This window comes from Anopheles coluzzii, chromosome 3 (genome assembly GCF_943734685.1).
Source record: "Anopheles coluzzii chromosome 3, AcolN3, whole genome shotgun sequence".
Classification (NCBI taxonomy): Eukaryota; Metazoa; Arthropoda; class Insecta; order Diptera; family Culicidae; genus Anopheles; species Anopheles coluzzii.
This window is the reverse complement of record NC_064671.1, coordinates 23,295,940-23,422,567: the sequence shown is the minus strand read 5'-3', so window position 1 is coordinate 23,422,567 and position 126,628 is coordinate 23,295,940. Positions and strand designations below refer to the sequence as shown.

At 42.7% G+C, this 126,628-nt stretch overlaps 2 long non-coding RNA genes across 4 annotated transcripts; both read left to right on the top strand.

Annotated features, from left to right (window-relative positions):
- The first annotated feature begins 34,291 nt into the window (after positions 1 to 34,291).
- On the top strand, positions 34,292 to 125,017 carry LOC125907509 (uncharacterized). Of its 2 annotated transcripts, none has more exons than XR_007452733.1 (3): positions 34,292 to 34,354; positions 120,222 to 120,270; positions 124,814 to 125,017. It is a non-coding gene; the product is annotated as an uncharacterized LOC125907509 (long non-coding RNA). The 2 variants fall into 2 exon arrangements; XR_007452732.1 differs by lacking the exon at positions 34,292 to 34,354 and adding an exon at positions 114,210 to 114,335.
- LOC125907508 (uncharacterized) lies at positions 63,330 to 70,096 on the top strand. Of its 2 annotated transcripts, none has more exons than XR_007452731.1 (3): positions 63,330 to 64,594; positions 64,669 to 65,625; positions 69,647 to 70,096. It is a non-coding gene; the product is annotated as an uncharacterized LOC125907508 (long non-coding RNA). The 2 variants fall into 2 exon arrangements; XR_007452730.1 differs by lacking the exon at positions 69,647 to 70,096 and adding an exon at positions 65,693 to 66,165.
- Positions 125,018 to 126,628: the final 1,611 nt, after the last annotated feature.

The following is a 126,628-nucleotide window of genomic DNA, read 5'->3' as shown; positions in this document are numbered from 1 at the left end:
TAAGTTTGAAACTGACTTGGAAACTGAGTTGGTGAAATAATTCGGCACCCGAAGTAATCCGAAGCCGAAGCGAATCCGAGCGAAGGTCTTCACGAACCTTCGCTTTGTCTCTGCGTAGACCTTCATCAGCAGCAATAACCTGGGATATTGCTTCTGCGGTGAAGACTGAGGTATGGTCTTGTAGCCGGATGGCGCTATAGTCGATGCTGGAGCACATTCCACAACCAGTAGAACCGCTAAACCCTCAGGTATTTCTGAAGGTGGAATGTTTGATTTGTGGTTGTTACCGGATAAAATTGCTACCTTCTGGAATATTACTTTGATGATTGTCTTAGGGTTAATTTTAAAAACAAATTTGCTCCAAGATTGATTTTTCGTAAATGTAACGACTTCTCTTGATTCCCGACTGGCTTCTCGGCATTGATCGGCCAAGAACGGAGAACAAATATTGTCTGTTTTTCTTGAACGTTGAAGACTCTCTAGTGCTTTACGTCGAGTCTTAATGGCAAGGGCCACTTTTTTATTCCACAAAGGCACGGACCTTCTTCCAACTGTACCCTGTTTAAGAGGGATACTAGTTAAGGCTGCATTTGTTATTATCCCTGTAAAATGAGTAAGGGAGAGAGGATCATTTAAGGATAATGAGTATGTCATTTCCATTTTGTATTTTTCCCAGTCAGCCGTCTCATATTTCCACCTGGGACGTTTTTGAGGGCTGTGGGTTAGTTGATGGCTTTGGACAAAAAGTGGGTAGTGATCACTGTCATGGGTATAGTTAGACCGACCCGCTAGAAACCAGACTGCAAGCTAGCATTCCACACCGGCTACGAGCAGACGAAGATGTAACGCTACACCGGCCACGAGCGGACAACGGCGACATGCGCAAGTAATGCGACACGCAGACCGATCGTGAGAACGGACCAATGCAGCCAGAAACCAGCGGCCTAGTTAGAAGATTAGCTCGTTAGGTTTAGTCAGTCGAAGTCGAAGTCTAGAATCAGCCAGATATAGTAAATAGTTTAGCTTTAGTCAGGAGTAATCCTGTTTGTGTAAAATAAAAATCTTGTTTTATGGCCAACCGGTCTAGATAAAGATTAACTGTATTGTTATGGATGTAAACAGAAAAAACTAGAAGCTGTAGAAAAGAAAATAGCACAAAAATCGAAAATAGTACAGTGTCGGACAGAAAGATAGGACCCTTTTTTTTCAACGCACCGTGCACTTGTTTTGCCACGTTACTTGTGTTTGTATGTGTGTATATGTGTGTGTATGTGTGTGTGTGTGTATATGTGTGTGTATGTATGTGTGTGTGTGTGTGTGTGTGTGTGTGTGTGTGTGTGTGTGTGTGTGTGTGTGTGTGTGTGTGTGTTTTTTTTTGTAGATCACGGACAGGTTTTATTGTTCATATTGATTTACACATTATATCCCCTGTCCTCGCCCACTCCCTTCCCTCTTGCCCCACGAGGGGTCTATGAGGGAGGGCTTTTACTGCTCCTCGGAGCCTCTCTTTCCCGTGCGCCAGGCACCTAACACATGTTTATTTCCCCCCTTCTTTCCCTTTCATATTCGTTTTGTCCTCCCTGCCGCTCAGGATGCGGAGATCGCCCTTTTGACCATACTTTGGTCCTCCCAAGATCCTCCACAGATCACCAACATCATCTAGCGTGATGCCACGTCTGCCTCAGTCGCTGCAGTCTCTTCTGCACCGTTCATGCCTTGTCGAGACGCCTCGACCGATGTTCCATCCTCCTGCGAGATAACTCCACCGACACTGTGGCCGGATATTCGCCGACGCTCTTCAACTACCAGTAGCTGCCTGCGATAGCGCTCCCCAAGAGATCGGACTTCTGCCCGCCTCCCTACCGCTCTGGGTGGAGGTGATGGTGTGGGGTGGCGTCTACCCCGTTGCTCTTCGCTGGTGTTCCTCGCACTGTACAACGAGGTGCGGACATTCTCTTGATTATGTTGATTCCCCCATACCCCGTGTGTGTGTGTGTGTGTGTGTGCATGTGTGTGTGTGTAGTAGAAAGAGAGTGTGCTTTTTAATGTGTATGTTCGAGTGCGCGGGTTTGTGTCTGAAGAAACGTAGCTTGACATGGTGTCATATTGTGTTGAAAGTATTCTGATAATGTGTGTTATCATGTGAAACAGCGTGCGATCACACTTGGATAAAAGCTAAAGTTTACATCGACAGCACCGCTTGTTCCTCGGACGAGAACGCAGGTGTGCTGTTTCATGAATGTGAATGCGACACCGGTGCGAAATGGAAACGCGCACAATACCAATGAACTCGACATTCCCTCACAGGTGTTTCGCCAGTGCACGCCATTGAAAGGCCTGCGTGCATCTCTGCGTTGAACGTTGTGTGCGCATGGGAAACTTTGTGTGTGCATTGAGCAAGCGCGCAGGTGTTCTTTTCAATGGGTGTTTTGTTTCATGAGCGCGGCAGTAACCTGTTCTGGTTTTGAATGGGTAGATGCTCGCTCGCTTACTCATTGATTGTTTTTATCCATACGCTTTTTTTGCTGCTCGACAACGATGTGATTCATCGCGTATAAAAGCAGAATGCAGGCAGAGCACGGCATCAGTCGTGTCCAAGTTTTTAACCAGTGTGTTCTTGACGGTCTTAGCAAGCAATTTTTATTACAATGGGTCGAGGTAAACATTGTACCGATTATCAGCGCCATATCATTAAGCGAATGGCGGCTGCTGGCATTAAGCGCAGAACGATCGAGTTCGTGTTGGAACGATCGCGCACGTTTGTGGCAAACGCGCTTCGGACAACCGAAACGCGCAAGTCACCCGGACGTCCTCGGAAGACCACGGCGGAGGAAGACCGTAAGATCGTAAACATATCGAAGAAACATCCGTTTAGCTCGGCACCAGAGATCCGAGGCAGACTGAAATTGGCGGTGACGCCGAGAACAGTTCAGCGAAGATTGGTCAGTGCCGGGCTACTCGCGCGAGTGCCACGCAAAGTGCCCAATTTAACACCTGCGCATAAAAACGCACGGGTGTTATTTGCAATTGAGCACATGTTCTTCGATGTTCGATTGGCGCAGGGTTTTGTGGTCAGACGAGTCGAAATTCAATCGACAGGGGTCGGACGGACGCAGGTTGGTTCGGCGCCCTGTTAATTGTGCTCTTGATCCGAAGTACTGCTTCAAAACTTTCAAGCATGGCGGTGGTAGTCTCATGGTGTGGGGATGCTTCTCCTACTATGGGATGGGTCCGGTGGTTCGAATCCACGGTAATTTAAATCGTTTTGGGTATCGAGACATTCTTGATACTCATTTGCTATCACATGCTAGGAAAAACCTTCCTCGGTCTTGGATGTTTATGCAAGACAACGATTCTAAGCATACTTCCGGGACTGTCCAAACTTGACTGACGATCCAGAAACTGGTGATGTCGATGCCTCAACGCATGATTAATGTCATTGTTGGCGACGGCAATAAGATCAAGAACTGAGCTTATTGCATTTTTGAATAGGGATCACTGCTCGCAAGGGCGGTGGTCCTGCTAATTACAACAAAAAACAAACCCAAAACACAAACAAACCACTAACAAATCTATCCGAAACGACATACTTGTGAAACAAACACACACACACCAATACACATGCAAACACACACACACACACACACACACACACACACACACACACACACACACACACACACACACACACACACACACACACACACACACACACACACACACACACACACACACACACACACACACACACACACACACACACACACACACACACACACACACACACACACACACACACACACACACACACACACACACACAAACACATACAAATCACACATAAACCTGGCCCAACGGGTGCATGGTGCGTTGAAAACACCAGGGTTCTATCTTTCTGTCCGATACTCTACCATGCCCACTAATAGGACAGGTATTTGTGGCTGTGTTTAAAAATTTAACATGTCGCCCTCTGTCAGCAATTACACTTTTTATACGAATCGGTCGTTAATAATTATTAACACATCCCATTAATCAAAACAGATCATCAATAAAACTTTGAAATCTATACGACTACTAGCTGGCCCGACAAACTTAGTTATTAAAAAAAAAAATAAAATAAAAAATATTCCATTATTGATTTGTTACTTGGGATAGTTGTATCGTGCACGTATCCCCTCAGGATCCGATCATCGAGTGTAAACCGCCAGACACATCACACCAAGTGTCAAAGTGTCGTATACAACACAACAATCCTGCTCTTTGTATGGGAGTTAGAAAATCATTATTAAATTAAGTTTAGTGTAACATCTGAACGATGTTTAAGTCTTAAAACCTTTTCTCATACCACCATAAGGTGTGTGCAAAGTTTCGTTGGAAATGATCCAGCCGTTTCGGAGGTTGCTCGCAACAAACACCGTGACATGAGATTTTTATATATATAGACTAGCTGATTTACCAGGTTTCACGCGGGATAAAATTAATGTCCCGTTTGTATTAAAAATAGAAAAATTTGCAATCCAAGGAGTATAAAACAACGATTACAATGATTACTATGGTTTTATCCCAAAGCTTCGATTCTTCTTATCGGTCGTAATAACAGTAGATAATTAAGATCTATTATCATTCGCTTGGGTACTACTGAGTTTTAAGTTTTACCACGGAGTTTGAAAAAATTGAAATTTTGTGCTATTTTAAATGGTTTTTAAAATTTGCCGTTAAGAGAATTTCTTTTGAGTTTGGCATTTGATGAGTCAAATTAGTATAAGAACTGTCAAATTAAGAAAATCTAAAGAAAATTAAATTAAGATAAGCTAAAAAGCGCGATTGCAAGGACTCGTGCGAGCTCGCAAACTGCTCGAAGTTGCTTGCGGGGTTTTAACACCAGTGTAAGCTGCACTTAACACCGAGTGTCAAAGCGCTGTATACAACGACAACAATACTGCTCTTGGCATGGGATTAGGAAATTGGTTATAAAATAAGTTTAGTGCAACTTCTGAAAATGATGTGAGTCTTAAAACCTATTCTCATATCACCATAAGGTGTGTGCAAAGTTTCGTTGAAAATAATCCAGCCGTTTCGGAGCTTGCTCGCAACAAACACCGTGACACGAGATTTTTATGGATATAGATAGATTAGAACCGAGGAGAAATGCTTTTCAGTCGTGAAAGATCAAACTTTCATACAAAATGGATGACCTGCCCATGAATGAAACATTTGCTCAAACATTATTAATCATTTCGTTCTATTACAGGTGAGAACAGAATTAGACGCAGCACAAATATCAAAAGCTGCAGATGCAGCAGAAGCTGCTGAAGCTGCAGAAGCGGCAAACGCATTAGCAGCAGCAAAAGCAGCAGCAGCAGAAAAAGCAGCAGAAGCTATAGCAGCAGCAGCAGCAGCAGCAGTAGCAAAAGCAGCAGAAGCTATAGCAGCAGCAGCAGCAGCAGCAGTAGCAAAAGCAGCAGAAGCAGCAGCAAAAGCATCAGCAGTGTTGTGGGCAGCCGTGCCGACCCCTGGACTTGCCGTGGCAGTTGCGCTGCCACCGGTCAACGTCCAGGAGGACGACAGTGTGTCACACACACTGTCGCACACACTAAGCAGCGCAAGGCTTAGTGTGTGCCGAGCGCACAGTTAGAGTGTGTTTGCGAGCCGATCGAGCAGGAGCTCTCGGCAGGGGCGCTCGGTGCGGCTGGTGTGCGGCCACCGTACTATTATATTTTAGAGTGTATTGTTTGTTTTCGTTTATGTTTTATTTATTATGTACTTTGTATAAAGTGTCTAAATAAATACAAAAGAGCAGTTCATAACAGTGGCGACGAGGATGGGATCCTCCTGCGTAAGGGGGATCCAACAAGAACCCGCGGACGCCATCGCGATCGGGCCCATCTCGTTTTTGCTGCATCATCGCAGCGGCCATCGCGTTGGCACCGGTCCCCGTGCTTGCGGGACACCGCGAACGGTTTGGGTCGCCACCGCCGCCAACACCGAGACCCCCGGCTGCCGTCCCATCATTGGCGACCACATGGGCAGCCGAGCACACACTCTCGGCGACAAGGAAGGTCGTCGGGCTGCAGCCCCAGCAACGCCAGCAGCACCAGAGGTGAGGCACCTTTCCGCCTTGCTGCTGGAACATCGGATGGGCGTCACATCCGCCCATGCTGCAGCCCCAGCTTCATCGGGCGAGGACGCATTCCGCCCAGCTGCAGCAGCAGCAGTGCAAGCATCCTTCGGCGACGAGCAATACCGCCCCGGCTCGAGCTCAGCACATCATCGGCGAGGCAGCAATTCCGCCGCGGCTCGAGCCCTGCCTCTCACCACGGCGACGTACCATTCCGCCTCGGCAGCACAACAGGATCGGCAACGCACAAGTTGCATCGGCTGCAACACAGCAGCACACATCGGCGCGAACGCTTTCGCCCTGGCTGTAGTTGAACAGGCGTCGCCAATTGCGCCTCGGCTACAGCCACAGTGTCCAGAGGGGACGAGGTAGCATATAAGAACTGTCAAATTAAGAAAATCTAAAGAAAATTAAATTAAGATAAGCTAAAAAGCGCGATTGCAAGGACTCGTGCGAGCTCGCAAACTGCTCGAAGTTGCTTGCGGGGTTTTAACACCAGTGTAAGCTGCACTTAACACCGAGTGTCAAAGCGCTGTATACAACGACAACAATACTGCTCTTGGCATGGGATTAGGAAATTGGTTATAAAATAAGTTTAGTGCAACTTCTGAAAATGATGTGAGTCTTAAAACCTATTCTCATATCACCATAAGATGTGTGCAAAGTTTCGTTGAAAATAATCCAGCCGTTTCGGAGCTTGCTCGCAACAAACACCGTGACACGAGATTTTTATGGATATAGATAGATTAGAACCGAGGAGAAATGCTTTTCAGTCGTGAAAGATCAAACTTTCATACAAAATGGATGACCTGCCCATGAATGAAACATTTGCTCAAACATTATTAATCATTTCGTTCTATTACAGGTGAGAACAGAATTAGACGCAGCACAAATATCAAAAGCTGCAGATGCAGCAGAAGCTGCTGAAGCTGCAGAAGCGGCAAACGCATTAGCAGCAGCAAAAGCAGCAGCAGCAGAAAAAGCAGCAGAAGCTATAGCAGCAGCAGCAGCAGCAGCAGTAGCAAAAGCAGCAGAAGCTATAGCAGCAGCAGCAGCAGCAGCAGTAGCAAAAGCAGCAGAAGCAGCAGCAAAAGCATCAGCAGTGTTGTGGGCAGCCGTGCCGACCCCTGGACTTGCCGTGGCAGTTGCGCTGCCACCGGTCAACGTCCAGGAGGACGACAGTGTGTCACACACACTGTCGCACACACTAAGCAGCGCAAGGCTTAGTGTGTGCCGAGCGCACAGTTAGAGTGTGTTTGCGAGCCGATCGAGCAGGAGCTCTCGGCAGGGGCGCTCGGTGCGGCTGGTGTGCGGCCACCGTACTATTATATTTTAGAGTGTATTGTTTGTTTTCGTTTATGTTTTATTTATTATGTACTTTGTATAAAGTGTCTAAATAAATACAAAAGAGCAGTTCATAACAGTGGCGACGAGGATGGGATCCTCCTGCGTAAGGGGGATCCAACAAGAACCCGCGGACGCCATCGCGATCGGGCCCATCTCGTTTTTGCTGCATCATCGCAGCGGCCATCGCGTTGGCACCGGTCCCCGTGCTTGCGGGACACCGCGAACGGTTTGGGTCGCCACCGCCGCCAACACCGAGACCCCCGGCTGCCGTCCCATCATTGGCGACCACATGGGCAGCCGAGCACACACTCTCGGCGACAAGGAAGGTCGTCGGGCTGCAGCCCCAGCAACGCCAGCAGCACCAGAGGTGAGGCACCTTTCCGCCTTGCTGCTGGAACATCGGATGGGCGTCACATCCGCCCATGCTGCAGCCCCAGCTTCATCGGGCGAGGACGCATTCCGCCCAGCTGCAGCAGCAGCAGTGCAAGCATCCTTCGGCGACGAGCAATACCGCCCCGGCTCGAGCTCAGCACATCATCGGCGAGGCAGCAATTCCGCCGCGGCTCGAGCCCTGCCTCTCACCACGGCGACGTACCATTCCGCCTCGGCAGCACAACAGGATCGGCAACGCACAAGTTGCATCGGCTGCAACACAGCAGCACACATCGGCGCGAACGCTTTCGCCCTGGCTGTAGTTGAACAGGCGTCGCCAATTGCGCCTCGGCTACAGCCACAGTGTCCAGAGGGGACGAGGTAGCATATAAGAACTGTCAAATTAAGAAAATCTAAAGAAAATTAAATTAAGATAAGCTAAAAAGCGCGATTGCAAGGACTCGTGCGAGCTCGCAAACTGCTCGAAGTTGCTTGCGGGGTTTTAACACCAGTGTAAGCTGCACTTAACACCGAGTGTCAAAGCGCTGTATACAACGACAACAATACTGCTCTTGGCATGGGATTAGGAAATTGGTTATAAAATAAGTTTAGTGCAACTTCTGAAAATGATGTGAGTCTTAAAACCTATTCTCATATCACCATAAGGTGTGTGCAAAGTTTCGTTGAAAATAATCCAGCCGTTTCGGAGCTTGCTCGCAACAAACACCGTGACACGAGATTTTTATAGATATAGATAGATTAGAACCGAGGAGAAATGCTTTTCAGTCGTGAAAGATCAAACTTTCATACAAAATGGATGACCTGCCCATGAATGAAACATTTGCTCAAACATTATTAATCATTTCGTTCTATTACAGGTGAGAACAGAATTAGACGCAGCACAAATATCAAAAGCTGCAGATGCAGCAGAAGCTGCTGAAGCTGCAGAAGCGGCAAACGCATTAGCAGCAGCAAAAGCAGCAGCAGCAGAAAAAGCAGCAGAAGCTATAGCAGCAGCAGCAGCAGCAGCAGTAGCAAAAGCAGCAGAAGCTATAGCAGCAGCAGCAGCAGCAGCAGTAGCAAAAGCAGCAGAAGCAGCAGCAAAAGCATCAGCAGTGTTGTGGGCAGCCGTGCCGACCCCTGGACTTGCCGTGGCAGTTGCGCTGCCACCGGTCAACGTCCAGGAGGACGACAGTGTGTCACACACACTGTCGCACACACTAAGCAGCGCAAGGCTTAGTGTGTGCCGAGCGCACAGTTAGAGTGTGTTTGCGAGCCGATCGAGCAGGAGCTCTCGGCAGGGGCGCTCGGTGCGGCTGGTGTGCGGCCACCGTACTATTATATTTTAGAGTGTATTGTTTGTTTTCGTTTATGTTTTATTTATTATGTACTTTGTATAAAGTGTCTAAATAAATACAAAAGAGCAGTTCATAACAGTGGCGACGAGGATGGGATCCTCCTGCGTAAGGGGGATCCAACAAGAACCCGCGGACGCCATCGCGATCGGGCCCATCTCGTTTTTGCTGCATCATCGCAGCGGCCATCGCGTTGGCACCGGTCCCCGTGCTTGCGGGACACCGCGAACGGTTTGGGTCGCCACCGCCGCCAACACCGAGACCCCCGGCTGCCGTCCCATCATTGGCGACCACATGGGCAGCCGAGCACACACTCTCGGCGACAAGGAAGGTCGTCGGGCTGCAGCCCCAGCAACGCCAGCAGCACCAGAGGTGAGGCACCTTTCCGCCTTGCTGCTGGAACATCGGATGGGCGTCACATCCGCCCATGCTGCAGCCCCAGCTTCATCGGGCGAGGACGCATTCCGCCCAGCTGCAGCAGCAGCAGTGCAAGCATCCTTCGGCGACGAGCAATACCGCCCCGGCTCGAGCTCAGCACATCATCGGCGAGGCAGCAATTCCGCCGCGGCTCGAGCCCTGCCTCTCACCACGGCGACGTACCATTCCGCCTCGGCAGCACAACAGGATCGGCAACGCACAAGTTGCATCGGCTGCAACACAGCAGCACACATCGGCGCGAACGCTTTCGCCCTGGCTGTAGTTGAACAGGCGTCGCCAATTGCGCCTCGGCTACAGCCACAGTGTCCAGAGGGGACGAGGTAGCATATAAGAACTGTCAAATTAAGAAAATCTAAAGAAAATTAAATTAAGATAAGCTAAAAAGCGCGATTGCAAGGACTCGTGCGAGCTCGCAAACTGCTCGAAGTTGCTTGCGGGGTTTTAACACCAGTGTAAGCTGCACTTAACACCGAGTGTCAAAGCGCTGTATACAACGACAACAATACTGCTCTTGGCATGGGATTAGGAAATTGGTTATAAAATAAGTTTAGTGCAACTTCTGAAAATGATGTGAGTCTTAAAACCTATTCTCATATCACCATAAGGTGTGTGCAAAGTTTCGTTGAAAATAATCCAGCCGTTTCGGAGCTTGCTCGCAACAAACACCGTGACACGAGATTTTTATAGATATAGATAGATTAGAACCGAGGAGAAATGCTTTTCAGTCGTGAAAGATCAAACTTTCATACAAAATGGATGACCTGCCCATGAATGAAACATTTGCTCAAACATTATTAATCATTTCGTTCTATTACAGGTGAGAACAGAATTAGACGCAGCACAAATATCAAAAGCTGCAGATGCAGCAGAAGCTGCTGAAGCTGCAGAAGCGGCAAACGCATTAGCAGCAGCAAAAGCAGCAGCAGCAGAAAAAGCAGCAGAAGCTATAGCAGCAGCAGCAGCAGCAGCAGTAGCAAAAGCAGCAGAAGCTATAGCAGCAGCAGCAGCAGCAGCAGTAGCAAAAGCAGCAGAAGCAGCAGCAAAAGCATCAGCAGTGTTGTGGGCAGCCGTGCCGACCCCTGGACTTGCCGTGGCAGTTGCGCTGCCACCGGTCAACGTCCAGGAGGACGACAGTGTGTCACACACACTGTCGCACACACTAAGCAGCGCAAGGCTTAGTGTGTGCCGAGCGCACAGTTAGAGTGTGTTTGCGAGCCGATCGAGCAGGAGCTCTCGGCAGGGGCGCTCGGTGCGGCTGGTGTGCGGCCACCGTACTATTATATTTTAAAGTGTATTGTTTGTTTTCGTTTATGTATTATTTATTATGTACTTTGTATAAAGTGTCTAAATAAATACAAAAGAGCAGTTCATAACAAGCAGCAGCAGCAGCAGCAAAAGCAGCAGAATCAGCAGCAGCAAAAGCAGCAGAAGCAGCAGTAGCTGCAGAAGCAGCAGTAGCTGCAGAAGCAGCAGTAGCTGCAGAAGCAGCAGTAGCTGCAGAAGCAGCAGTAGCTGCAGAAGCAGCAGTAGCTGCAGAAGCAGCAGTAGCAACAGTAGCAGCAGTAGCAGCAGCAGCATCAGTAAGTATTGTTTTTTTTTTCCTTTTATTAATATAGACTTTGAGCCAATTGGTCTCATTTGCCTCTTTCAATCTATAGATTAATTCTAAGCTTAAAATTTAACATTCTTCTTTGCAAGTAATTTGCTTACTTGAAACTATTATCTATTGATTTAATAAAAAATGTAAGTTCCATATGTGGGTTAGGTTAGAGTTCCTCATAAAGAAGAGGAGTACGAAGGAATGTAAAAAGTTTACGCTGGCAATCGCTGTCTGGTAGGAGGATGACATCTGTCGATGCTGTGTCTGTGTGTGTGTGTGTGTGTGTGTGTGTGTGTGTGTGTGTGTGTGTGTGTGTGTGTGTTTTCGTTTCTGCTGCAGATTGCGGTTGAGCCGACGTTTTCCAGAACTACATTTGGGCATCAGTTTCTACCACTGCCTCTCCTCTCCGTCCATTTACTCCCCCTTTCGACAGCCCAGGCATTAAAATCACCGGCAATCACCAAAGGACTGCATCCCTCTAGCGTTGCACATAGATTGTTTAGTAGTTGTTGTGTATTTTTGGTTCCCAGCTAGGAGGTGCGTAGCAGCTGGCAAAGAATACTCCGTTAACTTCGGCTATGCAAAAGCCCTCGAACGTATTTGAAACAACCCGCTGAATGGGATATCTTCGTATCGCCCAAATTGCTGCTGCGCCAGTTTTATCAGCCACCCAATTCGTAGATCGGATTAGAGCCCTGTAAGGCTCTGATGTAATAGCAATATCTGCCTCCTCTTCAAAAAATACTTGGCTCAGGAGGTCCTGGGCTGTTTCACAGTGGTTCAGATTTATCTGGACTACTTCCATAATGTTGTTTTTTTCGTCAGTGGGCAGAATGCTCCACTCGAATGATGCACGTTGAATCCAGCTGGACAGAATACACATCGAGGGGTTTTTTGGCACGCAGAAGCGAAGTGACCTTCATCTCCGCAACGCAGGCAGCATTTACTCCTGTCTGAACCCCTGCAGTCTTGCGAGATGTGGCCCGTTTGCCAGCAGCGGTAGCATTTTCTACTCGGAGTGCTGACCCGCACTGGGCAGACTGACCAGCCTATTTGTATTTTTCCTGCTGCTGTCATAGCCGGGACTAGCTTTGCTGGAAGTTTCACGATAGCAGTCTGCATACCTGAGAGAGAAGATTTCATTCTTACTTAAAATTTACAGCCTTCAGTACAGGTTAATTGATTTCGCACTTCTCGTTCGACAACAGCTGCCTCTGTCTCTTCATCGATATAACGAATTTCGACAGTCTCCATTTGCCCAAGGAGTTTTACTTTACCAGATTCTCCGATGGACTTTTGGTTTTTCTCGGAATAATCTTCACTGTAGGTACCATCGTTCTTCTTTAGCTCAAAGAGTAAACCTCCATTTTTGGTACTCCTAACTCGTGTGACTTGTTTGCCAAACGGCTCTAGCTCGGGATCAGTCTTCAGTTTTCGAAGTATGTCCTTGTGTGTGGACACTTCGTTTGTCTCGACTAGAATCGCCTTCGTTTTCGGTCGCCATGAGGTCAGTTTAGTTGGACCATTGGATGCACCAGGTCTACCTTGTCTAACATCTTTGGCCGAATCTATTGTAGCCTTACGTTTGGCCTTTTTGCTGACCACCGTGCTCCGTAACTCGCTACTCTCTGGTTTCTCCTGCTCTTCACTAGGTTCAGAGGCTGGCCGTTATACCTCCTCTGCTTCCTCTGGTGTTCTCACCTTCCTGTTTCTCTTCCCCGAGATCGGTGTAGTTGTAAGGCCTGCCTTGGGTTTCATAGACGCCTTTTTGATCCTTTCCACCCTCATCTTCATGGTAAGCAGTTCCCGTTCAATACAGGTTAGCGACGACAGGATGCTCACCGACATCTTTTTGGTCGGAGCATGTACATTGTTCCGATCCTTGGTGAACTCATGCAACTCTCTTGCAACCGCCAGAGCTTCTTGCAGTTTACTGATGCTGGGAGCAAGCTCCTGTTCCTTGGAGGAGGGGGAACTAAATACGGGAGTTGCACCATGGTCTGTTCTACGCTCTCCGACGCCTACAAGGTTCCTTCTCCAGCCTCCACGTTCACTAAACCAACCGGCGTTTCTTCAACGGCAACCACTGCAGGTGATGCAGAACTCTGTGCGTTTTCATCCGGGGGTGACCTTGGTGTCTTGCCACTTCTTCTTCTTCTTTGGCTCAACAACCGTTGTCGGTCAAGGCCTGCCTGTACCACTTATGGGCTTGGCTTTCAGTGACTAATTGATTTCCCCCCATAGCAGGATAATCAGTCCTACGTATGGCGGCACGGTCTATTTGGGGATTGAACCCATGACGGGCATGTTGTTAAGTCGTACGAGTTGACGACTGTACTACGAGACCGGCTCAACCGGTGTCTTGCCACTACGACCGAAAAAAGCACTTATGTCCTTAAGGGCGGACCCTAAAGGACGCGGATGAAGGGAATCGCTTCCGCTCATTCCGCTATGCGAGTCAACGAAAATATGCAGCTCATTTAATTCGCCAAGTGCATGCGCACCGTAAGACACAAAGCGCGCACGGCACGTGTAAGCCATAGCGATATCCATCATCCTTTGAAAGCTGTTTGGGCTGATGTTGAGTCCAAATGGCATTCGTGTAAACTGATAGTGGCCTGTAGGTGTGGAAAAAGCTGTATATTTTCTCGAATTTTTATCAAGCTTGATTTGATGAAACCCTGACATCAGATCTAATGTGCTGAAATATTTGGCTCTTTCTAACTGATCTAGTATCGTGTCTATGCAGGGTAAAGGGAATTTGTCTAGTAAAATTTTCTTGTTTAACTGCCGAAAATCCACTACTAAACGCCATTTCTTCTTGTCTTCAACTGATTTCTTCGGTACTAATAGTATCGGTGAATTATATGACGAAACAGAATGTTCAATAATATTTTTTAACACCTGCGATAGCATTTCCTCAGTTTGTGAATGAATTTGCTTGTAATTTGGTATATAAGAAGGTATTTTGTGATAAGATTTTATAACTCTTCTCTTGCTATCTATGGAATATTTACTACATGAATTTTGTTATGAATTTTCTGTATTCGTTCCCTAGATGTGTTTGATTTTCTCTGTAGCTGCTCATAATCTGTTAAAGGTTCGATTTCTGGTTTATAAGATTTTATCTCAAAAGAAACATCTTTATCTGTGGTATTAATAAATTTGATATACTGATCACGTTTGGAGGCTATTGTGTTTCCGCAAAATACTCATGGTTGGATTTCCTGTGATAAGATGATTGAATCTGCTGTCAAGTTTGGTATGGTTATTTTTCGTACTACTTCACTTCGTTTTGGTAAAATATAATTTCCATTTACATTGTCTTCTATTGGATGTGAAATCAATCCGTTATCAGAAGAGAAGTATATCATCCAATTAACATAATCAACAATACATCTGTGCTTTATGAGTCTTTTCCTAACAGTCCATCAGAAAAAATTGATTCTACGTCTTCTATTATATGAAATTCGTGTATAATGGAATAATCGCCAAAGTGAATTGTTGTCATAGCAGTTCCTAAAGTCTCTGATTCATGGTCACTAGAGCTTATCAATGTTAATTTTTTAGATGTATTGATCTTGCAACCTGTTTTTAATTTACTAGTTTTAAGTACGGATACGGTTGCTCCTGTATCTATGATGAGTGTGCTATAGATTTCCTTTGCAATTTCTATTTTAATTTTAACAAAATTATCTGCATCAGTGTTTATGGTTAATATAGGGTATTTTCTGCTGTTACTGTGTTATGAATATGCGCTCGAGTATTTTGCCTGTGACTTGAATGTACGTACTGATTTCTATTGGAAATATTTTGTCGATTTGGCTGCTGATTTCTGTTGTTGTTAGTATTGTTATTGTTGTTATATCTGAAGTTATTATTAATTCTGTTGTTGTTCTGTCCGTATCTTACGGGTGGGAACCTGGGTGGGTTTTATGTTTGAAACCTATTATTATTTGGGAATTAGTTGAAATTGGTCCTTCCCTAGTTGTTGTTTCCATATCCTCTATTGTTCCTGGTAGCATTTGAATATAGGATCTTTGTCTGATCATTCCTTCCCTTTTTCGTTTTGTCTTCTAGTTCCAACTTTACTGCTTGCTCTATTGCTTCATGCAAGGTTTCAAATTTACTCGATCTCATTATAATTTTGGTCTCGTCATCTTTAAGTCCATAACTCAATGTACTGATTCCTGATTTAGTTGCCTTTTTTCTGGCTACTCCTGACGCTATCTCTTCAGAAATGTATGCTTCTTCTAGTTGTTGTGTTAATTTTTCAATAACGCTTCCAAAATCTTCTTTTTATAGAAGGGGTTTCTGTTTAGTATTGTCTATTTTCGATACTACGATCTCTGGTGTTACCTTTATGCTGCACCTATCTTGTAATTTGCTCACTATATCTTCGATTGAGGTTGGAGTTTCCCATACGACAATTCGCGCTTTTCCTGTAAGACGTCCTAATACTAGTTCCATTATTGTTTCTTTATTTTCTGGCTTTACTATTCACTTTAGCACGTTTAAGTTTGGTACCACACCTTTCAAGTCTCTCTCATTACCATCATACTTTGATGCAGCTTTAGTATAGCTAATATGACCTGAACTAAGACTTTAAATGATAATCTAGTGGTTGTTAAAAGTTTTAAATTGATATTTTTCTCCTCTGAGCTATTTGTAGAAAATTCAGATAACTTGTTACGCGAGTCGTCGTTGATTTTTGATGTGCTCATAGCAATTATATTTTGTATTAATGCGTTAGAAGTTTTACTAAATTCTAATAGATTATTAAAAGTATATTTGTATCTATTTTTTCGATGTCATTTTGAATAACTTTTAATGTTTCTTCAGCTTTAATTCTTACTTGTGTTCTTGTACAAGTTCTTTGATTAGGATGTATTTTTTTAAATATATGTTTTAAAATTTCGATTTTATCGCTTATAGTAGTCATTCCTTTTTCGTATTGTTTTCAATTACTAATACTTATATCTATACATGGAACACATTTCCTAGCTTTTAAAACCCATTTGATTATACAGTGAACCCTCTCTTATTTGACACCTCTACAAATTGAAAAACCTCTCTTATTTGAACATTTTGCACAGTCCCTTGATTTCCAGTACATTTTTGTTCCTCTAATTTGGAAAACCTCTGAAATCTGTGTCCCTCTTATTTGTGTATGGTGTTGCCATGGTTATTGAATGATGTATGCTCAAATTAGCGATTCTGTTCGCAGTTTCCTATAGCAACAGTTAAGGCTGCATACTAAATGTTCTGTCTCTTTCTTGTCTTGTATGGACCTTTCATTCACTTTCAACCTCTGTAATTTGAAAACCCCTCTTATTCGACAGTCCTATCGCCTCTCAAATAAGAGAGAGTTCACTGTACGAAGTTCACATCACTTACTTGCGTATTTTCCAAAACAAAATAAGCAAAATAACACACCATTGATTTTGCTGAATATTCATTTACAACTTTATCGGAACACTGCAATGCGTATGTAGACACACAAAACCAAATTTCTTGTATGATATATCACCACCTTCAATATAATAATCCAATAGCTTGAGAGAAAATAATAATGTGTGAGCCACTACTCTCTATAGGCGTCAGGCTGTCTCTTTTCTTCAATGCCTACTTTGTTTGTAATTCACATTGAAGAGACTGTAAAAACTGCCAGCAAAATGACCAAAATGGGCAACATTAAATTATTGCTTAAAGTGCTTTTCATCACCAATCTCAGGAAAGAGAGAGTGTAAAACTGTTGTAAACATTTTTGTACCTAATTGCATTTGTTCAAATATTTTCTAATCCGTATTCGCGCTGGCAAAAATAATAGCACAGCCTACCAGAAAAAGGAACAACCTGCCGAAATTAGGAACAAAAACAGTGTTTGCTTTTTCATGAATATCTCTAAAAAATATATTTAAACCGGCAAATAAAAAATAGTACAACATAACACGATAGTTTATCGTTCAAAATAATGCCATTTTAATGAAAAATGATAAAAATGTAAATTTACGAGCAGTTTTTGGGAAACTCTTGCACTAACCTGCCCAATACCGGTACATTTACCCTTGTTTATTCATAAGAATTAGGATCTGCGGATGAGACGATTTATTCGCACGAAATATTCGAAATAGCCATGCAATAATTAGAGTGCCATAATTTGGCGGCCATCAACGCGTTGGTTGGTGTGCGTGAGAGGGCAACAGGCGAAAGGTGATCGCCCGAACTGCGGGAGCCAGATCTTCAACGCCACCTAGTTTAAGTTAGTTTAAGATTGCGCCAGGCGCAATCCGCCTAGTTTAAGTTATTCGTCAGAAAAAAAATATAAGAAGAAAAATACCACAGCGTCCAGCCCTAGACGGATGAACCCTAAATGAAATGGGGGAATGTATGCGTGGTGCTATACTATTTCACATCTTTGTATATTTTTTTCAATTTTTTAAAAACATATTTACACGACTATTTACAAAAAACCAAAATTATTGAAATACAAACTTATAACATATTCTAGAAAGGTTTTGAAGAAATATATTTTTCCTACTAAGGATATAGATCCTACTAAGGACCATACGCGGAGATCACCATGGCAGTTCCACCATCGCTCAGGATGGGCACGCTTGGACCAGCGCGAAACCTCGGAACGGATCCTCACTCCGCTGCAATACTATTCTGGCCAAGTTGAGGGGACCCCTTGGACCGGCGACACACGGCATCACCGCCGCCCGCTGCAGCGTCATCATCGGACACATACTGGAGCAGCATCGACGTCGCGGCATTACGGCCGCCCCTCTGCACCCGCATAATCGCGGAGCCCGGTAAGACACAATGCTGAGGCGTACAGGCTGTCCCCTGTCCGGGTGCACAGTCGTCCTGCGCGACATCACGGTCGTCCCCTGTGCACCCCCATCGTCATCATCATCACCATCATTCGGCGCGCCCTGCACAGCCACAAGGATAGCGACATCACGGTCGCCTCTGTGCAGCGGTACCGGCCCAACGTCAGCAGCATCCAGGAGAGCTGCGCCAACAACATCGGCGTCAGGTGCAACAGCCATCTACAGCGGCAGAATTGTCCGCATCTGTTGCACCATCAATCCCGATCGAGCGTTAGCCACGGAAGCCGGTCAGCACTCTCCCCCGTTTACACAGCGCCATTTCAGCCGTACGCTTGCCAGGCCGGTTTTATTCGCAATAAAACCGCTGCGTCGTCTTAAGCCTTACCAGCTTAATTATCTTCCTCTATTCTATTCCTATTTACTGTGTATTCGTAAAGCATACCAAGGAATAGTTCAATGCACTTTCTGTTTGTGCCGTACGCCGTCTGCTGTCTCATTTTGTGCGGACACAACATTATGATAATATTTTTTTTTTTTATATGAAAAAAAAAATAAAACATTTTATTGGCTGTGATGATTTGTTTTTAAAATGCAAACCGAAGTATGTAAAAATATTATCGAAAGTTATTTTTAAATTGCCATCAGAACCTTACCATTGTTGTGAACAACGGTTCAAAACTGCACCACAAACACCTCAACAATAATGTTTTTTTAGCAGAATCTTAATATTTGCTGCTGTTTTTAACGTAGTTAAGGAATGTAATCCTAATCTGATATTTTTTTCCTCCCACCACCCACTTCACCATCGATTTTCTCGTAGACGGCTACGAAGGCGCCCGGTAAATGTTTTGGAGGAAGTGCAGACGAATACGATATTCAACTTACCATCATTCTCTTCTCACATATCCTTACTGGCATTAGAAATACTTTTCTAATAATGTGAGTATCATACTACTAATTCTTCTTCTTCTTTTGGCACAACAACCGTTGTCGGTCAAGGCCTACCTGTACCCACTAGTGAAGTGAGCTTCATGGCTGTCAGTGACGTATTGATTACGTATGGGGGCACGGTCTATTCGGGGCTTGAGCCCATGACGGGCATGTTGTTAACTCGTACGAGTTGATGACTATACCACCACACCCACCGGCCAAACATTACTAATTCAGCCAGTCCTTATATAGGCTCATGAACTTCCTTTTTTTTTCTTTTTGCTCAACGACCGTGGTCGGTCAAGGCCTGCCTTGTACCACTACTTGTGGGCTTGGCTTTCAGTGACTTTTTGATTTCCCCCCCATAGCAGGATAGTCAGTCCTACGTATGGCGGCACGGTCCATTTTGGGCTTGAACCCATGACGGGCATGTTGTTAAGTCGTACGAGTTGACGACAGTACTACGAGGCTCATAAACATCCTTACGACTTCCATAAACATACGACCAAACTTTACAAGTAGCGGTCTATCTAAGTGAACATCGATGGTGAAGTGGGTGGTGGAAGGAAAAAAATATCAGGCTAAGATTACATTCCTTAACTATGTTAAAAACAGCAGCAAATATAAGAATTCTGATAAAAAAATCATTGATGAGTTTTTTGTGCCGCTTCTGTTGGATTGGATCAGTTTTGAACCGTTGTTCACAAAATTGATAAGGTTCTCATGGAAATTTAAAAATTAAGTTTGAAATCTTTTTACCTACCATGACTCGATTTTCAAAACATTCATTACAGCAAAATAAACTTATTTTTTATTTGTTTGTTATTTTTAAAAATTGTATTTTGTTAATTATTCTTATAAAACTCAAAAAAACCCTTATATACCCTTTTATATTTGTTCTTATAAAACTCAAAAAAAAAGTTATAAATACATTTTTTTTAATCGTTAAAAATGTTTGTTCTGTAAAAGCTTTCTAGAATATGTTATTAATATTTTTGAACGATTTTTAACTGCTTTGGTTAGCACAACAACCCTGTTTAACGAAGTGTCTAGTTACGGTACGATCATAAATTTGTTTTTTCGTGTTAAGTCGTGTAAAAAAGTTGTGAAAATTTTGAAAAAATAAAAAATATGTGAAATAGTATTCTGCACAACTCATACATTCGCTGTTTTTATTTAGCGTTTATGGATTTTCCGCAAATCGTGAAAAACGACTGTCCATATAGTTATGGTAGGTACTGCTGTAGATCATTTCGCTTCATATCTCACCTCATGTGGTTGCGCGGTCGACCCAAAAAATATTCCGCGACAATTTTTGGCGATACTTGCAATCCATTAAATCGTCTAAGTTTTTGGGATGTCACACGAAGCTTAAACTTTGGCATCTTCGTCAAATTTTTTAAATTTATATCTGACATCTACTGAACCGTCTGACATCTGCGACGAACAGAAGTTCCCAAACCAGAGCACCTGGAGTCGCTCATCCCCTATGGGATGGCAGTGCAGCAGTTGTGTGATCAACTAGTGACGGCAGACCTAGAAGAACACCTTAACAACCCCATGCTGCTGGAGGAGCTAGCAGAAAAGCTGCCCACATCGAGGTGTATGGAGTAGATACGCTACAAGAGCCAGATCGCACGACCAAACTTACGGGACTTTGGTGAGTTTATTGATGAACTTTTAGATGAGGCTTGTGAAGACTGTAAATATGTTCCCGGTCCCCTATGCTTGAAGTCTCTGTACTGCTGCTGGACCTATCTTGGAATACGCCGCCGTTGTTTGATTTCCTCCAGGCTCGACAGCGATGGCTGGAGAGCTGTCCAGCATAAGTTCACTCGAGTAGCTGTTCGACGCTTATTTCCCGGTTCTCATCAATCCCTTCCTTCATATCATATCCGCTGTCGCCTTCTTGGGTTACTCCCCATCGAAGACAGACATTCCCACATCCGTGCAAGTTTCATATCAGCTATCCTGTTAAATGAACTTGACGTCCAATCCCTCTTATCCGCCATTCCTTTCTATGCGCCCTCTCGTCGCCTTCGTGACAGACCTCCCCTATCGATCCCATCCCGCCAGACCCGCTACGGTTCGAACGATCCTTTTCTCCGAGCTTTATCGGCTTCGATCACTTACTTGACTTCAATGTCCCAGTGTTCCGTTTCCGTTCACGTCTTCGTGATTTTTCCTCACTTCATGATTTTTCCAGTCCATGTAATCTGTACCCGTCATCCTTATTTCCTCTCGTCAACTAGCATTAAGCACATACTTTGTTAAGTCACAGATGGATGCCCGCAGAATAGCAGCAGCCCAAGCCGCACCTCCAACAGAAGCAGCAGCAGAAGGATTGTGTAGAAACGAGGTCCCGTAATGTAGAACGATTTGACAAGTAGGCAAAAGTTCGTTACAGGCAGATTGACATCTAACAGCTCTTTTCGATTCAATTAAAATGAATTGTGATTGAAATGAAAATTTTTAGCAATACGGTCTTCTCGGACCGTTCCTCCTGAATAAAAAAAGGAACAAAAATCGGTCGGTTTGGCATCACAAGAAATTGTTGATTGGCTCAAAAATTTTACAGGAGGGTAATAACAAATGTTTGACGCTTTGATGGATTTTCAAGAGCTTTCTGACAGGAAAATGATATCCAAGCTGGCCAATCCGATTTTTGGAAAAAGGTGAGCTTATACAGAGATTTTGATCGCTAACGAGATTGACGTCAAATTTTTCACTATATAACCGGGAATGTTTACTTTTGCTTACACCATAGTATCAGCAGAGAAAGATCTTCAACGCTTGTAATTGGATAAAAAATAGATCATACGAATCTTCTTCTAGAAACAGTTTGTAGTTTATTGTCCATATTACGGGGAAAAGGCACAGTGGAAGCAGGCCGGCATGATAATCATTTTTTAGATTTCAATGCCGTAAGTATTCTAAGCACCGACAAACCGACGTGACACTTCGAACAAAATGAGCTTCAAAAGTTTTCTCCTTATTTCAAATGAAAGTACGTTAAACACTAGCGCTATCTCTATAATGATTCGCTTACTACACTGACACAGAGAAGAAACTGCTAAACCCCCTTTTTGTTTTTCTTCGCAAATTCCAATGCGTATTGTTTTATGTACTTCTCACATCTTTTGCATTGATTTGGAAACTTATAAAATGATTTTCCTGGGTGTTTTGTCCAATAATTCTCACAAAATCGTGTCTCACACTTCCTTCGCAATTTGTATTTAGAAAAGTTGTTTACATCGAAGCAGCAGTGAACAGAGCTTACTTTGACAGAAGTGATCGCCTCACTGGTAAATGACAGTACTTTTGTGTGGGACACTTTTGTAACGCCAGTGTCACGTCGGTTTGTCGGTGTTCTAAGCCCCTTCTTCTAAACCACGTGAATTACAAGGAAAAAAATCAAATTTGAAAAATGTTTTAAATCCTTCATATTTAGGACAATCAATTAAGAATCTTTCAACTACAATATTTCAAAAAGCACTGTTTTGATTTTGAAAGTTCTTTAAAGTTTATTCAATAACCTTTAAAATGATGCCATATTTTCTTATATTATTAATTTTTTATGAAATTTGGGAATAACTATAAGATAATTTAAATAGCAGCCATTTGATTTATGAGTTTTTGTGTATGATCAAAACATCGTCTGAAAAAAAATAGATTTTTAACATCAAGCTGAATGTTTTTAAGGAATTTACTATTATAAAATGTGATAGCTAGAAGTAAAACATTAATTATATTTAATGTTTCAATGATTAGGTTCAGAATGTCAATTTTGTACGATTTTCCATGCGAAGTGACAAATAGTGTTTGCTATCTGACAGCAAACTTATAGGCACGGGAATAGTAATATGTGTGCATGACAGTACATGAAAGTTCTCCTTGCACCACCTTCATTAACAATAATGATAATGTTATGATTTGCTGGAATGTATGGTTTGCATTTTGCTTGAAAAAGTAATGGGGCTGAACCTAGGCCTACACAGAAAACTTTTTTTTACTGAACTTCGGTTAAATTTTACTGATTTTTTTTTGAGCTGAAGTTTCAGTAATCCTTTCAATAAAAAGAATTTTTACTGAATCATTCAGTAATGTCCGGTGCTCACCAAAATGACAGCTCGTTTACGGAAACCGCAGTAAAGCCATTCGCATATTACTGATTTTTCAGTAGTTAGTTGCGATAAACAAATGACGAAATATTTCTTTTAAATTGAGATTTTTATTGATGCGCAGAGATTGCCAGTCCCTCGGTTCATATTCATACATGTTTTATGTTGTTTTATACAGTTTTTATACTATATTTTGTCGCAACAAGTGTTGATGGGTCAGTAACGCTCGCAGACACCACAAAATTATAGCAAGCACCACAAGATTTTGCCAATCACATTATAGTCAACATTATACACAATAAACACGGCTGCCAATTCTTTTAAATCAACCCCACAAGCCGAAATATCATCTGAATTTTTTATCGGGGTGCCTGTAAGCGCCTACCAAATCAATCTTTTAATACATCACGAGCACAAGCACACCGCGTTGTTTTGTTTCAATGTTCTGACTGACAGAGAAAGAATTGCTGCATTTTTAGCAATTTGTTTTACTGATAATCAGTAAAACGACTAATTTGACACTGATTTTACCGATTTTCAGTAAAAACATGACATTTATGCTGAAAATCAGTAAAATTTTCTATTACTGAACCGTTTCAGCAAAAAAAACTTTACTGAAGCAGGATGAGAAAATTTGCTGTGTAGGACAGCATCATCTAGCCAACGGGAGAACCGGGAAATAGCCGGGAATTTATCACAAATTGTTGCGATTACTCTGTAGCCACGTTGCAGCGCACCAAGTACATTTTCAATAACCATGACTATTTGTATATGGTTCTGAACCTACCAAAAAGGTCTACAATATCACATCTATGTGCAAGGAAACCATTCCGTTTCATCATCATCATATGGTACGAAATACTGCCAGAATTCAATAGTTGAACGCTTGTTAGTTGAACGCTCAATAGTTGGCTGATAGTTCAATTAAAAAGCATGCGTTTGTATTGGAAACCGGTTTTTGAAAAATTCACAAAAATCGCATGCCATGCCGAAAAAAATTTCAGATTTTTTTGTATAGAAAAACGTGCCAACTAAAAAGCACATATTCATTAGTTGGCAGGGAATCGAAGTTCAACCAGTGAGTTCGGACTGTACATCCAAGTTTTTGAGCTCACTGAGGGACAGTCCTACGGGAGCACGGTGCATCCGGGGCTTGAACCCATGACGGGACTAAACATTGTGAATTTGAGCAATTGTAACTTGATTTCAAGTTGTTTAGGGAAATTTTTGTTACAATATCATAGAAAAGGGTTGATTTTGTTATCACCGCAACGCCAGTATCCATACGAGCACGGTTACAGAACTGTGATTTAAAGCAGGGGTCTCCAAACTACGGCCCGCGGGCCGCATGCGGCCCTCAAGAGCTTATAATGCGGCCCACGATGGCTTTGCCAGAGTTAATATAAATATTACGTTATTATGACTTATTCAAATAAAAATGTATTTTTTACTTTTCTTAGACAAAAATCAAGCTTTAGTAACACGAAACTGTATAAGTATCGTTAGTATTTTGTTGTAAAAACGAGATTTAAACGTTCACTCATCATTTAAAGGTAGCGTCAAATGGCCCTCAATATAGTTATTTTTGAAGCAATGCGGCCCGCGAACTGAAAAGTTTGGAGGCCCCTGATTTAAAGTGAAATAAATAAATTACTTACTTTGACCCTACCAAAATATTTATCCTAATAGGGTAAAAAATATAGCAAGCATAATAGTTAAATGAGTAGCGCCAAAAATTATTGACAATATTCTGGTGTAAGTAAGCTTTATGTCGCTAATTTGGAAAACTTGCCGGAAGTTCGTCCAACAATATTGAACAATTGGAACAATTGTATTCCAAAACTGGGTATCCGATGTAATAAAAGGTGCAGACAATGTATCAAAATTTATATCAATGAAAAAAGATTACGAAATTTAACACGTTTAGCCCGGTTGCTGGCCCTAGGGCATTGATAAAACACAAAAAAATGCGATAAATTATTTAATTAATCAGTTTTTCACAACACTCACCTAATTGCACTGTTCAATAAAAAAAATCGCACAAAATGAAAGGTACTTAAAAGCACGCGGCTCGTCACGGAACATAATCAAGGTCCATAAATTACTACAGGCCGGTACGTCCAGTGTACTTTGACCGTACAAATAGACGTAAAGCGAAAACTAAGTGCGCGACGACGTCTCGCGTGACAAAAAGTAGCTCAATTTTGCAAACAGAGCTATTTGTCTCGCGCGACATTTCTGCTTGGTCTTTCAAACAATCAAAATATTCAGTTTGTTTGTGAGCCAAACATATTCATAATTAAAATAAATAAATTTGAACACATTTTAACTCATTTTTTATGTTTTTAAGCAAAAAGCATGTAGGTTGACTGGGCTAAGTTGAGCTACTTTTATCTAAGCGGAATGAAATTTTGAGCTATTTTTTGTCGCGCGAGACGTTTTCGCTCTATGTCTATTTCAACGGCAGCAGAACATGAAACAAAATGGACTTGTATCAACGTCTGGTCACAAGATGTATGTATTTAGAAGATGAATTATTACCACGTTGGCCGTGCGCCATCATTGAGAATGGATAGGCTGAAACAAGGGTCTGTATAGAAACGAGGTCAAATATTACCATATCGATAAACAACCCAAGCGAGTGAAAAAGTCACTTTTCGGCTGTGTTTTCGATTGATATTTCGTGCACGATTTGAGAAACGAAATAGTGTACGAAATTCAGACTTTTTTCGACACATAACCACAACAGCGTGCAATGGCATATTTGCTATCTTCATTGCACGTCTAGCGTTACACATTTTGAGGTTAAATAGTTTTTAAATTGTTGGTATTTATATGAATGATACGATACGAAAGAACACAACTGATGCAAGCTAAACGTAATACACAAAAAGAAATACACATAACCTGCTTCAACGCTTGGCTTGGAGAGCGAAATGTTACGAATGGAAGAACCACACATACAATCATATATTGCTTGTCAAATTATGAGAGTGTATGAGTTATCGTCCGAAAATTTCCGCTTGGGAATGCGCAATCTCGGATTGCGCATATCCCAACCAAAGTGACAATTGCTCGAAATTGTTTTTCCATATCTCATCGATAAGTACTTGATATGATAAAACGGAAATTCAATCAAAGTCCCTTAAACTGCACCAGTTTAAGAGAATTTATAAAAAAAATCTTATGTAATCAATTGTGATGCGCCTTTTTCGTTGCTTTTTTCAAGACTCGTTCGGAAATGACGTTTCTATCGTTTTAGTTGGTCATGTACTCATTTAATACTTAAATAATACAATATTTTTTTAAAATATTATCACACAAAATCAGCTTTTATTTTTCTTAAAAATCGTATTATAAATGTAAAATGAGATCAATCCCTACCAGTATTAAACGGCTTTGAAGGCATGCAGAAGGCATTAAAGGTCTTAGTCGCCTTAGAAGGCGAATAAAGATTTCAACCGAAACTTTCACAGCTGTAACGGGTTCTCTTTGAAATTTTTCAACTATTTGATTCAACGAGAACAGATAGCTGGCCGCCATCTTAGCTTGTTTATATACTGGTTTTGCACCCTTACAATTGTAACTGCCAAATTGAATTGCCAAGCAGTGACATCGCTTTTGCTTCCGAACCGAGAAAACGTGTGTTAAAATCCTGATTTTTATAATTTTTTCTGTGCTTTTCAAATTCATTTTTTCTTGCTATAATTAATATAAATAAAATTAATGTGAAGTAAAATTAAAATAGTACCTTTAAAAAAACATAGTAATTACACTATGTTCACCCTTGATTATCAGGATGGGAGAAATATGTATCTCATTTCTCCTTTTATTAGAGTTATCGAAATGAGTTTGATATAATAACACCTTTCAACGGGTTGGTCTTTGACAACCTAATAATGCAGACCATCTTTAATAAAGTGAAATAGCTCAGAGCTTAACGCAAGAGAACATAACACGTAAATCGTACTATCGAATCTCACGCTCATATCTGGGAACACTACAACAGTGCAGTGCTGAAGACCCTTGTAAGGTTTTCTTTTGACAGTTGCAATTTAAAATTTCAAATTAAAAGCGAAATTTTTCATTGACATATTTCAAATGCATTTAATTACAGTAGAACGTCGATTATCCGGGTAGCTCGGGACCGGACGGTTGCCGGTTAATCGATTTGCACGGATAATGGTCCAAAGAATGTCAAATTCATATAAAAATCATAGAATTGACTAGTTTTATGAATAATTTACTTTGAATTAATCGATTAATCGTTAGTAGAATATTATTTCAATCAATAACTATAGGTTTGACAACTGTTAATGAACAAAAATGAATTTCGAAAACACCTCTAGACACTACAGAGCTGTACAAAAAACTGGTTGCCCATTTGGCTATCGCTGCAAATGTTCGCTGTACGCTTGAACAGCTGTCACATTTATGCGCACGGTTAAACCGCCCGCCGGTTAATCCGCCCCCGGATAATCGACGTTCTACTGTACTGCTAAATGCACTGCTGATCGCCTTCAATTCGCCAGCGATTACAAGGCGATAAGAAGGCATTTAACGGAAATTTGCGGGTAGGGGAAGTTTACTCTCTCGTACAATTCTTGCGTAGGCTTTTTGAGTTTACCCAAATAGCCAGCTCGAACTCCACAGCGGCTATTTAACGAAAAATCGTTTAAGTATCGTAGTTTGTGGGAGATTAAGAGTTGAAACGGTACTTGGTGGAACCATACAGCTTTTAAACAAGCACACGGTATTCTTTGGAACTTTGCGGCTGATTACCCAAGCGCCACAGATTAAGCTTAAACGACTGGAAAATTGAATATCCATAGAAAAAAATGAAAGCTCCACAGCTTCAATGGTTTGATCAATAGATGGCGTATTAAAACTGATTTTTATATTGCTATCCTTTTCTTGCAATGTGTTTCGACAAGTTTCATCTTATCATGACCTATATAGCCTTCTGACTTTCCGAGCAAAAATCTATATGAATGGTCGTGTGGTCGGATACGTGGGTATCAACACCATCGACCATAATTCAAATCTCATTTGCTTCAGTGCTAGTGGTTTCCATTGGAGTTGTTTAAATACTAACAATAGTATCCCTACCCGCAAATTTTCGTTAAATACCTTCTAATCGCCTTGTAATCGCCGGCGAATTGAAGGCGATCAGTAGTGCATTTAGCAGTAATTAAATGCCTTTGAAATATGTCATTGAAAAATTTCGCTTTTAATTTGAAATTTTAAATTGCAACTGTCAAAAGAAAACCTTACAAGCGTCTTCAGCACTGCGCTGTTGTAGTGTTCCCAGATATGAGCGTGAGATTCGATAGCACGATTTACTTGTTATGTTCTCTTGCGTTAAGCTCTGAGCTATTTCACTTTATTAAAGATGGTCTGCATTATTCGGTTGTTAAAGACCAACCCGTTGAAAGGTATTATTATATCAAACTCATTTCGATAACTCTAATAAAAGGAGAAATGAGATACATATTTCTCCCATCCTGATAATGAAGGGTGAACATAGTGTGATTTTTATGTTTTTAAAAAAGGTATTATTTTAATTTTGCTTCACATTGATTTTGTTTATAATGTAATCTTTCTTAATTTCGGAAGAATTAACTGAAGGCTGAAGAATTGCGTGTTTTCTGTTTTAGCGCTCAATCACGAATGACATCTCTATTTGACAGTATTGCCTGAGATACTTAAACCTAGGTGTGATCGCACAAACAAGATGTACATATAGAAAAGGTGTATGTGTAAGGATGTCAAGGTGTATGTGTGAGGTATATACAAATTCGAATTTCTAATTTCTACAATAACAATTTTAGCAAGAGAATATGAATTTAAAAAGAAATAAACACACAAAAAAGATCATAAAAATCAAGATTTGAACACACGCTTTCTCGGTTCGGAACCAAAAGCGTTGTCACTGCTCTATTTGGCAGTTACATTAGTTAGGATGCAAAACCAGTATATAAACAAGCTAAGATGGCGGCAAGCTATCTGTTTTCGTTGAATCAAAAAGTTGAAAGATTTCGAAGAGATTCCGTTTCAGCCGTGAAAGTTTCGGTTGAAATCTTTATTCGCCTTCTAAGGCGACTAAGGCTTTAAATGCCTTCTGAATGCCTTCAAAGCCGTTTAATGCTGGTAGGGATCGCCGTTCTAGTTTTAGCGATGCATAACTTCAATGCGAAACCATACAACAGTACAGAGGAAATGAGAAAGCTCTCCGCCAAGCAGGAACCTCCCCTGGTTGGGTATTTCACCAACAGATGGCGCCTCCAGCTTTTTGCTATTTTTAGAATGCATGAGTCGTTTGCCGTCTGCTAAACAAAGTCTTTCTATATTCCGTTTAGGTTGAAGGCTTGAGTCGTTTAGAACCCGTTTAGTGGTCGTTTAGTGAATTTGTGGTTCTTGGACAGCACTATCTGCAGGGTAGACGATGGAACTTTAAGGCTTTTTAAGAATGAGTACCGAACTTGGTTGAACTGTATAGTTTTTTTAATGCATGACATCGGTACAAGCTGACTCTTGTCAAAGTGTCAAAGAAAGACGCCGTCTCGTGGTTTGTGCTCCAGTAAGATTATTTATTTGAAGTAATAATAGTAAGTGACGTGGTTTTGACTTAACTGTAAAGTTTTTAAAATTCTGTGAACGTTATGAACATTTACAGTTCACAAATAAATATTCACATAAAGAAAACAAAACAATTCTGTTTTTTATTTCAATGATGACGTCTTGCTTGAAAATAAAACACAAAGAAAAATAATCCCTGGCACCGAGGCATAAGGAAGCTGCTTAGACGCTATTTAAAAGGATCACCTGGAACTTTTATGCTATTTCTCAACTGAAAAAGCCGAATTCAAGCAGCGATCTTTAGCTTGCCGAAATTGCCTGCTTAAGCAATTTTTTCAGCTATGTGTGTACGCCTCGTGTGACGTCCTTATGACAGATACGTACGTCGCGTGAGACAAGTAGCTCTGTTTGCAAAATTAAGTTTTTTCTGTCGCACGAGGCGTCGTCGCGTGTTAGGTTTTGTCTCTATTACGGACGTCACACGAGGCGTAAACTCAAAAAGTTTACGCTTGATTTGTATGGGAGAGCGTAAACTTCCTGTCAAAAGATCTCAGGGTTGTATGGCTGAAATTCAGTTTACGCCAAAGTTTACGCTTCGTATGACGTCCGTATATGTCTTTCTGAACGGTTACCCGGCGCTCTAGCAACAAACGAACACGACATCGGACATGAAAGATGTATGGGATTTGACCATGGTGTTATAAATGACAAGGTGAAGTTGTTCAGAGCAAAATGACATTTCTCGACTTGACATTTCTCTTCCGGGGGCTCCGGTATAAAAATCGGGGAGGGCTGGTGCGGGGTAATGAAATTTGTATGCAGAGAGTGACAGATGTCCCGCACAATGTCGCCCAGCAAAAGCGATAAATATCAACCTTCTAAATACATTATCCTTGGGATTTGACATGTTTGTCTTGTTTGTTTGTTTTGTCTGACAGTATACCACCATATGATTTTATAGGTTTGTTTATAGGAGTCGGATGTCTTGTTCGACTGGTGCCAGAGCGCCGTCTTACCCGGTGCTCAAGCAACAATCTTGTTTGTATGTCTTGTTTGTTTGTGTCTGACAGTGCACCTCCATATGATTATATGGGTTTGTTCGTGTCGGAAGTCGTGTTCGATTGCTGCTAGAGCGCCGCCTTATCTTTCTAATAGACATACCCGCCATGCAAATGGCAGAGTTTTTTAAGGGCTTGCGAGGGCTCCCACGTACATCGAACATTTGCTGCGATAGTCAAGTGGGCAACCAGTTTTTTGTGCAGCTCTGTAGTGTCTAGTGGTGTTTTCGAAATTTATGTTTGTTCATGAACAGTGGTTAAACCTATAGTTATTGTTTAAAATAATATTCTAATAAATATATCAACTAATTTATTGATTGATTCAAGGTGAATTAATCATAAAACTAGCGGATTTTTTTAATTTTTATATGAATTTGACATTTCTTGGACCATTATCCGTGCAAATCGATTAACCGGCAACCGCCCGGTCACGAGCTGCTCGGATAATCGACGTTCCACTGTACTTGCAACCCTCCCAATGTTTGACGGGTAGCGACAACGTCGCACGCGACGACGGCTCGCGTGACAAAAAATAGTTCCCCTACACGCAAATTTCCTTCTAAATGCCTTCTAATCGCCTTGTAATCGCCGGCGAATTGAAGGCGATCAGTAGTGCATTTAGCAGTAATTAAATGCCTTTGAAATATGTCATTGAAAAATTTCGCTTTTAATTTGAAATTTGAAATTGCAACTGTCAAAAGAAAACCTTACAAGCGTCTTCAGCACTGCGCTGTTATAGTGTTCCCAGATATGAGCGTGAGATTCGATAGCACGATTTACGTGTTATGTTCTCTTGCGTTAAGCTCTGAGCTATTTCACTTCACTATTCACTATTAAAGATGGTCTGCATTATTAGGTTGTCAAAGACCAACCCGTTGAAAGGTGTTATTATATCAAACTCATTTCGATAACTCTAATAAAAGGAGAAATGAGATACATATTTCTCCCATCCTGATAATGAACGGTGCCCCATATAGCTAGCTCGAACTTTATAGCTGATTTGAGTCTGTTTAACGAAAAATCGTTCCGATGTCGTACTTTGTGGCTGATTAAGAGATAGACGGTACTTTGCGGAACTATGGACCTTTTAAACAGGCACACGGTACCCAAATAACCAAATCGTCCTTAACCCACTGTAAAACCACTTCTAACCCACGTAGGTTTGTGGTGGTCGATTCAGTCGTTAACCCACCAAATTTTAGAACAATCGGAGCTGCCAGTTCCGATCCGATGTATTTATCCTGCCCACCCTTAACCCACCTTTTCCAAAAATGCTTTGAGGAAAAGTTTGGTCAAGGGTTGGCTAAGGTCAATATTTTAACTCCTCGATTGAATAAATTCATTCACTTACATCACTGCACTTCAACTTCAGCAATATTATTAGTCTATAAACTATGCACCAGCGAAATGGAAGAGTTCATTCGCAAGTAAACAAACACACATATTCACATATTACACATGAATGTTTTACAACAAACCAACTTAAACACTCACGTTTAATTGCTTCCTTTGCACAATTGAATAACATTTTAACACAGGTGAAACATGTTGAGCAAATAAATTGCCCGTGCATAAAAAACTGACTTCAACAACATTGAAGTGGCTGCTTCTGTGGCCATGTGGCTTAACCCACCAAACTGATAGTTTTTTAGCTTTGTTTGATGGAACTGGATTTTTAGTACAAGAAATTGGTGGCGTTTTCGGTATCTTGGTTATGGGTTAACTTCCCTTAAACGGCACCGGATAAAGGGAATATAGAAAAAAGTTTTTTTAAATCAACTGTGGTACGGCTTTTTCGTTACTTTCTTCTAGATTCACTCAGTAATGATGTTTCCTATCGATAAAGTTGATCATGTACCCATTTTATGCTAAAATAATACTCATTATAAAGAATTTCGTCACATAACATTATCTTTTGTTTTTCATCAAAAAACCGTAGCTATGAATGAGAAACGTTCTCGACGGCATTGTCCATCGATAGTGGAATGTCTTATTTATGAACACACCAAATCTTTGCGCTTTCAACACACTGGATTACACACAAATCCAAAATTCTAGCCTATCGAGTACTAATCGAACAGAGGGGCCCTTTCCGTTTGAAACTCGTAGGCTGAAATTTCAGCCTGTCAGCTGTTTGCATTGTATAGCAGTTTTCGAGCAGCTATCTGAGGGAGTATAATATACAGGTGGGCTTATCCCAAGGTGTATGAATTTAGAAGCCTGATTTTTATCGCTTCTGCTTCTGAATGAAGATTTTAAGAGTGTTTTGAGTATTCGTCAAGCCTCCAGAAAGCTCGTTGGAGCAAAAGTTTTCACTCGTTCTGTCAAAAAGTGATATTCAAATTTGATTATAAAAATATGCTATGAGACCACCTGGACTACATACACTTTGATTCCAGATTCGATCACCTGATTTCTTTAATGCACCTTGGGATAAATGCAAACAAATCCGTGTTTTCGAGCAGGTACTCGAATCTAATTCTAGCTTTTAGGCTAAAATTTTCTAGACTGAAAATCGCAGGCTAGTTTTTTGTGTGGTTTTGTATGGATTGTTTACATGATTTCAGCCTCCAACTGTCAAACTCCATACAAAAAACTAACTAGAATCGTGAAGGCCCCCAGATATGGAAAAACAATTTCGAGCAAATGTCACTTGGGTTGGAATATCCCGTCAAACATTGCGAGGGTTGCGAAAGATTTCATGTGCTCGAAATCTTATGGTATTTTAAAAAATCGTTGATTTTTATTCAAGAATTATTTTTTGTGCGGTAGTATTTGGCGAAAAGATCACTATTTAAATTTTTGTGGATTTTTAAAATAAAATGTCAAAATTCAGGTGTTTAGTATGCTACAAATCGCACTGTTATAGCTGCTCTCGGGGTGCTATAATTATAACTGGTAAAACTAGGGGTGAAAAAACTACCAAGGCTCGCAAGCTCTTTAATGCGAGGGCTCTGGGGCGGTGAACTTGTATGGCGTGCGAGCCCTCGCGCGCCCTCGCAAATCGCTGTCAATTGCATGGCGGGTATGCGCAATCCGAGATTGCGCATTGTTTATCGATATCGTAATATTTGACCTCGTTTCTATAGAGACCTTGTTTCAGCCTATCCATTCTCAATAATGGCGCCCGGCAAACGTGTTAATAATTCATCTTTTAAATACAGTCATTATCCGATATACGCTATCGTACGGGACCGAGCGCAATAGCGTATCTCAAGTTTTCGCGTATAGCGGATTTGTATGGAAAAATAGTTTACACTACCAGTTCGAGAGTTGAAAAATATCGCCACAGAGTTTTGCATTAAAGTTTTTTGTTGTACAACAGGTATCTTTTGCACAAATTTAATGCAAAATGCAAAAAGAACATTAAGGAAGCTCAAAAAGAGCATAAAATATTTCAAAGTATTAAAATATTTGTAAAAAACACATGGAACTGTCAAATTTAGAGCAATCGCGTACTGCGAATTCGCGTATATCGAGTATCGCGCACTGCGGATAATTGCTGTACATACTTCTTGTGATCAGACGATCATACGTGTTCATTTTGCAACATGTGTTCTCAAGTGCCGCGTGCGTTTTGTGCTGTGACCACTAATCCGGGTAAGTTTCGCATCTTTTTTCTAGAATAAATTAATGATCTCTGGAAAGATGTTTACTTTATAAAATATGAAAACTATTTAAATATCTTTTAAGTTAATTAAGTTTGTATACCCTTCACATGTGTTGGGATATACAATGTCCGTCAGTAATACCAATGACGCAACCTGACGTTGCTGTCAACTCACGCGAGGTGAGCGCACCTCTAATTGAACTCATGTATAAATGTACAGCGCTAGTCGCTTCCTGAATTCCGAAGGAGATACATTAAATATATTGAACTCCTCAACCGAAACAAAACTGGTGTTCCACAGCGTTTAAAACTAATATCACATTAACATGTACGAACACCTATCCGGGCAGACCATACATTTTGTTAGGAAGAATGATGTTTCTCGTGGTTAAAAGCGTATATTTTTTGAACTACTTTTTACATTTGAATGAAAACTGTCTTGTAGGTTCATAGTAATGTTTTATTACATATCGTAGTAAAATTAGAATTTTAAAAAATCATGTCAATGTTTTTTTCACTCTAAAAAGAGCTGTAACTCCAACACACAACCGGCTTTGCCGCATGTTTTGAGTGGATGCTTATGTCTTTTTCTTATCTTTCAAACGTTGTATTGAAGTTATATTTGATTGCTTGTTGTTTAACAATAGATTGAAAATAACTCTGAAATCATCTTGATTAAAATGGTGTCAACCACTACAGGCAAACGAAATAGAATTCGCTGGCCGAAACATACACATTCTAACTTTAGTTATAGTGTTACTGCCGACTAGTGATGGGCGTTTCGAGCGCACCAATGGCTCCGAAGCCCGTTCCGCAACCACGGCTCCGGAGCCGGCTTCGCACCAACAGCTCCGGAGCCGGCCACGAATCAATGGCTCCGGACCAACGGCTTAAAACTCATGTTCCAATAGAGCCAGCATTGTATGATAGCGTAACAAACGAATTTATCTTCTCTCAAGTGTAGAAGCTAACACCGGATGTGATTTTGTGATTGCTGAACAATGTTCAAAACTTATTGATTTTTAATTTTTTTTGTATAAATTCATTTTAAAGGCCGGGGGACACTATCCGTACTCGCTAGTGTAATTTCGATTTTCACTAGCGCATCTGACGGCGGCTGACCGAAGCATTTTACCAAACAATTTGGAGTTGCTTAAGAAAATATGTTATTTTTCCATATTTTTTAATTAATTCGGACGAAAAAAGTTTTGCAAAAAGTAGATGCACATGCCCTGCACGCATTGCATCCATTTTTCATGACAAAAAAAAGATGGAAAAACTACTTAATTTTGAGAACCAGCACGACCATTCCCTCGATGACCAAAAAAAGCTTCCACCAGCCGCCGCCAGATGCGCTAGTGAAAATCAAAGTTACATTTGCGAGTACGGACAATGTCCCCCGGCCTTAACATTATTTACTCAGCTATTAACGGATCTTTCCGATTGAAACTTTATTGAAAAGGATATTTTTGTGTAATCTGTTAAAACCGGCTCCGGAGCCGTGGGTGCGGAGTCGTTGGTGCGGAGCCGGCTCCGGAGCCGTTCGAGCGGGGTCAGCTTTGGAGCAGTGGGTGCGGAGTCGGCTCCAAAATTGTCTGATGCCGGTGGGATACGGTTTAAAAAAAAATATAAGCACGTCTTATAGATCGTCAACATATATTTTTATACAACAAAGCAAAATAACAAAAAAATTGTAAAACTTTTGAAAGAAACGTAAGTAAAACTTGGAAAAAGACATAAGCATCACCTCAAAACTCAAGACATAAGCAACGCCTGACCGGTTGGGGTGTTGGAGTGCCAACATATTTTTGACTGAAAAAAATCTTGATATGATTTTTAAAACTCTAATTTTATTACGAGTGTAATAACACATTATTATGAACCTATAGGACAGTTTTCATTTAAATCTAACAAGTAATTCAAAATATATACGTTTTTAGCCACGAAAAACATCATTTTTCCATTAAGAATGTATGGCCTACCTGGGTAGACGGTAGAAGGCGGGTAGGCGGATTAAGAACATGATCTTCATTTGTTAGCGCTTCGTGATCTTCAATTATGCTATATAAGTCATGTCATCATTACCATATCAGCTCGTTTTCCTATTGAACTCTGAACAATCTTCTTCAGTAAGGGACTTGATTATTTATTTGATCAATACTTGTATAACCTTCGTCTTTTTGATTGTAAATACGATGTTATACTGTTGTTTAGTATCACTATTATTGTGTGCATATGGAGAATGGACCACTTTCTTTCATTTTTTGGAGACTGCTAATCTACTTGAGCGCAAAAAATTTCTCTTCTGATTGCGTTGTACTAAAATATTTTTCCTAGTCGGCTTCTTATTTTGCACTTTTTACTGTGTAGTGCGGTGCTACCACACACAATTAAGTGTGCGGTGTTTTGGTGGTACCACTTTTGTGCAATAGCGCAATTTTGTGCAACCGCACGATTTTGTGCAACAGCACAATTTTGTGGTACCGCACAGTTTTGTGGCACCGCACAGTTTTGTGGTACCACACAGATTTGTGCTATTTTGTGCTATAGCACAATTTTGTGCGCGCACTATTTTGTGCTAGAGCTACAGTTCGGTTTGTTACGACAAATTTTGCAAAAACAAAACATTTTCAAACACGTTTCTTTCATTCAAGCAATATGCAGTATAAACCATACATTTAAATCATAACATTAATTTTGTTAATACTGTTAATACAACAACCACAAGAAACCGTGCCGAATCCGACCGTTGTGCAATCGAAGGCGAAAATTGTGTTATTGAACTGGACAGAGTAGCTTATACCATCTTACGTGTGAGCAAGTGGTAGACAGCGGTGTCTATTCAAAACGACTATTGTTATAAACAAGTGGACAGTTGTTTATTGGACTGGTAAACCCTATAATGCTCAGGTTGAAGAACGAATCCTCTGGCCATCCGCCCGCTCAATTTAGCCATATAACCCATCTTCCCAAGGTGTTGGGTTTCTCCGTGTACCCAAGCTCATATTATTGGAGAGATATGTTACCGTGCTGTACGCCATGGACGTATTGAGTCGGAGTAAGGTATGGAGATACTATATTAACCTTCAAGAGGTGACGGACCATACCCGTATCAGGCACTAAGACGTATCAGGAGATAAGACAATTATGTTTTCAAATCAGGCATTGTTTGAAGCATCTTGACGATTGTTTATAGGACTGTAAAACCTTGTATATATACAGTGATGGTTTTGTCTTTGGTGGATCGAGGACTTACACCTAAACTTTAGAAATTAAGAATACATTAAAAATTGTAAATATAAACGATAAAAATACGCCTGTCAAGATGTCCTTAGACGGCACCAGAAATAGAGGAGAGCGATCTCCTTCTCTTTGCTGCCGTGCGAAGTACTGCCCGAATGCTATCGGTTACATCGGAAGCTGTCGGTTCCCAGAAAACACCCAACGGTCATCAGCACTAAGAGATCCGCTGAGTTAGAAGCTGACTTGGAAGCTGAGTTGGTGAAATAATTCGGCACCCGAAGTAATCCGAAGCCGAAGCGAATCCGAGCGAAGGTCTTCACGAACCTTCGTTTTTTCTTCAGTGCTTTACGTCGAGTCTTAATGACAAGGGCAACTGTTTTATTCCACCAGGAAACGTACTTTCTGCTAACTATACCCTTTATAAGAGGGATCCTAGTAAAGGCTGCGTTTGTTACTGTCGCTGTTAATCGGGTAAGGGAAGGGGGATCATCTAAGGGTAATGTGAATTGTCATATTTTGTATTTTACCCAGTCAGCCTCCTCATGTTGTCACCTGGGACGTTTTCGAATGCTGTGGGTTATTTGATGGCCATGGACAAAAGTGGGTGGTGATCACTGCCATGAGTAAACAGAAAAACTAGAAGCTATAGAAGAGGAGAGAGCACAAAAATCTATAATAGTACCTTGCCCCCAGTTTAGGTTCGGTTAATAAACTAAACTTCTTTGATGTTCATTTTTTCTACCGTTTCCGTGGCTATTAGGTGGTCGTGGACTGGAAACAGTTGCTGTATTATACCCAGAAGCTTTAAAGGACATTGTTCGACAAGCTTGCGGTAGGGCTTCGTTTTGTGCATTATTTCCTTGAATGCAGGACTCCGGGATTGTGGGCGATTTCTGTGCACATATCTAGGAAGCAGCGATTCTTGCTATTCTTAATTTCCCTCTTGAGATCAGATCTGGCTTTCACATATGTTTTCTACGTGCAGCACAGCATGCATCTCTGGTGCTCTTTATAGACTGGTTCCACCAATTTACCGAACGACGGATTTGGTTTGAATGTTTTTTTTTTTCCTTGGAATTGAGGCATCGGATGCCCTGGCCAGACCTATTTGCCAGGTCAGATGCACTTCCAACATCTGCAAAATCACCAAATGTAAGCGCTGCTGTAAACAGTTCTTTGTTGAAACAATGAGTTCTCCACCCTCACGTAGTATTATGTGATGCTAAAGCTTTGTCATCAATTTTTCCTTCAGTATAGCGAGCCATACCGTGGTCACTGAGATTGTAAGCTTCGCTGACTCGTGAGTTCAGGTTGTGAGTTAGTATTGCGCTACAAAAGGTGATATCTATAATAGATGACCTGCCGTGTCTATTGTATGTCAGAGTTGTGCTAGTATTGCATAGTACTACATCTAGCCGAGCTAGACTAAAGAGCATTGCATCACCCCTGCTATTAGTGTGCTTGCTACTTCATTATACTGCTCAGGCGTTAAAGTCCTCTGCAACAACAACTGAACTCCGTCCCACTAACTCAGCATTAAGATAATCCAGCATGATGACAAATCAGTCATGCTCCCAGCTAACGGGAGCATAGCAACCACAAAAGTCGACTCCGTAAATTAAAGCGATGACAAGACTCTCAAATTTACTGGAGACCAAGCCTTGTACAGGAATTCTTTCCATGACCGAAATTGCTGGTGGTTTTGTGTGCGATCCAATTCATGGTGCGTGTGAGCGCCTGGTAAAGCACAGAATTAAACGCTACATCTCCTTTTTCTTCTGCTGCCACCACTTGCCACAAAATGTGCTGTGCTGCTTTGCAATGGTTAAGGTTGACTTGGATTACTTCCATGCTTTCCTTGTTAATGTGCACCCGTCCGTCCTATCCCGTCCTATCTGGTGAACATTTCTGCCTTCAGGGCAAGTGAGGAGCTTGGCTGGTTTGGTACAGCTGCAGGCTTTATGTACTTCTTCTCTACATTGAAGACTTAGTTTGGATCTATTCGGATCTTTGCAGTTTCACGACATGTGGTCATAATCCCAACGGTTGTAGCACCGTGTTGTGACTGGGAATATCTGTACGGGATAGATCGACCACCCAAGCTTTATTTTATTAGCTGCTTTCATTTTATTCGTATTTTAATGTGTGCGGTTTGGGCTCCATTAAATGCTGTGTTTAACCCCTATGAAAACATTACCAAGGTCGAACTGTTTCCTAAATAAGTAATCTACTTTCGTCACCTCCCAAATGTGATGACATTTGACAGTTGCTTCATTCTGAGAACTTATACTTGTCTCGTATCTCCCATAACTTTTTGTAGCAGATCTTTGAATGCAATATACATTTTATTTTGGAAAAAAAAAATTTTAACATCTTATTTTGAAAAAATCTACAAAAATTCTAAGACTGATCTTTTTGATACATAACACTGCAGGAAAAAAAATTACTGAAGAAAAAAACAAAGATTATTGAAAATACCATAAGATTTCGAGCAGATGAAACTCCGTGCAACCCTCGCAATGTTTGACGGGAGGCTTCTGCTTTGGGTCGCCTAGGAATTGGCTTAGAGGGAGGTTGGGTGTATTTTTGTGTGTGTGTGTGCTCAAAATTATTCATCATTTCGTTCTATTACAGATGAACGTTCGCCAACAAAACCAAAAACCCGCCAGCTCAAGCATCAATTGTAAGTGTTATTATATAGCCCCAACCACCCGGGGTTTTGAATCATATAATGGAATAAGTCAACAGTTAAGGGTATTGTTGCAAACCGATAGTGATACCGTATACCGTATACACCGAAACCGATGATGAGCTTAGTTGATCCTCCTACATACATAGAGCGGGATATTTTTAACATGGTGTGCGTAAAAACCTACCCTACAATCAAAGGAAGAGAGAGAGAGAGAGAGAGAGAGAGAGAGAGAGAGAGAGCGATTTACAGGCGCGGGGAATGTACCCAAGTGACATTTGCTCGAAATTGTTTTCCCATATCTGCTCGATTAGTACTCGATATGCCTGAATTTGTAGATTTGTGTGTGTTCGAGTGAGTTGAAAGCGCTAAGATTTGGTGAGTTCGTACATTAGACTTTTTACTATCGATTGACGATGCCGTCGAGCTCATTTTACATTCGTAGCTTTGATTTTTTATGAAAAAACAAAAGCAAATTTTGTGTGTTGTTATTTCATAAAAAATCGATGTTATATATGTATAAAATGGCTACATCATCAATTATAACGATAGGAAACATCATTTCCAAACGAATCTAAAAGAAAACAACGAAAAAGCCGCATCATAGTTGATTTTAGAGGCCTTTTTCTAAATTCCCTTAAACTAGTGCAGTTTAAGGGAAGTTTAAGGCTTCAGTTTAAGGGAATTTGCTCGAAATCCCGGTTATTCGTGCTCGAAAATTTCAATTGGGTAGAAACAAGGGGAAACGGGGTGAAACACAGGGAGGAGAGTGCGCGTTTTGGTTTCTACACAGTGTTGGCACTAACACAGTTACAAATGTGTAAATGTGTGCGTTTACTTTCGGCCAGCGCGCAAAGATTCCTAAGTCAGCCTAAGTCGTGAGCGTTTGGTGTAATAATTTTGTGAAGTGTTCAAGTGTAGCCGGTCTCGTTGTACAGTCGTCAACTCGTATGACTTAACGACAGGCTCATCATGGGTTCAAGCCCCAAATGGACCGTGCCGCCATACGTAGGACTGACCATCCTGCTATGGGAGAATATCAATAAGTCACTAAAAGCCAAGCCCACAAGTGGTACAGGCAGGCCTTGACCGGCAAAGGTTGTTGAGCCAAAAGAAGCTCAAGTGTTGTGCGCATGGAAATGAAGCTGCGCGATTGAATCGCAATGTATGTTATATACATCGCGCAGCTTTATTTCGTACCTTTTTTACAGTAATCAACGTGGGCCACTTCAACGTTTGCACCGATGGAGCGATCTATTTTAAAAGTAAAATATTGTGTGTCACCGTACGTAAATGTGTGAAATCATGTATTGTTAAGGTATACAAGTTTAATTAAAGTGATGAATAAAAGACCTAAGTGTGTTTGTGGTTTTTTTTAGCTTTAGATAACCAAAAAATACGCAGCGAGTGTGAACGATCGCTGAACGAAAGAAACGCACACAGCGCAATATGAAAGAAACTAACACAAGCACACGAAAGGATGCTCGCGCATGGTCGCGAACATTGAGGGAGCGCGTCTTGTAGTTTGTATAGAAGCGGGAGAGTATCGTAGTACCGACCGTTACCCTAGGGCCAACCCCAAGCCTAGGAAATCTTGCATCGGTTTAACTTTAGGTTATTACGCACACCATGTTAAAAATATCCCGCTCTTTGTCCGTAGGGTCTGTCACGGAGTCTCAATTTTACATGATAAATGATACATAGCTGTCTCGGCTAAATTATGACGTACCCGGGTTGGTGATTCTGGAATTCAGACATAAAAATTTGAACTTCATAAATTGAATTACGAATGAAAAATGTATAATTCTCATTTATTGAATACCAGTGAGCATATAGAGATCGGCATATTAACACACAATTGGAAGTCAATTCGGCAATAATAGCCAAAGATACGCGTTGATTTCAGTGATAGTGAAAAAGTCTCCTCGAGTGACATTTGCTCGAAATTGTTTTTCCATATCTGCTCGATTAGTACTCGATACGCCTGAAATTGTGGATTTGTGTGTGATCAAGTGTGTTGAGAGCGCTAAGATTTGGTGTGTTCGTAAATCAGACATTCTTCTATCGATGGATGATGCTGTCGAGCTCATTTTACATTCATAGCTTTGGTATTTGATAAAAAACAAAAGCAAATTTTGTGTGAGGTTATTTTATAAAAAATTGATATTATTTCAGTATAAAATGGCAACATGACCAATTATAACGAAAGGAAACATCATTTCCGGTCTAATCTAGAAGAAAGCAACGAAAACGCCGCATTTACAGGACTTTGTCTAAATTCCCTTAAACTGGTGCAGTTTAAGGGAAGTTTAAGGCTCCAGTTTAAGGGAATTTGCTCGAATTCCCGGTTATTCGTTCTCGAATATGTTAATTGGGTCAGTTTTGTTAGCAGAATCGCAATGAAAATAACGCAGCACACTTGGAGGATAGGGTTCAGAACGCAGAGAGAGAGAGAGTTTATTCAACTTAGCAACTTATTTTATACCCTACCTACTGTCACTTGACATTATATTCATGCTAGATAGCATCACGCCTGACAGTGGTAAACCAAAGTCCATATAATACAGAGGTCGATGCATAGCTCGATTTTGGTCCACCATTTTGAAAGCTTATTTTTGACAGTTAGATGTAAAAGCGTTCACAAACGATTCCAAACAACCATACACTTTTTAGGGCTAATTGCGCATTTTGTGCTCAAAACTTAGTTTAACTATACATTTCTTTCTCATGAACGTGGCATGGAGTAGTTTTTTCAGTAATTCATCACTTAAAAATGACCACAATCAGAAATCTGGCCTCTTAGCACCGACAAACCGACGTGACACTTCGAACAAAATGAGCTTCAAAAGTTGTCTCCTTATTTCAAATGAAAATACGTTAAACACTAGCGCCATCTCTATAATGATTCGCTTACTACACTGACACAGAGAAGAAACTGCTAAACCCCCTTTTTGTTTTTCTTCGCAAATTCCAATGCGTATTGTTTTATGTACTTCTCACATCTTTTGCATTGATTTGAAAACTTATAAAATGATTTTCCTGTGTGTTTTGTCCAATTATTCTCACAAAATCTTGCCTCACACTTCCTTCGCAATTTGTATTTAGAAAAGTTGTTTACATCGAATCAGCAGTGAACAGCGCTTACTTTGACTGAAGTGATCGCCTCACTGGTAAATGACAGTACTTTCGTGTGGGACACTTTTGTAACGCCAGTGTCACGTCGGTTTGTCGGTGCTCTTAGCTTTGACCCTCTTGAGCTGCACAAGATTTCGTCGTAATTTCGGGCACTGATCTTGTTGTAATTGATAATTTCACTATAATTCTATCTTTTCTTGATATTCGTCAACTTTTCAAAGTACAATATTACAAACAAACGATGTAAAAATAGCCGAAAATGCTTTCAGATCACTGGATGCACAACAACTAAAACCTCAATGTATGCTACGATGAAACTATTGAAGCTTTTTCATCCAGCTGTCAAAACTTTCCCACGCTTTTTGATCAAATGTTCTGGACGACTCGACCTCTGTATTATATAGACTTTGGTGGTAAACCATTATGGTAAACTACACCAAGGTGTTTTAAAATGACAAGGTGAAGTTGTTCAGAGCAAAATGACATTTCTCGACTTGACATAACTGTTCCGGGGGCTTCGATATAAAAATCGGGGAGGGCTGGTGCGGAGTAATGAAATTTGTATGCAGAAAGTGACAAATGTCTCCCATAATGTCGCCCAGCAAAAGCAAGGTGTGTTTATTAAGAAGGTGAATTATTAGCGGGTTTTACGGGCGCCATCATCGAGTATTGTTATGTCAAATCGCATGCAATTTTCTATACCCCCCTGCAGCCCTTCACGATTTTAAAACCGGAGCCCCCAGCAAGGATAATGTATTTAGAAGGTTGATTTTTATCGCTTTTGCTGGGCGACATTGTGGGGGACATCTGTCACTCTCTGCATACAAATTTCATTACCCCGCACCAGCCCTTCCCGATTTTTATACCGGAGCCCCCGGAGAAGAAATGTCAAGTCGAGAAATGTCATTTTGCTCTGAACCACTTCACCTTGTCATTTATAACACCTTGGCCCCCAGTATTGTTATGTCAAGTCGTGAAATGTCAATTTGCTCTGAAGCACTTCACCTCCTAATATCCATACACCTTGAGCAAAAGCGATAAAAATCAACCTTCTAAATACAGGTGGGGTCCCCGAGATACACTGTTAATGGGGACTGAAAACGGCCGCAAAATACCGCGTATCTCGAATTTCCGCGTAAGTCGAATCTCGTGATTTACAGCTAAAATATCACTAATTTTCGTGTAATTTGCAAGTAGGGGGTGGTTTTAGTCACTTTATGAATTATTTGATATGATTCTGACTAAATATAACAGTTTCAAAGCTTTTGGAATAGTTTTTAACATTCGATCAAAACGGACATTATTTGGCAACTTACAATTGATGTGTCAAATCAGTACAATTTGCTCAAAGAATTGTCAAATTTAGAAAACCGCGTATCTTCGAATCCGCGTATAAGAGGTACCGTGCATCTCGGGGACCGCCGGTACATTATCCTTGATTCCACACTAACACGGCTGCCAATTCTTTTAAATGAACCTCGCACGCCGAAATATCATCTGAATTTTTATCGGGGTGACTGTAAGTGCCTACCAAATCAACTTTTTGCACATCATGAGCACGAGCACACAACACCGCGTTGTTTTGTTTTAATGTTCTGACTGACAGGTCGATTGGAGAGAAAGAATTGCTGCATTTTCAGCAATTTGTTTTACTGATAATCAGTGAAACGACTAATTTGACATTGATTATACTGATTTTCAGAAAAATATGTATTACTGAAATGCATTCAGTAAATTGTTTTTTTTTTTTCGAAAATCAGTACAAACATATAATTTATGCTGAAAATCAGTATAATATTCTTTTACTGAACCGTTTTAGTAAAAAACTTTACTGAAGCAAGATGAGAAAATTTGCTGTGTATATGCAAAACAAATCAATGATTTTCCTTTTTTGCTAGCTTTCCTCCAAACAGGATGACCTATTCTATAATAATAGAAGACAGACTGCCGGAGCATGGGGGGAAATAGCCAGGCATCTGGCGACCACCGTGGCCAGATGCCAGAAAGTTTGGCACCAGCTCCGGTACAAGTACCGTGCGATCAGGGTACGTGAGCTGGCAGCGGTCAAAAGAAATGGATGCAAGTAAGAGTTTTCTAGACGCGCTGCAAATGTATCTAATAAAACACATTAAATCATGCTTATATTTATTGATTATAATTTCAGATCCCGTTGCGCCTCCTAAATGGCACTGTTACAGGCCAATGAGTTTTCTGTGGGAATATGTAGATGAGTCGCTGAGAGCGAATGGTGTGGTATGTAGATAAAACAGTTTGATTTCTGTAAAAACGCAAATAACTCATTATTTCCTTTTTTTCTTTTTTTGTAGATAGAACGTTCATAAACAAATGTGATGGGGCCTCCAATTGCCTCTTCTACGCGGCGACCCACAGCAGAATAGGAGAGCGCCGCAGCGGAGAGAAGGCAAGAGATTGCATTTGGGGGCGCCCATTTTGAACGAATCTGCTGATGCCGAGTGAGGGTAAGGAATGCACATATTTGATACAGGGTTTTTCAATTAAGTTTAGACTAGCGGCATACTTTTTTGTTTAATCGTCGCAATAGGTCTCACTATAGAGCAGGGGTCTCCAAACTACGGCTCGCGGGCCGCATGCGGCTCTCAAGAGCTTATAATGCGGCCCACGATGACTTTGCCAGAGTTCATAAAAATATTACGTTATTATGAATTTTTAAAATTAACATTTATTTTTTACTTTTCTTAGACAAAAATCAAGCTTTAGTAACACGAAACTGTACAAGTATCGTTGGTATTTTATTATAAAAACGTGATTTAAACGTTCACTCATCAGTTAAAGGTAGCGTCAAATGGCCCTCAACATAGTTATTTTTGAAGCAATGCGGCCCGCGAGCTGAAAAGTTTGGAGGACCCTGCTATAGAGCGTTACTTTTTCATTCTATAGTGAGACGATGTTGGCGAATGAGTTGTTGTTAGGAATGGATAACTTGGATAATGTTTGTACCTTTGGTCCTGTACAAAGTGTATGAGAACCAGGTGGTTTCAAAGGCTGTTTTTTATGACAAAAATTTAACGTCATTTTTTGACAGAATGGGTGAAAACTTTTCCTCCAACATGCTTTCTGGCGACTTGCAGAATATACAAACAATGGGGGCCTTCACAATTCTAGTTAGTTTTTTGTATGGAGTTTGACAGTTGGAGGCTGAAATCATGCAAACAATCCATACAAAACCACACAAAAAACTAGCCTGCGATTTTCAGTCTAGAAAATTTTAGCCTAAAAGCTAGAATTAGATTCGAGTACCTGCTCGAAAACACGGGTTTGTTTACATTTATCCCAAGGTGCATTAAAGAAATCAGGTGATCGAATCTGGAATCAAAGTGTATGTAGTCCAGGTGGTCTCATAGCATTTTTATAACCAAATTTGAATATCACTTTCTGACAGAACGAGTGAAAACTTTTGCTCCAACGAGCTTTCTGGAGGCTTGACGAATACTCAAAACACTCTTAAAATCTTCATTCAGAAGCAGAAGCGATAAAAATCAGGCTTCTAAATTCAGGTCTCGGGACACGGGTGCCGTCAGTGTAGAACCGTTGCAGCTGGCTACGCCGTTTCAAGCTCGTTTAAGGTAAGCTATGGCAATAGTTATGTTAAATTAATTTTTATTATAATATCACCCAAAGAGCATTTCGGGAAGTTGGTCGCTTGATTAATTTTGACGATTGTTTTAAATCTATTTGCAGAATAACTACTATACCGGAGGCAAATGTCCTGAGAACGAAATCCAACGTTACATGATGTGTTTGAAAATACCGCCGAAGTCGTAAAAATATTAAGCTAAATTGAAAAAAGTGTAAAATTATGCATTATTTGTACTTTGTATGCACAGCGAACATTAAATATATTTCTTCATTAAAATCAATATCAGGGGGTTACTGCGATAGTTCCCCTTAAAAAAAGAACAAAATAAAACAAAATAATGCACCCCAACCCCCAGCCGTGCATCAACCAAGTAGGCAGGGGGCATCACTTACAGCGTGTTTTGTGGACAAACCTGTGTCCATGCGTACAGAACGGGGACGGGGAAAAATGACTCACAACACACGGGGGTGTGCGTTGTTTCGCAAACAGCAAACGAACGCGAAAATGTAAGGAATAAAAATTAAAATTTTAAATTACGAGCAAGACTTTTTGTTGCTGTTGTTTGGTTGTCGTTGCTCTGCGCTGCTGGCTGCAGTGCATCAAACGCTTGCTGACCAGTAAGGAAAAAGGAAATTCCTTCGTACCTTACCGCGTGTGTGTGTGTGTGTGTGTCCGCTTCCCGTTTGGGTTCCATCGCAACTACGATGCGGATGCGTTTCGGGCGATGAAAGGATGATGATTGTTGTTCGGTACAGGAAGATGTGCATCGTAATGCCGGGCATCGTCGCCACCGCAACCGCAATGCGTTCCAGGCCAGCAGCAGCAGCAGTAAGCGGTGCCGTTGCCTAGAGAACGATAGAGAGAATGAGTGGAAAGCGACAAGCGGCACTCGGGCCAGGTATGGGCCAAAGGTAATGGGGCCTACCGAGAAATCGGGAACCGAAAGTGGCGATGAGTTTGTTGTTGCATGATGATGATGATGATGATGCGGCACAAAACGGTTATCACCCCGGAGGGGAGGAACGGATATGCGTTTTGTGGAGTGGAGTTAGTGCTGCCCAGTGTAAATTGATTACCGAAAAAACCACTGTTGATTGTTGATTTTGTATTGTTTGTTTTGCACATTGTAGTTAAAATTATTATTTGTTTTTAATTTTTTTTGTAGAATTAAAAAAATTGTTTCTTTTCTATTAAACTATTGAGTAACTTTTAACGTCAAAAACCATCTTCATCGATCATTGAAAGGGGCCGTTTTGTTGCAACCGTCCTGTCCCCGTTCAAAATGCAGTTTGCAATTCCTCAAAAAAAAGGAAAGAAAAGAAACAGAATCATTTGCAGCTGTACGATAATTAAATAAAATATTTGAATGCTTGTGTGAACGGAATCGTTCTCGGGGTTGAACGTTTGTAGAAGCGCAGAAATGACAAATGCAGTAACAGAAGTGATGAGCGAAGCTTTTCCAGTATTCCTAGTATGAGCGATGATAAAAGAATAGCCAGCGGCCGTATTCATACTAAATGGCGGCGTCGTCATTGCCATGCAAGATGAACAAGATGGCGGCCACACTAAATGCAAGTGCTAAATGGCTGGTGTCTTTGGGGTTGCAGCGATCAATATCGTTGTGGCTGGTATATCTGGCGTAATCTGGTTGCCTAAACATCGAATTGGCTGCCTATACCGGCAACCACACACAGAAGCTTCTCGTTTTTGCGCATTGCAATGGCAGATGGTAGCGTCATCTCACACACAAACACACAAACTCTTTGATACACAATTTTGTGCCGTGCTGGATTGGACAGCAAAGCAGGTGCAGGCGATAAGACGTATCCCACTTCTGAGATATAAAACCTCGAATTTTACCAATTTGAATTAAACGTTCAAGTTGTGGCGTACCTCGCACGCAAGCTGCACCACACCACAGGTGTGTAGTTGCGCTAATACACCACACCTGCGTTACACCACACTTGCGTTACACCGCATGCAAGCAATCGGCTTAATTCGGTTATCGTACCGAAACGGATAATTGCACTAACGTGCATCGGAATTAGAATAAAAATGCTCTCTTTTCATTTTGACCGCTAAGCGAACCAGACGTGAGTACAATCATTCCGCACATCCGAAGTAGCTAATAGTTCACACGCATAACCCTATAACTGGTGACCCCGAACGCAAAAACCGAAAAAGTTTAGTTCGATCGCAAAAATTACAACCGTGTAATTTATCGCCGCGAGTGTTCGACCGCGTACTCTACTTCCGTGAAGTGCTTTTGATTTTATACGGATCGAAAATATTCCGCGCGTCGCGGTAACAAGTTCAGTGTTTCGCTATATAAGAATCGCGAGTGTAAGGACAATGACCGACCCCGCACCAGCACCGGTGATGGTTGCCCCAGCGATGGCAGCCCAGCATTCGCCTGCACAGCTACAGCCAGCGCCTATTATCCGGCAGCCAAAACTAGAAGAGGCAGAGATCGCGAGCTCATACGCCAAAATACGCTTTCCCGAATTCGACTCCGAAGATGTGGAAACATGGTTCGTTTGCTTAGAAGCGGCATTTTACGATAACAACGTTGCTTCCGATAAGCACAAGTTTAACGCAGTGATCGTTGCACTCGGTACCCGCGCAAAATTTTTTCACGCCGCCATTGCAAAATGCAACACTTCGACCTTGGCTGACAGATACTCTACCATAAAAAAATCGGTCATCGATTTTTTTCTGCCGTCGGAAAACCAACGGCTTACAAGCTTACTCTCGGGCGTTTCGCTAGGCGACCGGAAACCGAGTATGCTGCTTTCCGAGATGCGCAGAATGGGAGGAGAAGGATGTTCCGATAGCATCCTATCTAACATTTGGTTACGTGCCTTGCCAACCACCGTTCGTTCTATCATCGCTGCAATGCCATCCGCATCGCTTGATGATCAAGCCAGCGTAGCCGATAAAATCCTCGAAGCGCCTAGCAATGCCATTTGCACCGTTAATGAGATCAATACTCCTGCCGCAGCCTGCAGTTTAGAAGCCCGCATCGATGCACTCTCTCGCCGCCTAGATGAAGTCCTAACAGCTGATCGATATTCGTATGCAGATGGCAACACACATAGAAGTTCTCGATCCAGACAGCGTCATCCGTCTAGCCAACCATGGGGGCAACGAACTTCTAGCGCCATGCGATCACACACACCATCACGCGCACCGCGCCGCTGGATCTGTTGGTTCCACTATCGCCATGGAAACAAGACAGAGAAGTGTGAGAAGGAGCACTCTAACGATACAAACACTAAGTGTATTTTTTTCGACGAGCATCTGCCAGTTTACTCCCGTAAAAAGTAGTGCGTTTCTCTCTACACTCTCACACTCATCCTGGCCGAAACACTCTCATCAACCCAGCCGAGACCGTGAGCACCAGCTACAACGAATCCTCACCGCAGCAGCGCAGCAGCAACTGCTTACCACTACAAGCAAGCCCCACGCTAAACACCAGCAGCACCAGCATCAAGCTGAACCCCGGTAAGGCCGAAGTAATCGAGCGCATCTATGTGAACGACAGCAGAACCAACAACAGATTCCTGATCGACACCGGCGCCGAGATTTCCGTCATACCACCATCCGCCAAGGACAGAATGAACCCGATGCCAGCCAGAAAACTCTTCGCTGCAAACGGCAGCTCAATCGGTACGTACGGAACAAAAACCCTAACACTAGACATCGGTCTTAACCAATCATTTACATGGCCATTTACAATAGCTGATATAGACTCGCATATTATCGGAGCTGATTTTTTAAAACACTTCGATCTGCTCGTAGATATCAAACGCAACAAGCTAATTAAAAACAAAACACACATCACTAATACACTACCAGCACAAGTATTCGCATGTAGTTCAAACGATAGCTTCTCACATCTCTTAAACGAATACAAAGATATCACGATACTCGATAACACACGCAAAGCAGTCAATACAAACGTAACACATCAAATCATTACCACCGGTCCACCCGTCTTTTGCCGTCCACGTCGTTTGGACCCAGAAAGGTTACGTGAAGCAAAAGCTGAATTTGACTGAATTTGCAAACCATCTAAAAGCTGTTGGGCAAGCCCTTTACATCTCGTAAAGAAACCAGATGAAAAATGGTTACCCTGTGGGGACTATAGGAGCTTGAATGCTATTACCGTTCCTGACCGGTATCCCGTGCCCCACAGTCAAGATTTTTCAAATATTTTGTATAACAGAAAAATATTTTCATGCATCGACTTGCAACGTGCATATCATCAAATACCTGTGGCTCCTGAAGACATACCCAAAACAGCCATTTCAACACCATTCGGGTTATTTGAATTTAATTTTATGACATTTGGCCTTCGAAACGCAGGACAAACGTTACAACGGCACTTGCATTCCATCCTTGGCGATTTAGATTTTGTTTTTCCGTATGTTGACGATTTATGCGTCGCCTCCGAGAACGAAGAACAGCACCACCAGCATTTGCGCATATTATTATTATTATTATTATTATTATTATTATTATTATTATTATTATTATTATTATTATTATTATTATTTATTCCGAAAGTTATTCAGCTGGCATAAGCTTACATAACATACTTATTTCTATAGTTCATGCTAAAGAACAGTGCTAACAAAAACGCATCGAAAAACATAACAAGTTTAACTGTCAATCTACCAAATAAAAATAAAAAACAACATAAACTGTGGAAGCGTCATATTAAGCTATGTAAAAAGGTCCGTAAATTGTTCAAGTTTGAGTTCAAGTCGACATTGTTTCCTAGCGAGTTATAGGCACTTATCATTTTTAAAGGCCGGGCTACATTGATCGTACTCCGCAGTGTAATTTTTGTGAACGCGTACGCCATCTAGCGGCGGCGGGTTGAAGTTAGAGGCTGGTATAATTTATCTGTCAAAAAACGTTTTGGGTCGAGGAGGCTATAATTTTACCCAATGATGCATATATATTGGAAGATGAGGAAAAATGTTGACCAGCGCTTTGTATGAATGACGATTTGTCCAACAACAACAATTAACGGCCTACTTTGTTGCAATTTATGGATGTTTATCAAAATTTCAAACGGCAAACGGGTAGCCTGGTCGAAAATTGATGGGACACCAAGCATGAATAAATTTGGCACTTAAATTATACCCACATCTAGCTTGCGCTGGTCGCCGCCAGATGCGCTAGTGAATATAAAAATTACACTTGCGAGTACGATCAATGTAGCCCGGCCTTTAGATCCAAAATTAGTCGATCTGAATTCTATGTTAAATAATGTCCTGGCTCTTAACATTCTACTGGGGGCCTGAAAGTTCAATTTACTCAGAATTGACGGGGCGTCTAAAGATCCGCTAACAAGTTTGTGTATACATATTGTTCGAACGTTTGAGGCAGAACGGACTAACAATTAATCCAACAAAAAGTCAAATCGCGCAAACAAAAGTAGAATTTCTCGGTCTTGTAACCGCATATGGCATTAAACCAAAACCCAGCAAGGTTCAAGCTATTTTTGACTTTCCAAAACCAACCATAGCCAGACAAATGAAACGCTTCCTTGGCACGATTAATTTTTACCGGCGTTTTATACCGCATGCAGCAGAACGCCAACAAATTTTGCACGGTATGATGAATGGCAATATAAAAAATGACTCCACTATACTTAACTGGGATGAAAACAGCACGCAAGCATTTGAACAATGCAAACACGATCTGGCAAACGCAGCTTTATTAGCTCACCCTTCACCAAATGCAAAGCTCGCCTTAGATGTTGACGCTTCAAGTCATGCTATAGGAGCTGCATTAAAACAGTTGACTGCCAAGGGTATCGAACCTCTCGCTTTCTTTTCTAAGAAATTGTCACCTACACTTAAGAAAGCCAGCACTTATGATCGCGAACTTTATGATATATACGAATCGATAAAGCATTTTAAAGACCTTTTGGAAGCACGTGAATTTATCGTGTACACGGATCACAAACCGTTAACCACTGCATTTGACCAAAACCTCGTAAGAGCCAATCCCACCCAACAAAGAAGACTGCTTTTCATCAGCGAGTACACCACCGATATACGACACGTGGCCGGCAAACACAACCTAGTAGCAGATATGTTAAGCCGTATAGATAGCATAAGCACGCTCATCGATTATAACCAATTAGCAGGTGTACAACAAACCGATAGCGAACTACAGCATTTTTTAAACAACCCACCGAAAACATCATGACTGATATTAACATCACTGGCTATACCGAACTCTACCAAATCTATTTTCTGCGATATTTCCACTCAATACATCCGACCTTTCGTTTCCAAAGCGCACAGAAAACTGATCATCTCCAAACTGCACAGCTTATCGCATCCTGGTATTAGAGGAACAACACACCTGGTATCGCAACGCTTTGTATGGCGATCAGTTAGAAAGGAATGCAAAGCGTTCGTAGAGACGTGTATTGAGTGCCAAAAAAAACAAAATAATACGTCATAACAAGACACCTACAGCCGCTATAGCCACACCGAACTAGTGTTGGCCGTTCCGGTCCGAACCTAGTAAAAAAGTTCCGTTCTTAATGCAGGCCGTTCCGTTCCGATCCTTTATACAAAATCGTTCCGATCCTTTATACAAAATCGTTCCGTTCATTCCGTTCTTTCCGTTCATTCCGTTCCGTTCCGTTCATTCCATTCATTCCGTTCCGTTCATTTCGTTCTTTCCGTTCATTCCGTTCTTTCCGTTCATTCCGTTCCGTTCAATTCGTTCTTTCCGTTCGCTCCGTTCCGTTCCGGTCTTTGCCGCTTCAATATTGTTAGCAAGGTGCTATCGTTCGTCCGTTCCGTTCTTTGAAAAAAAAAACCGGCTTTGTCCGGCTGTTGCTTGCTGCATGCAAGATAACTGTTCACTCTTTCTCGCACACAGTATGTGTTGCTTGTGCACACTCCCATGCTCACAGGAATATTCATCGCACTTCGTCGCGTATCGTTTATAAAAATCGGTGATAAGCGAAACCAAAAATGGAATTGCATTTGGCATTATGGTGCAATTTGTAACATCTATTATACTTTTTATTATAATTTAGCTTGTCTTAACTAGACAAATAACCATTATAAAATTTAAATCTGTACTCATATGGCAGAACGGGTTGGAAAAGATGTATTATAATATGCGAGTATGAACAACGAAAAATAAAATGTATTTATTTTTTATGCCACGAAATGCACTTGATCTTGGCACTCGGCATGATTCCAATATTTGGCCATTCGATTCGAAGCATTCTGTTCCATTCGACAACCGTTTGAGTGCCGTGATCTTGTAAACGATTTGTGTGGAAAACTATTTGTTTTAAATAGTAAGTGAAATTGAAATAATTAGTAATTCTCGTGATACAATCGTCAACTCGTAGCACTCAATAACATCGGCATGGGTAAAAGCCTCGAATGGATCGTGCCCCCATACGCTGGAATGATTATCCTGCTATGGGCATTTAATAAGTTACTGATAGCCAAGCGTATTAGTGGTACAGGAAGGCTTTGACCGAAAATGGTCGTCGCATCTAAAAAGTTTAAAAAATGCTAGATAATAAATGCATGTTTTATATTAGCACAGCTGGTACAGCTTACTAGGCATAGGTTGAACCCATCTAGATTTGGTGTCAGATATGATTTCAGATTGAAGAAACGCCTTTTCATATCCTGGATAATAAGTAACAACCAACCCCTCCCCCCCCCCCCCCCCCCCCGGCCCCCGAGTTTGGCTTCTAAGCTTTGGGTCGGTTCTTTTGCACCCCAGGTTTACGTTCCGTTCTTTTAGAAAAATGAACTAGTTCCGTTCCGTTCCTTTTTTTTACCGAAATTCCCAACACTACACCGACGCACGCTTCACACACGTACACATAGATTTAATCGGGCCACTACCACCATCAGAAGGAAACGTGTACTGCTTAACAATGATCGACAAATTTACGCGTTGGTCTGAAGTAATACCGATCCCCAACATCACCGCCGAAACTGTTGCACGTTCCTTCATTACAGGATGGATTTCGAGATTTGGTGTTCCCTCTAAAATAACCACCGATCTCGGGAGGCAGTTTGAATCGGAAATGTTTCGTTCATTGTCCGCAACGCTCGGAATCGATCACCTTCGAACAACACCTTACCACCCCCAATCAAACGGCCAGATTGAAAGGATGCATCGACAGCTAAAAACCGCTAATCCTTTGCCACAAAAACGCTCGTTGGACGGAAGCACTCCCAATAGTGTTGCTTGGTATGCGCTCCAGCATAAAAGAAGACATCGGTGCAACCAGTGCAGAACTCATCTATGGTACAACACTTCGATTACCTGGTGAATTTTTTGACGAACCATCGAAGTCACCTAACATCACGCTTGACTACATAGCAAATCTAAAAAATATAATGTCATCGTTGAAGCCGTCCCCCACATCGGATGTTTTTAGATTTGCTATGTAGTCAAGCGTGATGTAAGGTGACTTCGATAGCTCGTCAAAAAATTCACCAGGTAATCGAAGTGTTGTACCATAGATGAGTTCTGCACTGGTTGCACCGATGTCTTCTTTTATGCTGGAGCGCATACCAAGCAACACTATTGGGAGTGCTTCCGTCCAACGAGCGTTTTTGTGGCAAAGGATTAGCGGTTTTTAGCTGTCGATGCATCCTTTCAATCTGGACGTTTGATTGGGGGTGGTAAGGTGTTGTTCGAAGGTGATCGATTCCGAGCGTTGCGGACAATGAACGAAACATTTCCGATTCAAACTGCCTCCCGAGATCGGTGGTTATTTTAGAGGGAACACCAAATCTCGAAATCCATCCTGTAATGAAGGAACGTGCAACAGTTTCGGCGGTGATGTTGGGGATCGGTATTACTTCAGACCAACGCGTAAATTTGTCGATCATTGTTAAGCAGTACACGTTTCCTTCTGATGGTGGTAGTGGCCCGATTAAATCTATGTGTACGTGTGTGAAGCGTGCGTTCGGTGTGGCTATACACCGGGTATGACAAGCATGCACTGAAGGGATCATTGGACCGATTGGTGTCCCTGCTGGAGATCCTGAAGGCGTGGTTTATACATTTCTACGTCTTTGCTGCCCTCTGGTCGGTGGCCGGATTTGCCGTCATGATGTAGCCAGCGCGGGACTACGTAATCGCCTTCCTCGATACGTTGGCAACCAACAAGCGTATGGTGCGCACCACGCCTACCGAGACGATGGTTGCCATGACGCTGATCACGCTGCAGTGTTTGCACCTGTTCTACGAGACCTGGTTCCTGCAGGTGTTCTCGAGCAAGCTGAAAATCACCCACCAGTGGTACGTGGAAAACTTTCACAACTATCCGAAGCAAAGGAAAGCACTCGTCCCGTTGGTACTGTGAGATCGACGGTGAGGGTGCGGATAATATCGTTCCGGTTGTTGGGCTTTTTTTTAGGATCGAAAAAATGGTATGGTTGGTGTCCGGCTTTTTTTAGGTTGCTGGTTCCTGGCTGATGGGATTCAGCTGGTTATCCTGGATCGTCTGTGAATGCCTTGTTCCACGGACCGGTCGTCGATGCACTCGAGGTGCACCGCATTGACGAGCAGCAGTAACAGGATGCAATCGGCGCGGCCGAGCTGGCAGCGAAGCCGTTTCTCGGTGAGCCATTCACGCCGAATGAGGGCGGTCAAGAGCCGGCTGCATACGTTCGATTCACACTGTGTAACGATGCCGAGTGTGTCCGGCCATCGCGACTAGAAGCATAGCGGAAGTTAAGTTGCGTCGTCTATTGTGGTGCGATGCGCTGTATGTTCCGGGTGTGCGATTGAGTTTCATGTTTGTTTCTTTCTTGTTAACAGACACCTTTTCATCAACAGCTGACATGACTATCGGCGCACGGCCGGTGGCTCTAGCGAAGGGGAGGGTGCGTTCCAATCGGCTGGCAGGACACAGATCGGATCGGTTAGGACAGCGATCGGCATAGTACGGCTCGCGACCCGCATGTAGCTATTTGTTGACTAGGTGGAGGCTCTTTATCGTTCACACATTTTAAATAATTTTCATACATGTTCTCTTTTGGTTGATCTAGTTGCCTCTTCAAGTGCAAATCTACGAACATGTTTAGAAGATTTGTCTCTTTCGGTCGCAACGTTTGCCGAGTCGCTGGGGATATTGGATTGTAAGGAATGAATATACTGTCCGCAGGAACCAGATGATGACATCACCAAGGAGCTAATGCGCTAAAGCTTATCAGGAGGAGGCGAGAATGGTTTGATGTTTTTGGCACAGCTCCCACGTATCATCCATACCACACCAAATCATTATGGCGCAGCCGTGAATATGTACAGCGTCATCCTGCTCGGGTAGGATGGTGACGGTCTCCCGCTCGGTATATCTTGACGGCAGTATAACGCAAGGCAAGTATACATATAGTTTCTGTACGTTTAATAAGTGTAAAGAATGCTAATATCTTTGTTTCTTTTTCAAATTTTCAGAATCAAATGAACAATATACAAGGTGCACTAAACATACACTGGACTCTGTTTGGAACGGGTCTAGTAAAAGTATTTGTTAGTGGTGCGTGCATATTATTATGTGCACCTATTTTATTTTTCCTATCTTGTTACCGATCGAACCGACCAAACCCAGTAGAATAAAAAATATGATTGTATTACATATCCCAAATGTGGCTACTACACCCCAATGCCAAACGAAAGAAAAACAACTAGGCTATCAATTGGTGAGTAATGCGATATATTTATACAATTTCAGTTAAAAAAATGAGTAGTATATTTGATGCAATAATTATATATGTGTTTGCATAATGAATAATTTTAACATGTAAATAACGTTATAGTGCAATATACACTTGCGATAGTGTCACGATTGTGTGCATGATTGTGTACACATTTCCAAATCAGCTTCATTATCTGTTCCATTAGATAATTTGTTAACTGATTCAAATTTCAATAACAGTTTATGTTCGCCAGAAAAAGATCCCCTATTCTTTTTGACTACAAAATAGCTGACAGTTCAGTTCGGCGGACCAACAGCGTTCGCGATTTAGGTGTTCAGCTTGATAGCAGGTTAACGTTTGACGATCATTTTGAGTTGTGTTTAGCTAAAGCAAATCGTTTGTTAAGTTTTGTGTTACGTGTCGCTAAAGATTTAAAAGACCCCTTTACCCTAAAATCACTGTATTGTGCTAATGTGAGACCGATTCTAGAATTAGCTAGCATTTTATGGAAACCAACTCAGTAGTACAAAATCGATAGACTAGAAGCAGTTCAAAGAAAACTTTTACGCACTCTTTACTACCGTTTACCATGGTCTCGAGAATCTGTGTATACTTCGTATCTTGCTAGGTGTCTGCTATTCGGACTAGTCTCACTACAACATAGACGAATGACGGCACAGTGTACTTTTATACATATAAGTTTATCAGCGGTTACATTGACGCACCGTTTATTCTAGAACAAATTAATTTTCAGGGACCTAGTAGGAATCTAAGGCAATGTAACCTATTTAGCACTGATTTTAGGTCTACGGTATTTGGTTCTAATGATCCACTTTTGAGAACGATTAGCTCGTATAGCTCTGTTAACTGCATTGTCGATCCTAGCGTAAGCGTAAATGTACTAAAACAAACTTTGCGAAGCCTTTACTGACGAGCGAAATTCTTATTATTTTTATCAATTTATTTTTGTGGTCAGCTTTTATTTATTTGCTTATGAGTTCAGTGTTTATATTGGTTAGGAAACTAGCATTAAGTTCTGGAGGCCAGCATGGCTAGATAACTTTGTTAAAATAAATAAATAAATAAATAAATATTTTTTTTGCTAGACGCGCTGAAAATGTATGTAATAAAGCACATTACAAGCACTCTCTTTCTCCTATTTTATTTAACTATACTCTCTCTAGCGTTTCCCTAGGTTAGTTAGGCTTAGTTTTTCATGAATTATTTTGTTTATTTGTTAGTATTAAATTAGTTTTAAGTCTATTATATTTAGCCTTGATGGCGGATATTGTATTAAATAAATGAAATGAAATGAAATGAAATTAAATTGTGCTTATATTTATTGATTATAATTTCAGATTCCGTTGCGCCTCCTAAGTGGCACTGTTACAGGCCAATGAGTTTTCTGCGGGAATATGTAGATGAGTCGCTGAGAGCGAATGGGTTGGTATGTAGATAAAACAGTTTGATTTCTGTAAAAACGCAAATAACTCATTATTTCCTTTTTACTTTTCTGTAGATAGAACGCTCTGAAGAAAATGTGATGGGGCCTTCAATTGCATCTTCTACACGGTGGCCCGCTGCGGAATAGCAGAGCGCCGCAGCGGAGGAAGGGAAGAGAGTGCAGTTGGAGGCGCCCATTAAGAACGACTTGTCTACTGAGTGAGGCTATGGAATGCACAAATCTCTATTATAAAACTCTAGTAAAGGCTGATCAGCGTTACTTTCCAGCGGATGCTTGGATGATTTTTATTTAGTTTATATGTGTTAGTTAGTTAGTTAGTAGTGAATGTTTTTAGATACATTTTATGGATTTTTATCAATTCGCAAAAACAATACGGTCTATACACAAAACAAATTAACGATTTTCCTGTTTTGCAAGCTTTCATCTAAAAATGTAAAACGGAAACTTATTCAACTTGTATCGGGCACTCCATGCTCTAGCAGACCAATAACAACTATTATAATAATAGGAAACAGACTGCCGGAGCATGGGGCGAAATAGCCAGGCATCTGGCGACCACCACGTGGCCAGATGCCAGAAAGTTTGGCACCAGCTCCGGTACAAGTACCGAGCGATAAGGGTACGTGAGCTGGCAGCGATAAAAGAAACAGGATGCAAGTAAGAGTTTTCTTGACGCGCTGTAAATTTATCTAATAAAAAACATTAAATCTTGCTTATATTTATTGATTATAATTTCAGATCCCAATCCCCTACGTGGCACTGCTATAGGCCTCTGAATTTTCTGAGGGAAATAGTTGATCAGTCGCTGGGAGAAACTGGTGTGGTATGTAGATAAAACAGTTTAATTTCTGTAAAAACGCAAATAACTCATTATTTCCTTTTTACTTTATTTGTAGATAGAACGCTCAGAAGAAAATGTGATGGGGCCTCCAATTGCCTCTTCTACGCGGTGGCCCGCAGCAGAGGGAAGGGAATTCGCAAAAACAAGACGGTCTATACACAAAACAAATTAATGATTTTCCTGTTTTGCAAGCTTTCCTCCAAACAGGATAAAAAGGATTTGATCCGACTTGTATCGGGGCACCCCATGCTCTGGCAGACCAATGACCCATTCTATAATAATAGAAGAAAGACTGCCGGAGCATGGGGGGAAATAGCCAGGCATCTGGCAACCACCGTGGCCAGATGCCAGAAAGTTTGGCACCAGCTCCGGTACAAGTACCGAGCGATCAGGGTACGTGAGCTGGAAGCGGTCAATAAGACAGGATGTAAGTAAGAGTTTTCTAGACGCGCTGCAAATGTATGTAATAAAACACATTAAATCTTGCTTATATTTATTGATTATAATTTCAGATCCCCCTTCGCCTCCTAAGTGGCATTGCTATAGGCCAATGAGCTTTCTGCGGGAAATAGTTGATGAGTCGATGAGAGCGAATGGTGTGGTATGTAGATAAAACAGTTTAATTTCTGTAAAAACGCAAATAACTCATTATTTCCTTTTTACTTTATTTGTAGATAGAACGCTCAGAAGAAAATGTGATGGGGCCTCCAATTGCCTCTTCTACGCGGTGGCCCGCAGCAGAGGGAAGGGAATTCGCAAAAACAAGACGGTCTATACACAAAACAAATTAATGATTTTCCTGTTTTGCAAGCTTTCCTCCAAACAGGATAAAAAGGATTTGATCCGACTTGTATCGGGGCACCCCATGCTCTGGCAGACCAATGACCCATTCTATAATAATAGAAGAAAGACTGCCGGAGCATGGGGGGAAATAGCCAGGCATCTGGCAACCACCGTGGCCAGATGCCAGAAAGTTTGGCACCAGCTCCGGTACAAGTACCGAGCGATCAGGGTACGTGAGCTGGAAGCGGTCAATAAGACAGGATGTAAGTAAGAGTTTTCTAGACGCGCTGCAAATGTATGTAATAAAACACATTAAATCTTGCTTATATTTATTGATTATAATTTCAGATCCCCCTTCGCCTCCTAAGTGGCATTGCTATAGGCCAATGAGCTTTCTGCGGGAAATAGTTGATGAGTCGATGAGAGCGAATGGTGTGGTATGTAGATAAAACAGTTTAATTTCTGTAAAAACGCAAATAACTCATTATTTCCTTTTTACTTTATTTGTAGATAGAACGCTCAGAAGAAAATGTGATGGGGCCTCCAATTGCCTCTTCTACGCGGTGGCCCGCAGCAGAGGGAAGGGAATTCGCAAAAACAAGACGGTCTATACACAAAACAAATTAATGATTTTCCTGTTTTGCAAGCTTTCCTCCAAACAGGATAAAAAGGATTTGATCCGACTTGTATCGGGGCACCCCATGCTCTGGCAGACCAATGACCCATTCTATAATAATAGAAGAAAGACTGCCGGAGCATGGGGGGAAATAGCCAGGCATCTGGCAACCACCGTGGCCAGATGCCAGAAAGTTTGGCACCAGCTCCGGTACAAGTACCGAGCGATCAGGGTACGTGAGCTGGAAGCGGTCAATAAGACAGGATGTAAGTAAGAGTTTTCTAGACGCGCTGCAAATGTATGTAATAAAACACATTAAATCTTGCTTATATTTATTGATTATAATTTCAGATCCCCCTTCGCCTCCTAAGTGGCATTGCTATAGGCCAATGAGCTTTCTGCGGGAAATAGTTGATGAGTCGATGAGAGCGAATGGTGTGGTATGTAGATAAAACAGTTTAATTTCTGTAAAAACGCAAATAACTCATTATTTCCTTTTTACTTTATTTGTAGATAGAACGCTCAGAAGAAAATGTGATGGGGCCTCCAATTGCCTCTTCTACGCGGTGGCCCGCAGCAGAGGGAAGGGAATTCGCAAAAACAAGACGGTCTATACACAAAACAAATAAATGATTTTCCTTTTTTGCAAGCTTTCCTCCAAACAGGATAAAAAGGATTTGATCCGACTTGTATCGGAGCACCCCATGCTCTGGCGGACCAATGGCCCATTCTATAATAATAGAAGAAAGATTGCCGGAGCATGGGGGGAAATAGCCAGGCATCTGGCAACCACCGTGGCCAGATGCCAGAAAGTTTGGCACCAGCTCCGGTACAAGTACCGAGCGATCAGGGTACGTGAGCTGGAAGCGGTCAATAAGACAGGATGTAAGTAAGAGTTTTCTAGACGCGCTGCAAATGTATGTAATAAAACACATTAAATCTTGCTTATATTTATTGATTATAATTTCAGATCCCCCTTCGCCTCCTAAGTGGCATTGCTATAGGCCAATGAGCTTTCTGCGGGAAATAGTTGATGAGTCGATGAGAGCGAATGGTGTGGTATGTAGATAAAACAGTTTAATTTCTGTAAAAACGCAAATAACTCATTATTTCCTTTTTACTTTATTTGTAGATAGAACGCTCAGAAGAAAATGTGATGGGGCCTCCAATTGCCTCTTCTACGCGGTGGCCCGCAGCAGAGGGAAGGGAATTCGCAAAAACAAGACGGTCTATACACAAAACAAATTAATGATTTTCCTTTTTTGCAAGCTTTCCTCCAAACAGGAGAAAAAGGATTTGATCCGACTTGTATCGGAGCACCCCATGCTCTGGCGGACCAATGGCCCATTCTATAATAATAGAAGAAAGATTGCCGAAGCATGGAGGGAAATAGCCAGGCATCTGGCGATCACCGTGATCAGATGCCAGAAAGATTGGCACCAGCTCCGGTACAAGTACCGAGCGATCAGGGTACGTGAGCTGGCAGCGATAAAAGAAACTGGATGTAAGTAAGAGTTTTCTAGGCGCGCTGTAAATTTATCTAATAAAACACATTAAATCTTGCTTATATTTATTGATTATAATTTCAGATCCCAATCCCCTACGTGGCACTGCTATAGGCCTCTGAATTTTCTGAGGGAAATAGTTGATCAGTCGCTGGGAGAAACTGGTGTGGTATGTAGATAAAACAGTTTAATTTCTGTAAAAACGCAAATAACTCATTATTTCCTTTTTACTTTATTTGCAGATAGAACGCTCAGAAGAAAATGTGATGGGGACTCCAATTGCCTCTTCTACGCTGCGACCCGCTGCGGAATAGGAGAGCGTCGCATCAGAGGAAAGGGAAGAGAGTGCAGTTGGAGGCGCCTATTACGAACGACGGGTCTACTGAGTGAGGCTATGGAATGCACAAATCTCTATTATAAAACTCTAGTAAAGGCTGATCAGCGTAACTTTACAGCGGATGCTTGGATGATTTTTATTTAGTTTATTTGAGTTAGTTAGTTAGTTAGTAGTTTATGTTTTTAGATACATTTTATGGATTTTTATCAATTCGCAAAAACAGGACTGATCCAATCGGTCCCTTGATTGGAGTTGCAGAACCATCAAACTTAGATATGCCTGAAGGTCGCTTGAATAAATGGCAGCGAATCCAACAACTGCGGCAGCAATTCTGGAATAGATGGCAAAGGGAGTATTTGTGCGAACTGCAAACCAGATACAAGTGGACCAAAATAAAGGACAACGTAAAGGAGGGAGCATTGGTTCTAATGAAGGAGGATAACACGCCCCCGCATTTGTGGAAGCTGGGACGCATTACAAGGGTGTTCCCGGGCGAGGACAGATTGATCTGGGTAGCGGATGTGAAGACAAAGAGTGGTGAGTTTAAACGTCCTGTTCATAAATTAGCTCTTCTTCCAGTTATAGATCCGTAGCATCAACCAGGCCGGGAGGATGTTCCATTTCGATGGAACGAGGAAGATATGCGGTCTGAGGAACGAGCGAGAAGGACGGGCTGAGGAAGGAGCGAGAGGTGCAGGGTGAGGAGCGAACGGAAGGCTGTCCGAGTGGTATCTGTTTTGGCGACAATTGTCTGGAACGGCGGCACCCACAATTGTTGTTCAATCACATCGACACCGGCCAGAATTCCGCGAAACCCACCGTAGAATGCAAGCGGGCGGCTTGTGTGGTCGGACGGGCCTGAGAGGCAAGCGAGTTGCTGCTGTTCGCTGGACCAGGTTAAGGGGGAAAAGAGAGGGAATGAAGAGAAGGAGAGAGTGAGAGAGGGAATTATGAAATTTATTTTGTGACCGAGTGGAGTTGGTCAGTCTGATGAAAAACGCGAAGCAGTTAAGTCGTAATTAATAAATATTGTGCATTCAGTTGAAACCGTGTCCACTGAGTTGAAATATCCGCTGAGATATCACAGGGGTGTATCTCGAGGACCGTCAGTACAGATGAATCGGTATTTCTGGTCACTCTGCCCGGTAAAGTCGGTAATAATTCACCTCCTAAATACATACATCTTGAGACTAGACTTCGTTATCGGTCCATTTTGTGTTTTGTGTCGTCCTGTGTCGTTCGTCAAAAATTTTCTGTGTTCTTAACAAAAAAAAAGGTAGGCTGATAAACTGCCTTATTAATTATCACTAAATTAATTATTTTTTTTTTTATTTTATTTCAACTATGAAGACTCGAGGCCAACTACGTGCGGAAGCTGCATCAAAAGCCGAATCCCGCCAACAGGCAGCGATGGTTGGAGGTGGTGGTGTAACCCAACCGGCAGCGATTGCAGGAAGTGGTGGTGTTACAACCCGGCAGGCAGCGCGGGCTGCAGCTGCTCGTGTTGGAACAGCAGAAGCAGCAGAAGCATCTGTTGGAACAGCAGAAGCTGTAGACGCAGCAGAAACAGCATGTTGTGGGCAGCCGTGCCGACCTCTGGACTTGCCGTGGTAGTTGTGCTCCCACTGATCAATGTCCAGGGGACGACAGTGTGTCACGCACACTGTCGTACACAACCTACGCGCGGGCCGCTTAGTGTGTGTCGTGTGCGCTCGAACAAGAGAGGTGTTGCGAGCAGCCGGTCGTGCAGGGCTCCCGCCAGGACACGGTACGGCTGGCGCGGCCGGGTATTTTTAATGTGTAATTGTGCTTGTTAATATTTATTATTGTGTACTATATTAGTGGTAAATAAAAGTACCTCAGCGAGAAGCCAAACACACAACACTGCAGAAGCAGCAGAAGCATCTATGCATTCGTTCATATGCCCTCGTTGCCAGGCGCCAGCTGTGATGCCTAAACGCAGGCTTTTTGATGTACAGCGGTACAACGAGATGAGAGACAACATGGCCCAAGCTCAGCCAGCGATGGTTGCCCGCAGCATAGCAACAGCCCAAGCAGTACCACTAGGAGGTAGAGCTATGAACGTTCGCCAACCAAATCCGCCAGCTCACGTATCCACCAAAATTGAGTTTCGTTTCAAAAAAAGGATGTACTAGACGCGCTGCAAATGAATGTAATAAAATACATTAGATCGTGCTTATATTTATTATTGTTAATTTCAGATCCCGAGATGCCGCCTAAATGGCACTGCTACAGGCTGGTGCATTTTCTGCAACCGTAGATGCCTCGCTGGCTGACAATGACTTCGTATGTAGCTAAAGCAGTTGATTCTAAGTAAAAACGCAAATAACTCATTATTTCCTTTTTTTTGTAGATAGAACGCTCAGAAGAAAATGTGATGGGGCCTCTAATTGCCTCTTCTACGCGGTGGCCCGCAGCAGAGGGAAGGGAATTCGCAAAAACAAGACGGTCTATACACAAAACAAATTAATGATTTTCCTTTTTTGCAAGCTTTCCTCCAAACAGGATAAAAAGGATTTGATCCGACTTGTATCGGGGCACCCCATGCTCTGGCAGACCAATGACCCATTCTATAATAATAGAAGAAAGACTGCCGGAGCATGGGGGGAAATAGCCAGGCATCTGGCGACCACCGTGGCCAGATGCCAGAAAGTTTGGCACCAGCTCCGGTACAAGTACCGAGCGATCAGGGTACGTGAGCTGGAAGCGGTCAATAAGACAGGATGTAAGTAAGAGTTTTCTAGACGCGCTGCAAATGTACGTAATAAAACACATTAAATCTTGCTTATATTTATTGATTATAATTTCAGATCCCCCTTCGCCTCCTAAGTGGCATTGCTATAGGTCAATGGGCTTTCTGCGGGAAACAGTTGATGAGTCGTTGAGAGCGAATGGTGTGGTATGTAGATAAAACAGTTTAATTTCTGTAAAAACGCAAATAACTCATTATTTCCTTTTTACTTTATTTGTAGATTAATATCTTTTGTAATAAGTAAGCGTAATGGGGACTCCAATTGCCTCTTCTACGCTGCGACCCGCTGCGGAATAGGAGAGCGTCGCATCGGAGGAAAGGGAAGAGAGTGCAGTTGGAGGCGCCTATTACGAACGACGGGTCTACTGAGTGAGGCTATGGAATGCACAAATCTCTATTATAAAACTCTAGTAAAGGCTGATCAGCGTAACTTTACAGCGGATGCTTGGATGATTTTTATTTAGTTTATTTGAGTTAGTTAGTTAGTTAGTAGTTTATGTTTTTAGATACATTTTATGGATTTTTATCAATTCGCAAAAACAGGACTGATCCAATCGGTCCCTTGATTGGAGTTGCAGAACCATCAAACTTAGATATGCCTGAAGGTCGCTTGAATAAATGGCAGCGAATCCAACAACTGCGGCAGCAATTCTGGAATAGATGGCAAAGGGAGTATTTGTGCGAACTGCAAACCAGATACAAGTGGACCAAAATAAAGGACAACGTAAAGGAGGGAGCATTGGTTCTAATGAAGGAGGATAACACGCCCCCGCATTTGTGGAAGCTGGGACGCATTACAAGGGTGTTCCCGGGCGAGGACAGATTGATCTGGGTAGCGGATGTGAAGACAAAGAGTGGTGAGTTTAAACGTCCTGTTCATAAATTAGCTCTTCTTCCAGTTATAGATCCGTAGCATCAACCAGGCCGGGAGGATGTTCCATTTCGATGGAACGAGGAAGATATGCGGTCTGAGGAACGAGCGAGAAGGACGGGCTGAGGAAGGAGCGAGAGGTGCAGGGTGAGGAGCGAACGGAAGGCTGTCCGAGTGGTATCTGTTTTGGCGACAATTGTCTGGAACGGCGGCACCCACAATTGTTGTTCAATCACATCGACACCGGCCAGAATTCCGCGAAACCCACCGTAGAATGCAAGCGGGCGGCTTGTGTGGTCGGACGGGCCTGAGAGGCAAGCGAGTTGCTGCTGTTCGCTGGACCAGGTTAAGGGGGAAAAGAGAGGGAATGAAGAGAAGGAGAGAGTGAGAGAGGGAATTATGAAATTTATTTTGTGACCGAGTGGAGTTGGTCAGTCTGATGAAAAACGCGAAGCAGTTAAGTCGTAATTAATAAATATTGTGCATTCAGTTGAAACCGTGTCCACTGAGTTGAAATATCCGCTGAGATATCACAGGGGTGTATCTCGAGGACCGTCAGTACAGATGAATCGGTATTTCTGGTCACTCTGCCCGGTAAAGTCGGTAATAATTCACCTCCTAAATACATACATCTTGAGACTAGACTTCGTTATCGGTCCATTTTGTGTTTTGTGTCGTCCTGTGTCGTTCGTCAAAAATTTTCTGTGTTCTTAACAAAAAAAAAAGGTAGGCTGATAAACTGCCTTATTAATTATCACTAAATTAATTATTTTTTTTTTTTATTTTATTTCAACTATGAAGACTCGAGGCCAACTACGTGCGGAAGCTGCATCAAAAGCCGAATCCCGCCAACAGGCAGCGATGGTTGGAGGTGGTGGTGTAACCCAACCGGCAGCGATTGCAGGAAGTGGTGGTGTTACAACCCGGCAGGCAGCGCGGGCTGCAGCTGCTCGTGTTGGAACAGCAGAAGCAGCAGAAGCATCTGTTGGAACAGCAGAAGCTGTAGACGCAGCAGAAACAGCATGTTGTGGGCAGCCGTGCCGACCTCTGGACTTGCCGTGGTAGTTGTGCTCCCACTGATCAATGTCCAGGGGACGACAGTGTGTCACGCACACTGTCGTACACAACCTACGCGCGGGCCGCTTAGTGTGTGTCGTGTGCGCTCGAACAAGAGAGGTGTTGCGAGCAGCCGGTCGTGCAGGGCTCCCGCCAGGACACGGTACGGCTGGCGCGGCCGGGTATTTTTAATGTGTAATTGTGCTTGTTAATATTTATTATTGTGTACTATATTAGTGGTAAATAAAAGTACCTCAGCGAGAAGCCAAACACACAACACTGCAGAAGCAGCAGAAGCATCTATGCATTCGTTCATATGCCCTCGTTGCCAGGCGCCAGCTGTGATGCCTAAACGCAGGCTTTTTGATGTACAGCGGTACAACGAGATGAGAGACAACATGGCCCAAGCTCAGCCAGCGATGGTTGCCCGCAGCATAGCAACAGCCCAAGCAGTACCACTAGGAGGTAGAGCTATGAACGTTCGCCAACCAAATCCGCCAGCTCACGTATCCACCAAAATTGAGTTTCGTTTCAAAAAAAGGATGTACTAGACGCGCTGCAAATGAATGTAATAAAATACATTAGATCGTGCTTATATTTATTATTGTTAATTTCAGATCCCGAGATGCCGCCTAAATGGCACTGCTACAGGCTGGTGCATTTTCTGCAACCGTAGATGCCTCGCTGGCTGACAATGACTTCGTATGTAGCTAAAGCAGTTGATAGCCTAGACGTATTTAGCAATTGGTGCTCTGCGAACTCGCTATCCTTGTGTGTCAATAAGTGTTGCGTGATTAGTTTTACTCGTAAAAAAGACCCTATCAAGCGAGACTATAATCTTGACTCGTGTATAATCCCACGTAACATAGAAACTAAGGACCTCGGCACTATTCTTGACTCAGCACTCTCCTTCCGTCAACAATATTCGTACGTCATCGACAAAGCATATCGGCAGCTTGGTTTTATTCATCGTCTGACATCTGATTTTAATGACCCTTTCTGTTTAAAACAACTGTTTGTCGCGTTAGTCCGGTCCGTACTTGAATTTAATGTTGTAACATGGTCTCCGCACACTAACAACTGGTCCACACGAATTGAGCGAATTCAGAAAAAATTCACAAAAATAGCTATAAGAACCTTACGGTGGAACATGGACCAGCCTCTAACCTATCAAGCTAGACGGCTTCTTCTAGGATTGCAGTCCTTAGAGAGACGTAGGGAGGTAGCACAAGCAGTTTTTGTAGCAAAATTAATAAAAGGCGAAATTGATGCTCCCGAGCTTCTTCTTAAAATAAATTTGTACGCCCCTGACCACGCGCTACGTCCTCGAAATTTTCTGATCAAAATAGACCGGGCCCGTACTTCCAGAGGAGCTCATGATCCAATTATTTCAATGTGTAAAGCTTTCAATAAGTTCTACTGCTTTTTTGACTTCAACATTACAGTTGCCACGTTTAAATGTTCATGTCTGTTTTCAAGTATATAGCAAGTAGGGTTATTTTAAGTATTACTTTATTTTAATATTGCAAAGGCCCCTGCGCGCGCCACGCAATTATCTTCAATAAATAAATAAAGCAGTTGATTCTAAGTAAAAACGCAAATAACTCATTATTTCCTTTTTTTTGTAGATAGAACGCTCAGAAGAAAATGTGATGGGGCCTCTAATTGCCTCTTCTACGCGGTGGCCCGCAGCAGAGGGAAGGGAATTCGCAAAAACAAGACGGTCTATACACAAAACAAATAAATGATTTTCCTTTTTTGCAAGCTTTCCTCTAAAAATGAAAAACGGAAACTTATTCAACTTGTATCGGGGCACCTCATGCTCTGGTAGACCAATCACAACTTCTATAATAATAGAAAACAGACTGCCGGAGCATGGGGGGAAATAGCCAGGCATCTGGCGACCACCGTGGCCAGATGCCAGAAAGTTTGGCACCAGCTCCGGTACAAGTACCGAGCAATAAGGATACGTGAGCTGGCAGCGATTAAAGAAACAGGATGTAAGTAAGAGTTTTCTAGACGCGCTGTAAATTTATCTAATAAAAAACATTAAATCTTGCTTATATTTATTGATTATAATTTCAGATCCCCCCAAAATGTGATGGGGCCTCCAATTGCCTCTTCCACGCTGCGACCCGCTGCGGAATAGGAGAGCGTTGCATCGGAGGGAAGGGAAAAGAGTGCAGTTGGAGGCGCCCATTACGAACGACGGGTCTACTGAGTGAGGCTATGGAATGCACAAATCTCTATTATAAAACTCTAGTAAAGGCTGATCAGTGTTTCTTTACAGCAGATTCTTGGATGATTTTATTTAGTTTATTTGTGTTAGTTAGTTAGTTAGTAGTTAATGTTTTTAGATACATATTATGGATTTTTATTAACTCGCAAAAACAAGACGGTCTATACACAAAACAAATTAATGATTTTCCCATTTTGCAAGCATTCGTCTAAAAACGAAAAACAGAAATTGATCCGGCTTGTATCGGAGCACCCTATGCTCTGGCAGAGCGATCATATCTTCTATAACAAGAGTGTAAAATGGGGGTACCAGGATAGTAATACACAACGCTTTAGTTATCGTAGTTCGAGAAAAAAGAAGGGCCTTTATTATCTAAGCAATTGGCTTATTTGCAATTGGCAATTGGCCACTCACGGTAACTCATGTCTTACTCGGAAATGATCGTATCCGATTTATTGTGGTCCAACCTGACTACGCAGTTCTGTCCACCGGGACGCGCCACTCACCGGCAGCAGTCGACGGCTGTCGTATAATGTGTGCGTGAAAGGATGTGCGTGAGTTCCCGGGTCGCTGACCAGAGGAGCAGAAGGGAGAATAAGGGAGCGAAGAGAGAGAGGGAGTATACACATTCGTTCGGTAGGGCTAGATTAGGGAAAACGGGCCCGTTTTAGTATTAGGAATAGGGAATAAAGATTTTATAGTAATTTGTGTGTCGATCCATATAAGTCTTGGTTGTTGTTTTAATTGTTTTAATCCCCGTGCATCCGACACAAAACGAATCCTAACGAATAGTTGACTCGGAAATGATCGTATCCGAATCCTAACGAATAGTGTGTTGCACACTATCACAATAGAAGACAGACTGTCGGGGTATGGGGGGAATAGCCTATCGACTGTCGTGGTCAGTGGCTGTGGCTAGTGGCAGTGGCTAGTTGCCAGAAGGTATGGCACCAGCTTCGGTACAAGTACCCGCTAAGTTAGACAGAGATCCGATAAGTTTGAAACTGACTTGGAAACTGAGTTGGTGAAATAATTCGGCACCCGAAGTAATCCGAAGCCGAAGCGAATCCGAGCGAAGGTCTTCACGAACCTTCGCTTTGTCTCTGCGTAGACCTTCATCAGCAGCAATAACCTGGGATATTGCTTCTGCGGTGAAGACTGAGGTATGGTCTTGTAGCCGGATGGCGCTATAGTCGATGCTGGAGCACATTCCACAACCAGTAGAACCGCTAAACCCTCAGGTATTTCTGAAGGTGGAATGTTTGATTTGTGGTTGTTACCGGATAAAATTGCTACCTTCTGGAATATTACTTTGATGGTTGTCTTAGGGTTAATTTTAAAAACAAATTTGCTCCAAGATTGATTTTTCGTAAATGTAACGACTTCTCTTGATTCCCGACTGGCTTCTCGGCATTGATCGGCCAAGAACGGAGAACAAATATTGTCTGTTTTTCTTGAACGTTGAAGACTCTCTAGTGCTTTACGTCGAGTCTTAATGGCAAGGGCCACTTTTTTATTCCACAAAGGCACGGACCTTCTTCCAACTGTACCCTGTTTAAGAGGGATACTAGTTAAGGCTGCATTTGTTATTATCCCTGTAAAATGAGTAAGGGAGAGAGGATCATTTAAGGATAATGAGTATGTCATTTCCATTTTGTATTTTTCCCAGTCAGCCGTCTCATATTTCCACCTGGGACGTTTTTGAGGGCTGTGGGTTAGTTGATGGCTTTGGACAAAAAGTGGGTAGTGATCACTGTCATGGGTATAGTTAGACCGACCCGCTAGAAACCAGACTGCAAGCTAGCATTCCACACCGGCTACGAGCAGACGAAGATGTAACGCTACACCGGCCACGAGCGGACAACGGCGACATGCGCAAGTAATGCGACACGCAGACCGATCGTGAGAACGGACCAATGCAGCCAGAAACCAGCGGCCTAGTTAGAAGATTAGCTCGTTAGGTTTAGTCAGTCGAAGTCGAAGTCTAGAATCAGCCAGATATAGTAAATAGTTTAGCTTTAGTCAGGAGTAATCCTGTTTGTGTAAAATAAAAATCTTGTTTTATGGCCAACCGGTCTAGATAAAGATTAACTGTATTGTTATGGATGTAAACAGAAAAAACTAGAAGCTGTAGAAAAGAAAATAGCACAAAAATCGAAAATAGTACAGTGTCGGACAGAAAGATAGGACCCTTTTTTTTCAACGCACCGTGCACTTGTTTTGCCGTTACTTGTGTTTTTTTCGTTACTTGTGTTTGTATGTGTGTATGTGTGTGTGTATGTGTGTGTGTGTGTGTGTGTGTGTGTGTGTGTGTGTGTGTGTGTGTGTGTGTGTGTGTGTGTGTGTGTGTGTGTGTGTGTGTGTGTGTGTGTGTGTGTGTGTGTGTGTGTGAGTGTGTGTTTATGTGTGTGTGTGTGTGTGTTTTTTTTTTTTTTTTTTTTTTTATATCACGGACAGGTTTTATTGTTCATATTGATTTACACATTATATCCCCTGTCCTCGCCCACTCCCTTCCCTCTTGCCCCGCGAGGGGTCTATGAGGGAGGGCTTTTACTGCTCCTCGGAGCCTCTCTTTCCCGTGCGCCAGGCACCTAACACATGTTTATTTCCCCCCTTCTTTCCCTTTCATATTCGTTTTGTCCTCCCTGCCGCTCAGGATGCGGAGATCGCCCTTTTGACCATACTTTGGTCCTCCCAAGATCCTCCACAGATCACCAACATCATCTAGCGTGATGCCACGTCTGCCTCAGTCGCTGCAGTCTCTTCTGCACCGTTCATGCCTTGTCGAGACGCCTCGACCGATGTTCCATCCTCCTGCGAGATAACTCCACCGACACTGTGGCCGGATATTCGCCGACGCTCTTCAACTACCAGTAGCTGCCTGCGATAGCGCTCCCCAAGAGATCGGACTTCTGCCCGCCTCCCTACCGCTCTGGGTGGAGGTGATGGTGTTGGGTGGCGTCTATCCCGTTGCTCTTCGCTGGTGTTCCTCGCACTGTACAACGAGGTGCGGACATTCTCTTGATTATGTTGATTCCCCCATACCCCGTGTGTGTGTGTGTGTGTGTGTGTGCATGTGTGTGTGTGTAGTAGAAAGAGAGTGTGCTTTTTAATGTGTATGTTCGAGTGCGCGGGTTTGTGTCTGAAGAAACGTAGGTGACATGGTGTCATATTGTGTTGAAAGTATTCTGATAATGTGTGTTATCATGTGAAACAGCGTGCGATCACACTTGGATAAAAGCTAAAGTTTACATCGACAGCACCGCTTGTTCCTCGGACGAGAACGCAGGTGTGCTGTTTCATGAATGTGAATGCGACACCGGTGCGAAATGGAAACGCGCACAATACCAATGAACTCGACATTCCCTCACAGGTGTTTCGCCAGTGCACGCCATTGAAAGGCCTGCGTGCATCTCTGCGTTGAACGTTGTGTGCGCATGGGAAACTTTGTGTGTGCATTGAGCAAGCGCGCAGGTGTTCTTTTCAATGGGTGTTTTGTTTCATGAGCGCGGCAGTAACCTGTTCTGGTTTTGAATGGGTAGATGCTCGCTCGCTTACTCATTGATTGTTTTTATCCATACGCTTTTTTTGCTGCTCGACAACGATGTGATTCATCGCGTATAAAAGCAGAATGCAGGCAGAGCACGGCATCAGTCGTGTCCAAGTTTTTAACCAGTGTGTTCTTGACGGTCTTAGCAAGCAATTTTTATTACAATGGGTCGAGGTAAACATTGTACCGATTATCAGCGCCATATCATTAAGCGAATGGCGGCTGCTGGCATTAAGCGCAGAACGATCGAGTTCGTGTTGGAACGATCGCGCACGTTTGTGGCAAACGCGCTTCGGACAACCGAAACGCGCAAGTCACCCGGACGTCCTCGGAAGACCACGGCGGAGGAAGACCGTAAGATCGTAAACATATCGAAGAAACATCCGTTTAGCTCGGCACCAGAGATCCGAGGCAGACTGAAATTGGCGGTGACGCCGAGAACAGTTCAGCGAAGATTGGTCAGTGCCGGGCTACTCGCGCGAGTGCCACGCAAAGTGCCCAATTTAACACCTGCGCATAAAAACGCACGGGTGTTATTTGCAATTGAGCACATGTTCTTCGATGTTCGATTGGCGCAGGGTTTTGTGGTCAGACGAGTCGAAATTCAATCGACAGGGGTCGGACGGACGCAGGTTGGTTCGGCGCCCTGTTAATTGTGCTCTTGATCCGAAGTACTGCTTCAAAACTTTCAAGCATGGCGGTGGTAGTCTCATGGTGTGGGGATGCTTCTCCTACTATGGGATGGGTCCGGTGGTTCGAATCCACGGTAATTTAAATCGTTTTGGGTATCGAGACATTCTTGATACTCATTTGCTATCACATGCTAGGAAAAACCTTCCTCGGTCTTGGATGTTTATGCAAGACAACGATTCTAAGCATACTTCCGGGACTGTCCAAACTTGGCTTGCTGACGATCCAGAAACTGGTGATGTCGATGCCTCAACGCATGATTAATGTCATTGTTGGCGACGGCAATAAGATCAAGAACTGAGCTTATTGCATTTTTGAATAGGGATCACTGCTCGCAAGGGCGGTGGTCCTGCTAATTACAACAAAAAACAAACCCAAAACACAAACAAACCACTAACAAATCTATCCGAAACGACATACTTGTGAAACAAACACACACACCAATACACATGCAAACACACACACACACACACACACACACACACACACACACACACACACACACACACACACACACACACACACACACACACACACACACACACACACACACACACACACACACACACACACACACACACACACACACACACACACACACACACACACACACACACACACACACACACACACACACACACACAAACACATACAAATCACACATAAACCTGGCCCAACGGGTGCATGGTGCGTTGAAAACACCAGGGTTCTATCTTTCTGTCCGATACTGTACCATGCCCACTAATAGGACAGGTATTTGTGGCTGTGTTTAAAAATTTAACATGTCGCCCTCTGTCAGCAATTACACTTTTTATACGAATCGGTCGTTAATAATTATTAACACATCCCATTAATCAAAACAGATCATCAATAAAACTTTGAAATCTATACGACTACTAGCTGGCCCGACAAACTTAGTTATTAAAAAAAAAAATAAAATAAAAAATATTCCATTATTGATTTGTTACTTGGGATAGTTGTATCGTGCACGTATCCCCTCAGGATCCGATCATCGAGTGTAAACCGCCAGACACATCACACCAAGTGTCAAAGTGTCGTATACAACACAACAATCCTGCTCTTTGTATGGGAGTTAGAAAATCATTATTAAATTAAGTTTAGTGTAACATCTGAACGATGTTTAAGTCTTAAAACCTTTTCTCATACCACCATAAGGTGTGTGCAAAGTTTCGTTGAAAATAATCCAGCCGTTTCGGAGCTTGCTCGCAACAAACACCGTGACACGAGATTTTTATAGATATAGATAGATTAGAACCGAGGAGAAATGCTTTTCAGTCGTGAAAGATCAAACTTTCATACAAAATGGATGACCTGCCCATGAATGAAACATTTGCTCAAACATTATTAATCATTTCGTTCTATTACAGGTGAGAACAGAATTAGACGCAGCACAAATATCAAAAGCTGCAGATGCAGCAGAAGCTGCTGAAGCTGCAGAAGCGGCAAACGCATTAGCAGCAGCAAAAGCAGCAGCAGCAGAAAAAGCAGCAGATGCTATAGCAGCAGCAGCAGCAGCAGCAGTAGCAAAAGCAGCAGAAGCTATAGCAGCAGCAGCAGCAGCAGCAGTAGCAAAAGCAGCAGAAGCAGCAGCAAAAGCATCAGCAGTGTTGTGGGCAGCCGTGCCGACCCCTGGACTTGCCGTGGCAGTTGCGCTGCCACCGGTCAACGTCCAGGAGGACGACAGTGTGTCACACACACTGTCGCACACACTAAGCAGCGCAAGGCTTAGTGTGTGCCGAGCGCACAGTTAGAGTGTGTTTGCGAGCCGATCGAGCAGGAGCTCTCGGCAGGGGCGCTCGGTGCGGCTGGTGTGCGGCCACCGTACTATTATATTTTAGAGTGTATTGTTTGTTTTCGTTTATGTTTTATTTATTATGTACTTTGTATAAAGTGTCTAAATAAATACAAAAGAGCAGTTCATAACAGTGGCGACGAGGATGGGATCCTCCTGCGTAAGGGGGATCCAACAAGAACCCGCGGACGCCATCGCGATCGGGCCCATCTCGTTTTTGCTGCATCATCGCAGCGGCCATCGCGTTGGCACCGGTCCCCGTGCTTGCGGGACACCGCGAACGGTTTGGGTCGCCACCGCCGCCAACACCGAGACCCCCGGCTGCCGTCCCATCATTGGCGACCACATGGGCAGCCGAGCACACACTCTCGGCGACAAGGAAGGTCGTCGGGCTGCAGCCCCAGCAACGCCAGCAGCACCAGAGGTGAGGCACCTTTCCGCCTTGCTGCTGGAACATCGGATGGGCGTCACATCCGCCCATGCTGCAGCCCCAGCTTCATCGGGCGAGGACGCATTCCGCCCAGCTGCAGCAGCAGCAGTGCAAGCATCCTTCGGCGACGAGCAATACCGCCCCGGCTCGAGCTCAGCACATCATCGGCGAGGCAGCAATTCCGCCGCGGCTCGAGCCCTGCCTCTCACCACGGCGACGTACCATTCCGCCTCGGCAGCACAACAGGATCGGCAACGCACAAGTTGCATCGGCTGCAACACAGCAGCACACATCGGCGCGAACGCTTTCGCCCTGGCTGTAGTTGAACAGGCGTCGCCAATTGCGCCTCGGCTACAGCCACAGTGTCCAGAGGGGACGAGGTAGCATATAAGAACTGTCAAATTAAGAAAATCTAAAGAAAATTAAATTAAGATAAGCTAAAAAGCGCGATTGCAAGGACTCGTGCGAGCTCGCAAACTGCTCGAAGTTGCTTGCGGGGTTTTAACACCAGTGTAAGCTGCACTTAACACCGAGTGTCAAAGCGCTGTATACAACGACAACAATACTGCTCTTGGCATGGGATTAGGAAATTGGTTATAAAATAAGTTTAGTGCAACTTCTGAAAATGATGTGAGTCTTAAAACCTATTCTCATATCACCATAAGGTGTGTGCAAAGTTTCGTTGAAAATAATCCAGCCGTTTCGGAGCTTGCTCGCAACAAACACCGTGACACGAGATTTTTATAGATATAGATAGATTAGAACCGAGGAGAAATGCTTTTCAGTCGTGAAAGATCAAACTTTCATACAAAATGGATGACCTGCCCATGAATGAAACATTTGCTCAAACATTATTAATCATTTCGTTCTATTACAGGTGAGAACAGAATTAGACGCAGCACAAATATCAAAAGCTGCAGATGCAGCAGAAGCTGCTGAAGCTGCAGAAGCGGCAAACGCATTAGCAGCAGCAAAAGCAGCAGCAGCAGAAAAAGCAGCAGAAGCTATAGCAGCAGCAGCAGCAGCAGCAGTAGCAAAAGCAGCAGAAGCTATAGCAGCAGCAGCAGCAGCAGCAGCAGTAGCAAAAGCAGCAGAAGCAGCAGCAAAAGCATCAGCAGTGTTGTGGGCAGCCGTGCCGACCCCTGGACTTGCCGTGGCAGTTGCGCTGCCACCGGTCAACGTCCAGGAGGACGACAGTGTGTCACACACACTGTCGCACACACTAAGCAGCGCAAGGCTTAGTGTGTGCCGAGCGCACAGTTAGAGTGTGTTTGCGAGCCGATCGAGCAGGAGCTCTCGGCAGGGGCGCTCGGTGCGGCTGGTGTGCGGCCACCGTACTATTATATTTTAGAGTGTATTGTTTGTTTTCGTTTATGTTTTATTTATTATGTACTTTGTATAAAGTGTCTAAATAAATACAAAAGAGCAGTTCATAACAGTGGCGACGAGGATGGGATCCTCCTGCGTAAGGGGGATCCAACAAGAACCCGCGGACGCCATCGCGGTCGGGCCCATCTCGTTTTTGCTGCATCATCGCAGCGGCCATCGCGTTGGCACCGGTCCCCGTGCTTGCGGGACACCGCGAACGGTTTGGGTCGCCACCGCCGCCAACACCGAGACCCCCGGCTGCCGTCCCATCATTGGCGACCACATGGGCAGCCGAGCACACACTCTCGGCGACAAGGAAGGTCGTCGGGCTGCAGCCCCAGCAACGCCAGCAGCACCAGAGGTGAGGCACCTTTCCGCCTTGCTGCTGGAACATCGGATGGGCGTCACATCCGCCCATGCTGCAGCCCCAGCTTCATCGGGCGAGGACGCATTCCGCCCAGCTGCAGCAGCAGCAGTGCAAGCATCCTTCGGCGACGAGCAATACCGCCCCGGCTCGAGCTCAGCACATCATCGGCGAGGCAGCAATTCCGCCGCGGCTCGAGCCCTGCCTCTCACCACGGCGACGTACCATTCCGCCTCGGCAGCACAACAGGATCGGCAACGCACAAGTTGCATCGGCTGCAACACAGCAGCACACATCGGCGCGAACGCTTTCGCCCTGGCTGTAGTTGAACAGGCGTCGCCAATTGCGCCTCGGCTACAGCCACAGTGTCCAGAGGGGACGAGGTAGCATATAAGAACTGTCAAATTAAGAAAATCTAAAGAAAATTAAATTAAGATAAGCTAAAAAGCGCGATTGCAAGGACTCGTGCGAGCTCGCAAACTGCTCGAAGTTGCTTGCGGGGTTTTAACACCAGTGTAAGCTGCACTTAACACCGAGTGTCAAAGCGCTGTATACAACGACAACAATACTGCTCTTGGCATGGGATTAGGAAATTGGTTATAAAATAAGTTTAGTGCAACTTCTGAAAATGATGTGAGTCTTAAAACCTATTCTCATATCACCATAAGGTGTGTGCAAAGTTTCGTTGAAAATAATCCAGCCGTTTCGGAGCTTGCTCGCAACAAACACCGTGACACGAGATTTTTATAGAGATAGATAGATTAGAACCGAGGAGAAATGCTTTTCAGTCGTGAAAGATCAAACTTTCATACAAAATGGATGACCTGCCCATGAATGAAACATTTGCTCAAACATTATTAATCATTTCGTTCTATTACAGGTGAGAACAGAATTAGACGCAGCACAAATATCAAAAGCTGCAGATGCAGCAGAAGCTGCTGAAGCTGCAGAAGCGGCAAACGCATTAGCAGCAGCAAAAGCAGCAGCAGCAGAAAAAGCAGCAGATGCTATAGCAGCAGCAGCAGCAGCAGCAGTAGCAAAAGCAGCAGAAGCTATAGCAGCAGCAGCAGCAGCAGCAGTAGCAAAAGCAGCAGAAGCAGCAGCAAAAGCATCAGCAGTGTTGTGGGCAGCCGTGCCGACCCCTGGACTTGCCGTGGCAGTTGCGCTGCCACCGGTCAACGTCCAGGAGGACGACAGTGTGTCACACACACTGTCGCACACACTAAGCAGCGCAAGGCTTAGTGTGTGCCGAGCGCACAGTTAGAGTGTGTTTGCGAGCCGATCGAGCAGGAGCTCTCGGCAGGGGCGCTCGGTGCGGCTGGTGTGCGGCCACCGTACTATTATATTTTAGAGTGTATTGTTTGTTTTCGTTTATGTTTTATTTATTATGTACTTTGTATAAAGTGTCTAAATAAATACAAAAGAGCAGTTCATAACAGTGGCGACGAGGATGGGATCCTCCTGCGTAAGGGGGATCCAACAAGAACCCGCGGACGCCATCGCGATCGGGCCCATCTCGTTTTTGCTGCATCATCGCAGCGGCCATCGCGTTGGCACCGGTCCCCGTGCTTGCGGGACACCGCGAACGGTTTGGGTCGCCACCGCCGCCAACACCGAGACCCCCGGCTGCCGTCCCATCATTGGCGACCACATGGGCAGCCGAGCACACACTCTCGGCGACAAGGAAGGTCGTCGGGCTGCAGCCCCAGCAACGCCAGCAGCACCAGAGGTGAGGCACCTTTCCGCCTTGCTGCTGGAACATCGGATGGGCGTCACATCCGCCCATGCTGCAGCCCCAGCTTCATCGGGCGAGGACGCATTCCGCCCAGCTGCAGCAGCAGCAGTGCAAGCATCCTTCGGCGACGAGCAATACCGCCCCGGCTCGAGCTCAGCACATCATCGGCGAGGCAGCAATTCCGCCGCGGCTCGAGCCCTGCCTCTCACCACGGCGACGTACCATTCCGCCTCGGCAGCACAACAGGATCGGCAACGCACAAGTTGCATCGGCTGCAACACAGCAGCACACATCGGCGCGAACGCTTTCGCCCTGGCTGTAGTTGAACAGGCGTCGCCAATTGCGCCTCGGCTACAGCCACAGTGTCCAGAGGGGACGAGGTAGCATATAAGAACTGTCAAATTAAGAAAATCTAAAGAAAATTAAATTAAGATAAGCTAAAAAGCGCGATTGCAAGGACTCGTGCGAGCTCGCAAACTGCTCGAAGTTGCTTGCGGGGTTTTAACACCAGTGTAAGCTGCACTTAACACCGAGTGTCAAAGCGCTGTATACAACGACAACAATACTGCTCTTGGCATGGGATTAGGAAATTGGTTATAAAATAAGTTTAGTGCAACTTCTGAAAATGATGTGAGTCTTAAAACCTATTCTCATATCACCATAAGGTGTGTGCAAAGTTTCGTTGAAAATAATCCAGCCGTTTCGGAGCTTGCTCGCAACAAACACCGTGACACGAGATTTTTATAGATATAGATAGATTAGAACCGAGGAGAAATGCTTTTCAGTCGTGAAAGATCAAACTTTCATACAAAATGGATGACCTGCCCATGAATGAAACATTTGCTCAAACATTATTAATCATTTCGTTCTATTACAGGTGAGAACAGAATTAGACGCAGCACAAATATCAAAAGCTGCAGATGCAGCAGAAGCTGCTGAAGCTGCAGAAGCGGCAAACGCATTAGCAGCAGCAAAAGCAGCAGCAGCAGAAAAAGCAGCAGATGCTATAGCAGCAGCAGCAGCAGCAGCAGTAGCAAAAGCAGCAGAAGCTATAGCAGCAGCAGCAGCAGCAGCAGTAGCAAAAGCAGCAGAAGCAGCAGCAAAAGCATCAGCAGTGTTGTGGGCAGCCGTGCCGACCCCTGGACTTGCCGTGGCAGTTGCGCTGCCACCGGTCAACGTCCAGGAGGACGACAGTGTGTCACACACACTGTCGCACACACTAAGCAGCGCAAGGCTTAGTGTGTGCCGAGCGCACAGTTAGAGTGTGTTTGCGAGCCGATCGAGCAGGAGCTCTCGGCAGGGGCGCTCGGTGCGGCTGGTGTGCGGCCACCGTACTATTATATTTTAGAGTGTATTGTTTGTTTTCGTTTATGTTTTATTTATTATGTACTTTGTATAAAGTGTCTAAATAAATACAAAAGAGCAGTTCATAACAGTGGCGACGAGGATGGGATCCTCCTGCGTAAGGGGGATCCAACAAGAACCCGCGGACGCCATCGCGATCGGGCCCATCTCGTTTTTGCTGCATCATCGCAGCGGCCATCGCGTTGGCACCGGTCCCCGTGCTTGCGGGACACCGCGAACGGTTTGGGTCGCCACCGCCGCCAACACCGAGACCCCCGGCTGCCGTCCCATCATTGGCGACCACATGGGCAGCCGAGCACACACTCTCGGCGACAAGGAAGGTCGTCGGGCTGCAGCCCCAGCAACGCCAGCAGCACCAGAGGTGAGGCACCTTTCCGCCTTGCTGCTGGAACATCGGATGGGCGTCACATCCGCCCATGCTGCAGCCCCAGCTTCATCGGGCGAGGACGCATTCCGCCCAGCTGCAGCAGCAGCAGTGCAAGCATCCTTCGGCGACGAGCAATACCGCCCCGGCTCGAGCTCAGCACATCATCGGCGAGGCAGCAATTCCGCCGCGGCTCGAGCCCTGCCTCTCACCACGGCGACGTACCATTCCGCCTCGGCAGCACAACAGGATCGGCAACGCACAAGTTGCATCGGCTGCAACACAGCAGCACACATCGGCGCGAACGCTTTCGCCCTGGCTGTAGTTGAACAGGCGTCGCCAATTGCGCCTCGGCTACAGCCACAGTGTCCAGAGGGGACGAGGTAGCATATAAGAACTGTCAAATTAAGAAAATCTAAAGAAAATTAAATTAAGATAAGCTAAAAAGCGCGATTGCAAGGACTCGTGCGAGCTCGCAAACTGCTCGAAGTTGCTTGCGGGGTTTTAACACCAGTGTAAGCTGCACTTAACACCGAGTGTCAAAGGGCTGTATACAACGACAACAATACTGCTCTTGGCATGGGATTAGGAAATTGGTTATAAAATAAGTTTAGTGCAACTTCTGAAAATGATGTGAGTCTTAAAACCTATTCTCATATCACCATAAGGTGTGTGCAAAGTTTCGTTGAAAATAATCCAGCCGTTTCGGAGCTTGCTCGCAACAAACACCGTGACACGAGATTTTTATAGATATAGATAGATTAGAACCGAGGAGAAATGCTTTTCAGTCGTGAAAGATCAAACTTTCATACAAAATGGATGACCTGCCCATGAATGAAACATTTGCTCAAACATTATTAATCATTTCGTTCTATTACAGGTGAGAACAGAATTAGACGCAGCACAAATATCAAAAGCTGCAGATGCAGCAGAAGCTGCTGAAGCTGCAGAAGCGGCAAACGCATTAGCAGCAGCAAAAGCAGCAGCAGCAGAAAAAGCAGCAGATGCTATAGCAGCAGCAGCAGCAGCAGCAGTAGCAAAAGCAGCAGAAGCTATAGCAGCAGCAGCAGCAGCAGCAGTAGCAAAAGCAGCAGAAGCAGCAGCAAAAGCATCAGCAGTGTTGTGGGCAGCCGTGCCGACCCCTGGACTTGCCGTGGCAGTTGCGCTGCCACCGGTCAACGTCCAGGAGGACGACAGTGTGTCACACACACTGTCGCACACACTAAGCAGCGCAAGGCTTAGTGTGTGCCGAGCGCACAGTTAGAGTGTGTTTGCGAGCCGATCGAGCAGGAGCTCTCGGCAGGGGCGCTCGGTGCGGCTGGTGTGCGGCCACCGTACTATTATATTTTAGAGTGTATTGTTTGTTTTCGTTTATGTTTTATTTATTATGTACTTTGTATAAAGTGTCTAAATAAATACAAAAGAGCAGTTCATAACAGTGGCGACGAGGATGGGATCCTCCTGCGTAAGGGGGATCCAACAAGAACCCGCGGACGCCATCGCGATCGGGCCCATCTCGTTTTTGCTGCATCATCGCAGCGGCCATCGCGTTGGCACCGGTCCCCGTGCTTGCGGGACACCGCGAACGGTTTGGGTCGCCACCGCCGCCAACACCGAGACCCCCGGCTGCCGTCCCATCATTGGCGACCACATGGGCAGCCGAGCACACACTCTCGGCGACAAGGAAGGTCGTCGGGCTGCAGCCCCAGCAACGCCAGCAGCACCAGAGGTGAGGCACCTTTCCGCCTTGCTGCTGGAACATCGGATGGGCGTCACATCCGCCCATGCTGCAGCCCCAGCTTCATCGGGCGAGGACGCATTCCGCCCAGCTGCAGCAGCAGCAGTGCAAGCATCCTTCGGCGACGAGCAATACCGCCCCGGCTCGAGCTCAGCACATCATCGGCGAGGCAGCAATTCCGCCGCGGCTCGAGCCCTGCCTCTCACCACGGCGACGTACCATTCCGCCTCGGCAGCACAACAGGATCGGCAACGCACAAGTTGCATCGGCTGCAACACAGCAGCACACATCGGCGCGAACGCTTTCGCCCTGGCTGTAGTTGAACAGGCGTCGCCAATTGCGCCTCGGCTACAGCCACAGTGTCCAGAGGGGACGAGGTAGCATATAAGAACTGTCAAATTAAGAAAATCTAAAGAAAATTAAATTAAGATAAGCTAAAAAGCGCGATTGCAAGGACTCGTGCGAGCTCGCAAACTGCTCGAAGTTGCTTGCGGGGTTTTAACACCAGTGTAAGCTGCACTTAACACCGAGTGTCAAAGCGCTGTATACAACGACAACAATACTGCTCTTGGCATGGGATTAGGAAATTGGTTATAAAATAAGTTTAGTGCAACTTCTGAAAATGATGTGAGTCTTAAAACCTATTCTCATATCACCATAAGGTGTGTGCAAAGTTTCGTTGAAAATAATCCAGCCGTTTCGGAGCTTGCTCGCAACAAACACCGTGACACGAGATTTTTATAGATATAGATAGATTAGAACCGAGGAGAAATGCTTTTCAGTCGTGAAAGATCAAACTTTCATACAAAATGGATGACCTGCCCATGAATGAAACATTTGCTCAAACATTATTAATCATTTCGTTCTATTACAGGTGAGAACAGAATTAGACGCAGCACAAATATCAAAAGCTGCAGATGCAGCAGAAGCTGCTGAAGCTGCAGAAGCGGCAAACGCATTAGCAGCAGCAAAAGCAGCAGCAGCAGAAAAAGCAGCAGAAGCTATAGCAGCAGCAGCAGCAGCAGCAGTAGCAAAAGCAGCAGAAGCTATAGCAGCAGCAGCAGCAGCAGCAGCAGTAGCAAAAGCAGCAGAAGCAGCAGCAAAAGCATCAGCAGTGTTGTGGGCAGCCGTGCCGACCCCTGGACTTGCCGTGGCAGTTGCGCTGCCACCGGTCAACGTCCAGGAGGACGACAGTGTGTCACACACACTGTCGCACACACTAAGCAGCGCAAGGCTTAGTGTGTGCCGAGCGCACAGTTAGAGTGTGTTTGCGAGCCGATCGAGCAGGAGCTCTCGGCAGGGGCGCTCGGTGCGGCTGGTGTGCGGCCACCGTACTATTATATTTTAGAGTGTATTGTTTGTTTTCGTTTATGTTTTATTTATTATGTACTTTGTATAAAGTGTCTAAATAAATACAAAAGAGCAGTTCATAACAGTGGCGACGAGGATGGGATCCTCCTGCGTAAGGGGGATCCAACAAGAACCCGCGGACGCCATCGCGGTCGGGCCCATCTCGTTTTTGCTGCATCATCGCAGCGGCCATCGCGTTGGCACCGGTCCCCGTGCTTGCGGGACACCGCGAACGGTTTGGGTCGCCACCGCCGCCAACACCGAGACCCCCGGCTGCCGTCCCATCATTGGCGACCACATGGGCAGCCGAGCACACACTCTCGGCGACAAGGAAGGTCGTCGGGCTGCAGCCCCAGCAACGCCAGCAGCACCAGAGGTGAGGCACCTTTCCGCCTTGCTGCTGGAACATCGGATGGGCGTCACATCCGCCCATGCTGCAGCCCCAGCTTCATCGGGCGAGGACGCATTCCGCCCAGCTGCAGCAGCAGCAGTGCAAGCATCCTTCGGCGACGAGCAATACCGCCCCGGCTCGAGCTCAGCACATCATCGGCGAGGCAGCAATTCCGCCGCGGCTCGAGCCCTGCCTCTCACCACGGCGACGTACCATTCCGCCTCGGCAGCACAACAGGATCGGCAACGCACAAGTTGCATCGGCTGCAACACAGCAGCACACATCGGCGCGAACGCTTTCGCCCTGGCTGTAGTTGAACAGGCGTCGCCAATTGCGCCTCGGCTACAGCCACAGTGTCCAGAGGGGACGAGGTAGCATATAAGAACTGTCAAATTAAGAAAATCTAAAGAAAATTAAATTAAGATAAGCTAAAAAGCGCGATTGCAAGGACTCGTGCGAGCTCGCAAACTGCTCGAAGTTGCTTGCGGGGTTTTAACACCAGTGTAAGCTGCACTTAACACCGAGTGTCAAAGCGCTGTATACAACGACAACAATACTGCTCTTGGCATGGGATTAGGAAATTGGTTATAAAATAAGTTTAGTGCAACTTCTGAAAATGATGTGAGTCTTAAAACCTATTCTCATATCACCATAAGGTGTGTGCAAAGTTTCGTTGAAAATAATCCAGCCGTTTCGGAGCTTGCTCGCAACAAACACCGTGACACGAGATTTTTATAGATATAGATAGATTAGAACCGAGGAGAAATGCTTTTCAGTCGTGAAAGATCAAACTTTCATACAAAATGGATGACCTGCCCATGAATGAAACATTTGCTCAAACATTATTAATCATTTCGTTCTATTACAGGTGAGAACAGAATTAGACGCAGCACAAATATCAAAAGCTGCAGATGCAGCAGAAGCTGCTGAAGCTGCAGAAGCGGCAAACGCATTAGCAGCAGCAAAAGCAGCAGCAGCAGAAAAAGCAGCAGAAGCTATAGCAGCAGCAGCAGCAGCAGCAGTAGCAAAAGCAGCAGAAGCTATAGCAGCAGCAGCAGCAGCAGCAGCAGTAGCAAAAGCAGCAGAAGCAGCAGCAAAAGCATCAGCAGTGTTGTGGGCAGCCGTGCCGACCCCTGGACTTGCCGTGGCAGTTGCGCTGCCACCGGTCAACGTCCAGGAGGACGACAGTGTGTCACACACACTGTCGCACACACTAAGCAGCGCAAGGCTTAGTGTGTGCCGAGCGCACAGTTAGAGTGTGTTTGCGAGCCGATCGAGCAGGAGCTCTCGGCAGGGGCGCTCGGTGCGGCTGGTGTGCGGCCACCGTACTATTATATTTTAGAGTGTATTGTTTGTTTTCGTTTATGTTTTATTTATTATGTACTTTGTATAAAGTGTCTAAATAAATACAAAAGAGCAGTTCATAACAGTGGCGACGAGGATGGGATCCTCCTGCGTAAGGGGGATCCAACAAGAACCCGCGGACGCCATCGCGATCGGGCCCATCTCGTTTTTGCTGCATCATCGCAGCGGCCATCGCGTTGGCACCGGTCCCCGTGCTTGCGGGACACCGCGAACGGTTTGGGTCGCCACCGCCGCCAACACCGAGACCCCCGGCTGCCGTCCCATCATTGGCGACCACATGGGCAGCCGAGCACACACTCTCGGCGACAAGGAAGGTCGTCGGGCTGCAGCCCCAGCAACGCCAGCAGCACCAGAGGTGAGGCACCTTTCCGCCTTGCTGCTGGAACATCGGATGGGCGTCACATCCGCCCATGCTGCAGCCCCAGCTTCATCGGGCGAGGACGCATTCCGCCCAGCTGCAGCAGCAGCAGTGCAAGCATCCTTCGGCGACGAGCAATACCGCCCCGGCTCGAGCTCAGCACATCATCGGCGAGGCAGCAATTCCGCCGCGGCTCGAGCCCTGCCTCTCACCACGGCGACGTACCATTCCGCCTCGGCAGCACAACAGGATCGGCAACGCACAAGTTGCATCGGCTGCAACACAGCAGCACACATCGGCGCGAACGCTTTCGCCCTGGCTGTAGTTGAACAGGCGTCGCCAATTGCGCCTCGGCTACAGCCACAGTGTCCAGAGGGGACGAGGTAGCATATAAGAACTGTCAAATTAAGAAAATCTAAAGAAAATTAAATTAAGATAAGCTAAAAAGCGCGATTGCAAGGACTCGTGCGAGCTCGCAAACTGCTCGAAGTTGCTTGCGGGGTTTTAACACCAGTGTAAGCTGCACTTAACACCGAGTGTCAAAGCGCTGTATACAACGACAACAATACTGCTCTTGGCATGGGATTAGGAAATTGGTTATAAAATAAGTTTAGTGCAACTTCTGAAAATGATGTGAGTCTTAAAACCTATTCTCATATCACCATAAGGTGTGTGCAAAGTTTCGTTGAAAATAATCCAGCCGTTTCGGAGCTTGCTCGCAACAAACACCGTGACACGAGATTTTTATAGATATAGATAGATTAGAACCGAGGAGAAATGCTTTTCAGTCGTGAAAGATCAAACTTTCATACAAAATGGATGACCTGCCCATGAATGAAACATTTGCTCAAACATTATTAATCATTTCGTTCTATTACAGGTGAGAACAGAATTAGACGCAGCACAAATATCAAAAGCTGCAGATGCAGCAGAAGCTGCTGAAGCTGCAGAAGCGGCAAACGCATTAGCAGCAGCAAAAGCAGCAGCAGCAGAAAAAGCAGCAGAAGCTATAGCAGCAGCAGCAGCAGCAGCAGTAGCAAAAGCAGCAGAAGCTATAGCAGCAGCAGCAGCAGCAGCAGCAGTAGCAAAAGCAGCAGAAGCAGCAGCAAAAGCATCAGCAGTGTTGTGGGCAGCCGTGCCGACCCCTGGACTTGCCGTGGCAGTTGCGCTGCCACCGGTCAACGTCCAGGAGGACGACAGTGTGTCACACACACTGTCGCACACACTAAGCAGCGCAAGGCTTAGTGTGTGCCGAGCGCACAGTTAGAGTGTGTTTGCGAGCCGATCGAGCAGGAGCTCTCGGCAGGGGCGCTCGGTGCGGCTGGTGTGCGGCCACCGTACTATTATATTTTAGAGTGTATTGTTTGTTTTCGTTTATGTTTTATTTATTATGTACTTTGTATAAAGTGTCTAAATAAATACAAAAGAGCAGTTCATAACAGTGGCGACGAGGATGGGATCCTCCTGCGTAAGGGGGATCCAACAAGAACCCGCGGACGCCATCGCGATCGGGCCCATCTCGTTTTTGCTGCATCATCGCAGCGGCCATCGCGTTGGCACCGGTCCCCGTGCTTGCGGGACACCGCGAACGGTTTGGGTCGCCACCGCCGCCAACACCGAGACCCCCGGCTGCCGTCCCATCATTGGCGACCACATGGGCAGCCGAGCACACACTCTCGGCGACAAGGAAGGTCGTCGGGCTGCAGCCCCAGCAACGCCAGCAGCACCAGAGGTGAGGCACCTTTCCGCCTTGCTGCTGGAACATCGGATGGGCGTCACATCCGCCCATGCTGCAGCCCCAGCTTCATCGGGCGAGGACGCATTCCGCCCAGCTGCAGCAGCAGCAGTGCAAGCATCCTTCGGCGACGAGCAATACCGCCCCGGCTCGAGCTCAGCACATCATCGGCGAGGCAGCAATTCCGCCGCGGCTCGAGCCCTGCCTCTCACCACGGCGACGTACCATTCCGCCTCGGCAGCACAACAGGATCGGCAACGCACAAGTTGCATCGGCTGCAACACAGCAGCACACATCGGCGCGAACGCTTTCGCCCTGGCTGTAGTTGAACAGGCGTCGCCAATTGCGCCTCGGCTACAGCCACAGTGTCCAGAGGGGACGAGGTAGCATGCCGTCCCGGCTGCAGTCAAACGGGCGTCACCAAATTGCGCTGCGACTGCAGCCACAGCATAAAAGAAGGGCGATGAGCCAACGCATCGTAGAAGGGCGAGGAACAATGCCGCCCGAGTATTTTCATCTCTGCCGCCCGTCATCAGAAAAAAATACATCGCTGCTGCCCTGGGGCGAGGATCATCATCATCATCGTCATCATCATCGCGACATCATCATCATCGCGGCACCTTCATCATCGCGGCATCATCATCATCATAGTTATCATCATCGTCATCATCATCGCCGTCACACTATCGCCGCCGTCCCAGGGAGCGGCACAGCAGCAGCATTACCGCCGCGTCATCGCCTTCGCGGTGTGGCCCCAGAGCAGCAGCAAGCGCTGCTCAGCGCACCAACATCGGGGTCCCCAGATCTTGGCAGCATCGGCCGGAAGGGTTCACCACGCCGGTATTCCCTTAGTGGAATACCCCCGCGTCAGTTCGAGCCCGGTATTAAAAGGGGGAGATGTTGTGGGCAGCCGTGCCGACCCCTGGACTTGCCGTGGCAGTTGCGCTGCCACCGGTCAACGTCCAGGGGGACGACAGTGTGTCACGCACACTGTCGCACACACTAAGCAGCGCAAGGCTTAGTGTGTGCCGAGCGCACAGTTAGAGTGTGTTTGCGAGCCGATCGAGCAGGAGCTCTCGGCAGGGGCGCTCGGTGCGGCTGGTGTGCGGCCACCGTACTATTATATTTTAAAGTATATTGTTTGTTTTCGTTTATGTTTTATTTATTATGTACTTTGTATAAAGTGTCTAAATGAATACAAAAGAGCAGTTCATAACAAGCAGCAGCAGCAGCAAAAGCAGCAGAAGCAGCAGCAGCAAAAGCAGCAGAAGCAGCAGTAGCTGCAGAAGCAGCAGTAGCTGCAGAAGCAGCAGTAGCTGCAGAAGCAGCAGTAGCTGCAGAAGCAGCAGTAGCTGCAGAATCAGCAGTAGCTGCAGAAGCAGCAGTAGCTGCAGAAGCAGCAGTAGCTGCAGAAGCAGCAGTAGCTGCAGAAGCACCAGTAGCTGCAGAAGCAGCAGTAGCAACAGTAGCAGCAGTAGCAGCAGCAGCAGCAGCATCAGTAAGTATTGTTTTTTTTCCTTTTATTAATATAGACTTTGAGCCAATTGGTCTCATTTGCCTCTTTCAATCTATAGATTAATTCTAAGCTTAAAATTTAACATTCTTCTTTGCAAGTAATTTGCTTACTTGAAACTATTATCGATTGATTTAATAAAAAATGTAAGTTCCATATGTGGGTTTGGTTAGAGTTCCTCATAAAGATTAGGAGTACGAAGGAATGTAAAAAGTTTACGCTGGCAATCGCTGTCTGGTAGGAGGATGAGGTCGATGCTGTGTCTGTGTGTGTGTGTGTGTGTGTTTTCGTTTCTGCTGCAGATTGCGGTTGAGCCGACGTTTTCCAGAACTACATTTGGGCATCAGTTTCTACCACTGCCTCTCCTCTCCGTCCGTTTACTCCCCCTTTCGACAGCCCAGGCATTAAAATCACCGGCAATCACCAAAGGACTGCATCCCTCTAGCGTTGCACATAGATTGTTTAGTTGTTGTTGTGTATTTTTGGTTCCCAGCTAGGAGGTGCGTAGCAGCTGGCAAAGAATACTCCGTTAACTTCGGCTATGCAAAAGCCCTCGAACGTATTTGAAACAACCCGCTGAATGGGATATCTTCGTATCGCCCAAATTGCTGCTGCTCCAGTTTTATCAGCCACCCAATTCGTAGATCGGATTGGAGCCCTGTAAGGCTCTGATGTAATAGCAATATCTGCCTCCTCTTCAAAAAATACTTGGCTCAGGAGGTCCTGGGCTGTTTCACAGTGGTTCAGATTTATCTGGACTACTTCCATAATGTTGTTTTTTTCGTCAGTGGGCAGAATGCTCCACTCGAATGATGCACGTTGAATCCAGCTGGACAGAATACACATCGAGGGGTTTTTTGGCACGCAGAAGCGAAGTGACCTTCATCTCCGCAACGCAGGCAGCATTTACTCCTGTCTGAACCCCTGCAGTCTTGCGAGATGTGGCCCGTTTGCCAGCAGCGGTAGCATTTTCTACTCGGAGTGCTGACCCGCACTGGGCAGACTGACCAGCCTATTTGTATTTTTCCTGCTGCTGTCATAGCCGGGACTAGCTTTGCTGGAAGTTTCACGATAGCAGTCTGCATACCCGAAAAAGAAGATTTCATTCTTACTTCCAATTTACAGCCTTCAGTGCAGGTAAATTGATTTCGCATTTCTCGTTCGACATCAGCTGCCTCTGTCTCTTCATCGAAATAGCGAATTTCGACAGTCTCCATTTGCCCAAGGGTTTTTACTTTACCAGATTCTCCGATGGCCTTTTGAATTTTCTCGGAATAATCTTCACTGTAGGTTCCCTCGTTCTTCTTTAGCTCAAAGAGTAAACCTCCATTTTTGGTACTCCTAACTCGTGTGACTTGTTTGCCAAACGGCTCTAGCTCGGGATCAGTCTTCAGTTTTCGAAGTATGTCCTTGTGTGTGGACACTTCGTTTGTCTCGACTAGAATCGCCTTCGTTTTCGGTCGCCATGAGGTCAGTTTAGTTGGACCATTGGATGCACCAGGTCTACCTTGTCTAACATCTTTGGCCGAATCTATTGTAGCCTTACGTTTGGCCTTTTTGCTGACCACCGTGCTCCGTAACTCGCTACTCTCTGGTTTCTCCTGCTCTTCACTAGGTTCAGAGGCTGGCTGGTTACAAGTTGAGGCATCGTTCTTTGCCCGTTATACCTCCTCTGCTTCCTCTGGTGTTCTCACCTTCCTGTTTCTCTTCCCCGAGATCGGTGTAGTTGTAAGGCCTGCCTTGGGTTTCATAGACGCCTTTTTGATCCTTTCCACCCTCATCTTCATGGTAAGCAGTTCCCGTTCAATACAGGTTAGCGACGACAGGATGCTCACCGACATTTTTTTGATCGGAGCATGTACATTGTTCCGATCCTTGGTGAACTCATGCAACTCTCTTGCAACCGCCAGAGCTTCTTGCAGTTTACTGATGCTGCAAGCAAGCTCCTGTTCCTTGGAGGAGGGGGGAACTAAATACGGGAGTTGCACCATGGTCTGTTCTACGCTCTCCGACGCCAACAAGGTTCCTTCTTCAGCCTCCATGTTGACTAAGGCGTGTTCAACCGGCGTTTCTTCAACGGCAACCACTGCAAGTGATGCAGAACTCTGTGCGTTTTCATCCGGGGGTGACCTTGGTGTCTTGCCACTACGACCGAAAAAAGCACTTATGTCCTTAAGGGCGGACCTTATAGGACGCAGATGAAGGGAATCGCTTCCGCTCATTCCGCTATGCGAGTCAACGAAAATATGCAGCTCATTTAATTCGCCAAGTGCATGCGCACTGTTGTTACGCCTGGTAACAATTTGGTAAGTAGCTGGATAGACTTTCTTAGACCTGGCTTTGTGTGTATTTAAGATGTATTTGCTCAGTTTAAAAATTAGTCTATTTCCTGTCGCTTGACTTTTGCCACTGGCCTAACTTTCTCGATGGCGCCTATTCCTCGAACAGCCTCAGTCTAGACCGCACTTGACCCTATTTCGCGACCGCTGCCGAACTTTATCCTAATTGGCCCTATTTTTGATAATCTAGTTGTTTCACCTTTGGGCATATCTTTTTGTCCTTATCTGTTTTACAGCGCCATCTGGTGCTTTCTTCATATGTTATTCGAGCTGTCCTTGACAGCTCGTTGTTTTGATAAACATTGCCGCTGCTGATCTGCACGAGGTAGATATCGTGCCAACACGCACCGTAAGACATAAAGCGCGCACGCGTAAGCCATAGCGATAGCCATCATCCTTTGAAATCTATCTGGGCTGATGTTGAGTCCAAATGGCATTCGTGTAAACTGATAGTGGACGGTAGGTGTGGAAAAAGCTGTATATTTTCTCGAATTTTTATCAAGCTTGATTTGATGAAACCCTGACATCAGATCTCATATGCTGAAATATTTCGCTCTTCCTAACTGATCTAGTATCGTGTCTATGCGGGGAAAAGGGAATTTGTCTAGTAAAATTTTCTTGTTTAACTGCCAAAAATCCACTACTAAACGCCATTTCTTCTTGTCTTCAACTGATTTCTTCGGTACTAATAGTATCGGTGAATTATATGACGAAACAGAATGTTCAATAATATTTTTTTAAACATCTTTTCTACCTGCGATTGCATTTCCTCAGTTTGTGAATGTATTTGCTTGTAATTTGGTATATAAGAAGGTATTTTGTGATAAGATTTATAACTCTTCTCTTGCTATCTATGGAATATTTACTACATGAATTTTGTCATGAATTTTCTGTATTCGTTCCCTAGATGTGTTTGATTTTCTCTGTAGCTGCTCATAATCTGTTAAAGGTTCGATTTCTGGTTTATAAGATTTTATCTCAAAAGAAACATCTTTATCTGTGGTATTAATAAATTTGATATACTGATCGCGTTTGGAGGCTATTGTGTTTCCGCAAAATACTCATGGTTGGATTTCCTGTGATAAGATGATTGAATCTGCTGTCAAGTTTGGTATGGTTATTTTTCGTACTACTTCACTTCGTTTTGGTAAAATATAATTTCCATTTACATTGTCTTCTATTGGATGTGAAATCAATCCGTTATCAGAAGAGAAGTATATCATCCAATTAACATAATCAACAATACATCTGTGCTTTATGAGTCTTTTCCTAACAGTCCATCAGAAAAAATTGATTCTACGTCTTCTATTATATGAAATTCGTGTATAATGGAATAATCGCCAAAGTGAATTGTTGTCATAGCAGTTCCTAAAGTCTCTGATTCATGGTCACTAGAGCTTATCAATGTTAATTTTTTAGATGTATTGATCTTGCAACCTGTTTTTAATTTACTAGTTTTAAGTACGGATACGGTTGCTCCTGTATCTATGATGAGTGTGCTATAGATTTCCTTTGCAATTTCTATTTTAATTTTAACAAAATTATCTGCATCAGTGTTTATGGTTAATATAGGGTATTTTCTGCTGTTACTGTGTTATGAATATGCGCTCGAGTATTTTGCCTGTGACTTGAATGTACGTACTGATTTCTATTGGAAATATTTTGTCGATTTGGCTGCTGATTTCTGTTGTTGTTAGTATTGTTATTGTTGTTATATCTGAAGTTATTATTAATTCTGTTGTTGTTCTGTCCGTATCTTACGGGTGGGAACCTGGGTGGGTTTTATGTTTGAAACCTATTATTATTTGGGAATTAGTTGAAATTGGTCCTTCCCTAGTTGTTGTTTCCATATCCTCTATTGTTCCTGGTAGCATTTGAATATAGGATCTTTGTCTGATCATTCCTTCCCTTTTTCGTTTTGTCTTCTAGTTCCAACTTTACTGCTTGCTCTATTGCTTCATGCAAGGTTTCAAATTTACTCGATCTCATTATAATTTTGGTCTCGTCATCTTTAAGTCCATAACTCAATGTACTGATTCCTGATTTAGTTGCCTTTTTTCTGGCTACTTCTGACGCTATCTCTTCGGCAATGTATGCTTCTTCTAGTTGTTGTGTTAATTTTTCAATAACGCTTCCAAAATCTTCTTTTTATAGAAGGGGTTTCTGTTTAGTATTGTCTATTTTCGATACTACGATCTCTGGTGTTACCTTTATGCTGCACCTATCTTGTAATTTGCTCACTATATCTTCGATTGAGGTTGGAGTTTCCCATACGACAATTCGCGCTTTTCCTGTAAGACGTCCTAATACTAGTTCCATTATTGTTTCTTTATTTTCTGGCTTTACTATTCACTTTAGCACGTTTAAGTTTGGTACCACACCTTTCAAGTCTCTCTCATTACCATCATACTTTGATGCAGCTTTAGTATAGCTAATATGACCTGAACTAAGACTTTAAATGATAATCTAGTGGTTGTTAAAAGTTTTAAATTGATATTTTTCCCCTCTGAGCTATTTGTAGAAAATTCAGATAAATTGTTACGCGAGTCGTCGTTGATTTTGGATGTGCTCATAGCAATTATATTTTGTATTAATGCGTTAGAAGTTTTACTAAATTCTAATAGCTTATTAAAAGTATATTTGTATCTATTTTTTCGATGTCATTTTGAATAACTTTTAATGTTTCTTCAGCTTTAATTCTTACTTGTGTTCTTGTACAAGTTCTTTGATTAGGATGTATTTTTTTAAATATATGTTTTAAAATTTCGATTTTATCGCTTATAGTAGTCATTCCTTTTTCGTATTGTTTTCAATTACTAATACTTATATCTATACATGGAACACATTTCCTAGCTTTTAAAACCCATTTGATTATACAGTGAACCCTCTCTTATTTGACACCTCTACAAATTGAAAAACCTCTCTTATTTGAACATTTTGCACAGTCCCTTGATTTCCAGTACATTTTTGTTCCTCTAATTTGGAAAACCTCTGAAATCTGTGTCCCTCTTATTTGTGTATGGTGTTGCCATGGTTATTGAATGATGTATGCTCAAATTAGCGATTCTGTTCGCAGTTTCCTATAGCAACAGTTAAGGCTGCATACTAAATGTTCTGTCTCTTTCTTGTCTTGTATGGACCTTTCATTCACTTTCAACCTCTGTAATTTGAAAACCCCTCTTATTCGACAGTCCTATCGCCTCTCAAATAAGAGAGAGTTCACTGTACGAAGTTCACATCACTTACTTGCGTATTTTCCAAAACAAAATAAGCAAAATAACACACCATTGATTTTGCTGAATATTCATTTACAACTTTATCGGAACACTGCAATGCGTATGTAGACACACAAAACCAAATTTCTTGTATGATATATCACCACCTTCAATATAATAATCCAATAGCTTGAGAGAAAATAATAATGTGTAAGCCACTACTCTCTATAGGCGTCAGGCTGTCTCTTTTCTTCAATGCCTACTTTGTTTGTAATTCACATTGAAGAGACTGTAAAAACTGCCAGCAAAATGACCAAAATGGGCAACATTAAATTATTGCTTAAAGTGCTTTTCATCACCAATCTCAGGAAAGAGAGAGTGTAAAACTGTTGTAAACATTTTTGTACCTAATTGCATTTGTTCAAATATTTTCTAATCCGTATTCGCACTGCCAAAAATAATAGCACAGCCTACCAGAAAAAGGAACAATCTGCCGAAATTAGGAACAAAAACAGTGTTTGCTTTTTCATGAATATCTCTAAAAAATATATTTAAACCGGCAAATAAAAAATAGTACAACATAACACGATAGTTTATCGTTCAAAATAATGCCATTTTAATGAAAAATGATAAAAATGTAAATTTACGAGCAGTTTTTGGGAAACTCTTGCACTAACCTGCCCAATACCGGTACATTTACCCTTGTTTATACATAAGAATTAGGATCTGCGGATGAGACGATTTATTCGCACGAAATATTCGAAATAGCCATGCAATAATTAGAGTGCCATAATTTGGCGACCATCAACGCGTTGGTTGGTGTGCGTGGGAGGGCAACAGGCGAAAGGTGATCGCCCGAACTGCGGGAGCCAGATCTTCCACGCCACCTAGTTTAAGTTAGTTTAAGATTGCGCCAGGCGCAATCCGCCTAGTTTAAGTTATTCGTCAGAAAAAAAAATATATGAAGAAAAATACCACAGCGTCCAGCCCTAGACGGATCAACCCTAAATGAAATGGGGGAATGTATGAGTGGTGCTATACTATTTCACATCTTTGTATATTTTTTTCAATTTTTTAAAAACATTTTTACACGACTATGTACAAAAAACCAAAATTATTGAAATACAAACTTAAAACATATTCTAGGAAGGTTTTGAAGAAATATACTTTTCCTACTAAGGATATAGATCCTGCTAAGGACCATACGCGGAGATCACCATGGCAGTTCCACCATCGCTCAGGATGGGCACGCTTGGACTAGCGCGAAACCTCGGCACGGATCCTCACTCCGCTGCAATACTATTCTGGCCAAGTTGAGGGAACCCCTTGGACCGGCGACACACGGCATCACCGCCGCCCGCTGCAGCGTCATCATCGGACACATACTGGTGCAGCATCGACGTCGCGGCATTACGGCCGCCCCTCTGCACCCGCATAATTGCGGAGCCCGGTAAGACACAATGCTGAGGCGTACAGGCTGTCCCCTGTCCGGGTGCACAGTCGTCCTGCGCGACATCACGGTCGTCCCCTGTGCACCCCCATCGTCATCATCATCACCATCATTCGGCGCGCCCTGCACAGCCACAAGGATAGCGACATCACGGTCGCCTCTGTGCAGCGGTACCGACCCAACGTCAGCAGCATCCAGGAGAGCTGCGCCAACAACATCGGCGTCAGGTGCAACAGCCATCTACAGCGGCAGAATTGTCCGCATCTGTTGCACCATCAATCCCGATCGAGCGTTAGCCAAGGAAGCCGGTCAGCACTCTCCCCCGGTTACACAGCGCCATTTCAGCGTACGCTTGCCAGGCCGGTTTTATTCGCAATAAAACCGCTGCGTCGTCTTAAGCCTTACCAGCTTAATTATCTTCCTCTATTCTATTCCTATTTACTGTGTATTCGTAAAGCATACCAAGGAATAGTTCAATGCACTTTCTGTTTGTGCCGTACGCCGTCTGCTGTCTCATTTTGTGCGGACACAACATTATGATAATATTTTTTTTTAATATGAAAAAATAAATAAAACATTTTATTGGCTGTGATGATTTGTTTTTAAAATGCAAACCGAAGTATGTAAAAATATTATCGAAAGTTATTTTTAAATTGCCATCAGAACCTTACCAATGTTGTGAACAACGGTTCAAAACTGATCCGATCAAACAAAAGCACCACAAACACCTCAACAATAATGTTTTTTTAGCAGAATCTTAATATTTGCTGCTGTTTTTAACGTAGTTAAGGAAAGTAATCCTAATCTGATATTTTTTTCCTCCCACCACCCACTTCACCATCGATTTTCTCGTAGACGGCTACGAAGGCGCCCGGTAAATGTTTTGGAGGAAGTGCAGACGAATACGATATTCAACTTACCATCATTCTCTTCTCACATATCCTTACTGGCATTAGAAATACTTTTCTAATAATGTGAGTATCATACTACTAATTCTTCTTCTTCTTTTGGCACAACAACCGTTGTCGGTCAAGGCCTACCTGTACCCACCAGTGAAGTGAGCTTCATGGCTGTCAGTGACGTATTGATTACGTATGGGGGCACGGTCTATTCGAGGTTTGAGCCCATGACGGGCATGTTGTTAACTCGTACGAGTTGATGACTATACCACCACACCGGCCAAACATTACTAATTCAGCCAGTCCTTATATAGGCTCATGAACTTCCTATTTTTTTTCTTTTTGGTCAACGACCGTGGTCGGTCAAGTCCTGCCTTGTACCGCTACTTGTGGGCTTGGCTTTCAGTGACTTTTTGAGTTCCCCCATAGCAGGATAGTCAGTCCTACGTCCACAGTCCATGACGGGCATGTTGTTAAGTCGCACGAGTTGACGACTGTACTACGAGATCGGCTCATAAACTTCCTTACGGCTTCCATAAACATACGACCAAACTTTACAAGTAGCGGTCTAAGTGAACATCGATGGTGAAGTGGGTGGTGGGAGGAACAAAATATCAGGCTAAGATTACATTCCTTAACACTATGTTAAAAACAGCAGCAAACATAAGGATTCTGATAAAAAAAATCATTGGTGAGTTTTTTGTGCCGCTTCTGTTGGATTGGATCAGTTTTGAACCGTTGTTCACAAAATTGATAAGGTTCTCATGGAAATTTAAAAATTAAGTTTGAAATCTTTTTACCTACAATGACTCGATTTGCAAAACATTCATTACAGCCAAAAGAAACTTATTTTTTATTTGTTTGATATTTTTAAAAATAGTATTTTGTTAATTATTCTTAAAAAAACTCATAAAAACCCTTTAAAAAAGTTATAAATATATATATTTTTTATCGTTAAAAAATGTTTGTCTGTAAAACCTTTTTAGAATATGTTATTAATATTTTTGAACGATTTTTAACTGCTTTGGTTAGCACAACAACCCTGTTTTACGAAGTGTCTAGTTACGGTACGATCATAAATTTGTTTTTTCGTGTTAAGTCGTGTAAAAAGTTGTGAAAAATTAGAAAAAATATAAAAATATGTGTAATAGTATTCTGCACAACTCATACATTCGCTGTTTTTATTTAGCTCTTACGGGTTTTCCGCAAATCGTGAAAAAAGACTGTCCATATAGTTGTGGCAGGTGCTGTAGATCATTTCGCTTCATATCTCACCTCATGTGGCTGCGCGGTTAGACGACCCGTAAAATATTCCGCGACAATTTTTGGCGATACTTGCAATCCGTTAAACCGTCTAAGTTTTTGGGATGTCGCACGAAGCGTAAACTTTGGCATCTTCGTCAAAATTTTTAAATCTATATCTGACATCTGCTGAACCAAGCGCGACGAACAGAAGTTCCCAGACCAGAGCACCTGGAGTCGCTCATCACCTATGGGATCGCAGTGCAGCAGTTGTGAGATCAACTAGTGACGGCAGACCTAGAAGGCCACCTTAACAATCCCATGCTGCTGGAGGAGCTAGCGGAAAAGCTGCCCACATCAAGGTGTATGGAGTAGATACGCTACAAGAGCCAGATCGCACGACCAAACTTACGGGACTTTGGTGAGTTTATTGATAGACTTTTAGATGAGGCTTGTGAAGACTGTAAATATGTTCCCGGTCCCCTATGCTTGAAGTCTCTGTACTGCTGCTGGGTCCGACCTATCTTGGAATACGCCGCCGTTGTTTGGTCTCCTCCAAGCTCGACAGCGATGGCCAGGCTGGAGAGTGTCCAGCATAAGTTCACTCGAGTAGCTGTTCGACGCTTGCTTCCCGGTTCTCATCCCTTCCAATCCCTTCCTTCATATCCTATCCGCTATCGCCTTCTTGGGTTACTCCCCATCGAAGATAGACATTCCCACATACGTGCAAGTTTCTTCTCAGCTCTGCTGTTAAATGAACTTGACCTACCATCCCTCTTATCCGCCATTCCTTTCTATGCGCCCTCTCGTCGCCTTCGTGACAGACCTCCCCTATCGATCCCATCCCGCCAGACCCGCTACGAGTCGAACGATCCTTTTCTCCGAGCGCTATCGGCTTCTATCACTTACTTGACTTCAATGTCCCAGTGTTCCGTTTCCGTTCACGTCTCCGTGATTTTTCCTCACTTCATGATTTTTCCAGTCCATGTAATCTGTACCCGTTATCCTTATTTCCTCTCGTCAACTAGCATTAAGCACATACTTTGTTAAATCACAGATGTATGCCCGCAGAATAGCAACAGCCCAAGCAGCACCTCCAGCAGAAGCAGCTGTAAGTATTACTACAGCGCCTACCATAGATCGGTTTCGGATCAAATTACAGTCAACTCTCTCTTATTTGAGAGGCGATGGGACTGTCGAATAAAAAGGGTTTTCAAATTATAGAGGTTGAAAGAGAATGAAAGGTCCGTACAAACAAGAAGGAGACAGAACATTTATTATGCAGCCTTAACTGTTGCTGTAGGAGTTTAGACAACTGGTGCTGGACAGCATTACACTGTGGTAGCCGGTGTAAACGACTTTGAAGTGATATAGATGTTGTTTATCTCATTGAATATCAGTTTGAGTTGTTTTCGAGTGGCATTCGTCTAACACAGGCGACCCTCGAACGATGGCAGAAACGACTATTTAGATGTTGATATTTGGATATACAACGAAATGAACTATTTGACAGGTGAAATATCTAACAGGTACAGCTTAATCGTTCGGGACAAGGATTGTGTGGAAACGAGAAATGTAGAACGATTTGACAAGTAGGCAAAAGTTCGTTACAGGCAGATTGACATTTAACAGCTCTTTTCGTTTCAATTAAAATGAATTGTGATTGAAATGAAAAATTTTAGCAATACGGTCTTCTCGGACCGTTCCTCCTGAATAAAAAAAGGAACAAAAATCGGTCGGTTTGGCATCACAAGAAATTGTTGATTAGCTCAAAAATTTTACAAGAGGGTTTTACAGGAAAATGATATCCAAGCTGGCCAATCTGATTTTTGAAAAAAGGTAAGCTTATACAGAGATTTTGATCGCCAACGAGATTGATGTCAAATTTTTCACTATATAACCGGGAATGTTTACTTTTGCTTACACCATAGTATCAGCAGAGAAAGATCTTCAACGCTTGTAATTGGATAAAAAATAGATCATACGAATCTTCTTCTAGAAACAGTTTGTAGTTTATTGTCCATATTACGGGGAAAAGGCACAGTGGAAGCAGGCCGGCATGATAATCATTTTTTAGATTTCAATGCCGTAAGTATTCTAAGCACCGACAAACCGACGTGACACTTCGAACAAAATGAGCTTCAAAAGTTTTCTCCTTATTTCAAATGAAAGTACGTTAAACACTAGCGCTATCTCTATAATGATTCGCTTACTACACTGACACAGAGAAGAAACTGCTAAACCCCCTTTTTGTTTTTCTTCGCAAATTCCAATGCGTATTGTTTTATGTACTTCTCACATCTTTTGCATTGATTTGGAAACTTATAAAATGATTTTCCTGGGTGTTTTGTCCAATAATTCTCACAAAATCGTGTCTCACACTTCCTTCGCAATTTGTATTTAGAAAAGTTGTTTACATCGAAGCAGCAGTGAACAGAGCTTACTTTGACAGAAGTGATCGCCTCACTGGTAAATGACAGTACTTTTGTGTGGGACACTTTTGTAACGCCAGTGTCACGTCGGTTTGTCGGTGTTCTAAGCCCCTTCTTCTAAACCACGTGAATTACAAGGAAAAAAATCAAATTTGAAAAATGTTTTAAATCCTTCATATTTAGGACAATCAATTAAGAATCTTTCAACTACAATATTTCAAAAAGCACTGTTTTGATTTTGAAAGTTCTTTAAAGTTTATTCAATAACCTTTAAAATGATGCCATATTTTCTTATATTATTAATTTTTTATGAAATTTGGGAATAACTATAAGATAATTTAAATAGCAGCCATTTGATTTATGAGTTTTTGTGTATGATCAAAACATCGTCTGAAAAAAAAATAGATTTTTAACATCAAGCTGAATGTTTTTAAGGAATTTACTATTATAAAATGTGATAGCTAGAAGTAAAACATTAATTATATTTAATGTTTCAATGATTAGGTTCAGAATGTCAATTTTGTACGATTTTCCATGCGAAGTGACAAATAGTGTTTGCTATCTGACAGCAAACTTATAGGCACGGGAATAGTAATATGTGTGCATGACAGTACATGAAAGTTCTCCTTGCACCACCTTCATTAACAATAATGATAATGTTATGATTTGCTGGAATGTATGGTTTGCATTTTGCTTGAAAAAGTAATGGGGCTGAACCTAGGCCTACACAGAAAACTTTTTTTTACTGAACTTCGGTTAAATTTTACTGATTTTTTTTTGAGCTGAAGTTTCAGTAATCCTTTCAATAAAAAGAATTTTTACTGAATCATTCAGTAATGTCCGGTGCTCACCAAAATGACAGCTCGTTTACGGAAACCGCAGTAAAGCCATTCGCATATTACTGATTTTTCAGTAGTTAGTTGCGATAAACAAATGACGAAATATTTCTTTTAAATTGAGATTTTTATTGATGCGCAGAGATTGCCAGTCCCTCGGTTCATATTCATACATGTTTTATGTTGTTTTATACAGTTTTTATACTATATTTTGTCGCAACAAGTGTTGATGGGTCAGTAACGCTCGCAGACACCACAAAATTATAGCAAGCACCACAAGATTTTGCCAATCACATTATAGTCAACATTATACACAATAAACACGGCTGCCAATTCTTTTAAATCAACCCCACAAGCCGAAATATCATCTGAATTTTTTATCGGGGTGCCTGTAAGCGCCTACCAAATCAATCTTTTAATACATCACGAGCACAAGCACACCGCGTTGTTTTGTTTTAATGTTCTGACTGACAGGTCGATTGGAGAGAAAGAATTGCTGCATTTTCAGCAATTTGTTTTACTGATAATCAGTAAAACGACTAATTTGACACTGATTTTACCGATTTTCAGTAAAAACATGACATTTATGCTGAAAATCAGTAAAATATTCTATTACTGAACCGTTTCAGTAAAAAAAAAACATTACTGAAGCAGGATGAGAAAATTTGCTGTGTAGGACAGCATCATCTAGCAAACGGGAGAACCGGGAAATAGCCGGGAATTTATCACAAATTGTTGCGATTACTCTGTAGCCACGTCGCAGTGCACCAAGTACATTTTCAATAACCATGACTATTTGTATATGGTTCTGAACCTACCAAAAAGGGCTACAATATCACATCTATGTGCAAGGAAACCATTCCGTTTCATCATCATCATATGGTACGAAATACAGCCAGAATTCAATAGTTGAACGCTTGTTAGTTGAACGCTCAATAGTTGGCTGATAGTTCAATTAAAAAGCATGCGTTTGTATTGGAAAACCGGTTTTTGAAAAATTCACAAAAATCGCATGCCATGCCGAAAAAAATTTCAGATATTTTTTGTATAGAAAAACGTGCCAACTAAAAAGCACATATTCATTAGTTGGCAGGGAATCGAAGTTCAACCAGTGAGTTCGGACTGTACATCCAAGTTTTTGAGCTCACTGAGGGACAGTCCTACGGGAGCACGGTGCATCCGGGGCTTGAACCCATGACGGGACTAAACATTGTGAATTTCAGCAACTGTAACTTGATTTCAAGTTGTTTAGGGAAATTTTTGTTACAATATCATAGAAAAGGGTTGATTTTGTTATCATCGCAACGCCAGTATCCACACGAGCACGGTTACAGAACTGTGATTTAAAGTGAAATAAATAAATTACTTACTTTGACCCTACCAAAATATTTATCCTAATAGGGTAAAAAATATAGCAAGCATAATAGTTAAAATGAGTAGCGCCAAAAGTTATTGACAATATTCTGGTGTAAGTAAGCTTTATGTCGCTAATTTGGAAAACTTGCCGGAAGTTCGTCCAACAATATTGAACAATTGGAACAATTGTATTCCAAAACTGGGTATCCGATGTAATAAAAGGTGCAGACAATGTATCAAAATTTATATTAATGAAAAAAGATTACGAAATTTAACACGTTAAGCCCGGTTGCTGGCCCTAGGGCATTGATAAAACACAAAAAAAAAATTGCGATACATTTTTTACTTAATCAGTTTTTCACAATACTCACCTAATTGCACTGTTCAATAAAAAAATCGCACAAAATGAAAGGTACTTAAAAGCACGCGGCTCGTCACGGAACATAATCAAGGTCCATAAATTACTACAGGCCGGTACGTCCAGTGTACTTTGACCGTACAAATAGACGTAAAGCGAAAACTAAGTGCGCGACGACGTCTCGCGTGACAAAAAGTAGCTAAATTTTGCAAACAGAGCTATTTGTCTCGCGCGACATTTCTGCTTGGTCTTTCAAACAATCAAAGTATTCAGTTTGTTTGTGAGCCAAACATATTCATAATTAAAATAAATAAATTTGAACACATTTTAACCCATTTTTTATGTTTTTAAGCAAAAAGCATGTAGGTTGACTGGGCTAAGTTGAGCTACTTTTATCTAAGCGGAATGAAATTTTGAGCTATTTTTTGTCGCGCGAGACGTTTTCGCTCTATGTCTATTTCAACGGCAGCAGAACATGAAACAAAATGGACTTGTATCAACGTCTGGTCACAAGATGTATGTATTTAGAAGATGAATTATTACCACGTTGGCCATGCGCCATCATTGAGAATGGATAGGCTGAAACAAGGGTCTGTATAGAAACGAGGTCAAATATTACCATATCGATAAACAACCCAAGCGAGTGAAAAAGTCACTTTTCGGCTGTGTTTTCGATTGATATTTCGTGCACGATTTGAGAAACGAAATAGTGTACGAAATTCAGACTTTTTTCGGCACATACCCAAACGAGTGAAAATGTCACTTTTCGGCTGTGTTTTCGATTGATATTTCGTGCACGATTTGAGAAACGAAATAGTGTACGAAATTCAGACTTTTTTCGGCACATACCCAAACGAGTGAAAATGTCACTTTTCGGCTGTTTTTTCGATTGATATTTCGTGCACGATTTGACAAACGAAACAGTGTACGAGATTCAGATTTTTTTCGGCACATAACCACAACAGCGTGCAATGGCATATTTGCTATCTTCATTGCACTCTAGCGTTACACATTTTGAGGTTAAATAGTTTTTAAATTGTTGGTATTTATATGAATGATACGATACGAAAGAACACAACTGATGCAAGCTAAACGTAATACACAAAAAGAAATACACATAACCTGCTGTCCGAAAATTTCCGCTTGGGAATGCGCAATCTCGGATTGCGCATATCCCAACCAAAGTGACAATTGCTCGAAATTGTTTTTCCATATCTCATCGATAAGTACTTGATATGATAAAACGGAAATTCAATCAAAGTCCCTTAAACTGCACCAGTTTAAGAGAATTTATAAAAAAAATCTTATGTAATCAATTGTGATGCGCCTTTTTCGTTGCTTTTTTCAAGACTCGTTCGGAAATGACGTTTCTATCGTTATAGTTGGTCATGTACTCATTTAATACTTAAATAATACAATATTTTTTTAAAATATTATCACACAAAATCAGCTTTTATTTTTCTTAAAAATCGTATTATAAATGTAAAATGAGATCAAGCCCTACCAGTATTAAACGGCTTTGAAGGCATGCAGAAGGCATTAAAGGCCTTAGTCGCCTTAGAAGGCGAATAAAGATTTCAACCGAAACTTTCACAGCTGTAACCGCTGTAATCCGTGCAAATCGATTAACCGGCAACCGTCCGGTCCCGAGCTACCCGGATAATCGACGTTCTACTGTAATTAAATGCCTTTGAAATATGTCATTGAAAAATTTCGCTTTTAATTTGAAATTTTAAATTGCAACTGTCAAAAGAAAACCTTACAAGCGTCTTCAGCACTGCGCTGTTGTAGTGTTCCCAGATATGAGCGTGAGATTCGATAGCACGATTTACTTGTTATGTTCTCTTGCGTTAAGCTCTGAGCTATTTCACTTTATTAAATATGGTCTGCATTATTCGGTTGTTAAAGACCAACCCGTTGAAAGGTATTATTATATCAAACTCATTTCGATAACTCTAATAAAAGGAGAAATGAGATACATATTTCTCCCATCCTGATAATGAAGGGTGAACATAGTGTGATTTTTATGTTTTTAAAAAAGGTATTATTTTAATTTTGCTTCACATTGATTTTGTTTATAACAATTTTAGCAAGAGAATATGAATTTAAAAAGAAATAAACACACAAAAAACATCATAAAAATCAAGATTTGAACACACGCTTTCTCGGTTCGGAACCAAAAGCGTTGTCACTGCTCTATTTGGCAGTTACATTAGTTAGGATGCAAAACCAGTATATAAACAAGCTAAGATGGCGGCAAGCTATCTGTTTTCGTTGAATCAAAAAGTTGAAAGATTTCGAAGAGATTCCGTTTCAGCCGTGAAAGTTTCGGTTGAAATTTTTATTCGCCTTCTAAGGCGACTAAGGCTTTAAATGCCTTCTGAATGCCTTCAAAGCCGTTTAATGCTGGTAGGGATCGCCGTTCTAGTTCTAGCGATGCATAACTTCAATGCGAAACCATACAACAGTACAGAGGAAATGAGAAAGCTCTCCGCCAAGCAGGAACCTCCCCTGGTTGGGTATCCCACCAACAGATGGCGCCTCCAGCTTTTTGCTATTTTTAGAATGCATGAGTCGTTTGCCGTCTGCTAAACAAAGTCTTTCTATATTCTGTTTAGGTTGAAGGCTTGAGTCGTTTAGAACCCGTTTAGTGGTCGTTTAGTGAATTTGTGGTTCTTGGACAGCACTATCTGCAGGGTAGACGATGGAACTTTAAGGCTTTTTAAGAATGAGTGCCGAACTTGGTTGAACTGTATAGTTTTTTTAATGCATGACATCGGTACAAGCTGGCTCTTGTCAAAGTGTCAAAGAAAGACGCCGTCTCGTGGTTTGTGCTCCAGTAAGATTATTTATTTGAAGTAATAATATTAAGTGACGTGGTTTTGACTTAACTGTAAAGTTTTTAAAATTCTGTGAACGTTATGAACATTTACAGTTCACAAATAAATATTCACATAAAGAAAACAAAACAATTGTTTTTTTTATTTCAATGATGACGTCTTGCTTGAAAATAAAACACAAAGAAAAATAATCCCTGGCACCGAGGCATAAGGAAGCTGCTTAGACGCTATTTAAAAGGATCACCTGGAACTTTTATGCTATTTCTCAACTGAAAAAGCCGAATTCAAGCAGCGATCTTTAGCTTGCCGAAATTGCCTGCTTAAGCAATTTTTTCAGCTATGTGTGTACGCCTCGTGTGACGTCCTTATGACAGATACGTACGTCGCGTGAGACAAGTAGCTCTGTTTGCAAAATTAAGTTTTTTCTGTCGCACGAGGCGTCGTCGCGTGCTAGGTTTTGTCTCTATTACGGACGTCACACGAGGCGTAAACTCAAAAAGTTTACGCTTGATTTGTATGGGAGAGCGTAAACTTCCTGTCAAAAGATTTCAGGGTTGTATGGCTGAAATTCAGTTTACGCCAAAGTTTACGCTTCGTGTGACGTCCGTATATGTCTTTCTGAACGGTTACCCGGCGCTCTAGCAACAAACGAACACGACATCGGACATGAAAGATGTATGGGATTTGACCATGCCCGACAGACAAAGAGAACGAAATTTTCAGGCGAGGGGTAAGTAGAAACACGCGGTGGGGGCCCGGCCCAAGATCGGATCCAAAGTCCGTTGTTTTGGGCTCGAAATTAAAAATGGCGAATGGAGCGCTACCACGGAGAGAATGCGCTCTCTTGCTTGCCTTTAAAATACACGAGGCGCTCTCGCTGTAAAGAACGCTCGCTCGCGCTGTTTCATCGTATTTTCCTCATACCCCTTCCTTCCCGTTTCTTTCGGCTTGCGCTGCGCTGAACTGGTACCCCCTCCCACTTGATTCCAGCGAATTGCGCTGCGCTGGACTGACACCCCCTCCCGCTCGTTTCTTTCGTAGCGCGCTGTGCGCTTCCCTTCATTCGGACTTGGTGCACCCGAATCAAAACAAAAACTTGAACACATCAAACTTGGTTTATATTTTATCACTTTTATTGCAAATAAAGGGGCATTTTCACACATAGCTTCACACAATCTTGCCACAAAATCACACACATTATTTATATAAAAAAAATCGCCGTATTTAAAATAGTCGCCTAACTGCATGGATACCGTTGTTGATGTTCAATACAGCAAACAAATATTAAAATGAAGCAACGCAAATCACACATTTAGGATAGATGATAAAAAATAAGCGCAGCTTCATTTCAATGTGCACAACACTTCAACACTTAGCGAAACTTCGATCGCCCGGGACTTAGGCTAACACGCGCGCAGCCTTTCACGGCGAACGCTTGAGCTGAACTGACGATTTCGTGTGGTGGCAAGAAGGGGAGCGCACAGAGGAACACTCGCTGCACTAGTGCGAGCGAGACACCGATACCCGCATGCCGCTGCGAGAAAACCAAACTGAGCGCGCAGGCTGAAAGTGAACGCACACATTCACACATGTGTAATTGTGTGAGTGCAAAAACTGTGTAGAAACCAAAACACGCTCGCGCCTCCGAGCAATTCCGCGAATTTCCAACCGTCTCCCCATGCTTCTACATGCCCCTCGCCTGAAAGTCGCACACTTTTTCATTCTCATTGCTAGTAGGGTGGTGTTATAAATGACAAGGTGAAGTTGTTCAGAGCAAAATGACATTTCTCGACTTGACATTTCTCTTCCGGTGGCTCCGGTATAAAAATCGGGGAGGGCTGGTGCGGGGTAATGAAATTTGTATGCAGAGAGTGACAGATGTCCCCCACAATGTCGCCCAGCAAAAGCGATAAATATCAACCTTCTAAACAGAGTGGCCAGATTATTTTTGCGGTTTTCGGTAGGCGCATCAAAATTTTATCGGTAGTTTTCGGTAGGAGTTTAAGATTATTTCGGTAGTTTTCGGTAGGCTTTGAAGTGTTGAGCGGGAGGGGGGGTTGTCGTAGATGGATGCTAATCTGTTCCATGAGGAACAGCACGAGAAAATAACATCTTTCATTTATTTAAAGGATATAGTTTAGATTTGGTTCATAGCGGTCACATGAGGCCGTTCTGAAGTGTTGGTTGGAAAATTGTACTAGGGAATTTAACCCAACAAATGATTGGGACGCTCTAGCAGCAATCGAACGCGATATCGAACATGAAAAATATATGGGGTTTTACATGTTCGATGTGATAACCCACAAATCGAACATGTGAACCCAAGTGCCACAAATCTACTAAACGACCACTAAACGCCTTCTAAACGACTCAAGCTCTCTACCTAAACGGAATATAGAAAGACTTCGTTTAGCAGACGGCAACCCAAGTGCCACAAATCCACTAAACGACCACTAAACGGCTTCTAAACGACTCAAGTTCTCTACCTAAACGGAATATAAAAAGACTTCGTTTAGCAGACGGCAAACGACTCGTGCATTCTAAAAATAGCAAAAAAGCTGATGGCGCTCTCTGTTGGTGGGATACCCCAACCAGTTGAGCTTCATCGCTTGGAGGAGAGCTTTCTCATTTCCTCTGTACTGTTGTATGGTTTCGCATTGAAGTTATGCATCGCTAGAACTAGAACGGCGATACGATTGTTTAAATACTAAACTCCAATGGAAACCACCAGCATTGTAGCAAGTGAGATTTGAGTAATGGTCGTTGGTGTTGATACCCACGTATCTTGACCACACGACCATTCATATAGATTTTTGCTCAGAAAGTTAGAAGGCTATATAGGTCATGATAAGATGAAACTTGTCGAAACACATTGCAAGAAAAGGATAGCAATATAATGATGAGTTGTAATACGCCATCTATTGATCAAACCAATGAAGCTGTGGAGCTTTCATTTTTTTTCTATGGATATTCAATTTTCCAGTCGTTTAAGCTTAATCTGTGGCACTTGGGAAGTCCTATACATTTTTCATGTTCGATCTCGTGTTCTATTGCTGCTAGAGCGCCGGGTTACATTATCTGTCAAATTGCATATAAAATTTTATCAGCGCGTTCGACTTCATGAAGTCGACACGGGCCTTAGTTGTCTCTGTTGAAGTTCTGGTTCTGGTTGCTAGTGATTTCCATATAGAGTTCAACTCATTAAGTGATTTGGGAAATGGTAATATGACTTTTTGGTCAGTATTACGAAAAAATCTGTGATTTTCGGTAGGATAAATGAAAAATCGGTAGTTTTAGGGGGCTAATCTGTGAATCGGTAGGCATATCAAAAATCGGTAGGAATACAGATAAATCGGTATTTCTGGTCACACTGCTTCTAAATACATTATCCTTGGGATTTGACATGTTTGTCTTGTTTGTTTGTTTTGTCTGACAGTATACCACCATATGATTTTATAGGTTTGTTTATAGGAGTCGGATGTCTTGTTCGACTGGTGCCAGAGCGCCGTCTTACCCGGTGCTCAAGCAACAATCTTGTTTGTATGTCTTGTTTGTTTGTGTCTGACAGTGCACCTCCATATGATTATATGGGTTTGTTCGTGTCGGAAGTCGTGTTCGATTGCTGCTAGAGCGCCGCCTTACCTTTCTAATAGACATACCCGCCAAGCAAAAGGCAGAGTTTTTTAAGGGCTTGCGAGGGCTCCCACGTACATCGAACATTTGCTGCGATAGTCAAGTGGGCAACCTCAAGGTGTGTTTATTAAGGAGGTGAATTGTTAGCGCGTTTTCCGGGCGCCATCATTGAGTATTGTTATGTCAAATCGCATACAATTTTCTATACCCCCCTCCAGCCCTCCCCGACTTTAATACCGGAGCCCCCAGTATTGTTATGTCAAGTCGTGAAATGTCAATTTGCTCTGAAGCACTTCACCTCCTAATATCCATACACCTTGGGGCAACCTGTTTTTTGTGCAGCTCTGTAGTGTCTAGTGGTGTTTTCGAAATTTATGTTTGTTCATGAACAGTGGTTAAACCTATAGTAATTGTTTAAAATAATATTCTACTAAATATATCAACTAATTTATTGATTGATTCAAGGTGAATTAATCATAAAACTAGCGGATTTTTTTAATTTTTATATGAATTTGACATTTCTTGGACCATTATCCGTGCAAATCGATAAACCGGCAACCGCCCGGTCACGAGCTGCTCGGATAATCGACGTTCCACTGTACTTGCAACCCTCCCAATGTTTGACGGGTAGCGACAACGTCGCACGCGACGACGGCTCGCGTGACAAAAAATAGCTCCCCTACCCGCAAATTTCCTTCTAAATGCCTTCTAATCGCCTTGTAATCGCCGGCGAATTGAAGGCGATCAGCAGTGCATTTAGTAGTAATTAAATGCCTTTGAAATATGTTAATGAAAAATTTCGACTTCAATTTGAAATTTTAAATTGCAACTGTCAAAAGAAAACCTTACAAGGGTCTTCAGCACTGCACTGTTGTAGTGTTCCCAGATATGAGCGTGAGATTCGATAGCACGATTTACGTGTTATGTTCTCTTGCGTTAAGCTCTGAGCTATTTCACTTTATTAAAGATGGTCTGCATTATTAGGTTGTCAAAGACCAACCCGTTGAAAGGTGTTATTATATCAAACTCATTTCGATAACTCTAATAAAAGGAGAAATGGGATACATATTTCTCCCATCCTGATAATGAACGGTGCCCCATATAGCCAGCTCGAACTTTATAGCTGATTTGAGGCTGTTAAACGAAAAATCGTTCCGATGTCGTACTTTGTGGCTGATTAAGAGATAGACGGTACTTTGCGGAACTAAGGACCTTTTTAACAGGCACACGGTACCCAAATAACCAAACTTCTAACCCACGTGGGTTTGTGGTGGTCGATTCAGTCGTTAACCCACCAAATTTTAGAACAATCGGAGCTGCCAGTTCCGATCCGATGTATTTATCCTGCCCACCCTTAACCCACCTTTTCCAAAAATGCTTTGAGGAAAAGTTTGGCCAAGGGTTGGCTAAGGTCAATATTTTAACTCCTCGATTGATTAAATTCATTCACTTACATCACTGCACTTCAACTTCAGCAATATTATTAGTCTATAAACTATGCACCAGCGAAATGGAAGAGTTCATTCGCAAGTAAACAAACACACATATTCACATATTACACATGAATGTTTTACAACAAACCAACTTAAACACTCACGTTTAATTGCTTCCTTTGCACAATTGAATAACATTTTAACACAGGTGAAACATGTTGAGCAAATAAATTGCCCGTGCATAAAAAACTGACTTCAACAACATTGAAGTGGCTGCTTCTGTGGCCATGTGGCTTAACCCACCAAACTGATAGTTTTTTAGCTTTGTTTGATGGAACTGGATTTTTAGTACAAGAAATTGGTGGCGTTTTCGGTATCTTGGTTATGGGTTAACTTCCCTTAAACGGCACCGGATATAGAAAAAAGTTTTTTTAAATCAACTGTGGTACGGCTTTTTCGTTACTTTCTTCTAGATTCACTCAGTAATGATGTTTCCTATCGATAAAGTTGATCATGTACCCATTTTATGCTTAACTAATACTCATTATATAGAATTTCGTCACATAACATTATCTTTTGTTTTTCATCAAAAAACCGTAGCTATGAATGAGAAACGTTCTCGACGGCATTGTCCATCGATAGTGGAATGTCTTATTTATGAACACACCAAATCTTTGCGCTTTCAACATACTGGATTACACACAAATCCAAAATTCTAGCCTATCGAGTACTAATCGAACAGAGGGGCCCTTTCCGTTTGAAACTCGTAGGCTGAAATTTCAGCCTGTCAGCTGTTTGCATTGTATAGCAGTTTTCGAGCAGCTATCTGAGGGAGTATAATATACAGGTGGGCTTATCCCAAGGTGTATGAATTTAGAAGCCTGATTTTTATCGCTTCTGCTTCTGAATGAAGATTTTAAGAGTGTTTTGAGTATTCGTCAAGCCTCCAGAAAGCTCGTTGGAGCAAAAGTTTTCACTCGTTCTGTCAAAAAGTGATATTCAAATTTGATTATAAAAATATGCTATGAGACCACCTGGACTACATACACTTTGATCCCAGATTCGATCACCTGATTTCTTTAATGCACCTTGGGATAAATGTAAACAAATCCGTGTTTTCGAGCAGGTACTCGAATCTAATTCTAGCTTTTAGGGTAAAATTTTCTAGACTGAAAATCGCAGGCTAGTTTTTTGTGTGGTTTTGTATGGATTGTTTACATGATTTCAGCCTCCAACTGTCAAACTCCATACAAAAAACTAACTAGAATCGTGAAGGCCCCCAGATATGGAAAAACACTTGGGTCACTTGGATCACTTGGGTTGGAATACCCGTCAAACATTGCGAGGGTTGCGAAAGATTTCATGTGCTCGAAATCTTATGGTATTTTAAAAAATCGTTGATTTTTATTCAAGAATTATTTTTTGTGCGGTAGTATTTGGCGAAAAGATCACTATTTAAATTTTTGTGGATTTTTTAAAATAAAATGTCAAAATTCAGGTGTTTAGTATGCTACAAATCGCACTGTTATAGCTGCTTTCGGGGTGCTTTAATTATAACTGCTAAAACTAGGGATGAAAAAATTACCAAGGCTCGCAAGCTCTTTAATGCGAGGGCTCTGGGGCAGTGAACTTGTATGGCGTATGAGCCCTCGCGCGCCCTCGCAAATCGCTGTCAATTGCATGGCGGGTATGCGCAATCCGAGATTGCGCATTGTTTATCGATATGGTAATATTTGACCTCGTTTCTATACAGACCTTGTTTCAGCCTATCAATTCTCAATAATGGCGCCCGGCAAACGTGTTAATAATTCATCTTTTAAATACATACATCTTGTGATCAGACGAACATACATGTTCATTTTGCAACATGTGTTCTCAAGTGCCGCGTGCGTTTTGTGCTGTGACCACTAATCCGGGTAAGTTTCGCATCTTTTTTCTAGAATAAATTAATGATCTCTGGAAAGATGTTTACTTTATAAAATATGAAAACTATTTAAATATCTTTTAAATTAATTAAGTTTGTATACCCTTCACATGTACGAACGCCTATCCGGGCCATACATTTTGTTAGGAAGAATGATGTTTCTCGTGGTTAAAAGCGTATATTTTTTGAACTACTTTTTACATTTGAATGAAAACTGTCTTGTAGGTTCATGGTAATGTTTTATTACATATCGTAGTAAAATTAGAATTTTAAAAATCATGTCAATGTTTTTTTCACTCTAAAAAGAGCTGTAACGCCAACACACAACCGGCTTTGCCGCATGTTTTGAGTGGATGCTTATGTCTTTTTCTTATCTTTCAAACGTTGTATTGAAGTTATATTTGATTGCTTGTTGTGTAACAATAGATTGAAAATAACTCTGAAATCATCTTGATTAAAATGGTGTCAACCACTACAAGCAAACGAAATAGAATTCGCTGGCCTAAACATACACATTCTAACTTTAGTTATAGTGTTACTGCCGACTAGTGATGGGCGTTTCGAGCGCACCAATGGCTCCGAAGCCCGTTCCGCAACCACGGCTCCGGAGCCGGCTTCGCACCAACAGCTCCGGAGCCGGCCACGAATCAATGGCTCCGGACCAACGGCTTAAAACTCATGTTCCAATAGAGCCAGCATTGCATGATAGTAGCGTAACAAACGAATTTATCTTCTCTCAAGTGTAGAAGCTAACACCGGATGTGATTTTGTGATTGTGAACAATGTTCAAAACTTATTGATTTTTAATTTTTTTGATAAATTCATTTTAAAGGCCGGGGGACACTATCCGTACTCGCTAGTGTAATTTCGATTTTCACTAGCGCATCTGACGGCGGCTGACCGAAGCATTTTACCAAACAATAAGGAGTTGCTTAAGAAAATATGTTATTTTTCCATATTTTTTAATTAATTCGGACGAAAACAGTTTTGCAAAAAGTAGATGCACATGCCCTGCACGCATTGCATTCATATTTCATGACAAAAAAAAGATGGAAAAACTACTTAATTTTGAGAACCAGCACGACCATTCCCTCGATGACCAAAAAAAGCTTCCACCAGCCGCCGCCAGATGCGCTAGTGAAAATCAAAGTTACATTTGCGAGTACGGACAATGTCCCCCCGGCCTTAACATTATTTACTCAGCTATTAACGGATCTTTCCGATTGTAACTTTATTGAAAAGGATATTTTTGTGCAATCTGTTAAAACCGTCTCCGGAGCCGTGGGTGCGGAGTCGTTGGTGCGGAGCCGGCTCCGGAGCCGCTCGAGCGGTGTCAGCTTTGAAGCAGTGGGTGCAGAGTCGGCTCCAAAATTGTCTGATGCCGGTGGGATACGGTTTAAAAAAAAATTATAAGCACGTCTTATAGATCGTCAACATATATTTTTATACAACAAAGCAAAATAACAAAAAAATTGTAAAACTTTTGAAAGAAACGTAAGTAAAACTTGGAAAAAGACATAAGCATCACCTCAAAACTCAAGACATAAGCAACGCCTGACCGGTTGGGGTGTTGGAGTGACAACATATTTTTGACTGAAAAAAAATCTTGATATGATTTTTTTATATTCTAATTTTATTACGAGTGTTATAAAACATTATTATGAACCTATAAGACAGTTTTCATTAAAATCTAACAAGTAATTCAAAATATATACGTTTTTAGCCACGAAAAACATCATTCTTCCATTAAGAATGTATGGCCTACACGGGTAGGCGGTAGAAGGCGGGTAGACGGATTAAGAACATGATCTTCGTTTGTTAGCGCTTCGTGATCTTAAATTATGCTATATAAGTCATGTCATCATTACCATATCAGCTCGTTTTCCTATTGAACTCTGAACAATCTTCTTCAGTAAGGGACTTGATTGTTTATTTGATCAATACTTCTATAACCTTCATCATTTTGATTGTAAATACGATTTTATACTGTTGTTTAGTATCATTATTATTGTGTGCATATGGAGAATGGACCACTTCCTTTCATTTTTTGGAGACTTCAATTTACTTGCTAATCTATTTGAGCGCAAAAAAATTCTCTTCTGATTGCGTTGTACTAAAATATTTTTCCTAGTTGGGTTCTTATTTTGGATATTGTTAGTGATGGGTCAAGTAGCACTTTTTACTGTGTGGTGCGGTGCTACCACATACAATTAAGTGTGCGGTGTTTTGGTGGTACCACTTTTGTGCAACAGCACAATTTTGTGGTACCGCACAATTTTGTGCAACCGCACGATTTTGTGCAACAGCACAATTTTGTGCAACCGCACAATTTTGTGCAACCGCACGATTTTGTGCAACAGCACAATTTTGTGGTACCGCACAGTTTTGTGGCACCGCACAGTTTTGTGGTACCACACAGTTTTGTGGTACCACACAGTTTTGTGCTATTTTGTGCTATAGTACAATTTTGTGCGCGCACTATTTTGTGCTAGAGCTACAGTTCGGTTTGTTACGACAAATTTTGCAAAAACAAAACATTTTCAAACACGTTTCTTTCATTCAAGCAATATGCAGTATAAACCATATGTAGTGATATAAAATCTTCTAACTACCCAAAAAGAATAATGTGGCTTGAATTTGTGTAGTTACTTGGAGTTTATTTCTTCTATGTTAACTCGGGCAGCGTTTCCTCTTAGATCGGACTTTTGTTAATAATCCTAAACCTCAACTTATCCTTAATTTATACTCACTCATTCGCGCCAAAATTCCTTAATCCTATTCCTCATTGGCTAATCCTAATTATCGCCTATTTTACTATTTCCTATTTCCTATCTTATGCTATTCTATTCTATCCTACGTGTAACCTTAATTGTAGATGTATGTGTGTAAATGTATATGTGTATAATTTAAACCTAGCTAGCTATAATTATTCTGTGCGCGTTTTGCCTATCTTGCAGGCGCTACACATACATTTAAATCATAACATTAATTTTGTTAATACTGTTAATACAACAACCACAAGAAATCGTGCCGAATCCGATCGTTGTGCAATCGAAGGCGAAAATTGTGTTATTAAATTGGACAGAGTAGCTTACACCATCTTACGTGTGAGCAAGTGGTAGACAGCGGTGTCTATTCAAAACGACTATTGTTATAAACAAGTGAACAGTTGTTTATTGGACTGGTAAACCCTATAATGCTCAGGTTGAAGAACGAATCCTCTGGCCATCCGCCCGCTCAATTTAGCCATATAACCCATCTTCCCAAGGTGTTGGGTTTCCCCGTGTACCCAAGCTCATATTATTGGAGAGATATGTTACCGTGCTGTCCTTAGACGGCACCAGAAATAGAGGAGAGCGATCTCCTTCTCTTTGCTGCCGTGCGAAGTACTGCCCGAATGCTATCGGTTACATCGGAAGCTGTCGGTTCCCAGAAAACACCCAACGGTCACCAGCACTCAGATATCCGCTGAGTTAGAAGCTGACTTGGAAGCTGAGTTGGTGAAATAATTCGGCACCCGAAGTAATCCGAAGCCGAAGCGAATCCGAGCGAAGGTCTTCACGAACCTTCGTTTTTTCTTCAGTGCTTTGCGTCGAGTCTTAATGACAAGGGCAACTGTTTTATTCCACCAGGAAACGTACTTTCTGCTAACTATACGCTTTATAAGAGGGATCCTAGTAAAGGCTGCGTTTGTTATTGTCGCTGTAAATCGGGTAAGGGAAGGGGGATCATCTAAGGGTGATGTGAATTGTCATATTTTGTATTTTACCCAGTCAGCCTCCTTATGTTGTCACCTGGGACGTTTTCGAATGCTGTGGGTTATTTGATGGCCATGGACAAAAGTGGGTGGTGATCACTGCCATGAGTAAACAGAAAAACTAGAAGCTATAGAAGAGGAGAGAGCACAAAAATCTATAATAGTACCTTGCCCCCAGTTTAGGTTCGGTTAATAAACTAAACTTCTTTGATGTTCATTTTTTCTACCGTTTCCGTGGCTATTAGGTGGTCGTGGACTGGAAACAGTTGCTGTATTATACCCAGAAGCTTTAAAGGACATTGTTCGACAAGCTTGCGGTAGGGCTTCGTTTTGTGCATTATTTCCTTGAATGCAGGACTCCGGGATTGTGGGCGATTTCTGTGCACATATCTAGGAAGCAGCGATTCTTGCTATTCTTAATTTCCCTCTTGAGATCAGATCTGGCTTTCACATATGTTTTCTACGTGCAGCACAGCATGCATCTCTGGTGCTCTTTATAGACTGGTTCCACCAATTTACCGAACGACGGATTTGGTTTGAATGTTTTTTTTTCCTTGGAATTGAGGCATCGGATGCCCTGGCCAGACCTATTTGCCAGGTCAGATGCACTTCCAACATCTGCAAAATCACCAAATGTAAGCGCTGCTTTAAACAGTTCTTTGTTGAAACAATGAGTTCTCCACCCTCACGTAGTATTATGTGATGCTAAAGCTTTGTCATCAATTTTTCCTTCAGTATAGCGAGCCATACCGTGGTCACTGAGATTGTAAGCTTCGCTGACTCGTGAGTTCAGGTTGTGAGTTAGTATTGCGCTACAAAAGGTGATATCTATAATAGATGACCTGCCGTGTCTATTGTATGTCAGAGTTGTGCTAGTATTGCATAGTACTACATCTAGCCGAGCTAGACTAAACAGCATTGTATCACCCCTGCTATTAGTGTGCTTGCTACTTCATTATACTGCTCAGGCGTTAAAGTCCTCTGCAACAACAACTGAACTCCGTCCCACTAACTCAGCATTAAGATAATCCAGCATGATGACAAATCAGTCATGCTCCCAGCTAACGGGAGCATAGCAACCACAAAAGTCGACTCCGTAAATTAAAGCGATGACAAGACTCTCAAATTTACTGGAGACCAAGCCTTGTACAGGAATTCTTTCCATGACCGAAATTGCTGGTGGTTTTGTGTGCGATCCAATTCATGGTGCGTGTGAGCGCCTGGTAAAGCACAGAATTAAACGCTACATCTCCTTTTTCTTCTGCTGCCACCACTTGCCACAAAATGTGCTGTGCTGCTTTGCAATGGTTAAGGTTGACTTGGATTACTTCCATGCTTTCCTTGTTAATGTGCACCCGTCCGTCCTATCCCGTCCTATCTGGTGAACATTTCTGCCTTCAGGGCAAGTGAGGAGCTTGGCTGGTTTGGTACAGCTGCGGGCTTTATGTACTTCTTCTCTACATTGAAGACTTAGTTTGGATCTATTCGGATCTTTGCAGTTTCACGACATGTGGTCATAATCCCAACGGTTGTAGCACCGTGTTGTGACTGGGAATATCTGTACGGGATAGATCGACCACCCAAGCTTTATTTTATTAGCTGCTTTCATTTTATTCATATTTTAATGTATGCGGTTTGGGTTCCATTAAATGCTGTGTTTAACCCCTATGAAAACATTACCAAGGTCGAACTGTTTCCTAAATAAGTAATCTACTTTCGTCACCTCCCAAATGTGATGACATGTGACAGTTGCTTCATTCTGAGAACTTATACTTGTCTCGTATCTCCCATAACTTTTTGTGGCAGATCTTTGAATTCAATATACATTTTATTTTGAAAAAAAAAATTAGAATTTTAACATTTTATTTTGAAAAAATCTACAAAAATTCTAAGACTGATCTTTTTGATAATTAACACTGCAGGAAAAATAATTACTGAAGAAAAAACAAAGATTATTGAAAATACCATAAGATTTCGAGCAGATGATACTCCTTGCAACCCTCGCAATGTTTGACGGGAAGCTTCTGCTTTGGGTCGCCTAGGAATTGGCTTAGAGGGAGGTTGGGTGTATTTTTGTGTGTGTGTGTGCTCAAAATTATTCATCATTTCGTTCTATTACAGATGAACGTTCGCCAACAAAACCCAAAACCCGCCAGCTCAAGCATCAATTGTAAGTATTATTATATAGCCCCAACCATCCGGGGTTTTGAATCATATAATATAATGGAATAAGTCAACAGTTAAGGGTATTGTTGCAAACCGATAGTGATACCGTATACCGTATACACCGTAACCGATGATGAGCTTAGTTGATCCTCCTACAAACATAGAGCGGGATATTTTTAACATGGTGTGCGTAAAAACCTACCCTACAATCAAAGAGAGAGAGAGAGAGAGAGCGATTTACAGGCGCGGGGAATGTACCCAAGTGACATTTTCTCGAAATTGTTTTCCCATATCTGCTCGATTAGTACTCGATATGCCTGAATTTGTAGATTTGTGTGTGATCGAGTGAGTTGAAAGCGCTAAGATTTGGTGAGTTCGTAAATTAGACTTTTTACTATCGATTGACGATGCCGTCGAGCTCATTTTACATTCGTAGCTTTGATTTTTTATGAAAAAACAAAAGCAAATTTTGTGTGTTGTTATTTTATAAAAAATCGATGTTATTTCAGTATAAAATGGCTACATGATCAACTATAACGATAGGAAACATCATTTCCGAGCGAATCTAAAAGAAAACAACGAAAAAGCCGCATCACAGTTAATTTTAGAGGCATTTTTCTAAATTCCCTTAAACTAGTGCAGTTTAAGGGAAGTTTAAGGCTCTTGTTTAAGGGAATTTGCTCGAATTCCCGATTATTCGTGCTCGAAAATGTCAATTGGGAAGAAACAAGGGGAAACGGTGTGAAACACTGGGAGGAGAGTGCGCGTTTTGGTTTCTACACAGTGTTGGCACTAACACAGTTACAAATGTGTAAATGTGTGCGTTTACTTTCGGCCAGCGCGCTAACGCCAGGACTCCACACAGCATAACACGGAGCGCAACATAACAACTGACAGCTGCCAAACGCTTCATAAAACGCTTTATTGCCGGTACCATGTTTTGAATATCCTTAGTAGGCCGCTCATTTTTCGTTGAAAAGCTACCAACCTACTGCGATGACCGATAGTTAATGAAACGCTTAACCTCCTTTCCCAAGCGTTTTCTCAAGCGTTTGGCAGCTGTCAGTTGTTATGTTGCGCTCCGTGTTATGCTCTGTGGAGTCCTGGCGTAAGATTTATCTGTTCGCAGAGGCGTCCTGGTATCGACGTCTCCTTTGCACTGCAGCCCTGAAAGTTCCTCTGGTTGCTCTCGTTCTTGCTACCACCCGAAATCGTCAGTACAGCTCAAGGATCCGCAGCGAGCAGCCGCGCGTGTGTCAGCCTAAGTCGTGAGCGTTTGGTGTAATAATTTTGTGAAGTGTTCAAGTGTAGCCGGTCTCGTTGTACAGTCGTCAACTCGTATGACTTAACGACAGGCTCATCATGGGTTCAAGCCCCAAATGGACCGTGCCGCCATACGTAGGACTGACCATCCTGCTATGGGAGAATATCAATAAGTCACTAAAAGCCAAGCCCACAAGTGGTACAGGCAGGCCTTGACCGGCAAAGGTTGTTGAGCCAAAAGAAGTTCAAGTGTTGTGCGCATTGAAATGAAGCTGCGCAATTGAATCGCAATGTATGTTATATACATCGCGCAGCTTTATTTCGTACCTTTTTTACAGTAATCAACGTGGGCCACTTCAACGTTTGCACCGATGGAGCGATCTATTTTAAAAGTAAAATATTGTGTGTCACCGTACGTAAATGTGTGAAATCATGTATTGTTAAGGTATAAAAGTTTAATTAAAGTGACGAAAAAAGACCTAAGTGTGTTTTTGTTTTTGTTTAGCTTTAGATAACCAAAAAATACGCAGCGAGTGTGAACGATCGCTGAACGAAAGAAACGCACACAGCGCAACATGAAAGAAATTAACACAAGCACACGAAAGGATGCTCGCGCATGGTCGCGAACATTGAGAGAGCGCGTCTTGTAGTTTGTATAGAAGCGGAAGAGTATCGTAGTAACGACCCCCACCCTAGGGCCAACCCTAAGCCTAGGAAATCTTGCGTCGGTTTAACTTTAGGTTATTACGCACACCATGTTAAAAATATCCCGCTCTTTGTCCGTAGGGTCTGTCACGGAGTCTCAATTTTACATGATAAATGATACATAGCTGTCTCGGCTAAATTATGACGTACCCGGGTTGGTGATTCTGGAATTCAGACATAAAAATTTGAACTTCATAAATTGAATTACGAATGAAAAATGTATAATTCTCATTTATTGAATACCAGTGAGCATATAGAGATCGGCATATTAACACACAATTGGAAGTCAATTCGGCAATAATAGCCAAAGATACGCGTTGATTTCAGTGATAGTGAAAAAGTTTCCTCGAGTGACATTTGCTCGAAATTGTTTTTCCATATCTGCTCGATTAGTACTCGATATGCCTGAAATTGTGGATTTGTGTGTGATCAAGTGTGTTGAGAGCGCTAAGATTTGGTGTGTTCGTAAATTAGACTTTCTTCTATCGATGAATGATGCTGTCGAGCTCATTTTACATTCATAGCTTTGGTATTTGATAAAAAACAAAAGCAAATTTTTTGTGAGGTTATTCTATAAAAAATCGATATTATTTCAGTATAAAATGGCTACATGACCAACTATAACGATAGGAAACATAATTTCCGATCTAATCTAGAAGAAAGCAACGAAAAACCGCATCACAGTTGATTTTACAGGACTTTTTTCTAAATTCCCTTAAACTGGTGCAGTTTAAGGGAAGTTTAAGGGTCCAGTTTAAGGGAATTTGCTCGAATTCCCGGTTATTCGTGCTCGAATATGTTAATTGGGTCAGTTTTGTTAGCAGAATCGCAATGACAATAACGCAGCACACTTGGGGGATAGAGTTCAGCACGCAGAGACAGAGAGAGAGAGTTTATTCAACTTAGCAACTTATTTTATACCCTACCTCCTGTCACTTGACATTATATTCATGCCAGATAGCATCACGCCTGACAGTGGTAAACCATTATGGTAAACCACACCAAGGCGTTTTAAAATGACAAGGTGAAGTTGTTCAGAGCAAAATGACATTTCTCGACTTGACATAACTGTTCCGAGGGCTTCGATATAAAAATCGGGGAGGGCTGGTGCGGTGTAATGAAATTTGTATGCAGAGAGTGACAAATGTCTCCCAAAATGTCGCCCAGCAAAAGCAAGGTGTGTTTATTAAGAAGGTGAATTATTAGCGGGTTTTCCGGGCGCCATCATTGAGTATTGTTATGTCAAATCGCATGCAATTTACTATACCCCCCTGCAGCCCTCCACGATTTTAAAACCGGAGCCCCCAGTATTGTTATGTCAAGTCGTGAAATGTCAATTTGCTCTGAAGCACTTCACCTCCTAATATCCATACACCTTGAGCAAAAGCGATAAAAATCAACCTTCTAAATACAGGTGGGGTCCCCGAGATACACTGTTAATGGGGACTGAAAACGGCAACGCAAAATACCGCGTATCTCGAATTTCCGCGTAAGTCGAATCTCGTGATTTACAGCTAAAATATCACTAATTGTTGTGGGCAGCCGTGCCGACCCCTGGACTTGCCGTGGCAGTTGCGCTGCCACCGGTCAACGTCCAGGGGGACGACAGTGTGTCACGCACACTGTCGCACACACTAAGCAGCGCAAGGCTTAGTGTGTGCCGAGCGCACAGTTAGAGTGTGTTAGTGAGCCGATCGAGCAGGAGCTCTCGGCAGGGGCGCTCGGTGCGGCTGGTGCGCGGCCACCGCACTTGTTATTTTAAAGTGTGTTGTATCAGTTATGTATCGTGTTTTATTATTTATTTTATATGTTGTTAATACGTGTAATAAAGTAGTGCAAGGTCCAAACACAACACTAATTTTCGTGTAATTTTGCAAGTAGGGGGTGGTTTTAGTCACTTTATGAATTATTTGATATGATTCTGACTAAATATAACAGTTTCAAAGCTTTTGGAATAGTTTTTAACATTCGATCAAAACGGACATTATTTGGCAACTTACAATTGATGTGTCAAATCAGTACAATTTGCTCAAAGAATTGTCAAATTTAGAAAACCGCGTATCTTCGAATCCGCGTATAAGAGTTACCGTGCATCTCGGGGACCGCCTGTACATTATCCTTGATTCCACACTAACACGGCTGCCAATTCTTTTAAATGAACCTCGCACGTCGAAATATCATCTGAATTTTTATCGGGGTGACTGTAAGTGCCTACCAAATCAACTTTTTGCACATCACGAGCACGAACATACCGCGTTGTTTTGTATTGATGTTCTGACTGACAGTCGATTTGACAGAATGAATTGATGCATTTTCTGTCTTTTGTTGTTTGCACTGATATTCAGTGAAACGACTAATTTGACATTGATTATACTGATTTTCATAAAAATATGTATTACTGAAATGCATTCAGTAAATTGTTTTTTTTTCCGAAAATCAGTACAAACATATAATTTATGCTGAAAATCAGTATAATATTCTTTTACTGAACCGTTTTAGTAAAAAAACATTACTGAAGCAAGATGAGAAAATTTGCTGTGTATATACAAAACAAATTAATGATTTTGCTTTTTTGCAAGCTTTCCTCCAAACAGGATAAAAAGGATTTGATCCGACTTGTATCGGGGCACCCCATGCTCTGGCAGACCAATGACAACTATTATAATAATAGGAAACAGACTGCCGGAGCATGGGGGGAAATAGCCAGGCATCTGGCGACCACCGTGGCCAGATGCCAGAAAGTTTGGCACCAGCTCCGGTACAAGTACCGAGCAATAAGGATACGTGAGCTGGCATCGAATAAAGAAACAGTATGTAAGTAAGAGTTTTCTAGACGCGCTATAAATTTATCTAATAAAACACATTAAATCTTGCTTATATTTATTGATTATAATTTCAGATCCCCCTACGCCTCCTAAGTGGCACTGCTATAGGCCAATGAGCTTTCTGCGGGAGACAGTAGATGAGTCGCTGGGAAAAAAGGTGTGGTATGTAGATAAAACAGTTTAATTTCTGTAAAAACGCAAACAACTCATTATTTCCTTTTTTTCTTTTTTTGTAGATAGAACGTTCATAAACAAATGTGATGGGGCCTCCAATTGCCTCTTCTACGCGGCGACCCACAGCAGAATAGGAGAGCGCCGCAGCGGAGAGAAGGCAAGAGATTGCATTTGGAGGCGCCCATTTTGAACGAATCTGCTGATGCCGAGTGAGGGTAAGGAATGCACATATTTCATACAGGGTTTTTCAATTAAGTTTAGACTAGCGGCATGCTTTTTTTTTGAATCGTCGCAATAGGTCTCACTATAGAGCGTTACTTTTTCATTCTATAGTGAGACGATGTTGGCGAATGAGTTGTTGTTAGGAATGGATAACTTGGATAATGTTTGTACCTTTGGTCCTGTACAAAGTGTATGAGAACCAGGTGGTTTCAAAGGCTGTTTTTATGACAAAATTTTAACGTCATTTTTAGACAGAATGGGTGAAATCTTTTCCTCCAACAAGCTTTCTGGCGACTTGCAGAATATACAAACAATCTTAGAATCTTCGTTCTTTTCACTGAAAAAATTACAAAAACACATATCATATTTCTTTTTGTTTTGTTATCAAATCAAATCTGAACGGAATAAAATCCATTTTTGTGTTCAAATAACACCTTGATGAGGAGACCAATGTGTACTAGGCAACAGTGCAAACCGTTTCTATTTAATTTTAATTCATTCATTCTGTCAGAATATGAATTTTTGTTGGCAAAACTAGTTGTTAATTTGTATGGTAAATTTGTATAAGTTGTCAAAGTGTACGAGACCATCTGGTCTAAATACACTTTGATTCTGACTGTAATTTGCATTGTTCTTTTCTCTAACACTAAATACTAAGACGGCGCGTTGCATTTCGTTGCACAATCGATGTAGTTGCCGCGATCGCTGGAAAGTAACGCTGATCAGCCTTTGAGGCCCTTCACGATTCTAGTCAGTTTTTCGTATGGCACACGCAAAACTAGCCTGCAATTTTCAGTCTAGATTATTCTAGCCTCAAAGCTAGAATTAGATTCGAGTACCTGCTCGAAAAATGACAAAACAAGGTGGTGTTTACATTTGTCCCAAGGTGTATTAAGAGATCTGGTGATGGAATCCAGAATAAAAGTGTATGTAGTCCAGGTCTCATAGCATGTTTTTTTTAACCAAATTTCAATATCACTTTTTGACAAGATGGATGAAAACTTTTGTACAAACATGATTTCTGGAGGCTTGACGAATACTCTAAACGCTCTTGAAATCTTCATTCAGAAATAGAAGCGATAAAAATCAGCCTTCTAAATTCATACACCTTGGGATAAGCCCATTATACCCACTTAGAAAACTGCTATACAATGCAAACAGCTGACAGGCTGA